The sequence below is a fragment of the Peromyscus leucopus genome, chromosome 18, assembly GCF_004664715.2.
Source record: "Peromyscus leucopus breed LL Stock chromosome 18, UCI_PerLeu_2.1, whole genome shotgun sequence".
In the NCBI taxonomy this organism is placed as follows: domain Eukaryota; kingdom Metazoa; phylum Chordata; class Mammalia; order Rodentia; family Cricetidae; genus Peromyscus; species Peromyscus leucopus.
In genome coordinates this window covers 24,203,744-24,347,922 of record NC_051078.1, presented here as the reverse complement: position 1 = coordinate 24,347,922, position 144,179 = coordinate 24,203,744, and the positions used below count along the sequence as shown (strand labels likewise).

Here is a 144,179-nt window from a genome sequence, read left to right as displayed (position 1 = left end):
ACTACTAGATACTACTGATGTTTATCAGAAGTCGATGCCAGTCAAAACAAGGAATCCGAGAACTTCAATGAAGTCTATTTATTGTATGATTGAACTTTCAAAAACCTACCTCTGTCTTTTTTGTTTTTTAAGATTTTACCTTTTTTTAAAAAAGGTTTATTTATTTATTTTTTAGAAGAGAGCATCAGATCTCATTACAGATGGTTGTGAACCACCATATGGGTGCTGGGAATTGAACTCAGGACCTCCAAAAGAGCAGCCAGTGTTCTTAACCTCTGAGCCATCTCTCCAGCCCACACCTCTGTCTTAAGGGAACCATCTGATGACAGTTGTAAGGCGAGGGTTGGGTGGTTGGGATTCTGCATATGTAAATTAAAGCGTGGCTAATGTCTCAAGATGCTCAAGACAAAACAACAGTCCAAAGGTAGATAAATTCGTAGCCTTTTCAAGTCCTTGAAGGTAAGGTGAAAATATTAATTTATTCTAAAGAATGTATTGGCTTAGTACAGAATAAAACAATACTCTTTGGAGGACACACACACACACACACACACACACACACACACATATTCACACAGTGGGGGGGTGGTGGGAATTCCCTTCCAGACACTGGACAAGCGACATCCAAACACCTGTTTTCACGGAAGGATCCGTTATTAAGCAGGGCAGAAAAGAAAGTGAGTGGCTGCTTTCTGACTCAGGCAGAAAAACAGCAGCAAATGACCTTGCAGGTGTGTTTGTTAAGAGCAGAAAAAGGGGAGGCCTGTGTTAGAATGGGCTCGGATGCAGGGGGATATTTGGATTGGCCATGTTAATTAGGTGAACCGAAGGGCTTTTGATTTGGGGATTTTAGTACTTTAATAGCCAGACCTTGATAGTCGGCCTCAGAAGGAAGAAGTGGCCAAGAAGGGAACAGACTTTGGCAGCTAGCTTTAGGGATGTCATCGAAAGGTTTTTAGCAAGGCCGAGGGAGTGGGGGAGTCTCGTGCCAGCCAGAATCCCTTCACTCTGCGGCCAGTATTCACTAAAAAATTATTTTGCCTCAGTTTATAAGGTTGCCTTTCAGTTAGAGAGTGAAAGTTTTTAAATTAATCTCAAAAGTTGTTCAGGGTGAAGAAAACCGTAACAGGACAAGTCAAGCCAGTGATTTCTATAGACAAACACTGGTTTGTCATCATATTTTTTACTATTCCATGGTGCAATTAGAATATTATGATAAATGAAGACAATGCTTCACGAAGCTAAGTTTATTGCATTTTTAGTACCGGCTATTTATACTGTTTGTACTGTCAATAACAGGGGCTGGGGAGATGACTCAGTTCGTAAAAGCAATTGCTCTAAAAGCCTGAGAGCCTGAATAGGATCCACAGCACCCATGTAAATGCTGGACATGGCAGTGCACTTTTCTAACTCCACACTGGGCATGCAGTGAACTCTTAAATTTCACACTGGGCATGGCAGTGCAAGCTTATAACTCCACACTGGGCATGCACTGTACTCTTATAACTCCATAATTCCACACTGGGCATGCAGTGTACCCTTATAACTCCACACTGGGCATGCACTGCACGCTTATAACTCCACACTGGGCATGTACTGCACCCTTATAACTCCACACTGGGCATGCAGTGAACCCTTAAATTCCACACTGGGCATAGCAGTGCACCCTTTAATTCCACACTGGGCATGCAGTGTACCCTTATAACTCCACACTGGGCATGCACTGCACCCTTATAACTCCACACTGGGCATGTACTGCACCCTTATAACTCCACACTGGGCATGGCAGTGAACCTTTATATCTCTAAAGGTTGGAAGGTGGAGATTAAGTGAGCTGACCCCTGAAGTTCACTGGTCAGCAAGTCTAGTCAACGATAAGCTCTAGGTTCAGTGAGTGACCCTGTGGCAAAAGCTAAGTTGGCAAGAGATAAAAGATAATTGATTTCAACCTGAGGCCTCTTCGGACTCACACATGCACATGTAGTCACATGCATGGATCCACATACACACACATACGCAAACATGTGTACCATACAAACATGGAAATGTCATCAAATAAATCTTTTAAAATGAAAATAGAATAAAATTAAAGGGAATTTTAAAATTAGAACTTAACCACTCACACTTAACAAAAGAAAAACCTGGTGGTACTCCGGTTCCATTCTCCTCTACTTTTGAAAGCTTGCCTATGTCTAAAATTTCAGAGCTGGTGGGCAGGCTCTGCCTGATCTCCACTTTCTTCTTTCTTTCAAAGAGTTACCAGAATGTCTCAGGGCTGAGACTTCAGGTCTGAGCTTCCCCAAGCCTGAGCTGGTACAGCTCTTCAAAAATTTCCCATCTAATAGTAAGAGCATTGCCAAAATAATATGACTTTGCATAACTTCACAATGTCACAGAACTGTGCGTTTTGCTGAAGTTTTTTTTCTTCATTGTTTTTGAGAAAAGCCTGTGGGATCCAAATATTTATCAGTGGGATTTATCTTTCAGAATTGGGAAGATATGTTTTGCCAGTCATAAATGGACTGTAATCCCCAAAGATTTCAAGTTTAATTCAGAAACACTCTCTCCCAAGCTGCTAAATTTGGCAACCCACATTTTCTCTTCCATATGCCATCCTTAGGGGATTCTATATACATTGTCCATAATGGTTTCTACTTAGGATGTCTGGAAAAGTAGATCTTATGGTCACAGAAGGGCCATTAAAGGGAATTTGAAAACAGATCCATTAAGTTGAAGTATTCAATTGTAACAGTCTTCATGCTGGATGGACTATGCTAATTGATATTCAAGGAATAACTCTATGAGCCCCATGCTTATATCATACTGTTCATGCTTGTATTCCTTACCAACTAGTTTGATATTCTCCCCGGAGAAGGAAATATTAGCAGAGCATGGTACTCACAGAAAGTACAACAGATAAATGAATCATCTCTAAACACAGACTTCATTTCCATTCTGTTGTTCAGAACTTTCACTGTTTCAAATGGCCATCTTTTTTTCATTAATTACATCAGCTCTGCTTTTGTTATGTCTCGTTAGGGAAAGGAAAGTTTCCGTCTTTCTCTCCTGGACTGTGGAATGAAGTAGTTATGTTTTTGCAAACACGTAGAATCTTAAGCATCTCTGGTCAGTTTGGGAGAGATTTGAAAATGTTTTTCTGTTATGGTAGCTTTCCCTGAATTGTGTTTGTGCCTCTTCACCCTGTATTTCCCCCTTTGTGGACATAGACTTTTTTCTCCACCTGGCTCTCATTTTTAAGCCTAATACTTTCCCCAAGGTCTCCAAGCTTTGTCCAGTCTCAGCAATGCAAAACTATGTTTTAGTTTCTTTCTTTACACACACACACACACACACACACACACACACACACACACACACACACACGCCTCCTTTTCTTCTTTCAAATGGTTTTCAGTGTCTCCCTCTGCAGAGCATGTTAGCAGCTCTCCGCTGGACAGTATGATGTTTGGAGTCCTTGTCCTGTCTCACAGCTAAGCATAAACTCACAGCTGTATAAATTACAGACTTCTTTACTGGGACGGTCATTTTCGAAACAGCATAGACACCATGATTATTTGAGTCTCGAGAGTACTTTGCAAACTTTGAAGGTCTTAGCCACCTGCTGTCCTTCTCTGATTCTCACAACGATCTCGCAAAGCAGATCACATTGCTACTCTTACCGTTTTATAGATGACACAAAACATGGCTCTGAGGAATCATGTGACTGGCTTACCTCCCTGGGTAGCCACAAATGGCAAACCAAGCCTGACCATTTGTTTTCTGTGTTTTCTCCCAATGTGTTTGCCTCGGCTTCTTTTTCTTTATCAGGAAAGGAGGAAAATGGTCATCATGACGGTATTGGAATAAAGCATTCAGAGTAGTGTACAGAACCTAGTACATGCTCAGCACATGCTAATTGCAACCTTCTATTTTGTGACAGATAATGGGCAAGACTAACCTATAAACGCCACAATTTATTTCTGCACACATGAGATATGACAACGTACAAAGGTGCCACTGACTAAAATGCCACGTCGGGAACTTAATATCCAGTTTCTGCTGCACAGCAGCAATACTGCCCACTCATCCACCACTGGCTTCCAAGGGAAATTACACACATCATTTGATTCTGCTATATGTTGAAGTCGGCTAAACCAAACACAGCACAAAGAGCAGATTCTTGAGTCCTATCCCAGCTCACAAGGTACAAGCTGTAAGAACACCATTCTAGTTTGCTTTCCTGTTGCTGTGATGAACACTATGACCAAAGGCAACTTGAGAAGGAAAGGGGTTATTTGACTTACACATCTCGATCTCAGTCCTCTATTGAGAGAAGCCAGGGAAGGAACTCAAGCTGGAGCTGAGGCAGAAACCATGTCGGAACCATGTCTGCCTATTGGTTTTCTTCCAGACTCACATTCAGCTACTTTCTCAAAGAACCCAGACCCACTTGACCCAGGGATGGTGCCACCCACAGTAGGCTGGGCCCTCCTACAACAATTGGAAATGGAGAAAAAGACCACACAGACATGCCCACAGGCCAATACAAGGGAGGCAGTTCCTCAATTGTGTTTTCTTCTTTCAGATATATCAAATTGACAACCAAGATTTCCCATCAGAAGAGATTGGGCAACATATTTAACTATCTGTGGCTGTTTCCACATCTATAAAATGTGGTTATTAAGGGCTACCATGCTGGGGGGGTTTTGGGGGGAGGGGGCGCTGCTAAATGAGTAAATAGAGATATTTAAGTTGGAATTTTTGATGAATGCATCAAGATAAAATAAATATAAGATATAGTATACTACAAAGCATACTTTTGTTTGATGGTTTAAAGATGAATAATTTTAATTATGTGTTTGTGTGAGAGTATATGCAAAGAGTGTAGGTACTCATGGCCAGAAGAGGAAGTCCATTTTCCTAGAGCTGGAGTTACAGGCAGTTTTGAACTGCCCCCTACTTGGGTGCTGGGAACCAAATTGGTTTCCTCTATAAGAGCTCTTAACTGCTGAGAAATCTTTCTAGCCCTTGCCTCTTTGTTTATGGAGATTGGGTCTGCAGCTCAAGCTGGCTTGAGAAATCCTTCTGCTTTAGCCTTCCAAATTTGGGGACTGTAAATGTTTTTCTGTTCCACCTGGTTTGGCCCCAGATGCAAATCAAAAAGACGGTTATAGTGAGCTTAGAGAATGCTTACAAAAACCTAGTGGGGTCAGAATTTGGGGAAGGTGTATAGGCACACCCAGGTGACAGCTGTATTCTTGCTGTGCTTTGATGCGGAATATGGAGGTGCTGCCTCCCATGCTAGATGAGGTGACTGAGGGAACTAGACTGAGACCATTCAGAGTTGGCTGGAGTTCCCAGGTTTGGGTGACTAGTCTAAACATGTCTAAGAAAGACCAGCTGCTGACAGAAGAGCCTATCCATCCCTGGAGTTCCCGAGCCACCCCCCCCCCCCCCCGGCTGTTTTGTCCACTGGTACTTGCTAAATGTGCCTAGACCCCAGGGCTGCACATGAAATCTTGCTGTCATGTCAACCATCAAAACTGCTTTTATTGTCGTTATTGTCCTGGTCATCTCTCCCACCCTACCCCTGGCAGGATCTTATGTGGCCCTGGCTGACTTTGAATTTTCTATGTAGCCAAGGTTGAGTTTGATCTTCTGACCCTCCAGCCTCACCCTCTCAAGCTGAGAAATCGGGGTTGTTTGCTAAAGAGATCCTTTGCAAGTACCTGGCCCTACCGAGAAAAACAGAAAACACAAGCTTCCTGGGGAATGAATGGGGGGTGGTGTGGGGGTTGGGGGTGGTGGGTGGGTCTGTGGTAGAGTGATTGCCTAGCATGTGTGAGGTCCTGGGTTCAATCTCCAATGCTATCTAAGTGGGAGAAAAGATGTATTATCAACTCAGACAGCAGCCCAAGCTGGGGCCTTGCCAATGACCACGATTTTCCAATAATAAGAAGGTTCCCATGGGAGAGCGATCAATCTCACCCACTCCACTCCTGCATTCTTCTACACAGAACCTCCTGCTACCTTAGAGGAGCGCTCACAGGAGAAAACCTTGTCTCACACCTATTGCTCTTTCCTTGGGATTTTCTATTCCTGTTTCCCTTGCAAGTCCAAAGGCAGGATTCTGACAATAGGAAAAAGGAAGTGTTTGCACTTTCACTGAGCCTCAATGTTTTGACTAAGATAATAACGGATGCTTCTGTGATGAATTGATAGTCGTTGCAATTTAAAGCAACTATAAACTACCATGCAAATGGACAGAGTGAAGTCACAGGCTGGGCCAAGTTTCATCCAAAGAGGGAAAAGGATAACCCCACTGAGCAGTACTGGAAGAAGAGGCAAAAATAAGGTAATTTCTGTAATAATTTTGTATAATGTGTGCTATTCTAGAAGAGGCAGATTGGGTTTGTCATTAACTGAAACCCTCAAGTTATTTTCATAGGAAATATCCGCCCGTGTCAGATCTACCTCATCCTGTACTTACACAGGAAGGGATATAATTTTAAAATAACCTGTCTTTGTCTCTCTCTTTCCCCCTTCGTACTGCTCAGTGGGGCTATTCCGTTCCCCATTTCCCATGGCTTCCGACTAAGGTCAGTTAAAGGACCTTGAATATATTACACACTCAATGCTATTAATACACTTTCTGCAGTCTGCAGGTCTATTTTCCTATTAGAGAAATAAGAACTTAAAATGCAAAAGAACATCAAGAAAATTTAAGCCGTTTAAAAATCTCCCTCTCAATGGCAAATCACAAGAAAGCTGTCAATTTCTTCTTGATTACTTCCAGCAGGAACTCACTACCTCATTAAACTATGGGAAACCTACAGATGTCAGAAAGCTCTGTCTCAAACTTAAACAAAATCCATATTCATGGGGTTTCTAGCCATGTGCTCATGTTTTATCTCCTAGAGGAATACAGCTCATGCTTAGCGGGAATTCCATGCTTTTAAGGTTTTCCCCTCCTCACTTAATGGTAGAAGACAGTTATGTCTTCCTTTCGCCGAACACCAGGCCCAGATGTAACCTAAGAGGAGAGTTCATTCTGCTGTCATGGAACATGCATATTAGGTTTGTGGTCAACTCAAACCCTCCAGTGATTTCCGTAGGAAATACACGCAGAAGCCAGCTCTGTTCCATCCTGTGCTTGTATGTGGGTGCCCAAAAAACTGGAGAAAATTTAACGCGTTAGACCATTCTGCTCAGTTTGCCCCAGTGTTCAAGGTTTTTACACATACTCGGAGTCTCTCTTATTATTCGGGAAGACTGATGTTTGAAAGTTGCTTTTTCTCGTATTACAGCTTTTGGCCTTTGGTGGTTTATTTATTCATTTATTTATTTATATGTATGGTCTTTTTAAAAAAGATTTATTTATTTATCTATCTATCTATTTATTTATTTATTTATTTATTTATTTATTTATTTATTTATTATGTATACAGTGTTCTGCCTGCATGCATGCCTGCACTGCAGGCCAGAAGAGGGCACCAGATCTCATTACAGATGGTTGTGAGCTTCCATGTGGTTGCCGGGAATTGAACTCAGGACCTCTGGGAGAGCAGCCAGTGCTCTTAACCTCTGAGCCATCTCTCCAGCCCAATATAAATATAGTCTTTGCTTCATCCACAAATAAAAGAATTTAATAGGAAGGTTCTTCAGTGGCCATCCCTGGATATGTAGATTCTTGAGCATCCTGAGGCATCTCCAGGACAATGCATCCCAATGTGAAATTACTGAGAGATGTCAGGAACAGATCCACTAGTATTAGACATTGATAAGTTGAATATTTTTAAGATAGGTTAAAGGGAAGTGCTCTGATGACAATTAAGACCAGAGTATTGCTATTTTGGAAGTTGTTGTTTACACGGAGTATATATAAGAGGATCATGCAGAACAGGGCACAGTATCTAGGGTTGAGGGACAAACCTCAGGTCCAGATTCCCAAGGTAGTAGCAATAATGGCCTTAGTTTGGCTTCTGGTGTGATTTGGATATTGGCCTGAACTTCTTTCTACCCACATTCTAAGCTCACTTGTCCTGTTCCGTGGCACTTCTCATGTTTACTTGTATTCTTTGAACAAATTCTATTTATGTTCAAACTCAAAGGCCCCAGTCTCCCCCCCCCCCCCGCCACCCCACCCCACCCCGGTCCCATTGCTTACAGGGTCTATCACAACTATTTTCCTAGTGCTATTTAATTTGCAATTTCTATTTTCTGTCCTAACACTTTTAGAGCAAGACTTCACAACCCTGTTAACACCTATATTCATAGACATTTCTGCATCCCTGCAAGCTGATGACCGTTGTCCCATAGGAGAGTCATTCAGTTCTCTTTTCTTTGAATGTCTAGCAGTGACCAGGACTTGGAGGAAATCTTCAAATTCATGTAAAACGCACAGTCAATCTTTTCCTAGTGGCAGTGCTCATCATTTGCACCAAAGACTGTTTATGTATATGTAATCACACACAAAAATAAACCAATAGGTACATTTTGTAGGCTTGTGGTCCCATGGGCCTTGAACAGCAGTCTAGTTCCTTTCCTTTATTTTGCATGCTCCTACTCTAATGCATTGTCTGCAGGGTTTCTCATTTACTCCTTGGGGAAGAACATCCTTTCTTTTACCTCTTTTAATGAGTTGCTCTTTGTTTTGCTTCGTTTTGTTTTTAGAAAGGAACTGTGTAAATTTTTTTTTTGGTATGCACATGTATCTTACTAGGAGTAGTTTATCATTATAAAAAAAGTAGCTGACCTGAAGATGGATGAAATGACAGTGGGTAAAGGTACCTCCTGCCAAGCCTGAGGAGCTGATTTGGATTCCTGGGACCCACGCGGTAGAAGGGGAGAACCAACTCCTCCAAGTTGTCCTCTGATCTATCCTACGTCACTGTGCCACGCCTCCCATAAGTGAAGAAAGAAATGTAGTTTTAACAAAGAGGTTGAGCTGGGAATCTCTTACTATTTCCAGTAACCTATTCCCATAAAGATCGAATCCCAGTATTAGGTTAACTAATATTTTAAAAAGGACCTAAAGCAAGAGTTCCCTGTCCCTACATCCTAGAGTCCTAAGAAAACCCCGCCAATCCGCACATCGGAAAGAGCACATCTGACATTTGTAGTATTTACAAATTCCTCTAGTATAACTCGGAACTGGGGCTGAGGGTGTACTCACATGACACTTGCATACGAAGCACAGCAGAGTCTCTCCCACTTGACCTAATGGACAGACCCATTTCTTCTGGTGCTGCGCTGCCTTTCTTTGGGTGGACAACCTCTGCTCTGACTTGTAGCCTACAATTCAACAGGGACTGATCCCAGGCTGTGACCTGGGGAAGGAGAGAAGGCTTACTTGTTATTCATTGCATTGGCTATGGTGATTAGGTTAGGGATCAGTGCCTGACCTCGATGAGGTCAATCAACTAAATTACAAGTGGGCATTAGATTTCCTTCTGAGGCCTCCGGGCTTGCAGATAGCTGCTCTCTCCCTCATCATGTACTCACATGGTCTCACAGTATTTGAAGAGGGGTGAAGGAGAACAAAGAAGGCATCTCTTTTCTGGCGATTTTATAAACACAATATTCTTTATTACTTCTGTGTGTTTCATACATGCATACAATGTATTTTCATCATGCTCTTCCCTCACTCCTCCCCCTAACTCCTCCCAGGTCTACCCCCCACCTCTCTCCTTGCAATTATGTGTCTGCAAAGTCCTGTATTAGGGCCTCATGTGGGAGACCAGCTGAGAGACTGGCTTCCACATTTTACCCCAAGGTACTCTTGAGGAGTGAGGGATAAGAGATTTCGATAGAAGGATAGAGGGGAGAGAAAGAGAAACAGAATAGCCTCGGGAGAGCCTGGATCCTAAACCACTGGCCCCTTCTGTCTCTTCTAAAGGGCTACTTATAGAAATGCCAATGAGTGGAGCAAAAGACCTCCCCCCAGCACTGCCAAGTGCACCCCCTGCCAAACATCTGGTACCCAGGCCCGTGGTCCAATCATCCTCATACATAATCCTGCCTGGTAAAGCAAGCTCATATCTCACTAGGAAAACTTTGTGGGCCCCCACCCACATGACCTCCTTTTGTCTTAATTATTTTCTTTTTCTTTTTCTTTTTTTTTTTTTGGTTTTTTCGAGACAGGGTTTCTCTGTGTAGCTTTGCGCCTTTCCTGGGACTCACTTGGTAGCCCAGGCTGGCCTCGAACTCACAGAGATCCGCCTGGCTCTGCCTCCCGAGTGCTGGGATTAAAGGCGTGCGCCACCACTACCCGGCTTCTTAATTATTTTCTTATAAATTTTATCTCCAAATGAAGCTATGTTTGAGAATAGGGATTTAACACATGAATTTAGGAGGAATATAACTCAGTTTTTTAACCATGATAGCCTTCATTAGTTCCCCTGAAAGCATTTCTTCTCTCTCTCTCTCTCTCTCTCTCTCTCTCTCTCTCTCTCTCTCTCTCTCTCTCTCTCTCTCTGTGTGTGTGTGTGTGTGTGTGTGTTTCTCAAGACAAGGTTTCTCCATGCAACTTTGGAGCCTGTCTTGGAACTTGCTCTGTAGACCAGGCTGGCCTTGAACTCAAAGAGATCCACCTGCCTCTGCCTCCCGAGTGCTGGGATTAAAGGCATGCACCACCACCATCTGGTTAGTGTTAGGCTACATTTCAAATCCCATTACATGATAGGTAGGGTTCCAAATGCAATAGCTGCCACTGCTGACTCTTAAATTCCTCTCACTCTGTCTGTCTTTATGTGTCTGTCCTACCTTTTCCAGTAGACCAGTGCCTCAGAACATCCAGGCAATTAAGATGGAAAAGACCTAGGGCTAAGGAGATGGCTCTTGGTAAAGTGCTTCCCTTGCAAGGCTGAGAATCTGAGTTCAACCCTAAGAATGCATCCAGAAAAGCCTGGTACTGTAGCACTTGCTTACACTCACAGCATTTGGAAGGCAGAGATAGGTGGGACCCTAAAGCCATTGGGTTAAGCCTAAACAGTGAGATCTTGGCCAATGAGACGTCCTGTATCAAAACACAAGATGGATAGCTCCTGAGTACCAGCATCCTAGGCTTGACCTTCCACATGCCCCTGTACAGGCATGAACATAAACACAAAGAGATGGTCAAGATTATCTAGTGGTGTGGTTCAAATGGAACATTCTATATTCTGGCTACTAGGCTTACCATTTACTTACCCTTCTCTATGAATGCACTCACTGGTAAAATGTTACATACGAGAGCCCAGCCTGCCCTCATGCAGATTTAATGCGTTAGTATTTGTCAAGTGTCTAGATCGGCTCCTGGCACTGTATTATTGCATTTGTTGAATGAACTTGAGTTTATTGCTCATATGATTATCAAGATGTAACTACATACATGTTAGCTGGCTTTTTCCAACTTGTTTATTCCTATTGAGTTAAAAAAAAAGGGGGGGCTGGTGATTGCAACAGAAGATGACACATGTAAATTAACTAGTATGGGTCCTGACACAGTAAACGATAAATGGTATGTGAACAAAGAGATAAATTGCATTTAGAGAATGCAGTTCCCCCCCCCTTTTTTTCTTTTGAAATGTTCACTTTGTATTAGAGTATATCTAATTGTAGATTATTTCATGCATTTATTAGACTTATCTATTTTTCTTTCTTAAGGAAGCATTAGTTCTCTAGTGTTCAAATGTAATTACATGGGAAGGACAGTTGTGCCCAAATGAGATAGAATAATTTAGACAAGATTTGATAATAGCATTCTCCATAATTCTTTTTAAAAATCTGTTGCCGAAAAAAAATAGCAGGCCAAAGTGTAAGTCTAACAGAAACTGTGTAATTAGCAATTATTTAAATGGATTACGTTTCCAAGAAACTTTCTGTAATGGAACAAACAGTAGCCTGCCTGTTAAAATTATACACTTCATGTTGAAAATTAGGGCCAGGCAGTGTAAAGGAGTTCTCACTGGCTTGTATTGTCAAATCTGGGCCCGATGATTAAGAGTCAAGGTTCTCCCTAGCTTTAGATGAAATTTATATAAATGTAATTCCCCTTCAAACTCTTGCACTGCTGGCTAGAGTTGGGAAAGAAACTTAGTGTTCATTATGTTATTTTGCAGCCAGGTTAAAATTATAAATTAAATTTTAAAAAATAATCTTTAAAATATTAGATCTCCTTTGCTTGGGTCTGTAAGCCTTGGAAGCTAAGACAGAGGAACACACACACATACACACACACACACACACACACACACACACACACAGAGTTGTATGCACACATTCACATGCAGAGAGAGGGGGAGGGGATACATTAAAGAGAAAAAGTTAAAAGGGGTTGGGGATTTAGCTCAGTGGTAGAGCACCTGCCTAGCAAGCACAAGGTCCTGGGTTCGGTCCTCAGCTCCGGAAAGTAAAGAGAAAGTTAAATAATAATCTTTTCTCCCATCTTTAGTCTTATTTTTCTGAAATAATGAATATTACTGTTGGAGCCCATAGTTTTCTGGTAGCTTTATCTCACAGGTCTGCATAAAGAGAATGATTGGACCACAGGCCTGAGTATCAAGTGTTTGGAAGGGTCTACACTTGGCTATATTGAGCAAGGGGGAGATCTTTTGCTCCTCCTCTTGGCATTGTGATTTTAAAAAAGCCCTTTGGAATAAAGTTCCAGGGCTAGTAGGCTGAGATCCAGGCCCTCCTGAGGCTATCCTATGTTTCTGTCTTTCCTCTCCTCATCTAGTTATATCTTTCTAGCTAATATTTCTCATTTCTCCATACTCAAGAGTAGCCTGGATCATAAAAGTGGCGGCTGGTCCACCACACATTACCCAATGTGTTTTCTTTTAAATTTGTTATTTATTGATTTGTTCATTTTGTGTGGAGGGGCAGTTTTCCCTCAATATATATCTGTGTACAACCATGTGTCTGCCTACCGCTGGAGAGGGTCAGAAGAGGAGGTCAGCTCCCTGGGACTGGCATTAACAGACAATCAAAAGCTACCATGTGGTTGCTGGGATTTGAACTTTGGTCCTCTGGAAGAGCAGTCAGTGCTCTTAAGTGCTAAGCCATTTGTCCAGCTCATGTTTTCTGTTTGAAATATTGTACCTATCATCTGCATTGTGCTTTTGTTGTTATTGTTATCTGTATCTCTTAGTTCCCCCTTCGGTTTAGAACTCTAGCTCACATGCACTGCTCACACAGGACACTGTATTTCCAGAGAAGCATCATTTTTTTTAAGTAAAGATGCATCAGGATTGTTCGCCGAGGCACTGAGGCTGTTTCTGGTTTTCATTACATTTTTTTTTTTTTGTTATCACAAAGAATGTACCAATAAACAAGCACATGTTACAACATTTACAAAATCTTAAAATGAGATTTCTTCAATGTTTAGCTATTTTAGGGTAATTTCAGACTGCTACCACATCTCTCAAAGAGATTAGAAGAAATGAATGAGCTGTATGGACAGGAAAGTTTGGTGATAACAATAAAAGAATGTATAAATCAAAGGTAAGTCATTTATGTCAAAAGTGTTCCAATTTACTTCTGCAATGTAGGGCCTACTCTGCATAACCTCCATAAATCATTTCTGGATCTGTCAAAAGAGACACAAAGTGCCCATAGTCATTTGAAATCCTTGGAGTATGTACTGGCTGGTTTTGTGTGTCAACTTGACACAAGCTGGAGTCATCAGAGAGGAAGGAGCCTCAGTTGAGGAAATGCCTCCGTGAGATCCAGCTCTAAGGCATTTTCTCAATTAGTGATCAATGGGGGAGGGCCCGGCCCATGGTGGGTGGTGCCATCCCTGGACTGGTAGTCTTGGGTTCTACAGGCAGGCTGAAAAAGCCATGAGGAGCAAACCAGTAAGCAGCACCCCTCCATGGCCTTGGCACCAGCTCCTGCCTTCAGGTTCTGCCCTGTTTGAGTTCCCGTCCTGATTTCCTTCAGTGTTGAACAGCAATGCTGAAATGTAAGTCAAATAAACCCTCCCCCCCCCCCCAATCTACCTTTTGGTCATGGTGTTTTGTAGCAGTAATAGAAACCCTAACTAAGATAGGGTGTTTCTTAAAGTGTGGTCCCTAGAAACACACCAGTAGGGTGTCTGTGTGTTTTTATTGTATGGATGCTATTGCCATACCCCCCCCCTCCAAGAAACTTTCATTCAATATACTCAGTAGGGCCCAGGTCAATTCACTTCTCAGCAAGAATTCCCAGATGATGAAAATCCCTGAGTAGGCTTTGCTGGCTCCCCATGGGAGGCCTTAACCTTGTCAGAGGAGGGAATGAGGGGTGGGTTGGGAGGAGAAAGCTGGGGGTGCTGGAGGAAGGAAAAGAGGGGGATCTGTGGTTAGTATGTAAAATGAACAAAAATTTTTAAAAATTAAAAATTAAAAAAAGAAAATCCCTGAGTAAACCTACTCACCTCCTATTTAGGACACAGAGATGGGTAGTTGTGCAGACGATTTTAAAAAATCATTTAAGAATAGTTTTCCAATGAGTACATGAAAAGGAGAAAATGTCTCTGTGATATTTTATGAGATTCAAGTTTTAGGTTACTGTGGCATAGCTGTGCCCATTCATACCACCTAGTTTCAGGGTTTCAACAGCATTTCAGGAACAGAGAGAAAGGAAGAATATCATTCTTTATCTTTCTCTCTTTTAAAGCATGTGTGTGTGGATGTGTGTGGATGTGTGTGTGTGCATATGTGTGTGGATGTCAGAGGACAACCTGTAGGAGTCAGTTTTCTTTGTCCACCATATGAGTCCAGGCATCAAACTGAGGTGGCCAAGCTTTTCAGCAAACATTGTACTCACTGAGCCATCTTTCCAGCCTCCCCTTTTCCTACTCTTGACAGTACCATGGACACAGAACTTCCTTATCTCACAAAGCAGCAGTATAAATGAATGCTGACCATGTGTAGTTGGGTTTCCAGGGTCCACTGGGTGTGGCAGGGACTCATTTCTACTTTGACTAACATTGTATAAATGAGGATACTTTTGATTTTTGTAGTATGATCTCCAAATATTTATGAACTCAGAAGTTAATTCAAATATTAAAAACAAAGAATGCTCGCTATCTGGGCAGAACAACTAAAGACTACAGGCCACTAGGTATAATCTGTACTGTAGTATTTTTATTTCTACATTAAGTCATCTTAATTCCAAACCTTTATTGTGACTCACTAGATGGAAACCAATAACCAGAATCAGGGCTATCCTGTGAACTGATGCCAAGCTTTGCAATCATCTTTGGTTGATGAGGATGAGAGCTCTAATGTTACTTTCAGAAGTTGTCTCACCTGGAAGACACTTAGGGCATCACCAAGGCTAATAGCCTCCTTGTGCTTGTTATAAAACATGCCTGCTTCCTATTATTGTCGACAGTCTTGCTGGGACCCATAACACTGATAAGTGCTTTCTGTTAACTTAAAAGCATATTTTTGTAGCTTTTCCAGGAATATCTTGATGTTTTTAATGGAACTATAATCCATTCCCTTATTTAATCTTCAATCATATAATGCTTGTTTATTGACTATAATGGTTCATGCACATTTACTAATGGTCCCAGAATAAAACATCTTTTTAAAATTTGAAAACATTTTGGAGAAGAATGCACACACGAAAAATTTTTTAAATGCCACTTGTTTATTTGGAGTGTAAAATACAATGTTTAGAGTACTGCAATCCTGGGTGATATATCACTGTAATAAAATACTTTTAAAAATTAATCATTCTGACAATCTGAAAAGGTATTTAAGTTATTCAGGGATCTTACTGAAAATTAAACTAAAGAACCTTCAGATTCCATAAGAAATATTTTTTTTAATAAACAATGTTCTATATTTTCCATGAACATCTATTTAGAAAAACAATACTTTGGGTGGAAATTTTAAATCAATCATAATTTATTACTCAAATTTGACATTTATGTGTTCTCGTTAGAGTTCACGGACTCTGCACAGAATAGGCATTATATTGAATATTTTCACTTCTTTAATATATAGTGTCATAAATAAGGAACAAGTTGTCTTTAGAGATCTGCCTGGGAGTGGGGAGTGTGAGAAACACGGCACACTGGCACTCAGAAGCAATTCTCCAAAGGACACAGCTGCATTAAATGCTTAGATGGAAGCAAAAACGGGATTGTGAATTAAGAACTGTAGAACTTCACAAAAGATCAATTTAAAAAACATTGCGAAAACTGTGTACAATGTAGGATTCTCAATTAGACTGTTACACGCAAAAGACATTACTGGGAGACCAGTGAAACTGAAGTCTTGAGCTAACTTTAATATTCCAACACAGCTTCCTTAGCGTTTACAAAAGCATCCAAGGAATGTGAGATGTGAGGAAGAAACTGAAATAAGACATGTTTGGGACTTCTCCTTTTGCTACCTTTCTGTAACTCTAAAATCATCCCCAGTTTGAAGGTATATTTGTAATATACTTTGTGCCTTTGAAGCATTGAACACCATAGGGTGAGCTAATTAAATTAACATGCCATTAAGTATTTTTTGCTCACGTACGGATATTTGAACATAATTTACCTATTTAGATCTTTCCTTCAGTTGATAACCCTGCATTCAGAATTTAGAAGGACAAAACTACATGTGGAATTTAAGTTTGCAAACATTCTGTTGATGTTTAAAGCCAGACCTACTGGTGTATGTTGCAGGATATTGATCATGCTGTGAACCCCAAGGTTGTGTTATTTTCTAGTTGTGGTGAGGCTCAGCCCTAGCACACACCTCTAATCCAAGCGCTTTCTGCTTGAATATTGTCAACAGGATTAAATAAAGTCAACCACAGGTCAAGAGGTAGAGCAAGCAACCAGTTGATAGGAAGTGAACATAGAATGATTAAGAAAAAACAAGAGAGTAAGAGGGAGTCAGGAGGATGGAGGGAGAGAGATGCACAGGAAGTAGAAGGGAAGGACATTGAGTTTGAGGAGTCTTGTTTGAGATAGCATAGGAGAAAGAGGAGTTTTCTGAGACTCATCAGCTGAATGGAGGAAGGTCAGCTGGGTGCTTTCTCTGCCTTTCTGAACTAGCAGGATTTCACCCCAGCATCTGGCTACTGAGTCTTTATTGATAAAATCAAATCAAACGATTGAGAGATTTTTTTAAAAAAACTATAGGTATATGCCTGTGACCCCAGCACTCAAGCTGAGCAAGAGGCTAGTGAGTTTGAGGCCAGCCCACACTGTATCATGGCAGGACTGTCTTTAAATTTTTTAAGTATTTAAACATTTTAAAATATTTAGAAATTCAGCCACTGTAGTAGCACTCACCTATGATCCTAGTACTGGAAGCCTGAAGCAGTATGATCAGGAGATCAAGGCTAGCCTTAGCTACATAGTAAGTCCAAGATATCCTGGGCTCCATTAGAAGCTGTGACAAAACACAAACTAGAAACACACACACACACACACACACACACACACACACAATATATATATATTATTATATGTGTCTGTGTGTATATATATATATATATATAGATGCATATTCTTTTTAACACACTTTATTTAAAAAGACACAAGTCTTTCCTTAGTTATAAGTGAAAAATTTAGAACTTTTATTCTTATGTGCTTTTGTTATTTTTAAATGTCCATTTATGCCCCTGAGGTATGTCTTTTACGATCACCTATGTCTCATCTCCAGAAGCAGACATGTGCCCCTTCAGCCTCAACCCAATTCAGTGTGAATGCTTAGGGCCAGGTTCTCACAAATGGAAACCTTTGGAAAGGTGGTGATGGCTTTGTGTGAACATGCCAGAACCAAGCTCCTTCCTGAGAATGGAAGAGATCCTCATGTGCAGGAAGCCCGGGACGAACTCATCCACAGATCTCCACTGGGTGTTCACATGGTTTTGGTCCACTTGGAAAATGTATGCCAACTATCAGTATCCTTCAGGACTCCACTTCAGAGACATTGAGAACTTAACTATGGAGTAAGTCTGAGAACTAGGCAAGTGTAACTCTTCTCCTTTCGTAATTAAAATGAACATAGGGACATTTGATTTGAAGGTTCCAGAAATTTTGATGTATACACAAAGAGTTACAATAACGAATAGCACCAGCTGTGGGCTGCAAATTCTGCAGATGGTAGAAAGAAAAATAGTGTTGTGGCCAGGGATTCAGAGGTGGGATACTCTTTCCTTGATGGGTTCAGTCATTAATTTTTTTCTTCGGGTTTTAACCTTCAATGTTCTTGGCACTGTACCAGCATTCATTGTTCTGAGAAGCTATGACAGGCACATCAGATTCTAATTTCTTGGTACACTTAATTTGTCACCATAAAGAGCAAAGCAAACCCGAGTCAGCAGGAGCAATTTTAGTGAAACAAAAAAATCAAAACCCAATGTCAAGACCTTGGGAAATTTATCTTCTCTATGCTAGCTAGCTTCATGCCAATGTATAATCAGTAATATTAAGTGCTGTGGGATGTTCTGTATGGCAAATGTGTTGCTCTGATTGGTTAGTAAATAAAACACTGATTGGCTAGTAGTCAGGCAGGAGGAAGTATAGGTGGGACAAGGAAGAGAAGAATTCTGGGAAGTGGAAGGCTGAGTCAGAGACACTGCCAGCCGCCACCATGACAGGCCGCATGTGAAGATGCCGGTAAGCCAAGAGCCATGTGGCAAGGTATAGATTTATAGAAATGGGTTAATTTAAGATATAAGAACAGTTAGCAAGAAGCCTGCCATGGCCATACAGTTTGTAAGCAATATAAGTCTCTGTGTTTACTTGGTTGGGTCTGAGCAGCTGTGGGACTGGCGGGTGAGAGAGATTTGTCCTGATTGTGGGCCAGGCAGGAAAACTCTAGCTACAATTAAGTAATTTGGGTTTCTTAAAATAGGCACATGTATGACACATGAGATAGTCGTTAAACACCACCATCTGATTTGTCTCTTGGTGTGGGAGATAACAAGATCAGTGTTCAAGCATTTAGATTTATGTTAACTGTTTTGGAACCAACAATAATTAAAAAAAAACAATAAAATGAAATGGAAAATGTAAAATAGGCTTCAGAATAAATTAGAGGAGGCTAGAGAGGTAGCTCAGTGGTTAAGAGCATTGGTTGCTCTCCCAGAAGACCGAGGTTCAATTCCCAGCACCCACCTTGTAGCTCACAATTGTTAGTAACTCCAGTTCCAGCGTATCCAGTTTCCTCACACAGACATGCAGGCCAAACGTCAATACTCATTAAAAATAAAAATACAGATAAAATAAATTATAATCTTAGGCATGCCAGGCGGTGGTGGCACACACTTTAATCCCAGCACTTGAGAGGCAGAGCCAGGCGGATCTCTGTGAGTTCAAGGCCAGCCTGGTCTACAAAGCAAGATCCAGGTCAGGCACCAAAATACCATAGAGAAACCCTGTCTCAAATAAATAGATAGATAGATAGATAGATAGATAGATAGATAGATAGATAGATAGATAGATAAATGAAACATTAAAAATAAATCTTGAGGCACATTGCCAATATATGGAAAAATCGGGACATATTTTTATTTTGTTTTGCCTTGTTTATGCCTACTGAGAATTAATAATTAAAAGGAAGTCATGGCTTCAGAAAAGAACATGTCAAAGTTAGGTAGCTGTATTTGTATTCACATTATTTTGCTTAATGAGGATCTAAATTTGGAGTTTGACATAAGCAATTGATAAGAAACTAGGATTTTTTAGCAGCAATTTTTTTGTATTTATTTTTGTATTTATAAAATATAAGAAATTTTGTATTTATAAAAATAATTTATGTATTTACATTTTTTATAAAAATTGTAGGCAAAGGAAAACAGAAAAAAATCAAATATTTCCAATCAATCATATTGTTATATATGCATATATGATATATGATACCAAGATGGCATATAAGAATGGCATATATTTGAACATGAAGCTAGAAACAATAAGAAATTGAAATAGCCACATAGTCAAGCAATAGTAGTTGAAAATTATTTTTAGCATCAAACTACCTTTTAGATCAGTTTTGGGTCCCTTACTTCTTTTATACAGCATCCAGTATATTTCCTCATTGTATCCATGAAATTACAATTGCTTCATTCTCTAACTTTTGGCATGTCTTTTCTGTTCAGTTTCCAGCTCCAGGAGGATTGGAATATGATGTCTTCTTGGTAACTCTATAGTTAATAATTACAGCAGCATTTTGAAGATGGCCCTTCTCACCAAAGACACATTGAACAGATAACAGTGAGATGATTTGCCTAAGGGCTGCTTGTACTAGAACTCCAATTCAGTCAGCTGCCTGCTTATGCTCTTTGAGTTTGCGGTGGCTTTTCCGCCTTTGGATGGGTCTGTTTTTGAGATGGAGATAAATGTATCCTGCAATAGCCTCTGTTTCGCTTGTTGGACTATAAACTCTAATTCTTGTCATCAAGCTCTCTGAGAAAAGTTTTCTGACTTTGACCTAGACCACTGTGACTTTAGCACTGTTCTCAAGATGGACTTACTGAAATCTGTCCTGCACAACACAGGAGCCATGTGGACATTGATCCCAGAAGGTTTGTCTCGTGTGTCTGGGATACTGCATTTTCTATATTATTCAATGCAATTGATCTAAATACTGTCATATGGGCAGCAAAGAGTGTGTTGTACACCAGGAGTTCAAAACAAACAGTTGAACAGCCCTCATGTAGAAATAGTAAGTAATTATACATATCCAAGAAAAATGTGTGCTAAACCATACATTCAGTTTATTGATTTTTGGGGTGATATATATACTTACTACTCATTTAAATATATACATAAACATGCATATATAGGTGAATGAAATTCCTCAGTACACAGAAACTATCAAAATGTCAATAGTTTGAAAATATATAAAGGCAAGAGATAATTCATTCAATTTGATAGTTTCACAGAAACTCATTGAAAATAAGCATTGGTTTCATTGACAGATGAAAAAAACATTATCTGAAGATTTAAGCCCTTCTTTGTATTTTTGAAAAAAAAAAATACCACTTATTTGCAAAGAACTTCTTGAAATAATCTAGTGGCCCCTCAGAGTAAAATGTGCTACAGTGCAGTAGGAAAATGTGGGATACATGAACAAGTAACTAGGGCAGCACTATTTAACAACATCCTCAAACAGCACCGAAGAGGGATTAGAGTGAACTGGGAAGTGGAGATTCCAAATGCAGGGTGAGATTTAAAACAGCCACACCCATAGGAGACTGCAAGTCTTTAAAACAACAGGCATTTCAAGGGAATTCTGAAATATGTACTATTTAGGATTAAAATTGTTTGGTTCTGTTACTCATAAGACTTAAATAACAAAATTGAAAACTGGAGTGCATGTACTTTCTTTTCATGCTTTTGGTGTTTCTGACATGAATGAAATAATATCTCTCCAAGTAAAACTACTTTGGCTGCCTTCTTATTTCAAAATGAGTTTATCATTAGGGAAAAGTTTAAAATCACGATAGACAAATAATCCCTTAATGCTTTTCCTGGCTAACAAGTAATTCGTCAAAGCAATCCAATTTCTAAATAGCACACAAATCCTGCAAGACAGTGAGCCAATGCATCTGTTCCTTCTGTATTTAGACTGTATATGAACATCTTTTATTTGGGGTTGGGGAAGCCAATCCTGAGGCTGAACTCCTGAGTAGGGTAATTTAGCATTAGAGACAAAATATTACTTATAATTTCTCTCGTGTGTGCTTTGCAATATTTAAATTGCTTTAGATTTATTTATCTTGTGTAGGAATGTTTTGCCTACATATATGTATGTGCACCATGTGCCAGCCTGGTGCTGACAGAGGCCAGAAGAGGATGTTCAATCCCCTGGAACTGGAGTAATGGATGGCTATGAACCAATTTGTGGGTGCTGGGAACTAAACCAGGTTTTCTGTAAGAGCAAGTGCTCTTAACCATTGAGCCACTTTACCAGCCCCACTTTGCAATATTTTTTAATACTAATCTGTGGCCTATGTTTTTCTTTGTCTAGGGCCTGTTAAAGAGCAGACATCTTCAGTTATTTTTAAGAGGTTCTCACTCTATTGCCCTGGTTGGCCTAGAACTCACTTGTAGACCAACTTGGCCTGAACTCACAGAGATATATTTGCCTCTACCTCTCCTGTGCTGAGATTAAAGGTATGTACCACCCTGTCTAGCCACTTTCAGTTTTTTTATCATGATTTTTGTAGTCTAACAAATATTTGTAAAATCAGAAGACACAAAAGATTTTTCTCTTTCATTTTCTTCTAGAGACAGTTTCATTTCCATTAGATATAACTTAATCATGTGAAAGCATTGCCTGAGAAGAGTACTGATAGATAGTTAAAAGTCAACAGCACAGAAGCAGCTTGCCTGTGCATCAGCATGCCCATCTTCCAGGTCAACTGCTTTGCTTGTCTTCTGCTCTGGGAAGTACATTAAGGTGATTTCAAAAAGAAAAGGGGAAGTGCTGTGGATGATGGATTGATAAATAAAGTGCTGATTGGCCAGCAGCCAGGCAGGAAGTATAGGCAGGACAAGGAGAGAGGAGAATTCTGGAAGTGGAGGCTGAGGCAGAGAGACACTGCCAGCCGCCATGATGAGAAGCAGATGTTAAGATTCGTGGCAACTTATAGATTAATAGAAATGGTTAATTTAAGATATAAGAACAGTTAGCAAGAAGCCTGCCATGGCCATACAATTTATAAATAAGTCTCTGTGTATTTGATTGGGTTCGAGTGGCTGTGGGACTGGCGGGTGAGAGAGATTTGTCCTGACCGTGGGCTAGGCAGGACCAGGAAAACTCTAGCTATAAAAGTGGTTTTGCTTTATTTTAATCTGTTTAGTTCAGTAAATGTTAAACAAATGTGTGAGACTGGACAAGGGTCCCTGTCAGAATGTGGAGATGTAAACTTGATATGAAAGTGAGCCTTGACAGGACACTGTTTATGTAAGCCAATGAGTTCTCAGAAAGGTCTATTAACTTTCATTGTTATAATGAACTACCCAAAGTAAGTTACATATACAGATAAAAGGTTTATTTTGGCTCACAGTTTTGGAGTTCCTGGGCATGATTTAAATGGCCCCACTGCTTTGAACTTTTGGTAAACAAAACCATTTAGCTCATGACCACAAAGCAAAAAGCATGAACAGTGTCAGGGGTCCATGATTTTCCAAGGACACATTCCCAGATATACAAAGATTTTATGCTTAGCTATAGGTCTTATGGATTCAACCACCTGCTGACAGAATTATAGTGGGTACCTGCTAACAACACAGGCCTTGGAGGAACAGTCAACCCCCAAACTACCATGGGATGTGATAGATGATGTTCTTATTCCTCTAGCGTGATGGACAATGTGAAAGTGGAACATCAGGAAATCCTCTGCACAGGACTCAAAGTCCATTAGCCTGGAGACTGTGAAGGCATTAAGTAGAATTGGGAGAGACTGTTTCACCCAGAGGAAATGTGCAAGCGTCTATTAACTCTCTGCCTAAAGCACTGGGGCAAAGAAAGACCGAAGGAAGGAGTTTTCACTGCTTTCCCTACCTCTTCTAGAGTGCACCGGAGAAAAACAAAACAAAAGAAAGCCTCAAGAGGCAGATGATGCCAAAGCATAATCCTGCTTGATTGGAATACCCATCTTCCAATGTACCACTCTACTCTGGCATGCAGGAATTTTCTCTCAGCTCTTTCCCCCCCAAGAAACTAAAGAGTTGTAGAGCCCTTAGCCAGAGAAGCCCTCCTGGCAAGGTCCTTTCCTTGCCCTATATAGAGAAATGTCCTTCCTTCTTTCCTCCACTTGTGACTTGAGCCCATCACCTTCACTGCCATACTATGAGTGATGTGTGATTGGACACGTACAGCCAAAGGTACAAGTGGTTGGAAAACTTGGATGGTTATGTACAGTCCCAATTTCCCCATTGCCCACTTGAGAACAGTCCAGCTAGAGCAGAGTTGTCCTTTCCCACCCTTGATTAAATAAGCCATTAGTTATATCCAAACAGAGATGATTAGTGAGGCACATTTCTGCTAACGGTGTCATTAAGCGTCATTATAGTCCTTCCGCAAGCCAAGCAGCATCAGTGTCTCCTCAGCTAATTTGTGACTAATTGACTCCTAGGCTCTGTGAAAAGCCATGACAGCCTTCTCTGCCTCCTGTCTGTTGGAGTACCTGGGAGTAGACCTCTGTGACAGTCACTTTCCTTTATCTCAATGGAACAGAGCCTAGCTGCCCACTTCTCATTGTCTTGGGAGCTATGCGAGGGTGCCAGGATGTCTTCACAGCTGAGGATGTCTCTATTTAGTTCAGGAGTTGTAGCTGTTGCTTAGGTATGATGAGGAAATCTAGTGGCTTGCATTTGTGTTTCTGCTTCTCATTGCAGACAGAACATTACAGTTTCTGAGGAAGAGTGTTACCTTTCCTATAGCCAGTGAGAAGCCTTGAGGGGCATTAAAATGTAAATAAATGGAAACCTACATAGTATGTCATGATGTAATCTACCTGACATTCTTCTCTTTCAGAGGATGGGCTAATTTTTCATTTCCATAAAGGGCCAAGTGTGTTCATGTCCTCCCTTTCCCACAAGCATATTCTGAATGCCGTCACTACCAGGCAGAGGACAGATAATATCCCATATGTTCTGCCTTCCCGGGTCGAACACAAAGGTTTTTAAATTAAGTGCACTAAAGTGCACTGCACAGAGTATTGTGGAAACATAATAAAAATAAAGTGGTCCAAATGCGTAGGAAGGGTAAGAAATATTGAGGACAGCGTAGGAAAGTGTTGACAGCAAGAGAAAGGGACGTTAGCCTTTTTTGGAACAGGAATCAGAACAAAATCCAGATGGCGTAACAATGATTAAAATTTTCTGGGTAATTTGAAAAATCTCCTTAGATAGAGCGCAGCAAAAGATTACACTGATGAAGTAGCCAGCACTGTAGGGGATTTGAATATCACACTTCAGACTTTCACACATTTTTTTTTTTTCTCATATGAGGAATCTAGATTTAAAACATCTGTCATGTGTCTATCCTCTATCGATCCATCCATCTATTCATCAGTATGAAATGAAAGTAGAAGAGGAACTTTATTGGGGGATGAAAGGATCTAAAGACTCTTAAAGGGATGGAAGAAGGAGGAACAAGTTAATAGGAGAGGTTAGAAAAATGCTGCAAACCCAGGCTTCTGGAATCCGGTGCCTGTGGTGTGACGTGCCTAGGCTCTGCTGTGGTGTGCTGGGCTCTGCTGACTCCCCATGGGAGGCCTTGATTTGGGGGATGTGGGAATGTGGGGTGGCTTGGGAAAGAGGGCTGGGGGTGGGAGAAGGGAGGAGGGGGATCTGTGGATAGTATGTGGAGTGAGTAGAAAATTTCTTAATAAAGAAAAATGAAAAACATGCCGCACCATGTTTCCTCTTGTGTGATCTAGGCAGACACACACATGCATGAGTACACACATAATGTGTGATACAAAAAAAACAACGGGGGAGTTTTTCTAATATAGGGGAGGAATTGAATCAGTGGGAGGAGGCACAATGATTCTATAAGAATGAAAATGTCATAATTAAACCAACGATTTTGTACAGTAAAATATTAAAAGCACTATCGGGCTTTCTATTAAGGAAATGGGATGTCAGTAGATAGGCAGGATTAAGAGCCAGATGCCAAAGAACACAAAATTATCATTCCGATGTCCTGGATTTAGAAATTTAAGATGGAATTAGACATGAGTGGCAGGCAAGAGACATGGAGCAAGTAGAGTGAACCAGATTTAATGATTCATGGGAGACTTGTAGAATGATTTCTGGGTTTAGACGGAAATTTCCTTTCACAGAAAGAAAGAGAGGGAAGGTAGGATTGACCGGAACATTCCATTTTAAACATGCCAATTTTAGGACAATAATCCAAGATTTCCTGAATGAATCCTCATGGCTTGAAAAGAAGTCTACCTCTTTTGCAAGGACATTAAAGATCCTTACTATCAAAACTCACCAACCTCTCTGGTTGTCTCCACACTCAGTATTTGGATTAGTAAACTTCAAAATGCACGTTGTTGCCATGCTGTTTCATGTTTATGCGATGATTGTTGCTTATTTAATATTTTGAGATTTCTACATGCAAGAATTCTTTTTTTGTTGTTTTGTTTTTTGAGACAGGGTTTCCCTGTGTAGTTTTGGTGCCTGTCCTGGATCTCGCTCTGTAGACCAGGCTGGCCTCACAGAGATCCGCCTGGCTCTGCCTCCCTAGTGCTGGGATTAAAGGCATGTGCCACCACTGCCCGGCTTCTGTATGCAAGAATTCTTAATAACAGATCTCTCCTTTTCATAGCCTTATGTTTCCCCTACTTAGTAGGTATGCAATAGTTACAAACAAGTTAAGAAGTCTGACTAATAAGGGACAAAATTAGAATTCAAGATACATCAGTTTCATTCTTGAAACTGTCGCTTTTATTCATTAGAAACATCATACTTAACACCTCATCTGCTTAATCTGGCATCTACTTCTAAAAACACGAGAAAAAGGACCAGTGATGAATTTTGAATTTGTCAGTTGGTTTTGGTCTCTCAGATGCTTCAGTCAGGTGGTCACTCCCCAGGCCTTGAGACCGTCTTCCTGGTGATGCTACACCCTGGTCTGTGCGCTTTGCTTCTATGTGTTTCTCCACAGGTTCCTTCTGCTGGGGTACTTCAGCAGCCAAGACTTGTTTTCTCATTCTCCTTTCACATCCTTTTTACGATGAGTGAGCTTCATAGACTCCGTTCAATTCTATTTCCATGGGAATAACTTTTAAATGTGTAAGCAATTATTACGTGTGCTGTGATGCTTAACTGACTAGTGCATTTGAACACCTAAACGGTTTTCTAAATTGGGTATATCCAAATTAGTATATGGAGATCCCCTCCCCCTGCAAACACTATGCTTTGGTGAGCTCTGGTGCTATTTTATATCACACTAGACACATATATAGCTCATCAAAGAGCCAGAGAAGCACAGCCATAGTTTATATTCGACTTATTTCCCTTCTGGAGACTGAAAAAAAAACAAAACAAAAAAACAAAAAAACACCAAAACACTCCAGAGAAACTAGAAGCCGATCCTATAAAGGAGAATCCATGGGAACTTCTCACAAGACTTGGGCTTGTGAGTGGTGGTGGGAAGATTCAAAGTCATGGAATCCTCTTTTGGAGAGGATGTTATTAAGAATCTGAAAAGGTTCAAAGCCTAATCTTTTTTTCCCCCTTCTTTTTATTATTAAGACATTTTCTATTTTATATACCAATCACAGATCCCCCTCTCTTCCCTCCCCCTGCCTCCCAGCCTTCCCCCCCAACCCAACCCCCTATTCCCACTTCTTCCAAGGCAAGTTCTCCCATGGGGGGCAGCAGAGCCTGATACATTCAGTTGGGCAAGTCCAAGCCCCTCCCCTTGCGGCACCAAGGCTGCACAAGGTGTCCCATCATAGGCACTGGGCTCCAAAAAGCTGGCTTACGCACCAGGGACAGATCCTGATCCCGCTGCCAGCCCCCCACCCTGAAACAGTTCAAGCTAAACAACTGTCTCACCTATGCAGAGGGCCTCATCCAGTCCTGTGGAGGGCCCACAGGTGTTGGTCCACAGTTCATGAGTTCTCACTAGTTTGGTTTGGTTGTCTCTGTACGTTTCCCCATCATGATGTTGCTCATAGAGTCCCTCCTCTCACACATGGGTTGGACTCCTGGAGCTTGGCCTGGCACCTGGTGGTGGATCTCTGTATCTGCTTCCATCAGTTACTAGATGAAAGCTCTATGATGACAGTTAGGGTATTCACCAATCTGATTACCGGAGTAGGCCAGTTCAGGCTCCCTCTCCACTATTGCTAGTAGTCTGAGCCAGGGTCATTCTTGTGGGTACTTGGGAACTTCCCTAGCACCCTGTTTCTCCCTATTCCCATGATGTCTCCATCTATCATGGTATCTCTTTCCTTGCTCTCCCACTCTGTCCCTGTTCCAGCTCAAATATCCCATTCCCTTATGTTCTCATCCTCCATCCCCTACTCTCCATTGCCCCCCTTAACCCCCAGTTTGCTCATGGAGATCTCATCTATTTCTCCTTCACAGGGTGATCCATGTGTCCCTCTCTGGGTCCTCCTTGTTAGCTAGCTTCTCTAGAGCGGTGGGTTATAGTTTGGTTATCCTCAAAGCCTAATCTTATTGTTTAAATCTGATCACCAAGAAGATTGACAGTGAAGTCAGAGTACTTATAGATCAGAAGTACCAGTCACTCCTACTGATAAAAAGAGGGAATGAGAATGGGTTTTCCATTGTGTCAATTAGATCGCTGAGTGAACTTTCCGAACATTGTAATCGTATTTATTTATTTATTTATTTAGAGTTTTATAATCTTCAAAGTTTTTTTGTTTGTTTGTTGTTTTGGTTTTTCAAGACGAAGTTTCTCTGTGTAGCCCTGGCTGTCCTGGAACTTGCTCTGTAGACCAGGCTGCCCTGGAACTCAAAGATCTGCTTGCCTCTGCCTTAGGAGTGCTAGGATTAAAGGTGTGTGCCACCTCCCAGCTTTTGAATCTTAAAGATTTAATCTAAGTAGTTTTGGAAGAAATGATTTTAACTTTCAGTTTTCTAATACAAAAATTAAAGCAAATATCTATAATGTTAGGCAGAAATTCAAAATTTATAAGTGATTTTAGTTTATACCTTTTCTTTCATTTTAATGAGATATTTTAATGGTTTGCATAAAAAATTGCAAATATCCTATTCATCTACAAAACAGTTCTATCTTCTTGGAAAATCATGAGTTGTATTTATTTAGAGAAAGGACATAAGAGCATTTTTGATTGCTTATGTTCTCTAGTATTATGTGTCCAGTGAAACCTTGTGTTTCTCAAAGAAAAACTGAAAAGGTCAGAAGAACATTACAGAAAGCATTCAAATAACTAAGGGTAGAACAGCATCTTTAATAGCTAAATGGTTAGATTTTTCAGGCCAGAGGGCTTGACTTTGACACTAGTTTTTTTTTTTTTTTAATTTTATAGCTTTCTCTATACCTATATTTATTTGGAGCAAGTTGCTTGACATGTGTATACCTCAACCTCCTCTTCAGTAAAGCAATAGAAATAATATCGTCCCTTCCTCTTAGGGTTGTTTTAAGGGTCATAAAAGTTTAAAAATGTAGAGTGCTTAGAGTAGTGCCTATCATAGAGGAGGCACCCAATAAATATCTAGTTGGCATTATCCTTATAATTCACCATGCCATTTGAACATTTAAAAGCTTTTAAATATTGAGCTGTTGCCAAGGACACTGTGTATGAATGATATGCATGTATGTAATAGAAATCTACAATTGGAGTCACCTCTAAAATTGTTTAAACAGCCTGGGACATTTGAGACGATTCTTCAGAGAGTTGCTTATGAATTTGTTAACATATAATAAGCTTCTATGGTGATTGGGATGGCCAGTTAGAATAAGACCTTCAACACTGTCAATAAAAGTGACATGTTCCTGCTTGCCAGGAAGGGCTTCTATAACACCCTAGGGCTGCATATGAGGCCAACAGAAAGGAAATTCTGAGGGGCTCTGTGAAATCTGTAAAGAAAGTGGCCACATTTTTCTATTGCTGTCAAGGTGGCCATTTTGACATCTATTACTTTATACAAGTGAGCAAGGCAATTTTTTTTTATTATGCTATCTGTTTAAATTAGGTTTTCGAATCATTCATAATTTCAGTGGAACTCTATGCCTTTTGCATATTCTCGTTTAGAAGTAGTTTCTTTGGGATGGAGAAAAGAGTTCCCAATATTTCATGGGCTTTCTTTTAGTTATATGGGGCAGCTAGGAAGCAGTATATGCATCCTGGTGAGTGGTCATTTGTGCATCTTATGGAAGATATTTGAAATAATGTATGTAGAAGACTTATTCTTCTGATTGCTTCTTAAGCCATTACCAGATCAGTTCTTTATATTTCCTGATGTTTTATGCACAAATATCTAGATAGGAGACTATGAAGGGATTGAAATTCATCATCACAGAATGTTTTTGGATCTTGTTTTCAACTACCAATATCTTCACAAGACGAGCAGAGCCAATAAATAAGTTTCAGTTTCAAAGGTTGTTTTTTGGAGAGTGGAGGAACTTTTACTTAATATAGAAAATGTAACTCATAGGAATATATGCTGCTGGGAACCTAAACTGCAGGAAAAAAATAATGCTTTAGGCCAAAAGGCACTCACAACCATCTTAGATATTGATAGGAAGAAGTTTAAAGTGACTTACTTCAAGTCTGGAAATGAAACGCTGGCTAAGGAGAATATATTTCATTAAGATGGACCTCCTTATGAATGCATTAAAATTGTAATCATAATGGCAGTACAAGGCCAAATAAGATGTTTGTTACATAATGTTAAAGGAAAGACTGAGAATATGGGGTAGTGGAATGGCTCAGGGGGTAAGGGTGCTTGCCACCCACCCAGAAGATGCAAGTCTATCGACTTGAGTTTGATTCCTGGAGCACACAAAAAAGATGAAAGGAGAGAATCAACTCAGAAAGGCTGTCCTCTCAGTGAGAACATGTACCTCGTGTGAACAGTGGTATACTCCACAACACCCCAGATAATAATAGAGAAATTTAAAGACTAAGAAGACAAAAGGACATGTTCACTGCTCAGGCAAATAAAAACAATGTATGCCTAAGAACAAATACAGGCATTTGCTTCATAGTAAGAATAGTAATTTAATTTTTGCCTTTTTTTAAATGAAGAGAGAAGTATGCAGTTTTTAATGCCATAACCATATTAGTCAAGAGCTAATTTCCTTATTCATTTTTCATAGACTTGCAAAAATGCTACTTCATATGTTTAAGGTAATTTGAACTTTGTCTCACAATTTTCTTAATAAATTCTGTGAAAATTTCAGTGCCAACTTTTTTTTGCTACCATTATGATTATGAAAAGACAAACAGGAAAAGCCCAGCATGTGGTATGTAGAGTTCAGCAAACAATATAAACACCCAATAATAAATTTTTTTCAAGTTGCAATACTTACTTTTTAGAAATTAGACAGCAACTACAGGCCATTATTATGTTTTATTCTTAAATTAGTTCTTTTATAGTAAAAAGACATAACCACATTCAATCAGGGGCAATGGTTATAACATGTAGTTTGAGACCCCAAATTCATTAATTGTCTTGAGAAATGTTTGCTACATGTACCAGCTGAAGGTGGATAGTATCTACCTAATTCTAGCCATTTTTCTATCTGTTCTTTGGTAGTGCCTAACGAGAGTCTAGTCTTGTCTTTTTAGACACAGATGTCCTAAGCATGAAGCAAAGCATGAGTCCATTTAGGGCAAGGATGAGTGTTGAGTCCATGAAGTTTACAAGCTCTCTAGATTTGGAATGCACAGATACTATGGAGCCAGATAGGACTCTTTGTGTTGAGCATAAAGCTTTCTCAGAGAGCTACTTTAAGTCTGTGTTTCTCAAATACTGAACACATGGGGGTCTCCTTAAAATGATGATTCTAATAGAGTAGATTCTGAGGTAAGGCCTCTGATTCCACATTCTTATTAAGGCCTCTAGTGGTCCCAGCTACTACTGTTCCCTGGAATACAGATTAGTATTGATATCAAGGTAACACAGCATGTAACAATGAAGTTGAAGTCATAGAATGTAACATTGAAGTTGAGGTCATAGTATGTAACATTGAAGTTGAGGTCATAATGTGTAACACTGAAGTTGAAGTCACAGCATGTAACACGAAGTTGAGGTCACTGCATGTAACATTAAGTGGAGGTCATGATATGTAACACCAAATTGAGGCTATAGTACGTAAAACTAAGCTGAGGTCATAACATAAAGTTGAGGTTATAGCAAGTTCCTTATTTTTTTTATTAAGAGATTTTCTATTCACTTTACATACCAACCACAGATTCCCCCCTCTTTCTACCCATCAGCTTCCCCCTGCCTACCAACCCCCATTCTCACCTCCCTCAAGTCAAGGTCTCCCATGGGGAGTCAGCAGAACCTGACACACTCAGCTGAGGCAGGTTCAAGCCACCCCCCCCCCAAAAGGCTGTGCAAGGTGTCACACCCTAGGCACTGGGCTCCAAAAAGCCCCGCCCATGCACCAGGGATGGATCCCAATCCCCCTGTCTGGGAGCTCCCAAACAGTCAAGCTAAACAACTGTCTCACGTATCCAGAGGGCCCAGTCCAGTCCTAACGGAGCTCTTCAGCTATTGGTCCACAGTTCATGGGTTTCCACCAGTGTGGGTGGTCATCTCTGCACATTTTCCCATCATGATCTCCACATCCCCTGCCCACAGAATCTCTCCTCTCTCTCATGGATTGGATTCCCAGCCATGGATCTCTGTGTCTGCTTCCATCAGTTACTAGATGAAGGCTCTATGATGACAGTTAGGGTATTCACTAATCTGGTCACCAGAGTAGATCAGTTCATTAGTCCAAGGTGGGGTCATCCTTGTGGATTCGTGGGGCCTTCCCCAGCACCCTTCCTGTTCCTATTCCCAAGATGCCTTCATTTATCATGGTATCTCTGTCCCTGTTCCAGCTCGAACCTTCTTATGTTCTCATCCCCTATCCCTTGCCCTCTATTACCACCCCAACTACCAGTTTGCTCATGTATATCTCATGTATTTCTCCTTCTTTGGGCTATCTATGTGTCCCTCTTAGGGTCCTCCTTGTTAGCTAGCTTCTTTGGAGCTGTGGGTTGTAGTCAAGGACACATGCTCAACTCAAACATGGTATATACTCACTCATAAGTGGATGCTAGATGTAAGGCAAAGGATAACCAGCCTTAGGGTTTCTATTGCAGTGAAGAGACACTATGACCATGGCAGCTCCTATTAAGGAAAACATTTAATTTCGGGGCTTACAGTTTCAGTCCATTATCATCATGGTGGGACATGGTGGCATGCAGTCATACATGGTGCCAGAAAAGGAGCTGAGAATGGAAAAGGAGCTACATTTTGATCCCTCAGGCAACAGGAAGTGAACTGAGACACCGGGCATTGCTTGACCATATAAGACCTGAAAGCCTGCCTCCACAGTGACACACTTCCTCCAATAAGACCATACCTACTCCAACAAAGCTATATCTTCTAATAGTGCTACTCCCTATGAGCTTATGGGAGCCAATTACATTGAAACTACCACAACATGTAACACTAACTTGAGGTCATGGCATGTAACAGTGAAGTCAAGGTCACAGCATGGAACACTGAAGTTGAGGTCATAGTGACTTCTGTTTAAAAAACTCCCATGGACTTTTCAAATTTCATTTACAAATGGATCTCTTCAGAAAACCTCTCACATTCTTTTGATGGCCCTTGAGCATATCTGCAAAGCATCAAAGCATTTAGTTTTAATAATTCCCAATACTCCTAGGTTTATTTTTAGTAATTATTTTAAGAATTCATTTAAAATCAAATGATACTAATTTGGATGGGAAATTTCTTCCTTTCCATAATCTTTCAAAGTAAGTTACAATTAACAGTGTTGTTAGTATTCAATTCATTCAAAAGTAGCCTCAGGCTAAAACTTTTATCTTTGAATTGTAAAGTTCTAATAATAACCTACATAATTTGAGTTAATAAAAGCTAAACATGGAATATGTTACTCAATGTAGTAAAATCAAATGCTGTATTTGGAATCAATGGGATTTATATCCCTGAATCATATTTTTAAGTTCATGAACACTGAACTGAAAGACTTAAAGTCTATTCCTTATATTAACAAGTTTCTATGGAAAACACATTTCTATGACTTTGTCTCCCTGTTTTGGAAAACTATATTTTTTAGGTACTTGGCCCAGCAAGGTTTAGACATTAGGGGAATTAAAAAAAAAGTGAAAGAACAAAAAGCAGTCCACATGCAGATAGATGTTGGATATTCAAGTCATACTTTCAGGATAATGAAATCCTCAGAGTGACTAGGGAATCGATGGAACGTTCTAAACTATTCTTGCATCTTTCCTGGATGGAAACTAGTGCTCTGATATTAATAATCTATCTCCTGAGTACACACTATAAAAATCAGACAGATGGAGATAAGTGCAGCAGCACCCATCACAGTGTCCAGCTCACAGATGGGAAACGTTCTGCTGGAGGTCACTGTCTGTCATGTGATCTTTGAAAGGCTGTAGAGAGCTGACTCCCTGTCTCCTAGTTTTGGTTCCAATGGCCTTTTCATCTGCCTTTCACAAGAGCACTTTGCAGGGAAGTTAGGATCTTGACATAAGGGCACACACTAAGTAGGCATGTTGTCATACCATGAGGTTTCTGTGACTCCTCAACTTCGTGTCGCTACTTTGCTTACTTAACTGAACACAGCTCCATAAGAATGAGTTTTCATTTTTGTAATAAAAGAAAGCCAAGGAGATTTGATTGATTCATCCTGTTTCATCACCTTTAAAGTCAGAGCTAATCTAGTTAAGCTGACCAATTTTCTTTGCCAAACACTTACAACCAATGTATTATAACCAAAACAAAGAACAAGTAATCCTGTTAATAAAAGTCAGTGCTGCAGTAGACATCTACAAAATGAAGCATATTTAAGAAAAGGAATCTCAAGTTTGTTTATCTGCAAGATATACAGCACTTGCTATTAGTGAGAGCCAAAATTATCCAAAAATGTCTTGCAAGAGTTTTGAGTTCCCTATTCAAAATTCTGGCCCTGAAAATATGTGTGTGTGTGTGTGTATTGTATTATATATAATACATATAACTTGAACTTTAAAATATTAAAATTTATTCTTCAGGCTAGTCGTGGTGGTGAGCCAGTCATCCCAGCACTCAGGAGGCTGAGGCAAGAGGATCAGGAGTTCAAAGTCATCCTCAACAACATAGCAAGTTTGAGGCCAGTTCTATCTTTCAAAAATAAACTGACAATAAAATCCTCTGGTGTAGTCTAATCTGCTCTCAGCAAACAGCTTCTTGAACTTTTTAATTGTAGTAGCAGTCAATCATGTGAATGCAGACAAGACTTCGTTGGAGGCCTGCCTTGTGTTTTTAAGAATGCGTTCAACATTATTCTATATAGGGGAAAGGTCCTAATTCACCTCTAATTTTGAGTTCTGTCTTCCTGAGGTAAACGGATAGAATGGGAGCATGGATCTTTCTATGCTTTTAAATCTCTTCCTCTACCTCCTGCCAGGGAACCAGGTAGGGTGACTACAGATCTTTACTCCATCCCCCAACTCCGGCAGGCACTCCTTACTAAGACACAACCCACTCCATCAGGGAAGCGATTAGGGTGACTGCAGATCTTCACCGCTCCCCCATGTTCTTCTAGACCAGCAGTTCCCAACCTGTGGTCAAGACCCCCTTGGGTGCTGCATATCAGATACCCTGCATATCAGATACTTACATTAAGATTATAATAGTAGTAGCAACATTACAACTATGAAGTAGCAGTGAAATAATTTCACGGGCCAGGGGTCACCACAGGATGAAGAACTGTTGTAAAAGGTCACAGCATTAGGAAGGCTGAGAACCACTGCTTTAGACCCAATGCCCCAGTCTCACCCTCTACGACAAAACGTTTGCTGCAGCCTTCCCTTCTCAGCCTCCCTGCCCCCATCTCCCATGGGTCCCAGAGATCTTCCACTCATAACCTCCAACCTCCCGCTCATGGCTTTTCTCCCAGGCCCCAACCCCAGCAGGCAGTCTCTGCTAACCCTATTCTTAAGATTATCTCTCTGAGCCAGGCGGCCATGGTGCACACCTTTAATCCCATCACTTGGAAGACAGAGCCAGGCGAATCTCTGTAGTTCAAACCAGCCTGGTCTACAGAGCGAGATCCAGGACAGTCACCAAAACTACAGGGAAAAACCTTGTCTTGAAAAACAAAACAAAACAAACAAACAGACAAACAAAAAAGTCTAAAGCTTTTTCTGGAAAGGGCAGCTAACTGAATACATGAGCACTTTCAGTTCAGTAAAATGGACTGGGTATACAGAATCCATGCTAGCCAAATGAAAAGCAATGTGGTAAAATTAAGGCTGGGATTTGCAACATTCTCTGCTTTTCTAAAAGTTAGCATGTTCAACCCTAATTGCCTCAGTACAAGTTAAAGGCGTTTCCTCCCACGAGATTTAAATTCATTGTACTTTGTTCTGTGTTGAAATCTGTTAATACTCTTATGCTGGATTGTACCCCTGGAAAATTCTAGTAAAAATACTAAAAACTTTGACAAAGTTCTTCCACTGACAGAACATCTGCACATTTAATGAGGGGACCCACTGAGATAAATGCATCAATTAATAAATTCTTGTACATGCAGACAGTAGCTTCACGGGCCAAGTGCAACCCAACTGTGGAGGCTTGAGGATTTTGTCATTGGCTAGCTGGGTAGTCATAGTTCATATAGCAGATTATTTATTAAAAGTCCTTATAAAAACAAGCGACGCTATGGAGCACATTTGAAAACAACCCAGAGAGAGTACTTGATAGTCAAAATAAGGTAAACTGAAATACTTTAGAGTATTGTTCATGGTAAAGTATTACCTGCTTATAAAGCATGTTTTCCACTTGACAATACAAGGTTTTTATCTAATGATTGGGCCATTGTCTTTGCTCTCTTGTGTACTTATTGCATGTTTCAATGATTAGATTACTAACTCTCGAAGATTAGGAAATATCACAGATTTCAGATCTTTTTCACAATCTTTAGTGTCAAGCTTAGTCTTTCCCATTAAATAAGTTTTGTTCTTGGGCAATTTCATAGACGTTTATAATGAATTCCGGTCTTCCCCAACCTCTTTTATGTCCTCTCAGTCTCGACAGCCCCCCTTTCCTTCCTAATTTCTTTCTCTAATAGTGATTTCTCTAAACGTATTTTCTTTTACTAATACTCCTCACTTTAGTTTTGTTTCAGATCCCATAAAGGTTAGGGCCATGTGTGTGACCCTGGGTTTAGAACTAACCGTCAGAGCTTGGTGGATGCATGAGAAGGTCCAAAACTGGATTCTATTTCTCTATCCCTCACAGAGTCTGCTAGTCGACGACAGATGGGCATTAAGTGGCAGGGTCTTGTGAGTCCCTTCTCCATCCACAGCTGAGTATTAGGAGAGCCCAACCTGTATGGGTCCAGCTTCAGGAGGAACAGCTGGGATGGCGGGCGTGGTGATTGGCATGGCCATGTTGTACTAAGAACTTAGCATTTTTCAGTCCTTCCCCTTATCTTTTGGATCTTATATTCTTTCTTCTCCCCTTTCAGTCACATTCATTGATCCTTCAGGAGTGGTATAAATGTCTGGTTTGGGCTGGGCACTTAATCATCTTTTATTCTTGGCATCCTTTGTGGCTATGGGTCTCTGCATTCACCTCCGTTCATTGCAAGAAGCTTCTCTGATTAAGGCTAAGAATTGCGTTTGTCTGTGTGATTAAACAGAAATTTAGAAAGTAATTTGATGCTATGCCAATTCAGCTAAGCAGAAATATCAGATTCCTCCCTAGCTGATAGACAAACTGTGGTTAAAAATTATGCAACATTTACACAGTACTTTTATTGACAAGTGGAGATTCAGTAAAGGATTGCAGCTTCAATTAAATGGCTATGTGCTAATTAATGGTTTGCTTTTCTTGAAGTAGTCTGTTCTTAAGAAATACTTCCAAATATTATATAATGTTTAAATTTCATATGTAAAAATTATTCCTAATATTTTTTTCTGATTCATGTAGGATCTATAACACTTTATTTTTCATTCCTGATACTCTGAGTTTCATATTAACACAGTTTTGTCAAAGTTGTATCAATTTTCTTAGGTGCTTAACTAATATTTGGATGTGTTAACAATTTTTGGGGATATTGTTTATTAATTACTAGTGTTCTCATTTGCAGAGTATTTCTTTTTTTCATTTTTCTTTATTAAGAAATTTTTTACTCACTCCACATACCACCCACAAATCCTCCCTCCTCCCTCTTCCCACTCCCCAGTGCTCCCTCCCAAGCCACCCCACATCCCCACATCCCCCAAATCAAGGTCTCCCAAGGGGAGTCAGCAGAGCCAGGCATACTGAGCCTAGGCAGGTCCAAGCCCCTCCCCACTGTACCAAGGCTGCCCAAAGCATCCCACCACAGGCACGGGATTCCCAAAAGCCTGCTCATGCACCAGGGACAGATTACAATCCCCATGCTTAGGTGCCCTTCAAACACTCCAAACAGTTTGAACCAAACAACCATCTTTGATATCCAAAGGGCCTAGTCCAGTCCCATGGGGGCTCCACAGCCCCTAGTCTACAGTTCATGGGCTTCCACTAGTGTGGCTGGTCATCTCTTGCAGAGTATTTCTTTTTTTATACTACAAAACAGAATACTAGGTCTCAAAGACAAAGTAGAGGAATTAGATAATATAAGCAGAGAACATGAAAAAAAAATCCATAATTTCTTATGATATGCAGGAACACCATAAGCAGAGCAAATCTGTGAATATAGGCATAGTTAAGGGAGAAGAATCCCAGATCAATGGTATAGAGCAGATCTTCACCCAAGATCATATAGGAAAATTTCCTTCAGCTAAGAAAAGATATAAACATACAGAGCATCACAAATAGACAAGACCAGAAAAGAAACTCCCCACGGCATACCATAATTAAAACACTAAATATAAAGAACATCAACAACAAAGAGCATTAGACTGTGTTTCAGAATTGATGTTGTTTATTGATTACTAATGATTATTAATGGAAGCTGCATGAGTCTGTTTGTCTTCCACACTTCAAACGTTTAGCCTGTCTATATGTTGTTACTTTTGCTGGCGGGCAGACGGTCATTTGCAAGATTGTTTATAAGATGAATGTAAGCCCGGAATGGTGTATTTGAGATTTATCTCCACCAGTTCTCATCTATATACAGGCATAATGACAGGCCTACTGTATGAACCTTCAAGAGGATCAGAGTTAATATATATATAATGTTCTGGCAATGTCTAAACAAAGGTCATTTGCTGGTATGGTGACAGCATCAAGCACTACTTTCTATAACACATTTAGGAAGTGATCAAAGCAGATGATACATTTTTTTTTTTTTTTTTTGGTGAACTGTCACCGTGAGCAGGCTGTGCTTTAGGCCTTGGACTTGTTTCTGGTGAAAGTTTCCTAGTACCTTTTGGGTGATATAACCCAATATGACAGCATGGCAGACTGCTGGCGGAGTTCCTGTCTAGTGTCATACTCGGACATATCCGAGGCATCTCAGCCGTGTTCTTACCTACTCCAATCTCCCACAGCACCAAAGACAGGATCAGCAGGAGGGAACTTAGACTAGACACTAACAGCACATCTCTTGGCCATATACATTTGTAAAATAATTTGGAGCAACAATATTCTCGCGATTTTACAGCAATGAGCTAAAGGTGGGAAGAATTTATAAAATACATTTTCTTATATTCCGAAGAGAAGCTCAAAGGAATAGAGAATAACAAAAATTTGAGAAAAAGAAAATCCTAAGAATAGTCAACTTAAACTCACAGCCATTTAGGAAGATATGAAACTTTATGCCTCCTGAAAGAGATGCTGGGTTAACATGCAAGCTTAAAAGGGTATTAGTACACCACCACCACCACCACCACCACCACCACCACCACCACCACCACCACCACCACCACCACACCACCAGCACCACCAGCACCACCACCACCACCACCCTACCACACCACCAGCACCACCACCACCAGCATCAGCAGCACCACCACCACCACCACCAGCACCTCCACCACCAGCACCAGCACCAGCACCAGCACCATCACCACCACCTGTGCTTGGGCTAGAACTACATATCAAAGAACAATCTATCCACACATACAATATGAAAATAACTTTTTTGTCCTAAGTCTCTATGCCTATAGATAAATACTACGACAGAAAATACAGAACATAAAGGACAGAAATTAACATAAAATCAATATTAACCTGGGGGACAGAGCTCAATGGTACAGCACCCGGTAAAGTATACTTAAGGCCCTGAGTTTAATCCCCTAGACCTCTCCCCGCCAAATGATTATTAATTAAAAGACAATGAATTATCTCAGCAAGCAAAAAGGCTATAAAAAAAATTTTGCTTTTCATCTGATCATATTTCACCTTTAAAGGTAGATAATTTTATTTGCAAGTTGTTTGACTAGAATTTAGAACCCACTTTCCCCCCATTAAATCAGTGCTATAAACATGAGTAAGTTCCCGTGTCTGTCCCTCTAGGACACTTAACTAATACGAGGATTAAATACCATGCAGTCAGGGCCAGGAAATAAGTGCTTTCCACTTGGAATTGCACCACCTGCGTCGGGGGATGGAGCTCTTGGGTCTAAGAAACGTGACCACCTGTGTCCCCATGATTTATTTGTTTGTTACAGGAAAACTGTGCCTGGGAAAGATAAGGCTGCAAAGTAATATATAACCTCATTGCTTGTTTCAGGAAATTCCTATACCTTGACTTATCTCAGAAAAGCAATCTTCTTACCTCGGTTAAGAGCTCACTTATCAAGCAAGCTTACTTATCAAGACTCTCTTCAAGACCCTTACAGGGCTCTATCTATTTATCTTGGACAATGATGTCCGGACCTTTGCAAAGCCTGGTCTCTTCTTCACAGCGGAGCTCAGACATTCAGACAGGAGAAATATCCTCCTGATTTTACCCCTCAACAACACTAACAAGACTGTCAGGCTGGCCATTTCTGTTGCTGCAATGAGTTCTAATAAGCTTAATCTCATTTTTGGATGGCTGTTTTGGAGTTCAGTGACACGTATTAGTACAATTCTCATAACATCCTGTTTTATGTTGCTATAAATATACCTGAGACTGGGTTACTCATATCCAATACAAAGTCATTCTCCTATAGTTGTGGAAGCTGTGGTCTTGGATGCTGGTATGGGTCTTTTCAGTGTGTTTGCTGTGGTGAGGATCAGAAGTACAAATAGTGAACAGGCCCCATAAGCTCATTTATCACAGTGGCACTTTCAGGACCCAAATACTTTCCAAAGACTCCATTTGCTTACATGGGGTTGAAATTTCTCACATGATTTTTTTTTTTTTTGATGGGACAAATCATACCAACATTATGAGGGAAAAAAATTAATGGATGAGAAACTTGAGGTACACTGAAGAGTAGGGCTACTTACCCAATTTAAATAATTTTGACTTCCATGGTTGAAATCATGTGACTCTAAACTATGGTGCTTCTGGTTAAGCATTCCTAACCTGAAAAGCCTAAAACTGAAATGATCCAAAATTCAAAGTATTATCTGTCATGCAAAGAAATGTCATACATAGAAAATTCCATACCAAATAGGGGTGCTATGCACAAAATTATTAAAAATTGAGAAAAATTAATCCCAGGCTGTATAAAAATGCACATGAATCACAAATGAATTTTAGGTTTATACTTGGGTCTTATCCATAAGATATTGCAGATGTATATACCAATAATCCAAAAATCTGAGAAAACAGAACATGGAACATGTCAGGTCTCAAGTATCCAGAATTTAAGGCACTCAATTGGTAAAATTTTTGAGTCTCTTTCAAAGTCTTGTCTATTCACTGAAAAATAACCTAGAGAAGTCTATCACTGATATATGGTAATCATTTACTAAATATTTGCAAGGTGAGTATGAAATAAGGCTACATTTTACAGATGAGCTTGGAGATGTTAAGGCTTTTGTTTTAGATCCCCAGAAGGTGATTATGGGAAGGGTGCTCATAGCAATGCACTATGCTCTTCAATGAACTGTAAACTAACTCTGAAAGGACAGTTTTTATGAGGTGGGCATCTACTACCACTCTAGTGTGGATTTGTGTATGTAAAGCTGCAATATCATGAATGTTCTCTCCATATGATAGGATCATGTATATTCTCTCATGTTACTGGATGTCCAAACTGACAGATACAAGTTCTGCTAATATCTTAAAATGTAGGTAAGTTACTGTAAACTTTAAATGGTAAGGAAATAGTTGCACTTTATGTTTTTATGCAAACAGTGTTTTTTACATGAGGTCTTTGTGTCATTAGGAGAAATCAATGTTAAATGAATATTCAGTTGCCAAAGAAGGCTGTCAAATTTTTATAGAAGTAAAATTACAAAAGGAAAGAAAAAGGCTAACTAGATTTTCTGTTCCTTCTGAGACAGCTACATATTACAAACACTATGAGGAAGTAAAAGGACAGTGTGTTGAAACAAAAAGGCACTTAGCAAAACTAATGAAATAAGCTCTTTAATTAAAACCAGGAGTATTCTCAGCCAATCAATTTGAATAAATTCACTATATGCATATTTCCATCTTTCTTTATTAGTTATTTTTATTTTTATTTTTGAGAATATAATTAAAGCATTTCTCTATTCCCTTTCTTTTCTCCAAACTCTCTGATATACCCCCTCCACTCTCCATCAAAATCATGGCTTCTTTTTTTGTTGTTGTTAATTGTTATTGCATGCATATATGTATAAACATATATTCCCAAAAATAACCTATTTGGCCTCCATGTCACTTGTACGTATGTTTTCAGGGATGACCATATGGTACAACCAGCCCACTAAGAGGAAGGCTGAAGGAGGAAGTTTGTACTACCTTATTAGGCTCACAGCTATAAGGAGCTCATCAATCCTATCAGCGCCAATGGAGACAGCCACAGAAGGTGTGGTGTACTAGTCATCACACGGCACTAACCACTATTAAGAAAGCAAAAGCAAGCAAACCAATAAACAAAAGCCAGTGAGATGATGCCGAGGGTAGGGGAACGCACTGTCCACTAATGGCCTCAGTCTGATTCTTGGAATTCACATGGTGGAGGGGCAGAGCTGACTCCCAACACGCTGTCCTCTGACCTCCACACCCTGCAGTGGCACACCTGCACTGACCAACTCCCATCCCTTGAAGTAAATAAACCAGAAGTAACAGAAACAAAAATCTCAAACCTGTCAACCATAATCTAAACTCCATCAAGTTTCAACTGAACTGATATAAAGGCGTTCTAACAAATCAAAGACATGTGAATGAGAACACCTACAAATATTGTAGAAAGATTCCTAGGTTTTAGAAATACATAACAAGTTAAATAAGACAAGTCCCAAGCTGTCTGGAGTTTCCTTCATAATTCTTTAGCAGGGGAAGTTCTGGTGGAGGTATGTGTATGTGTACATTCATAAAGGTAAAGTAAGACTGATAAAATGGTGATAATCATTGACTAGTACAGGGATTCCTCAAAAGTGACTCACCACTTCCAGACATTTAAATTCTTTTTTTTCATTTTTCTTTATTAAGAAATTTTCTACACACTCCATATATCACCCACAAATCCCCCCTCCTCCCTCTTCCCACCCCCCAGCCCTCTTTCCCAAGCCACCCCACATCCTCACATCTCCCAAATCAAGGTCTCCCATGGGGAGTCAGCAGAGCCCGGCACACCGAGCCTAAGCAGGTCCAAGCCCCTCCCCACTGCACCAAGGCTGCACAAGGCGTCACACCTCAGGCACCGGATTCCCAGGTGCCTGCTCATGCACCAGGGACAGATCCCAATCCCCCTGCCTGGGTGTCACCAAAACAGTTCGAGCCAAACAACCGTCTTTGTTTCCAGAGGGCCTAGTACAGTCCCATGGGGGCTCTATAGCCACCAGTCCACAGTTCATGGGCTTCCACTAGTGTGGCTGGTCATCTCTGCACGTCTTCCCATCATGATCTCGACATTCCCTGCCTGCAGAATTCCTCCTCTCTCTCATCAATTGGATTCCCAGAGTCCAGCTTGGCACCTGGCCATGGATCTCTGCATCTACCTCCATCAGTCACTGGACCAAGGCTCTATGATGACAGCTAGGTTATTCGCTAGACCAGTCACCAGAATAGACCAGTCCAGGCACCCTCTGGACCACTGCCAGCAGACCAAGGTGGGTCAACCTTATGGATTCCTGAGAGCCTCCCCAGCACCCTGCCTCTTCCTATTCCCATGATGTCCTCACATATCATGGTATCTTCTTCCCTGCCCTCCCACTCTGTCTCTGTTCCAGTTTGTCCCTCCCATTTCCCTATGTTCTCATCCCCCACTCCTCGATCTCTGCAACCCCCCAACACCCAGTTCACTCATGTAGATCTCATCCACTTCTCCTTCACAGGGTCAACCAAGTGTCCCTCCTAGGGTCTTTCTCTGTTATCTAGCCTCTCTAGAGCTGTGGGTTGCAGTCTGGCCATCCCTTCCCTCACATCTAGTATCCACTTATGAGTGAGTACATATCATGTTTGTCCTTCTGAGTCTAGGTTACCTCACTCAAGATGATATTTTCTAGTTCCATCCATTTGCCTGCAAATTTCATGATATCATTGTTTTTTACTGCTGAGTAGTACTCCACTGTGTATATGTGCCACATTTTCTTTATCCATTCTTCAGTTGAGGGGCATCTAGGTTTTTCTAGGTTCTTGTTATTACAAATAATGCTGCTATGAACATACTTGAGCATGTGTACTTGTGGTAAGAATGAGCATTCCTTGGGTATATGCCCAAGAGTGGTATAGCTGGGTCTTGAGGAAGACTTATTCCCAATTTTCTGAGAAACCACCATACTGATTTCCAGAGTGGCTGTACAAGTTTTCATTTCCACCAACAGTGGAGGAGTGTTCCCTTTGCTCCACATCCTCTCCACCATAAGCTGTCATCAGTGTTTTTGATCTTAGCCCTTCTGACAGGTGTAAAATGTATCTCAGAGTTGTTTTGATTTGCATTTCCCTGATGACTAAGGATGTTGAGCAATTACTTAAATGTCTTTCAGCCATTTGAGATTCTTCTGTTGAGAATTCTCTGTTAAGCTCTGTAGCCCATTTTTAAATTGGATTGTTCATTATTTTGAAGTCTAGCTTTTTGAATTCTTTATATATTTTGGAGATCAGCCCTCTGTCAGATGTGGGGTTGGTGAAGATCTTTTCCAATTTTGTAGCCTGTCGCTTTGTCTTGTTGACCGTGTCCTTTGCCCTACAAAAACTTCTCAGTTTCAGGAGGTCCCATTTATTGTCATTCTCAGTGTCTGTGCTACTGGTGTAATATTTAGGAAGTGATCTCCTGGGCCAATGCATTCAAGACTACTTCCTACTTTCTCTTCTTCAAGTTCAGTGTAACTGGATTTATGTTGAGGTCTTTGATCTACTTGGACTTGAGTTTTGTGTATGGTGACAGATATGGATCTATTTGCAATCTTCTGCATGTTAACATCCAGTTATGCCAGCACCATTTGTTGAAGATGCTTTCTTTTTTCCACGGCACAGTTTTGGCTTCTTTGTCAAAAATCTTATGTTCATAGGTGTGTGGAGTAATGTCAGGGTCTTCAATTCGATTCCATTGGTCCACGTGTTGGTTTTTATGCCAGTACCAAGCTGTTTTTATTACTATAGCTCCATAGTAGAGCTTGAGGTCAGGGATCATGATGCTCCAGAGGAGGTTGCTTTATTATATAGGATTCTTTCAGCTATCTTAGGTTTTTTTGTTTTTCCATATAAAGTTGAGTATTGTTCTTTCCAAGTCTGTGAGGAATTGTTTCAGGATTTTGATGGGAATTGCATTGAATCTGTAGATTGCTTTTGGTAAGATTGCCTTTTTTTTGGTTTTTCGAGACAGGGTTTCTCTGTGTAGCTTTGCGCCTTTCCTGGAACTCACTCTGTAGCCCAGGAAGATTGCCATTTTTACTATGTTAATTCTACCTATCCATGAGCATGGGAATCTTTCCATTTTCTGATATCTTTCTTCAGAGACTTAAAGTTCTTATCATACAGGTCTTTCACTTGCTTAGAGTTACCCCAAGGTATTTTATATTATTTGTGGCTATTGTAAAGGGTCAGACATTTGAATTCTTATCAAAAGGTAGTTTAAAGTAGCTCACTAGGAAAGTACTAGCTGTGTACAGTTCTTGATCATTTGTATCAGCTGGAAACTCCACACGAAACCCTGAAGAAATAAAATCCTTCTCATCTGGAGAAAAGCTCAAACATTTACAGAAGCAGTTCCTTATCTTCTCCAGAGACTCTAAGAGGGCTCTCCAGCTGAGCATCGAGAAAGCCTTATCCCAGCTGTCCAGCTCTTTAGCGTGCACGAAAAACTTTGTGTGTTACTAAAGAAAGGGACTTTTTCTACACTTGGCAGGGAGGCGTCTCCCATGTCTGGCTTCACTCAGGGCGGCTTTTTATAGAGCACAATTTAGTTCTCCTAAGCACCACCCCATTACTTCTTTTTAGTAGGATAAAGAGCCTCAAGAATCCATGAAGTGAATACTTACTCATAAGATGCACATTTCCTTAAGGAAATAGAATATCATCAAGTGTACTTTATGTTAAAACAGCATAAAATATGCTCTATATTAGGCATATTTTATAACTGACCTGCTTGTGAGGTGTTTTTTAAATGTATATCTCTCCATTATGGCAATGTGGAAACTATTGCAAAATGTTCTGAAAAGTACATAGAATAACCAGCATTTAGCAACATCGATGTTTGGACTTATCATTTCCTTTTAAGCAAATAAAGGCCAAAATGTGATATGTGGTAAATACTAAGGGTCCCAAATATTGAACAAGAATTAAAGTCAGATTACAATCTGCCATTGACACACTCAGGAAGGCTGGCCATAATATTTTCATAAGTTCTTATTTTATTAATGTATGCTTTGAGAATGGAAAAACTGATTATGATCTTACACTGTGAGCCATTATTTTATTACTTAAAATACAGCAATTATTTAAAATATAAATGTTTAGAAAAGTAATCTTCGAGGTAAGTCCCCAAACAATCTGACTAGCCACCTGCCTCCGCTGCGGTCACCGCTGTTTCTTCAGGGCAACGAGAGCATAGCACCTGGGAGACTGGACAGGGTCAAACAACTTCACAAGAGCGGACCACGCTACATCTTCCTGAAAATGGAAAAGAATTGACATGTACTCCCACTTTTGAACAAATGAAAGATGAGCCAGACTCCACAGACCAACTGGACTACAAATCGTAATAGAAAATGTTAGTAGAAACCAAAGGCTATAACTTTCTATTGAATGAAAATTACAATTTTGTTTTCAAGAACTTAAGTGGAAACACAACATACACCTGTAGAGATTGACTGCCAAAGTATTCTTTGTTTCAATATAGAAAAGCTGAACAAAGCCAATTAACAAATACTGTATTTTAAACAAGCAATTTTATGATGAAACATTATTCACCTTGTACAGAGAGGGAGAAAATGATATATAAATAAAAATTACATACTAAATACTTTAAACTTTATTATAGTTTTAAAGTAAAAATAATATGCACACACATGTACATGCACAATCTATAATCATGTGTGACATCATTATAAAATGTACTTAGTATTTAATAGTGACGTCTGAAAGGTGGGATTATATTCCTCTTCCTTTTGTTTTTTATATTATAGATTTTAGATTTTTAACAAACATGACCACTTTCATAAGACATTTCAATATTCAAAATGAATAATCATATGCCTGTACAATTTCATTTGCATCTATTCATTTTGTTGCATGCTATTTTATTTAATTGTTTATCTAGGTCAATTGAATTTTTTTTGTGAAGGGAAATGAGTATTTATTCAAATAGTTAGTTGGTGTATCACCTCCCAACTTGAGGATCAAGGCTTTGTAGGGATTTGGAATTAAATCATGGCTAAGGAAAGTATATTAGTTAAATCCTTAATAATTGTCCTAATCTTTAAAACTACTAATTAAAATAAAGGAATTTATTAAAATCCATTTGTTTAAAGAAGCCTTTTGAAAAGAAAAAGCACTAGATGACCAAATAAAGGATTGTAGTTGTTAAAAATAAAGGATTTATAGTCGACAACAAGTTGATTCTGTGAAGGGGACTAAAAGTTCAAAACAATTTATTGACCAGAGCTCAGGGGACCACACATCACAGACGAAATAATAAGGTTGTGGGAGAGAAGAACTACCCCTCACTGATTAGAAAGACATTTCTACATCACAGGACATGTGCATCCAAAAAGCACATTAAAAGATCAGGTCTAACAAAGTGAAATGTGTGCATAGGATCTTCGATGAGTGGCCATAATTAATTTTGGCTCTAAAATCATACATGGTTATGTCTATTCACTGTCTATGAATATTACTTATCACACAAGTTGATAAAACATCAAGTTTATTGCAGAAATTTTTTGAAGACATCTGCTGTACATATGTTTATATATTGAGCAAGAAATAGATGGAATATTAAAAATAAGAGTATGAGAATTATTATCTTACTAATTTGTGTGAAATAACTTGATTCCAGCTCTGTAATTTTACTCATTTTATTTCACCTAATAATGATATTTGTTATGCACTGAAAAATAACATAATTTACCTGTTCCTTCAGGTAACACAGTCGATCAAGAAGAATCAGTGTTTCTATGCAAGGAGCCAGAACGACTTTCAACTGCAAGGAAACAAAGGTGGTGTACTTTAATAGTTTATTTGCTTCAACATTTATGTTTGAGAAAGTGTGTCTACAAAACGACGCGTATGTCAGATACCCGATACCTACTGTACATCTTCCGAAAATGAATCCTCCACATCAAAAGCTTTTCTTTACTCGTAATAGGAAAAGAATGCCCTCTAAGAGACATGAGGTGGAATCCAGGAAGCAATCATCTGATGGAAAGCTTTTAAAGGAGTCCTGAGAATGCGATTCATTAAAAGGAAAGCTTGTGAAATAACTGCTCTGGATATCAACATGTGTTCAAAGGACTCTGAAGCATTGCTCTGTGCATTTATGATGCACTTTAAGAGAAATCTACCATGTGCTCTTTTTATTACACTCCTAACACCTAATATAGTTCTGAAATAGGAAATCATCCCGAATAGTTTGCCTTCTGTGTGTGTGTGTGTGTGTGTGTGTGTGTGTGTGTGTGTGCGCGTGTGTCTTTCTCACATACACAAACAACAGCAACAACACAGACTGACTGGCCCATAATATTTAATAAGGTACTATTCTAGTCTAGCAACATATCCAGTATAATACATATGTGTGTGTGTGTATGTATGTACATGACTTACCATATTAAATGCCTCCAACTCGTTCATTCTAGGTTTATATTTCTCATAGTAATCCATTATAATTTCTTCAGAGACCTTTGAAATAAAAACAGTAACAATAAACTTATCAATGTAACAGTTAAATAATTAAAAAAGTCCCTATAATATAACCTAAAGTCAAATAAGTACCATATCAATTTAAGGTAACTTTAATGTCTGAAGAACTGTCTTTAAGCAAGTGAATATAACAAAATTCTGTCATTCAAATCTTGTGAACTGATGTTATTTACCATTTCATAAACAACACCATCTTAAGTTTTTCCAAATTCAGTACATAGTAGTAAAGTATTTCACTTATTGCTGTTTGCAAAACAATAACTTCACCATCTGAAGGTGTAACTTGTCTTCTTTATATTGGCTTTGTGTATCAGACGTACTTGTAATGCATAATCTTTAGTGCCTAGCCTTGGCTGAAACAAAGCAACAGTCCTATTTTTTTAATAAGAGAATAAACACGGTTTTCTCTCCAGAATATCTCAAGTAAGCAAACAAAGAAAGAAACAAAGAAACACTTCTTTGGCCAATGTTAAAGGCATTTTAAATCTTAAATCTGGTGTATCGTAAAGGACAATGACTAGGACGGAGTGACACAGGAAGGGGAAAAGACATGCCCCGGGTCACAGGTCCCCACAAAGCAACAGAAGACAGTTCTCCAACATTATGTCTCCTGAGCATCATCATCAACAACAACAGCCACTGGTTCTTCTCAACGGGCACCAAGAGAAAGCAACGTGGAGAACAAAGAGTCACACAGAAAACCCATACTTTTAGAAATCAACATGATAGAGACTATGAATTCACGCTGTCCTTCAACTGCTGATCTCAGCACATCAGCTATGGCTCTCATTCTGACACACGTTTGTGAGATGGGGCCTTCTGATGCCTCTGACCGCCATTACACACTTTTGTACTTTTAAAATTTAGAAATTCGTCTTTTACATACTTTACTGTTCAATGTCTTAATGTGGGCCTTTTATCTTGTAAATATCATAGAAATGATTGTGGGGCTTGGAAAAAAATTATCTTTGAAGTTTTAAAAGACAGTCCACTTTTTAGCATGTGTGTGTGCGGCCGGCCTATGTTGTCTTAACTAATAAATGTGGTTCCCCCCCCAAAAAAAAATTTAGAAATTCGGTGCAATAGAAGAATTAGAAAAAATTCATTTAGACATGTATGAGAAAATCGGACATCTTTTCCACGTTTTTTTTATTCTTTATTCTCTTTCCCTTGCTTTGACATGTTGTCTTAGTGACTTTTCTATTGCTGTCATGAGATACCATAATCAAGACATCTTATAGTAGAAAGGTTTTATTGGAGGCTCACAGTTTCAGTGGGCGAGTCCATGGCTACCACAATGGGGAACATGGCAACAGGCAGGCAGGCATTGCTCTAGAGCAGAAGCTGAGAGCTCACATTATGAAACAGCCACGTGGAAAAGCCAGAAAGCTAACTGGAAATAGCATGGGTTTTTGAAACCTCAAAGCCCAACCTTCAGTGACATGCCTCCTCTAGTAGGGCCACACTTCCTAGTCCTTCCCAAACAGTTTCACCAACTAGGGATCAAGCATTCATATTTGAACCTATGGGAGCTGTTCTCATTGAAACCATCACACATGTATTATATTTATTTGGTTGGCTGATTTTTGTTTCACGAGATAATGTCTTGATCAGTCTGGTCTTAGGTTTGTAGCCCTTCTTTCTGGGCCTCCCAAGTGCTGGGATTCTAGGGTACACCACTGTGCCTGGTTCTGATATGTATTTTGACAGCAATTTCATCTGGTGACCACCCTCCCCCTAAATAACACTTCACAAAGATGTTCATTTTGTAAAAACAATTTCCTTTGCATTCATTTTATTGATTATGCACCTTCATCAATTATGTATGACTTATATTGTTATTCTGATAATATAACTGACATTAAAAGTTGAGAAATGCAAACAATTGATACACTAATCACTCAGCTGCTGAATGTAGACTTGCACATGGCCTACAACGTGCCTCCTGAGTGTGAGGATTCAGTACGGTATGAGTACATTATTTAGAGAAAAAATGGGAAGTAATGGTTGTTGATGTATTAGAAAATGACTTTAAATGACCTGTGCTGTTCCTGTCCTTGTTGCCACTGAACACTGAATGTACACTGAATGACAGACCGGAGTACTGAAAATGATTCTATTGTTTTCTGCTGTCCAATCCCCACATTCTGGAAACAGCTCCTACCTCGAGTTGAGCTGTCTGTGAGAATTATGGGTTATGGTCAAAGAACTGGTCAGCTCTAAAGAGAAAGTGGAGTGGAGACAATGAATAGATGATCATCTCAGGCACTTTATTCAATCTCCTACCCTCCTTGTAACTTATTGAACTAGTCTGGTTCTTAACATATATACATCAGGTAGTATATATGTTACTGCCCAGTGGATTTTGTGCACCTGACCATAGTCATCCTGTCTGGAAGAAATTTCAAGAGTGAAGCTTTGGAGGGAAGCATCTGTTAACTGTTCACTAACATAATTCAAGAGAATTTCTTCTGCCTTTATTTCAAATTTTAATATCTAGTCTGCTTTAGAAATGAATTTATCTGTTGGCAAGCATGAATTTCCTCTTGATTCCTTTGCAGCCTGTTTGCTTGATAACTGCCAGCTTTGGAAACATGCCCAACAAACATTCTTCATGTGAACAAAGCTTGTTAAAATGTTACGTAAGTATGACAAAATATAGGCTATGGAGTTAGCTGTTTTAAATTAGAATACTTCTTCCTCAATGACCTAGATCTTGCCTTTAGAAATCCACTTAACTGCAATTAAGATACAATTGTTTTTGCTTTATCTTATTATATATTACTTGTCATATTTGGTTGTTATCTCTTAGAGACCTGTTCTTTAATGAGAGACAGAAAGGAAGTGGATTTGGAGGGGAGGAAAAGTAGGGAGGAACTGGAAGACGTAGAGGGAGAGGAAACTATAATCAGGATATATTGTATGAGGAAGAAATCTACTTTCATTTCAATAAAAGAAAACAAATTTAAAAATATACCTAATGGAAGTGGAAAATGAAGGCCTAGAGAGAGGTAGCTGAGTGAGAATTTTGGAAAAATAAAATTAGAAGGGCTTTAGAGTCTTGCATAGAAATTGGTGATCAAGTCTGTGGCCCTGCAAGTTTTGGGTTGTTCTATCCACTTTTGCCTGAACCTAGAGTGATATATATGTATCATTGTACATATGTACCCAGGCCTCCTCTGCCTTTATTAGGTATTTAAAATAAAATACATCAAAGCCTCCAAAATAAATAGATTAAGATCGCTTAACCTACATCTCAACCTTCACCTAAAAAATCACATTCATTATTTTATCATCATTAATATTTAACATGATAAAATAATTCAGCACAATATTTGCATGAGCAGAAATTCATAAATATTTTCTTATGCTTTTTTTAAAAAATATTTTGATTGACTGATTTTCATTCTATATGCATGCATGTTGGCCTGAGTATATGTATGTGCACTGTGTGTGTAGATGTTCGGAGGCCACAAGAGGGTGACAGATCCCATGGAACCGAAGCCACCCTATGTACATACTTCGAACCAAGGCCTGGTCCTCCACAAGATCAGCCAGTGCTCCTAAACACTGAGTCAGCTCTCCAGCTCTCATTTTTTTTTTTTAAATAATCATGGTTCAGTAGGGTTTTGATAACAGTATAGATAATTCCCACAAAGCATTTTATCTTTGAAAAAATGCAGACAATTTACTCTGATCATGCTTTCCCTCTACCCCCAACTCCTCCCAGACTCTTCCCACCTTCTATCTCTCCATCTTATACAGTGGTATATTTGTTTTAGTTAATAAACTAATGTTAATGCATTATTAATTAAAGCCCATACTATACTCAGATTTTCTTGGCTTTTACATAATGTACGCTTTCCGTTTCAAAATCAAATACAGGATGTCACATAACATTTACCTGTATCAGCTTTGATACTTTCTCAGACTTGTTTTTGATCACCTCAACAGTTTTGAGAAATAATGGTCATATATTTTACAGAAGTTCTGGTACGTTTTAGAATTTTTCTTCAAAAATCAAAAAGGGTTATGTCTTGTAAGAGGAAGAATATAGGAATACAGTACAGTTTACATGCACTCATATCAAGGGGCCAACTCTTCACATAACTTGTCAACTATTGATGTTGACCTTGGCTGTCTGGCAGAGACTGTCTGCCAGGTTTCCTGACCGGAGAGTTCCTCTTTTGGCCCCTGTTTCCAAATCCTATTCTTTAAAGGAAAGTTACCATGTACTGTCCACACCTAATTGGTTGACAGTTACACTGCCTGTCTCTGAGTATAGAATATGGTGGTGGCTTTAGTGAGAGTGTCCCCCATGGACTCAGAGGTTTAAACACTTTGTCCTTAATTGATGGAACTATCTGGTAGGCTTAGTAGCTGCAGCCTTGCTGGAGGAAGCTTATCACAGGGGCGGGCTTTGAGATCTCAAAGTCACACGCCATTCCCAGTTTGCTGCCTGGACTTCCTGCTTGAGGTTCAAGAAATGAGCTCTCAACTGTTCCCGCCACCATGGCTTTTGCAGCCACAATTTCCTGCCATGAAGAATCTAGAACCATAAGACAAAGGAACATTTCTTCCTATATTTGGCCATGGTGTTGCATTACCGCAACAGCAACAAATGCCTACACAAATTATTTTTTAAGGGAGATTTATATTTCTTTTAATCTATTTATTCTGGTTTGTTTGTTTGTTTGTAAAAAGGTTTATAAAAAGGACTACAGAGTAGCAAGGGTGGGCCATAATGCAACTCAAAGGGAAGAGCTGATGAGTTCATGACAGTTACGGGGTTGCTTACGCCTTATCAGATGACTTGGTAACTGACTTCCTTCTCATCACTAAATAGTGAGACCACAGCTGCTGAGATACACTGACCAATATAGAATTAGCTGAGCAACTGAGGGAAATAGAAAACCTGTTCACTTAATGCAATTATAACAGGAGAATTTCCAAATGTAGGGAAAGATAGGGATGGATAAGTACAAGAGCAATTAAGAAGCCCAAGTAGACATGGCCAGAAAAGAACCTCTCTGAGACATACCATTTTTAAAATGTTAAGGCTAGGAAAAAAGAAACAAAACAGAGAGAGAAAAATCTCGCTACTTACTACGTCAAACATACCAGAATAACATTCTACCTCTTAACAGAAACTAAATGAAGCAGCTCATTGGGTAAAGGTGCTGACTGGTGACCTGAGGTTAATCCCTGGAACCCTCATAAATGTGGAAGGAGAGACCTGACTCTACAAAGCTGTTCTCTGCTCCCCACATGTGCATCAAGGAATGTACCCTCCCCATCATGTACACCCACACACTAATAATAAATAAGACTTAAACAAGCTTAAAAACCAGAAACACATGGAATGATATATTTCCGGTCATGAAAGCAAATAACTGTCGAAGTGGATTACATTTTATCTAGCAGATATTCCTTGAAATTGACGGAAAATATTTTCCAAGATAAGCATAAAGGAAAGCAATTCACCAGCACTAAACAAGCATCACAGAAGATACTTAAATAAATTCCACACACACAGGAGGAAGACAGTCACAACACAAGAGCACATGGAAGAATATATCTCACGAGGAACATATTAAGACATGAGAATTACAGGGCTAGAGTGACTCAGTGGCTAAGAACACTCACTCTTCTTGCAAAGAGCTGGATTTTAGCTCCCAGCACCTATGCTGGGCAACTCAACTGCCTGTACCTTAGATCCAGGGTATCTAACATCTTTTTATGGCCTCCACAGGCACCTAAGTGCAATGCGCGCACGCGCGCACACACACACACACACACACACACACACACACACACACACACACACCTTTTTATCTAATGAGAGCTAGAATAGAATCAAACATTTCCAATTCAGTAACCAACAGACCTCTAAGATGAAGGGAGGAAGAAAAACAAAACAGTATCACAACCAACCAGAAATGCAGTATCAGGAGTCAGCAAATATCTTACTAATAACCTTGAGAGATGTTAATAGTCTCAATACTCCAATTAAAACATGTAGACTAGTTTACTGGATCAAACCAGAAGATCCAGTTATTTGTTTTAAAAGGCACAGCTTAATGGTAAAGACTCACACAGAAAACCAAAGGACACAGTAGTGTGTATCAAGAGAATGATAATAGGAAAGAGGCATGATACCTCACAAAGAAAACAAAAGCCAAACGCAATCTAAAGAGATACATATGTAAGCTTAGCTTTCCTGAAGAATGGTAACTATGTTCTTAAAATAGTCTAAACTTTATGAAGGGGGTCAATGAACATTACTCCAAGGTGATTACAACTATTCAAAATGAAAGATCAAAATAGGGATCATTTTGAATAAGAAGTCTTCAAGCATAAAAACAGTATACTATAACTACTGCATAGTACCCTTTCCTTCCCCATACTCATTGATGGAAACGGTAATTTAAAACACAGACACATAATGAGACTGTTAGGTGGCGGCAGATGAAATCATAAAGGAGAAAAAATGCTCAAAATCAATGGTTCTTAACAGGGGTCAATTTTGGCAATGGCCAAAATTTTAATCATCGTGCCACTGCTGACATCTAGTGGACAGAGTCCAGAGATACTGCTGAATACATAGAGCAGTATCGATACTTATTATGATCCAAATCCCAATGGTGCTGAGTTTGAGAAAAGCTCTCAGAGCAAAATCCACTGTTGACATTCACAACTGAATAGACTTCTGGAGAAATTCCTCACACGGTGTGAGAGCCAAGGGGGATCCAGTGTATGTAGCCTTGCTTTCCTTTGGAAAGAGGTGTCTGGGAGTCTTTAGTTTCTTTTCATGTTTAATATAATTTCCTGTGACTTGAACTTAAGCAGAGCTTAAGATATTATCTAGGTAGTTCACTTGCCTAAACTGTTAAGTGCACATCAATACATTCACCACCCATTCAATTCCACAGGAATATCATTAATAAACAATTAAGAATTTAATCAAACTTTTCAGGCTTTTGGTATATTTAAAAATTAAAGTCTTATACAGCATTTAGAATTTTATGTGAATTTTTTTGAAATAAAGTTATACACAAATATCTATTGTGTTGTGGTGAAAATTTTAATTTTAATACATCTCTTTCATGGTGTGCAGGTAAAGTGAGACATTGGTAAAATACCAGAAATGTATCTGGTTTCATCACTTTCCCTGCTTCCAAATACCCTGGCCTAAAAGACACTATTGTTTAAATCCCTTGTTTAAAATCCAGACAACACCCCACCATCAAATCCCTCTTATCAACCTGCTGCTTTCCCCCAGTACACCATTATTTTATTCCTTGAGATATTTGTTGGTCCTCTTTTTTTCTAATGTATCTAGTGTATACTTTTGTTTTCCCTCAAATCACTTTATAGGAGCCGGGTGGTACACCTTTAACCCCAGCACTTGGGAGGTAGAAGCAGGAGGGCCTCAGTGAGTTCGAAGCCAGCCTGGTGTACAAAGTGAGCAAAGTGAGTTCCAGGACAGCCAGGACTATTACACAGAGAAACCCTGTCTAGAAAATAAAAACAAAACAAAACAAAAAAAACCCCACAAAAAACCAAACCAAAACAACAACAACAACAACAACAACAACAAACAAAACAAAAGCCCCACAAAAAAACAACAAAAATGCTTTACAGTTAAAAAAACAAAACAAAATCAATCAAGTGATTGTAATAGAAAATCAATGGGCCATCATTAGCAACCTTATTAGCTAATAGAAAGTAAGAAATCACTTAAGACAGTCTTTTTATTCAGTGATACTTTTCTTTTCCTGAGACTCTTATTAGTTGTGGATAATGAAAGCACATCTACCATGAATATTTTCTTAAACTTGTTCCTTTAGGGAAGTTGAGAACACCTGTAATGTACCATGCTGTCCACAAGCAGACTCTCATTACCAGGGTCACCACAAGGACGATGTCTTTGCTATAAGTGATGAACCCACGTCTATACGGCATTGTTGCCCAGGGCTGTACTTTACATTAGGACCCATTCTAAGTAGTACACCTTTTATGAATTTAGGTAACTTTCATGAATTTTGACTTTTGATGAAAAATCACCATTACATCAAAATAGACTCTCTTGCTATCTTCCAGAAATGTCATAGACTTATATTTCACATTTACATATGTGATTCACTTTGAGTTTGGGAAAGATGTAATTTGTTCCTAGATTCACTTTTCTACTTGTGTGTGTCCTATTGTTTGAACACTCCTGGTGAGAAAAGAGGCTCTTCACTCTACTGTACTGCCTGAATCAGTTTGCCACACAACACCTGGCTACATCTGGGTGGGCCCATTTCTGGGCTCTCAAATCTGTTCCTTGATCCAGTCTATTAGTCTGCAAATATCAACTTTTCTCTATCGTAAATCTTAAAGCCACCCAGTAACAACCCTTTAGCTTTGATTTCATCTAATATTGTTAGCTTTTCTGATTCTTTTGCCTTTCTATATATATGACTTAAGAACAGTTTGTCAACATCCATGAAATAACTTCCTGAAATACTGACTCAGATTATACTGGAACAGATCCAAGTTGGGAAGTGCTGACATCTTGAGAATAGTAAATCCTCCTTCATAGACTCTCTCTCCTCTTTATTTCTCAGTTTTGGTTCTTATCTTAAAACATTTTGATTGTATTCTATTAGGGAATCTACCTATTTCACTTTGGGGTAGTGTGCTCATATAAATGCTGCTGTATCTTAATTTCAAATTTCACTTGTCCATTGTTGGTTTTGAGGAAAATGATCTTCTGTGCATTGGCTTTATATTCTACCTTGCTTAATTTTATTATCTTAATTGCTCATTATTTCGTTGGATTTTTTTTTTTAAAGAAGATGATCATGGCATCTTGAACAAGGACAGTTTTCTTTCTTTCCAATGAGAATACCATTCACTTCCCTTTCTTCTCTTAATGCACTAGACAGTATTATAATATGGTGTTGAAAAGCACGGAGGAAAAAAAATCTTGTCTTGTTTTTCATCTTACCAAGAAAACTTTGTGTTTTTCACATTAAATGTAGTGTTATAAATAGGCTTTTTGGAGCTATTTTCCATCAATGTACAAATGATTCTACAAAAAAATATCTACACATATGATCATGTGATTGTTCTTTTATATTCTGTTACTGAGCTGGACCACATGCAATGGTACTGGAATGCTGAACCCAGCTCATGTACTTGAGTAGATTCCACTTGGAGTCTGTAATTTCCTTCAAGTTTTATTAGTTTGAAAAATGTTTCATTTTCTCAATAATAATTTCATAGCCTAAAGTGTGTCAACATTCCCTTCTCCCAACATTTAAAGTATTTCCTTTACTCTCTTACTGTTTGTGCCATTTCTGAGATGAATTTAGAAGTAATTCTCATCTTTGCTCATCCACAGATAAACGATAAGAGCATCATTATCTTCTTCCCATTTCTTTTTCTTTAGCTGTGACTTTTCTGTTGATTAAAGATATCTGTCTTAATGCAATTTTTGTTACTCGTCTTGCTTGGTGGTCTATTTTCTGGATCTGTGGTCTGTTTGTGGTCTCTGTTTTCTGGATCTGTGGTCTGTTTGTGGCCTCTGTTTTCTGGATCTGTGGTCTGTTGGTGGTCTCTGTTTTCTGGATCTGTGGTTTGGTATCTAGCCAACAGGAGACACTTTCATCATTAGAAATTCAATTATTTCCCCTGTTCTTTTATGTCTTCAATCTGATAAGACTACAATATGTATTTGCACTTCATCTACCATTTCCAGTCCTTGGCTTCCTTCCTTCCTTCCTTCCTTCCTCCAGTCCTTTATTTATTTTGGGCCTTGGTTTTCTGTTTTGCAGTTCTATGAGTTTGCTACCCCCCATCCTCAATCTCAGAGGTTCTTTCCTCTGCTGTGTCCAGTCTACTAGAAAGTCACAAAAATTTACTCCTTTTCCTTACAGTAGTTTTGCTTCATCCACTCACGCATTTATTCAGGAATACTTCTTTTTTGTCCATATGACATATTTTGATCCTGTCTTCTGCTTCCTCCAATTCCTTCCAGATCCTCCCCACTTTGCTACCACCGAACACTTTGTGTTCTTTCTGTTTTTCTCTCCAGAAATAGAAACAAAATAAAAAATGAAAATCAAAACAAGTAAAAAATTAGTAAGACCAAAAAATATCAAAATGAAACAAAACATCCACCAACACAGACACACACACACAACACGGAGTCTGCTGTGTGTTGGCCAGCTACTCCGAAGCCTGCTGCCTGCGGCCCGCTGCAGACTGTGGCTGACACCCCACTGTTGTCTTTCCCAGCAGGTATTGATTGCAAATAGCTTCTTGGTTGGAGGTGGGACCCTGCCACTTCTCCTTCCCGGTGCTGGGACTTTTCTAGATTGAACCTGTGCAGGTCTTGCAGGTGCTGTCACAGTCGGCGTGAGTTCATTCGTGCATCAGTCCTGTCGTGTCTGCAAGACTGTTTCCTTGGAGGCATCCACCACCTCTGCCTTTTATAATCTTTCTGCCTGAGTATAATATTTTGAACTACTTCTAAAATCTTCTTAAAATGTTATCTTAGGCTGTCCGAGATCTCTCCGCTTCCACCGTCCATCTGCTCCTGTCTGCTGTCCAGATTATTAATTCAAACCTTTGGCATATTACCCTATTTGCAATTGCAGGTTAACATTTCCACTGTCCTTTCCATCACTCAGTGTGGTTGTGGTGAGTTCCATCTCTTCAAACCGTGTTTACTGTCTTTAGTATGCCTTATAAATTTTTGGTATTTCAAAGTGATGTACCGTATAAAAAGTACTGTTATGAATTGTTATGAACTATGCCGTTAGTAGTGTGGTGGTAAGAAATGTTTTGTCCTCTTACACTTGGATCTCAGTCTGTCAATGAACCTGTTTCTTGACTATGAACTTCACCAGCACTTCTTGGTATTTTCACGCCCTCTTGGGTGGGGCAGGGTAGACAGAATTGGCTAATGTTGGATCCTCAATTTCCCCTCTTCAGTTAGGTGTGGACAAAACTCCAGCAGTTGGGCTCTGATTAAACAAGGTCTCTCTAAAAGCCGGTCTCGGTAAGAACAGAATGGCCTGACTTACTTTAAAATGGTTATTCTTTCATTTCCCTTGCCGCAAGAATGAGGGGGTCTTTCTCTAATGTTCATCAGAACTAGGTTACAGTCAGAGGCAAAGCTCACAAAAGTGTGGTACCCCTTAAACCTGTCTGGACACCTCTAGTGCTTCCTCCTCACATCTGTCCACACTGAGCCTCTGCTGAGCTGCCAGGACTTCTCACCGTGGTGGTTCTTGTTTCCTACCGAACTTGTATGTGGAGTTTGCTCCTATGTGTAGTCTCCTGTCTCCCTCCAGTCTGAGGGAGTTGGTGGTTCACCTTATGATGTCAGCTGTCTAGGGCAAATGTCTTGTGAAGAGTAAACGAGGCACTGTGATATCCTCAGCAGAGCATCGATCACAAGCCAGTGTTTAGTAAATGTTAACCATAGTTAATATTCTAATAATGAAACATTAACAGATGTAGGAAAGAACGTTTACTGTGGTTACTATTAATAATAATAAACTTGAGAAGACAAAGTCCGAAAGGAGGATAAACATGAATTCTGGATGTTTTGTTTCGTTTTTGAAAAAGGACAGTATGTTTTCAGTTTAAGTAAGTCAGAGTGGACGTGTTCAATCATTCACACAAAAGTAGCTTCATTTCATTAAGTAAAAATATTTATGAGAATTCTATCAATTATGTTATTTACTAATAATACACCAACAGAGACAAGCCGTAAGTAGTAGTGTCATGCAGTAAGCAATTACATATAAATGTGGGGTGAGTTTTACATGTATCTTCTCATTTATTTATTCCTAAGTCATACAGATTTCATAACCATTTGATAGGGGATACAGTAACAAAATGACTACTAGTCTAGTTGCTTTAAGAAATAAATAAACAAGACCAAAATGACAATGGTATGGTAGACAATCATACATTTTACCTTAGGTACAATATGTCTGTGTAAGTTTCCTCTTTCAAAAGAATAATTTCATATTGAGACGGTTAGTTTTAATTATCAATGACATAATCTAGAATCACATAGGAAGAGTCTCGATGTAGGACTATCTATACCACATTGGTCCTTGGGCATGTCTTTGGGTTTATATTGACTATATTAAAAAACTGGGGTGGAAAGATGCATTCACTGTGGGTAGCACCATTCCATAGGCAGGGGATGCTGAACTACATAACAGTGGAGAAACTGAGCTGATGTAGTCGTTGCTCTCTGTCCTTGATCATGGATATGATATGACCAACTTCTTCAAGCTCCTACCTCTGATTTCAAGCAAAATTATGACTTTGCTATTATGGAAGGATGTAACCTGGAGTTGTGAGCTGAAAATTAACCTTTTTACCTAAAGCTTCTGTTAGGGCATTTTATCACAGCAACCAGAAAAGAGACTAATTTTCTAATTTACAATCAATTTAATATGCCAGAGTAACAGTAGTGCAATTTAATTTTTTTAGATGATGTATAATTTGAATTATATTGAGTTTTTTTCTGAGTCAACTAGCTTACTATTTACTTTCAATAACATTATCTACAATGTTAGCTCATAGCTACTGTGATGTTCCAACTTAACAGAATGCTCACACTTAGAGTCATTCTAAATTTAATATTGTTATAATTAGCCATAAAATTACAAGTAAATGATTTTAAAATTAATCATTTCTTCTTTGTTCAATTCTAAATTCCATTTACAGTGTTCAATGTTCTGCATTTTAACTCCATTTTATTTAGTGAAATTAAACATTCTTTTAACTTAAAAAAAAAAAAACCTAAAGAAAGAGTTGCTTTGGTGATACACAATAATAAACTTTCTATACATGTGTCAGGAAAGGTGAAGTGCAAAAAAGGTAATAGAGGTTTAATTTTGATATAATTTAGAGTTTTTATAGGAGGGAGAAAAGTAGAAAGCAAATGATGTTGTATTGCCTCAATCCACTAGCCTACCAAGAATTCTTGTATTTTGTGAAAATAAATGGTAATCATACACTGACCTTGGACTCATCTAATCCAAGCTTCTTTAGAGACATTCTGACATAATCCAGAAAGGAAGAACATTTGGAATAAATTTTACCAACGTGCCGATCACTGCAAAACAAAAGTGAATCTCTTTTTAGTTTTTTCCAACTGAAAGTATAGATGGTTTTGAATTTCAACATGGAATATTTTAAAATATCTTTCATATATATGGCATAAAATCCAGATGTGATAAAAATGAAGTAATACTTTTGTGACATTTGTTAAGTGACATTATGTTCAAGATCTGCTTTAGAGAATTCTTGGAAAACACAGCAGTGGAAGACAATATTCTGAACACAATACTATGTAAGAGACACTTCAAATTTATACTATTAAAAATCTCAAGTTTAACAAGGAATAGGTTCTCGAAATTTCCACTGTGCTCAAAACACATTCTACTTTTATTGGCATGACATTACACTGCACATTTTATTGCAACATGTTCTAACAGGGGCAATACTTCAGCTGCTATCCAAAGAGAACTCACAAGCACTAACAGCCAACTGGGGCCTGACTACCATTTATGCCTTGCAGATCTACATTGTATTTTAAACAAAGTATCACGAAATAGTTTTCAATTTAAATAATTCTACACTAGACTGTCACATCTCTCGATCTGGGCCGCAACTAAGCATAAAATAGAAATCAGAGGCATAAAAAAATAATCAGTACCTACATGTTATCAAAGTGATAAATGAAGCCTCATTTACCCTTGACAGAACATTAGACCCATGATTAGATTATTATATTCTATCCTTCTACCTTTGCAATGGATCTTAGATCCCTTAAGCTACACTTCAAGACAGCAGCCTCAGTTCTATTTACTATGTCATATAATTGTGATTCCAACCGTTTTCTCAAGTCTTTTTCTTATTACTGTTTGAGAATTTTATAGCTGCCTCCATGCGTATGATACTTGGGTCAAATCCACCCCCATTTCTTCCTAATTCCTCCCCTTACCCCTTTAACTACCCTCCCCATTGCCTTTTCCTCCCTGCTCCATGTGCTGTTTTTAGTAAACCCATAAAGTCCACTTAAGTGCTGTGTGTATGTGCATGGGTACAGGACCATCTACTGAAACACGGGTAGCCTCTCAGGGGTCTTATAAAAACTGGCTCTGCCTCCCCAGTTTCCATCAATTGCTAATAACTCTTGAGCTAGGAGTGAGATTCCATGACCCCCACCTTGCTCATTCATGTAAAGTAATTTGGCTAGCTTGATGTATTAGGCATGCAAGTCACAGATTTATGTGTTCAATGACCCTCTGGTGTCCGGCAAATCTGGCTTTACTACAGAAGTCCACTACCCATGGCTTTTTACAGTGTTTTCCCTTTCTCTTCTGAAATGATTCCTGAGCCTTTGGGAGGAGAGGTATGATGCAGATGTCTCATTTAGAGCTAAGCACCCTAGTGTGTGAGCCTCTTAGTCTCTTATTCTCTGCAGGCTGGTCAGTTGTGGACCTCCATATTAATTACCACTGCCAAAAGCATCTTCTCTGATGCAGGCTGAGAGATGTCCTACTCTATGAGTATAAAGATAAGAATATAGGGGGCACCATATTGCTACTAGTTAGCAGAATAATATTAGGTTGTTGGGGAATATTATTCTAAGGTGTGTTACTTTTGTTCATGTTGCCTTTGTTTAACTCTGTGAAGCTGTGTTACTGTGCCTGTCTAAAACACCTGATGGTCTAATAAAGAGCTGAACAGCCAATGGTGAGGCAGGAGAAAGGATAGGTGGGGCTGGCAGGCAGACAGAATATATAGAAGGAGAAATCTGGGAGAAGAGGAAGAAGTAGCCTGTGAAGGAGGGGGACATCAGGGCCCCCCAGCTACACAACAAGCCATGGAGTAAGAAACAAAGAAAAGTATACAGGAACAGATAGACAGGATAATTTAAAGTTAAGGAAAGCTGGCTAGAAACAAGCCAAGCTAAGGTCGGGAATGTATAAGTGATAATAAGCCTCCCTGTGTGATTTGTTTAAGAGCTGGGTGGCGGGCCCCCAAAAAAAGCAAAAACAAACAACACTAGGGTGCTCCCTAGGGCCCATGACCTAGCCAGCTATGGAATTTTGGCCCAGTTAACAATCCTAGGCATGAATTCTATCTTGTGATGTTGACTTTAAATCCAGCCAGGTTTTTAGTTAGTCCCATAACATCTGTGCCACTATTATATCAGTGGACATTTTTTTTTAACCAGGACAGCTGTTATCATAGCTTCCAGTGTTCACAGATGAATAAGACTTCTGATGACTTTTCTTTGCCATTAGCATTGCATAGAACCTTCCAGAACCATGAAAATTAGCAAGGATAGACCCTCCAGGTATCAGCTTGATAGTTTTCATATCCTATGGTTCAAGTATATGGTGTCTTCAAAAAAAAAAAAAAAAAAAGGATTTTACTATCAAAGTCTGGAAGGTAACCAAAATCAGTGGCAATAGCATGTAAGTTCTTTTTGTTTGTCAGGGGTGTGTCTATGGTGCCTCATTGCCTAATAACTTAGAGAGGCAACCCACATCTGACACTGGTCTTTTAATTTAATGGACTATGGTATCTGGGAGGGACTGTCCTGGTAGAGGGTAACACCACCATTAACCTCCTTGTAAGTATGTATAAGTATGTACTTTCGGAAGCTTCTCCAGTAGGTTTTTTTTTTTTTTTTTTTTTTTTTTTTGGTTTTTCGAGACAGGGTTTCTCTGTGTAGCTTTGCGCCTTTCCTGGAACTCACTTGGTAGCCCAGGCTGGCCTCGAACTCACAGAGATCCACTTGCCTCTGCCTCCCGAGTGCTGGGATTAAAGGCGTGCGCCACCACCGCCCGGCCAGTAGGTTTCTATAAGTCATTTTCAAAGGTCTTTAGTGTCAGTAATCCCTCCCCATATTCCTTTCTCTCCCACGCTCTCTCCTCTCCCACCCCATTTGACCCTTCCTGTCCCATTATTCCTCTTTCCCCCATCATACTGCCAATATTCTACCCCCTGCCTTGAAATCTTTCTTCATTTCTGTTAATATATACTTTTAGAAGTACATGTTTAGAACCATTTTGTCACTTCTCTGCCCTCAAAGTTGTGAATAACTATTCTATTAAAAAGAATAGAGAATCCTTACTTATACAGCCAGGACCCACATTTATGACAGCATTTTCCCACTTTCCCATACACCATTCATTATATTCTAGACTTTAGTTTTCTCTCCTTAAGTGTTTGCTTCCTGGTTTAGATTGTCCACCACGCGTTTGACTTGTTTTATCTACTCACATAATCATTTCTAAACAGGTGAGGAGTTCCTCACTCTTCTCACTTGTACTAGTCAATCATGTGGCAAAGCTCAGGTGTACATATTCTTTTTGGTAAAGTAGTTAACCATCTGCTTATTCTGAATTTCTACAGCCCTTTTTATCTTTGCATCCAATTTGTTATTTTTCCACTGTCTTGAATGAAAAGGCATTAGTAATCATAGGTGCACTTTGAGGAAGCAGTCATTCTTATGCATAACAGACATTGATATGATAGACAGGTACTTAGATATTACAGAACAACAAACCAATGAGCTAGTCAGAAAAGATTCCACTTAATGTCATTTCATGACTTTCACCTTAAGAACACTTGCAGGGTAGTCTCCCCACCCTCAAAGGGAAAAGCCATTAAGGTTTTCCCTTGATGCAAGGATTCTGGTGATTCTCTCCTACTCACTGTTACCTTAGTGGAGTCCCTCAACAGAGAAAGTAAACACTATAGTCTAAAAAAATAAGAGAAACATTTTCAATTTTGATCTGATCATGCCTTACTTTCCCTTTTTAGAGTATACTTTTATTGTTCCAAAATCTCATCGCATAGTTATTGTTAATACTACTTTTAGTGTATTATATAATAGTTTGCTGCATAAGACATTTGAAATCTTTTATTTATCTGTAGCAATAACAGGAGGAAACTATAAGCCAAATAGAACAAGAAAGGTGACTGGCCAGGTCATTCTTGCTTTTTAAATTCTTTAAGAGTGTCTCATGAATCTTGAACCTTGAGAGTAAGATGCGAACCCTTCTTTGAGTGAAGAAGCCTGTTCTGAGGTTCTCACTGAGCTCTCCAACATTGTATTATGACACTGTCTCCTCAGCAACACTGGCATTTTAACAGCTTTCTTGCGCACACTTTCTTTTAACTGTAAACACTAGTCTTGGAACAACATTCATTCCATTTTCCAGCCTTGTCTTTGGAAGCCCGAACTCCCTTCAGATCCTCCTCAAACATTGCTTCCTTTAGGATCCCTTCTCTAGCACTCCAGGTGAAATTGGATTCCTGACACAAAACATTTCTTTCATATATTCTTAATTTTCTGACTATCATGTCTTTCCTTTTTTAAGCTAGTGGGCTTTTCCAAAGGGGAAGAGTATTAGAATTTTATCCCTCCTTCCCTCCCTCCCTCCTTCCTTTTCTCCCTCCCCACTCCTTCCCTCTCTCCCATCCTTTCCCCCTTCCTTTCTTTTCTGCTTTTTTGAGCTCGTTATAAAAGTTATACACTACCATATCACAGATAAACATTCACTTTATGTGCATATTCACAACTATTGACAAAGACATGACATTTAAATTTATGTCTGCAATCACTACTCTAAGTGCTAAAGAAAAGGTTCTGCTTTGTTCATGACCATATTGCTAGTACCAAGCACAGAAGGAATATATGGCAGGATCCCAATAGTGGATTCAATCATTAATCAAAAATGTTGTACCAGAACAAATCTTGTTACACAATAATAGGGAAATACATCACTAAGCAGATCTACTTTTTGTACTCAGATAAAGACAAAGGCAAGCCTAACTATACAAACAAATATAAATTAGTACATGGTGAGAACTAATAAATAAATACAGAATGAAAAGTGCCAAGTAAAGAACACACTCTTTCTTAATGCATTTAACCTTCAAACAACTCCATGTGGCTAGGTCTAATTATTGACCCCAAGAAGAAAAACAGTACGGAGAGATTTAGTAGGCTGCCTGATATTTGGCTTTACCACTTCAGACAGGAACTTCTGCACAATACTCCCTCCAGCAGAGCAGGGATGAACTCGTGTTTTATATTACTAAGCTGCAAATGGTCACCTCTGAGTTGTAGATATACTGAATGTAGGTGTATTCTATAATACCTTTCCACAGTGATGGCCTTATCGAATAGCTATTCCTCTCTTGTCACATATAAGGAAAAGGAGCTATGAGAACTTCTGATGCAGAATATGGCCCATTCATTTATAGTTGCAAGAAAAGGATTTTTATCCGCCAGCATTTGGAAACATCTACAGTTTTAATATAAATACTAAACTGTGGGTTAACCTGAGAAAATGAGGTAGGCCCAAGACCTTCAAGACTTAAATTACAGGAAATAAAGGATGGAAGAAGGACATACACACATAGAATATAGGTGTATACTGATTTTCAGTAACGTCAGTCATTTTGTGAGAGCTTGTTGTAATTAATCTGCACTCTTCACTTTTATAGTCATCATTTATAACACTGTCATCTTCCTGGGTAACTCTCATGACATGATTTAATCCCAGGACCCATGTGGTGGAAGAAAAGAACTGGTTCCCACAGCTGTCTTCTGACCTTCCCACAGGTACCACGGCACACTCATGGTGTCCCTCAAACACCGAATCAAACAAACAAAAACGTAAGTGTTGTAAGTTTTGAAAAACATTCATGCTGTAATAACCAAGTGTTCAAGGGACTGTGTAGACGGCTCAGTTGGCAAAGTACCTGGTGTTCAAGAATAAGGATCTGGGTTCGGATCCCTAGACCTGAGGTAACAACTTAAGCATAGCGGCTTGTGCTTTTAACCCCAGCCCTGGAAAGCTGAAGAGCTGGAGTCAGGCAGTCCCTGAAGATCAATGGCCAGCCAGCCTAGGCAAGTCGTGAACTTGAGGTTTAGTAAAAGGTTAGGAGTTAGCCCACCCTAACATCCACCCCATGCATGATCTGCTGGAGGACATGAAGGGTTGGTTGGTCCTGCTAAAGCTGCAAGATCTCCAGAACACAGAGCAACAACAGTATGTCCAAGAGGAGTCCCAGTGAGGGCCCAGCATCGATAGTGTAGCAGAAACCAGAGGTGTCGAACCAGACCAATGGCTCTTTGCAATGAACTTGCAAGTAAAGATACATGGACAACAGGGTTTCCTCACTGAGTAACACTACAGCTTCTATGACAAGATTTATCCTTTTTTCCTTTTTTTTCTCTTAAATTGTATTTTTTTTGGTAGGGGAGGATTGCAAGGGCACAGTGTGGATATGAAGTGGACATGAATGAGATCAAGATGTATGATGTGAAAGACACAAAGAATAAATAAAAAGAAAGTTATATAAAATGACTGTTGAGGCAGGTTATCAGGTCCCACCAGTTGTACTGAAGAAAACCAAGAGAAAGGATGGCAGGGATTATGAGATGATCAACAATGGCAGTACAACAGGGAATACCACTGAGAAACTGGGGAGAGGAAGCCAAACAGGTAGAGAGGAGCGAGTGAGGGTGCCTGGTAGATATTCTGCAAAGGATGCCCCTGAGGGAAGGACTGCAGGGAGGGTGAGTGATCCAGGAGAGCGCCTGTGGGGAGAATTCCAGCCAGGCGATTTCAGATGCCAAGTCGTAAGTGTTCTGGCAAAAAATTTTCAAGGAACATTGAAGTGTTTCACTAGAATAGGAAAAAGTAGGCTTCAACACAGAACAGTCAACTATGGACAACACAGATGGCAGGCGAAGAAAGATAAGGCTGCAGAAGCAACTGTGGTATTTAGTAACATGGGGACATTAGGGTTCCTGAAAAGGGTGGTTTGCTCAAGTGGGGTAAGTAAAACACAGAAGAATATAAAAAATAATTGCAGTACTGAACATTTTATTTTTTGGGGGGTTTAGGAAAGGAAACATATAAGACCATAATCGAGTTGGGAGATAATCAACAAGGGAAAAGAGTGGTGTGAAGAGGACATTTCATTTCATTCCTTCATGTGACCATTAAGGAATTCATAAAATGGCTGAAACACCATTTTACTGTGAACAACGGAGGAAAGAAGAAGTGAAGAGAAAAGCAAACTCGTGTGGAGTGTAAAGGGCACTAAGGATTTCATCTGCTCCAGGCTCTGGCAGGAAGGAAGTGGCAGTCATGGGCAAGAGCATAGACCAGCTAGAGAAAAGATCCAGAGATCATAGGAGGCACAAAAACAGTTACACGGGAAAGCAAGAATCTGCTGCAGTCAGGGTGTGTGGGCAGCTGCTCGGAGAGCCGAGAATGATCTTAGTGGAAAGGATATTTCTAAGAGATTAGACGTGGTCTTGAATGTGACAATATCTTTTAGTGTAGGTATATAAAGGTGAAAAATTATCAAACATTTTCAACAAGTTAGAAAAATGCAATGATTGTCTGAAAGAAAAATTATAGAAAATTAAGGGCAGATTAAAAGATGGCCCTCTGTGAGAATAAAGCATGGTCAGCATGCTAAGGAGAAATTGTACTCCATCTTTTAATAAGAGAATACACTAGGTCTAATTAAAATTCTACTCAACGCAATCTATCACCACCCACATGCTTTTCCAAAACTATAATGTAAGAGCACGGTGGCACACAGCCCTCTCCAGCTGTATAGATTTTCGGGACACAATGAAGCAGATGTACACTAAATAAATAAAAACAATCATGAGAAGACATATACAGAAGCTCAGTTTCTCCAACATCATAAATGAGCCGTGATCTTGTACCTTTCACATGCTAATACACACTGACGACTTCCAACATGGAGTCCTACTTTGTAAAATCTTTAAATTTCCTTTCAGATTAATATAAATCATGCTTTTAATTTTAACTTGACCACACATTACAGATGAAAACATCTGCTGTGATTTTGTGAGAATGTTTAAGGGATCTGAGTTTTCAGTTTACTATTTGGTCAGATTTAAAAAAAAAAAAAAAAAAGATTAAACTTGGCCACAGAAAAAAAGTATCTGTTTCTTGTATAGTTGGATATGTGGTTCTCATCACAGAATAGAATCAAATGGATAAGGCAGTAACGATGCAATTCAGTTGTAAAATGTTTGCCCAGCCTGCTTGGGTTCACCCCCAAATACAGCAAAAAATAAGGCAAACCACAAACAAACTATGTGCACTGGGCTTCCCTTCTTTGCAAGTGTTTCAAGAGATTCTTACCCTGTGAAATTCCTTCTTTGGTGCTCAATTCCCTTCGGAAATTTCCATATAAGGACTATTTATGAAATAAAACAGTTCTTCAAATTACTGACTTTTAAGTGTATTGAATACCAAATCAAAACTGTAACAGAATATGATGTTATGGTTAAGTCCACGAAAAACTGTGACTTCTAATTAGACGGTATAAGCAATCAGAGAGACTTATGGAATAATGTTGCAGGTATTGTAGGGCAGGCTTCTCACCTGAGGACAACTTAACTGAGCCAACAAAGAAAACTAAACAAAATATCAAAGAATTAAGGGACAGCATTTTTCTGTCTTTTGCACTCTAAAACCTTATATATAGACCTCAATCAAGTCATCATTTTGAGAGATTACATTTTAGCTTAATACATACATTTTTTAAGAGTTCTTCAGCATTTTTATAGGAGTGTCTTAAATTACCTTTGTTAGGTTCATTATTTGACATACCACTTTTTGTTCTCTCTTTTGGTCTTTTGGACAGAATCTCCCTATATGGTCTAGGATGGCCTTAAACTTTTGGTCCTCCTGCCTCAACCTCCTGATTAGCTGGGTGGTGTGTTCAACCATACACAGGTATAGATATGGCTGATTTTTACTTAAAATTCTGGATGTAGCAAATATGCTTTTTAATGATGTCTGGATAAAAAAAATCATATTTCTGAAAATCTGACTACCATCCTAAGATCTTATGTTTAATAATTTATAGATTTTAGATTTTTTTCTGCTCCATTTATTTAATTATTTAAAAAGAGAAGGAAGAAAAATATCAGATACCATGCTATTTTGGCTATAATAAAATTTGCTTGGAAGTTTCTGAGGACCTTCTGGCCATTACAATAATTTACCCTACATTATTTTTTTGAGATTATAATTTAATTATATCATTTCTCCTTTCCCTTCCCTTTCTACAAACCCTCCCATATATACTCCTTCCCTCTCTCCTTCAAAGTCATGGCTTTTTCTTTTCATTGTTACTGTGTGCATGTGTGTATATGTATATACATATACGTATATACATATATATTCCTAAATGTAACTTCTTCAGTCTGGGTAATGTTACTTGTACGTATGTTCTCAAGGCTGACCATTTGGCACTGGATGACCAATCGGTGTGCTCTTCCCTGGGGAATAACCCTTTCCTGCTCCCCGCTTTCCTCGGTTGCCCATAGTTCTTTGTTTACAATTGCTTCTCTTGCAACAGATGGAGACCACTGCAGAAAATCACAGCCATTTTAATCATTTAGCATTTCTTTTAGCAGGATACATATTTGCTATTTTTATATGAAAATATCTTTATTTCATCCAGGCTTTTAAATATCTTATGCTGTAGCCATATTTCTTCCAGCCCTTTGAACATGATTTGACTTCTGATTTTTTCCTACTGAATAGCAGTTCTTTACATTTCCGTTACATTTATTTATACACATATGCATGTGTGTATGGATTGAGTGACCCTGTGGTCCAAGGGATGAAGCCCAGGTCCTCAGGCTTCAGCAGCCACACCTTCCCGCCCTCAGCAGTCCAGCCTGACCACGGTCCCTCTGAAGGCCTCTTCTTTCCTTTTCTCAGTCCCGTGTTCATTCCCACAGTTCTTCTCATTATGTGTCTTTAAGTTGTTCCTTTAAAGTGTGTCTTGAGATTTGTGCACTTTCTGAATCTAGTAACTCCTGTCTTCTTGTATTCAAGACCAACAACCCTGCCCAATATTTCTATCACGTTGTTCTCTGTCTTTTCTTATCAATAGCAACGAAGCCTCTTCACTACTTTCCACACACCTCTAGTCTTTCCCTGTCACTCCTCATCTTTTTGTTTCCTGGTGTTTCCTTTCAGACGCCACCTTCGTACCCAGCAGACTGCTGCTGCCTGGGGTGCTGCGCCTTCTTCTCCCTCCTTGCCTCCTACCCCTGTCTGTCTGTCTGTCTGTCTGTCTTTTTGTCCTAGAGATCAAAACCATGGCCCAGCTCATGCTAGGCAAGGGCTGCTCTGCTGACCTATATACTTCTAGCTTCTTTAATTCTAAGATACTTAAAACCATCCATTTTTTTTCTTAATTTTGGTCACTTACTGTTACTTTATAATGTAATTCTAAAATTTTTATGTGTGCCATATATGTTCTGTTTTCCACAGCTTTTATTTTTACAGTAAGGTGTAAGATCACACAAAGTTCGAAGGAAGAACAGGGGTTAGTATAGCCTTCATGTAGCTTCCCACCAAGTCTCCAGACGGTAGAGTGGAAACTGATTCTATCAGGAAGATGGCACTTCCCTTAAAGATCACTTGTTTTGCTGTCTTACAAGCACACCCTCTCCTTCTCTTCCTACTTTCCCTTCCTCCAGAAACCAGTAGTATCTTGAAGCGTCTATAACGCTGTCATCACAAGAACATACTGGCGTGTCTCCACCCTGTTGTTCACCGCATTCTGTCCTGTTGCGGTGCTGAGAATGAACCCACGGCCTTGTGTCTACTAGAAAAATGCTCTTCCACTGAGCCGTACTTCCATCCCCAAGGACATGTAAGAAGAGAATCCTTTTATAATTTATAATTACATTCATCCAATCTAAGTCTCCGGAGATTCAGCCAGGTTGTTGTGTCTATCAATATTCCATTCTGTCTTATTGCCAAGTAGTAGTCTCTGATAGGAATGCTCACAGATTGCTTTAATTACGTAACTACTGATGGACTGCTGTCTGTTTTCTTCAGTTTGTGTATCTAGGAATAAAGTGCTGCAAACATCTTTGGACACTTTAGATGCCTGCTCGAGTTCTTCCTTGCTACTGCCACAGTCCCAAGTGATCTGCACTGACGTTGGAGTATCTAGTAACTGTTGAGAAATAGTGTAAATTCTGATTATTATACTGCCTTTGGTGGGAGAATAGGGGTGCAACTGATCAGTGCTGGATAGCTTGGTAGGGAGGAAGGCAAGCTTCCCATTTGGTTTCCATTAGTGCTAGGGTACTTCTTAACAAGGAACACTAGAGTGCCTGTAGTGGGAAGCTGTTCCAGCTTTGACCTTGAAGCACCACCCCACTGAGGCAGCCAGTAACTACCACGCCTACCTAGGACTTGCCCCTGGGGCATGGCTAAGACCTGAGATCTGTACATGCTGGCCCTCTCTTGGCTCCTCGGATCCTGGATGCTGGATTGTAGACCAAGTCAGAGTTCTCCAGAGAACCAAGCTGGACTGCACCTCACCTCTCCCAGATCCTGTAACCAACCCCTCTACTGGGGTTACCCCAAAATAGACCTCCTTTTAACTACCAGATAAACTATGCGGAGTTGCCTTGTTAAATCCCCACATTAAGTGCCAGTTTTCTATCCAGCTTTAACTGACAGGACCCTACCATGCTGAACAGGGGTAGAAAGAGTTTAAGAGCCAGAGGAGGTAGACGATGCCAAGACAACAGTGTCTTCTGGACACAGCAGGGCAGTGGCACATATGAACTCAGGGAAGTTGTGATAGCATGCATAAGACCAGGCATGCCCAAACCAGACCAAGTTCCAGTATGCAAAGGGGCGATGAGCATGAAGTCCCACTAACCGAGAAGCTCTCAGCACCGGTGAAGGGCTGGGAAAGGAAGGATTAGTTGGTGTAGTCCCTGTCTGAGAAGTCAAATACACTCCACTGGAAGGGCAAACATCCAAGAATATTTGGGCAGCACAAATTAAAACCTTACTGGGGGGAATAAAAAGACAAAACATTGGCTGTGGAGGGAAGGAAGATAGATCTGGGACGAGTTGGGGGAAGGAGGGTTGCATATGTTCACAATTTATTGTATACTCTTCCTAACACTGAGAAAATATACCCTCCAACCTGCAGCCCCCAATTTTCCTCACTGGATATTTCTGCTCTGCCATGTCACAAGATGCCTTGAAAATCTACACAGTAGAGGCTTGTAAACCTGAGTATTTGGATTCAATGTGTGTCAGAATCAAGGGGGATGGGAATCTCTGCTTTAGTTACAAAGCTTCACTGGAAGGATTAGCCAATCCCTTTAATACTAATAGAACAAGTTTAATACTAATAGAACACGTATCAGGAAGGTGATCTTACTAATGGAGGGACCACCATCTACTCACTTCCAACTGACTGCCAGACAATGTACCACTTTACTTTCACGGTCACACTATCTGCACTCTTATTCCACTGGCACAGATGATAAAATGTGCCCAAGTTAGGGCCGTCCCTGTTCCTCTTCGCTTGGGCCAATTCTGGGCCACACTAATTATCCTTGAGTAATTATTAATAAACTCCACATTCTCTCAAAAGAAAAGTTATTTTCAAGAATTACATGAACAAAAACTTACTATAATTTAGTCTTCATAAATTTACCCAAATATTAAAAATTCAGTTATCTAACAATATAACATAGTTATTTGTAGACTTATTGTTTGGTTACTTGGTATTGAACTGAAAATATTTCATGTCCTAGGAAAACTATCGACTTCTGGGCCCCAGCATAATTACAAAGTAAAATTCTCATACCATTTGGTGATGCCGTAATAATCTTTAATAATATTCTGCAGAACAGCACGATAGAAGAGTGATTCAGTAGGCAGCTGAAAAAAATGCAGATATTTGTATAAGAATAATAAAAATTAAAACCCAGAGACAAAATTAATACTAGACTTGGGAACTTATAAATGTTACAAATCTGACTTTGATGTTAAACAAATAGTAGGATTTTTATAGTTTTTCTACTGTAAATTAAAGGATTACCCTGAGACTAACTCACTGAGAAAGTAATTCTGAAACAAAACAAGAAACTATAAAAGGAATTGGAGTAAATGGGGAAAGGTCATAATCAATAAAAATTAAGTTATTGCCCCAAATGGATTACTTATCAGCTAAAAGGGCAGAAATAAACTTTCAAGTCCATCCACATCATCTCTGAAGTCCAGCAGAGTCAGGAAGGACATGTGTGAAAAGAACATGATGAGGCCCTTTCCTAAGTGATGTGGACTAGAGGTAAGACCTAGGAATCACACTGTGACAGACAGTGCCTATGTGAAATGTTTTAAAAACCATGTCCAAAGCATGAAAGATCACAGCACCACAGCGTTGACAAGTAGAGAGAAAAAGGACAAAGGAAACAGGAAACACTGCTTGTAGGAGAAAAAACAGAGAGGTGCCGCATGAATGTTCTAACATTTTTTTCAAGTTTTATTTTATTTTTTAAATTATATGCGTATGTGTGTGTGTCTGCATTCAGGCATGCGTACAGGTGCCCACAGAAGCCCAGAGGTGTTGAAAACCCTGGAGCTGGAGTTACAGGAGTTTGTGAGCTGTCTAATATGGGTACTGGGAACTGAACATAAAAAACTATAAAAAGCCACCAAAATTTACCTCCAGAGACTTCTTGATACTGACAGTACTGGAGTAAAGAAAAAATAATGCTAGCAACAAGCCAGCATTCATACAAAATTACTATTTTCAAAAGAGAAAAATATGAGCCAAGATTAAGGAAGGCCAACGATAATGGATGCTTTGGAGAAGTCAAAGAAGATGAAATTAACTGCCCAATGCCTGGTCAAGTTCTAAGGTCAGATTTCAGTGGGGTGAGTATTTTACTGACTTAGTCTTTTCAAACTCTGTTCTCCTCTGAAGTGATAAATTGTAACTTTGATTCCTTTTCTTTGGATGCATGTTTGTTCTTGTGTGGATGTGTGTGCACATGTGCCGAGGACAAGCTCAGGTGTTTTTCCACAGGGATGGCCCATGTCTACCTTTCTTGTCGCAACAGGGTCCCTTGCTTGTTTAGACCTCACCAAGTAGACAGAGTGGGCTAGTTGGCAAGTGCCAGGGGCTGTTTCTGCCTTGCCAGGGCTGGGATTACAAATGCAGGCTGCCATACCTGCTTTTTAACATGGGGTCTGAATTCAGGTTATCTGGCGTGCAAGGCAAGCACTTTATAAATTGAGTTATCTTCCCAACTTTATTTTTTATCTATTTTTAACCAGAATAAGTATATTTGAATTCAGCAATAGTCAAACACTAAATAAAACCTTGTCTTTGTTTTAAGGCAGAAAACCTGTCACCTACAAAACATGGGACAAAATCAATTATCATTCCCAAGTTACTGTGAGCAAATGAAAGTTTTACAATTGCTTCCTAAGAGAAAGAGAAATGTTTATTCTTGGATGACTAGGCTGATCCATCCTGGTGAATACAGGGGGAGGGAGAGAGGGAAGGAGAAGACACTCATCCTTTCCCAGTCAGTCAGTCCTGTGCCTGACTATTCTAGGAGTAAACTGGGTGTGGCTCAGAACTGACTTTCTGTCCTTCACAAGTGATAAAGCCACCTAACTTTTAGTGCATTTTAAAACCAGGAAAAAACAGAGCGTATACCCTGATGCATGCATTCCTCATTCGATGCACAGGACTACGGCAGAGGACACAAGCTACAAATCATGGTTCTGTAACTAATTTAGGGAGCCAGACTGTATCATTAAATTTCTGCTGCATATCATGTTCTTATGTAAGGCTAAAATAATATCCAACTCCTCAGACTGAATGAATGCATGAGCAAAATCTTGGAAAACAAAAAATAATCACACCAGTCCACCAACATCATACAGGTTCCTCACTTTCCCAGGGCCTCAGGGAAACACTAAGGTAGCGTGTACTGTAGAAGTCAAGGATGTCTAGTGGGAGGAGAGATTGCAGTCCTAGAGTTTGTTATCTTCCAGTTGCCTCCTGCCTATCAGGGCACAATCATGACCCATAACTCACAGTCCTACGTATTTATTACCACAACTGACAAGAAGTTTGGAAAGCTCTATATTAGACTGAACTATTATTTTCAAGATAACCATTATTACTGGTGATGACAGCTGACACTGACTGAGCACTTAGTATTCATTTGAAACATTTTACCTGTGTCCCTCACTTTATTCACCATGATACATCTTAGGCAGGCAAAATTAATAGGAGAAAAAGCAGCTGCCACCACCACCAAAGGACCCATCAAAGTTACTGGTCTAGAGCAAGTCATACTTGTTATTGCAACTATTATTTCTAAAATACAATTAACTCTAATGTTCCTTGAAACAGAAACAATAGATTTTTCAAAATTTAGGTTCAACAGAATAATTTTATGATAATGTTCAAAAATGTTTTTTTTTAAATTCTTAAGTTTCATGAATACATAGACAATAATACAGTTAATGGATATTTAGGACATATCAAACTTCTATTTATACTTGTAAGCCTGTTTAGCTATTTTAACTTATTAAATTGAAAATGTTATCAAATAACCAAATGAAACATGTTTTAGATTACACTTCAATAATACATTACATGTTACATCATTTTCTTTGCTTTAGCTAACCCCATAAAAGCCTGATGGTCAGCCACAGCATTTGTTAGAAATATTTACAGATTGTTAATACAATATGAAGAAATGAGAGGTTAGTATAAGAGCATAATGTGGAAACTTTCTCAAAGCTCAATATATCGTTCCATAAGTTGACTTTACTTTAAACACACAGAGCATGTATACACTTGAATGTGCAGCGGTGACAAGCTGAGGTGATATTTATTAAAATCCATCAGGTTTCAAGTTCAACAGCAGGTCAAGTCTGAAGAGAAAAACTATCTTAGCTACATTAAACTCTCACTTACCCCTTGGCCAACTGCAACCCGTTCCAATGCCTTAAAGGAGAAAGAAACAAGACAAAGATTGCTGACACATTTAATCTTATGAGATTTATAAATCTACTCTAGAAGAATTTGCAATAGTGACAATCAAAAAGATTAATTAAGTGATAACATGTAAGCTTACATAGTTAAAAGTATCAATATTATTAAAGCACGTTAGCTAATATGCTTATATAAATTAGGAGTAATTTATAATGGAAAAGTGTCATACACACAAACACAATCACAGTCTGATTATACACTCTGAATTGTAGAAGGAATTAGAAAGCCACAGAATTAAAAATGGCAGAGTCTGACTCATGTTCAGTGTGGCTAGACAATCAAATCCAAAACTGCTCTTACGTATGATACAGACATAGATGTGTTTGTAAACTTATTAACATTTTATGATTTATGGGACATGTAATTTCATCTTTTTAGTTTTACTTCACTGTTGGGAATTAAACGCAGGTTTTTGTACGTAACTATGTGGGTGATCTATCAGTAAGCTGCCTCCCGACCTCTTCATTTTATCTTTTAGCAAGCAAACATGAACAGGCTGTAGGTGGAAGAGAATTTCAGGGGGAAAATATAATCTGTATGTTACATGAATTCAAAGCACATTCTCATGGGATCTAGCATCAGAAGAAACGGGACTTGTTAAAGCGTACAGTGTCCCCACGTGTTTTGAATGCTTGTTTGGTACTGGCACTACTTTGCGAGGCCATAGAACATTTAAGAGACAGTCTAGCTGGTGGGAACTGGTTACTAGTGGTGTCATGGTCACTCTTGCTTCCTGGTGTGCAGTGGTGTGAACACTATGCCCTCATTGCCGTGAACGGGGCTGCCTCACTCTGCCTGCCTCCCATGATGAATTTAGATCCTCAAGACTGTGAGCCAGCATAAAGCTTTCCTACAGTGTTACACTGTTAGGTACTATAGTCACAGGGACACAAATGTAACTAATAGAACACTCTGACACACTTTACAATTTATGGTATTGATTTTATACTTTAAAAATGCAGACAGTTTATATAGTATTTCCTAACATTTCTAATAATCATATTGAACATATGATATTTGCTATATAATTTATGTATGGAATAGGCCTTTACAAAACTCTTCATTTCTTAGACATACATTTCCACATTTATTGGAATATTAAGTATTTAACTAAATTTCTGTTTTTAAATTTTAATTAGAAAACATTCCAAACATAAGGTAGAGAAAGTATAATTGATCTGCATAAGCTTGCTATTCAAATTTTAAATCTCTGTGTTTTGCTTCAGGTTTCTAGGTTACCATAAATAGGTTTTTTTTAGCTATAGTTGAAATAAACACTTTTTGAGTTAAAATGTAATGTACAGACTATCTTATTTAAATGCAATTTTTAAATATGTATAAGATCATTGGCATGATCAGTAGCTTACCTGAAATTGAGTAGCTACTTAGTAACTGATCGTGACATGTTCTTTGACCCTTTATTAATATCTTTTTTCCTCATGCCCCACAGATGGGGTGAGGTTTGGGGGTGCTCATTGTATGAAAATGTGCTTCAGTGAGTATTACAGAACAAATGTACATCAAGTTAACTTCCCTAAAAAGTCTATTTCAATTTCTTGTCTTTAGGGGATAAGCCTGGCTTGTATGATTCCACGATCATGACATTCTGAGAATGACTCTCACTCTAATAATATTCTGAGCATGTTCCATTTACACATAAAATGAAGGATGAGGGGAAATTTCCAGAAGTACATTAAGTGTGCTACATAAGAAAATGATTATTTGAGAATAGATTTCTAAGCTATTCCTAGGATACAAAACCTCTGAAATTACTTACAAACACATAATAGTAGACCAGTAACTTAGAAACAATGGGCTTTGAATTAATCCATTTATCTAATGACTGGACTACTAAACAAATTGTCCGATGCTCTATATTTTATTTTTTAAAAGTTACTGTTTAAGTAAACCAACATGTTGTGATGACCGCATATACATAGTGAAATGATTTATACAGGTAAGCAATTCACATCTCCATTATCGTTTTCTTTTTAAGTGTACGTGGTAAGAGCACAGTGCTCAGAATATTTAAGTACATAATACAATATTAATTATGGTCTTGGTTCTATAATTTAGTTTTCTAGATTCATTCTTCCAAACTAACTACAACAATTAAGCTGTCTGATGATAATTATTCACCTGTAATATTTAGCTTGTTCTTTTGTAAGCTAACATAGTATCATGAACAAAGAATGCCAAGGGCTAAAGTATTCTACATTTGGGAACTCCAGTAAAATCAAACAAAAATAGTTTTTGACGAGCTACTTCATATTACACATAGTTTAATAGTTTCCTATTTTATAAGAAAATTAGAAGGTGAAAAGACTTTTGCAAATATACAAAGATACTACCAAACTATGTATAAAGTACTGAACTGACTCTGTGTTTAAGACCTGGTAGTTGAAACATTTCGTATTATAAATAAAACAACTACATGTAAACTTTTCTGTGATGCTGCATATAAAATGGATGGCTGAATACCTTTATCATTTTTTTTTTCACAAATCACGTTGTTCAAAAACATTAATGGTTATGCTTTGCTAAAATTTGGCATTTAACACAACCTAGCTAAAAAATAATGAGTTGCATAACGTCTGGATAAAGTTCTCATGTTTTCTAGAAAACACAGCCGTACCAAGCATGCTGACATTCTTGCATTACGGCCGCAACACCATCTCTCCTCTTTCAGATAGCGGCACATTGGAAAGCCCCAGTTTTCTTGAGCATATTCTGCAGATGGGAAAAATAAGGGTTAGTTAAATAAAATTCTTCCTCTTCCAGTTACAATAAATAATCTATTGAGAGAGCAAATCGGTCATTGAGGAAGTCAAACAGTCAGGAAAATGAGGTGGTGACAAGATGCTGAAGAGTGTGTTCCAGTTTGCTAACTGACAGCTTGTTAATGTTATCAACTATATTTGCGCAGCAACAGCTATCTTGTGTTTAAGCTCCAGACCTGATATTAGCCAATTTGCCAAAAACTATTTATATAAGATTTAGCAAAAGCAACTTAAAATTCAACAGTCTTCCTGTTTAGTGTAACCATAGGAGACAACTAATAACATACTGGACATTTATTGCTGACCTAACTTTCTAAAATGAAATAAAAATACAACAGCTGGCAATTTATTAAAGCAAGAACAAATTCATTCCCAGCAATAGTGAGGCATCATCTTTCTTGCTGCTGTGGTTACTTTTATGGAAGTACAGCTGTACAGACTCTTTTTTTTTTCCATTGTTTTCAGAAGCTGTGATGTTTTTCTGCTATACTCCCATTTGGCTCAACTGCATTTATGATTCAAATAATGACAATAAAAATCAACATTTCTACTGTCAACTAATTCAGACTTATACAACTTGCTAGGTCTCAAATACCTTATATGGAAATACTAAATCCAATATGCTCTTGGGAAGGCAAAGAAACCACTTATATTTTAAATTGTGGTCTCAGAAACAGACATCAATGTTATTAAAACTGTGACAAATAACTGAAAATTGAGATAAGCACACATTGTTGTTGGATTAAGAAAAACATACAAACTTTGAAAAAAATCCTTAAAAGAAAATGCAACTGAGGTTTAGTCTACTAAGAAATGTCTGTACTATGAAGGATTGGGTGACTTTTGATTAAAAGAGATAGTTTAAATTTTATGAAAAGCATAGATCACTGAAGTATTATATTAAAATTTATAATATACCCACCAAAAGCCAGACCCAAAGTCTAACTCGTTCCCTACCTTCAGAATTGAGTACTCATAATTCTAGTATTGATATGCTATTCAGTGCTTTACCTGTACTAATTTGGTTTAGTCTTTGTAGCAGTTCTAGGAACTAAGTATACTATTATTCCTAGGTTTCAGATAGGGAAACTGGGCATAGCCAGGTTAAGAAACATACTGATTTACACAATCTCACATGGGCAGTCAGACTCCAGAGTCCATGCTTTCAGTTATCAATCAAGCTGACATCCAATCCTCATTCACAATCTATCTCACTTACAATTACACAGGATTCATGTGGCATTGAAGCCTACCCAGACTGCAGGGTCGCTGGGCCACTTCTATTTTCAAGATTACCTAAAAGAGTGGTTTGCGTCTTACTGAAGGTTTTATGACTTAAGTGAGACATCATTCTTGGTTAACGGAAAAATTCCCATAGACAGCCAGATATTACCGCAAAGAGTGAAGTACTGAAGAGCAGGTATGCTATTTTATTTAACGTGGTTACAACAAAGCAGTCACCAATAAAAGCTAATTCCATCCTCTCCTTGTTCTTTGTACTCAGAGGGTTTAAGTGTTGAGACTGAACTGAAATTCCCAGTCTCCCACGGAGTCGCTGGAATAGCTAGCTACAGACTAGCTATTCTACATACAGTTGGCCAAATGCAGAAGCAATAGATGTGAACTCTTAGGCTATTGTGGTGGATGTATCTTCCCCCCAGCACCCCCCAGTCTTTCTCGAGCTGAATGGGATAACTGTGGTAGACCAACTACAGCAATGGAAAAAAAGAGGGGCAGAGCACAGAAAATAGAATGGAAGACTTAGGAGTCTCTGAAGCTGTTTGTAGTGGTCATCTCCATACCAACTCCATTTACCATCTGTGGACTGAAACAGAAATAGCCCTACATCTTGTTTAAGCCACTGTCACTTTGATGCTGAATCTATTATTTTTCCTCCACTTCTTCTCAGCTTCTTAGAACAAGTTAAATTTGTATTTAATCAACCTGATCTTATTAAGAAGCAAACCCCATGGGATAAAGGAAGCAATACCTTAAGAGCACCCATAAAGCACCAAAAGGGCAGTAATTAAATAGTTCTCTCCTAATTATTAGAGAAGTCTTTTTAAGGATATTACATTTGAACAGAGAATTAAATCAAATGAGAAAGTAAGCCATGAGAATATGGTCAGGTCTGTTTCCTACATTCCATGTCTATAGGTACATCAACTGAAGAGCAGCATAGTTTTAAAAATTCAGTCTGTACTGAATGAACATGGGCAGATACACTTTTCCATGTCATTATTCCCTAAAGAAAAAGGCACATCTCCTTCTATAACATCTACATTTAGGAGGTATCTATTCAATCTGTGAATGATGGTTAAGAATAAAGGGGATCTTCCAAGGAGGTTGCATGAAGATGTTATACTACTTTGTATGAGGAACTAGGACTTCTGCAGCTTTGGGTAGCTCTGGGGGAGCCTGTTTCCAATATCCTGCATAAAGTGAGAAACAACAGTATCAAGGATGATTCAATGAAAAACCACAAATAAAACCCCCCATGCTTCCAAAGAGATATGGGTCCCAAACAGCTGAATACCTTCTTAACAACTCAAAAATCGTAACTGAATAGCAATTTTCCAATCTCTTTAATATGCCAACCAAATACCTGTAGGCAAACAAGCTTGTCCCACTGAAAAACAGTATGAAAGTCAATTTATTTACTCAAGAACACAACACAAATTCCACTTACATGAAATAACAGAAGACACGCTCAAGACAAAAATAAACCACCCTAAAATCCTCAAGGGAAGCAGGTAGGCTAACTGCAGCTCTCCACCCCTCTGTTTTCTCCTCTAAATCCACTCCCCCAGTCTTACCCCCAGTTCTGTAGCAGAGCATCTGCTGCAGCTCCCACCCCCATCTCTAGTGGATCACACCTCCACTTCCTTCCTCTCCAGCCGCCAACTTCAGCAGGCATTCCCTGGTTACCTGGCAGCCAGGCCTGCTGGGAAAGAAGTAGACCAGTGAAGCAGGCAGGGGGGCTTCAGATCTTCACTCTTCCTTCCTCCACTCCTCCACAGCCAATCCCCCAGTCTCATCCCTGGCAGACTACCTGTTGGGGACTCTCCTCACTCTCTGTCCCCATCCCCAGGGGAAGCTACTCTGTATGTTACCGAAAGAGAAATACAAACACCAACCCAGTCACAATCCCTCTGATTTATGGTGCTGTCCTGCCTGCCTACAAGATATGCTAGGGCAATGGTGGCACAAAGCCTGTGGGAGTCACAACCAACATCTGATTTGACTTAAGGTCCACTCCATGAGATGGGACCCATACCTGACACTGCTTGGGTGACCAAGAACAGCTCAGGGACTTAGGGTAAAACCAAACACTACTGTTCTGAAATAATAAAAATAAATAAAATAAAAGGAGCAGTTCCCTGTTCAGACATCACTAGAGAAGCTTCCTCCTGCATCAGATGGGAACAAATATAGAGACCCACAGACAAACATTCTGCTGAGACTGATAGATAAGAGACCTTGAACACTCAGCCCCAAATGGGATGTCTCCATCAAATCCCTCCCCTTAGGGGTCAGGGAACCCCAAGGAAGTGGAAGCAGAAAGCATGTAAGAGCTAAAGGGGCTGGAGGACACCAAGAAAACAAGGCCTTCTAAATCAACTAGATGCACAGAAGAACTCAGACTGAGGCAACATGCACAGGGTTTATATGGGTCCGCACCAGATGGGGATCTAGAGCTGAAAAGAGAAGCAGACACATGTCTCCACCCCGATCTCCAATTGGTAAGTACTTGCAAATAAAAACTGAGTTTTCTCCAAGGGAGTCTCACTGGGGAAACAACTCTTAAGGGTAGGCTGCATGTTCATCAGTAGGTGGCCAACAGAAAACAACAGAAAAACTCGAAGGCATAGTTGGAAAGTTCCTTGTCTCATAATGGTATGTAAGGGCTTTTCCTTTTTAAAAATTTTATATATATATATATATATATATATATATATATATATATATATATCCTTTACGTATATAGTATGGCTTACAATTTACTGTGTTTTTTTTTTTTTTTAATGGGATTCCTGAGGGTATTAACGAGTGGTTCTCTGCATCTATATCTGTTTCTTGTGCCTTTTGTTGGGCTCTCTTTGCTTTTTTTTTCCTACACCAGTGTGTTAGTTTATGTTTTATCTTACTATATTTTATTATTTTCCCTTAGGAGCCAGTTTGTTTTCTAATGAGAGATAGAAAGGGGGTGGACCTGGATGGAAGGGGATGGGGGAGGAACTGGGAGGAGTAGAGGGAGGGACACTGTAATCAGGATATATTATGTGCAAAGGTATTTTCAATAAAATGGAAAAAAAATACATCAAGACTAAAAAACATATTCCAACCCCCAAACAATGGACTTATAATGAAATGTATAACTGCACTGCAATGCATCTCCCACTGCAAGAAGAAAAAACAGTATGTTTAACTCCTGCAAATAGGTTTTCTCATCTTTATGGTGAGAAAGAAAATTTAGACTGAAAAACATTACTTAATACTAGATTGAAAGAAATACAGAATTTCTGGAAAAATTCATTATTATATTGGCAGGGTCTACCATTACCAGGAAAAAAAATTAATAGTAAGAAACTCATGGCCAAGTTATTTCCGAATCTCAGAACTACAGGAACTATGAGAAGTAACAAATTATTGTGGCTGAAAATATGAAGTCTCAGGATTAGTTTCCTTCACAGCTTTAGGGCACAGATACAATCTTGGAATTAGCAATGAATTGTAACGAGGTAATTATCCCACACCAGAGATCGGAAACAGAGAAATCCACTGCTGGAGGAAGTGTGTTTCCTTAGGGGAAAGGAGAGCTTTTCATTCTATAAGAAATAAAAGCCAGTAGAGCAGATGTTACATATATTGACAGGTCTGCTACTGTCTGAATTTGAGACAATGTAAGACTGTAGTAGTAGGACTTTGCAATTGGGGAGAAGGAGAATATATGATTAAAACAAATCTCATATATTTACTCAGTAGAGTCCTGAAAACAAACAGTGAATTGGTGGTCTTCTTAGCTATACATCAGTCTGCTAGGTGTCAATAAGTTCTCCCAAGCAACATAGCATAAAATACTGTCCTGTCAAGTTTCTATTGACTGCTGGAAACCTTTGTTATGCCTTAGTTTGTGGCTACAACATTCTGGCTTTGGCTTGTATGACGGACTTCCTCCTATGCATTTTTCCATTGTGTTGTTGATATCGCCTGATGGACATCAGTCACTGGATCTGGGGCACTCATTAAACTGAGGACATTTGCAAAGACCCAATTTCTGACAGGTTCACATGCTAAGATTTTGATGAACGTAACTTTGGGGCATATTACTAAATGTACATTTCCTAAATAATTTATGTGACTTTATTCTTTTCTGTAACCATATACACACAAACAACAAAAATGGATTCAACAAGTTCTATTTTTATATGTTTATGCATATACAAACATATATCAAAACAAATATAATCAAAGAAATGTATTGAGTGCTCTCTACATCCCAGAACCTGAACTAGTATTTTTTCATTTCACTGAATTATGTATATCTGATACATATTTTTCCAATATATTTTTTTTCTTGATAATATTTTTATCGAGGTATGAATGACATATAAAACTGGTATATATTTTAATGTATACAACCTGGCATGTGGTTATTGGTACATATACTCATGATACCATCAAGTCATTATTGTTAGCAATGTCATAACCATACTAAAAACTCTTCCACTCAGAGTTTTGAGGTTGGTCTATTTACTCATTTTTAATTTAAATGATTTTGTTTTTTGAATTTTGTTTTAATTAAAAATATATATTTATTTATTGTTTGTGAATTTTATACATGTAAGCAATGTATTTGATCATGAAATGCATATGGACTAACACATTCACAAATAAACATGGCATCTCTGGACTGCACATTTATAAATCTCCCTTGGGACTTTTAGTTTTTAAATTAACGTCAGAATCCATACAAGTATATGATAATTTGTAACACGAATCTTAAATGGTCTTATTAGTAAAAACAAACATGGTGCCAGGCATTGGGGTGAACGCTGAAATATCAGAGAAACAGAACCAGCCACAAATAACCTCACCTTGCCAATTCCTCAGTTGATCTTGTTTCCTTAAATTGGAAGCCTCTGAGTCCTCATCCAAATGGATCTCAGCTGTACTGCTGCTAAAACCTAAAGGTTTAAAAAGGCTCTAGTTCCTGGTCTTCATACCTTATATACCTTTCTGCTTCCTGTCCTCACCTTCTGGGATTAAAGGTGTGTGTCACCATGCCTGGCTGTTTCCAGTGTGGCTTTGAACTCACAGAGATCCAGATGGATCTCTGCCTCTGGAATGCTAGGATTAAAGTGTGTGCTACCACTGCCTAAACCTATGTTTAATATAGTGGCTGTTCTGTTCGCTGACCCCCTGATAAGTTTATTGGGGTGCACAATATATTGGGGGACACAATATCACCACAATAATTTTTAAGGTTCTTTAATTTTTCCACCTGCATTAAATCATTTCAGCTTATAAATAAGTCTGTGTCAAATGACACTGAGAACATTACCTAAAAATAAATTTAATATGAGACTACTGAGGTTTCTAAAATAATAAGTTACTGCCTTCTCAAATGTGTTAAAACTAAAAGGAAAGTCATAATTAAACCACAGGATGAATCATACCTATACTCTATAGCATAATAAAGAATATAATAAAATGTAATAATAAACTTTCTATAACCTTACAGTAAGATGAAAAAATACACAATTAAAAAGTAAGTTTTTAAAAAAACTCCTACTATCTTGTGAAAACGAGAATAAAAATGTGGTATCTTAAAAAGTCACTTCAACGCAAATGCTAACAATGATTCAAGTTGGAAAGGGCTTACTAGACAAGGAAATTAAGCACAATGGTCACACACTCAATGTTATGGGTTCATTCCGTAAATGTGAATTCAGCATCTCTGGTCCTTCCTGACTTTGATTCCCTGAGACACAGATTCCAAAAATATGCTTTTGCTTCAAAGAATATTTTAAAGGAGAAAACTGCAATGGCAAAATAGTCACTTTACCATCAGGATAACAGAAAAAGAGTATCTTATTGTTTCTGACTTCTCTCTCTAGAAAGTGTCTTGGTTGTGCTACATGATGTGCATATTTCTGGATGTCTATGATGGAGCTTTGGTGAGGAACTGAAATTTAAACTGGTAGAATGAGTGAATCAAACTTCCCTCCCTGTGTGAAGAGGAACCAGTGAGAAAGTATGTATACTTAGAGTTCTGTCTAGATTAAAAGTATCTGTGATGGATTCCAGTCCAGAAGCTACTGCTTCATATTTTCACTCATACAAATTGGCACTGCTCAGGTACTACGGGGAAACAGTGTTATTTCAGTATACACTGTAACAACAGCTCCCCAATGGGGTAGGTCACTGTGTATGACAGGGGTTCTCTCTGCTGCAAGAACCCGGTTTTGATTAAAAAACAAACTATATTAAGATATAAGTAGAGCCGGGCGGTGGTGGCGCACACCTTTAATCCCAGCACTCGGGAGGCAGAGGCAGGCGGATCTCTGTGAGTTCGAGGCCAGCCTGGGCTACCAAGTGAGTTCCAGGAAAAGGCGCAAAGCTACACAGAGAAACCCTGTCTCGAAAAAACCAAAAAAAAAAAAAAAGATATAAGTAGAACTTTCAAATAACCTTTATACTAATATTAAAGATCAGGCTATATTCTTAATTTCTGTTTTAGACAAAAAAAAAAAGGAGGAAATTTAGACAACTAGTGTATGATTACCTCAGGGTGGGGGTAGGGAGCAAATGAAAGGTATTTGTAGCAAATATATTTCAAGAGCATTTTCTCTAAGGTAACCAGATCTGCACATAAATGCAACTTACTATAAACTAGTTTTTGTTAAGGGCTACTAGCCAACTCTATTAACTTTAATGTTTGTTTATGTTCACAGCTGAAATCATTTCTCTTCACTTCCACTTCTGTGTGCTGTTGGTGCCTGTGTGTATAGCTGCATATGTAGTCCAGGCATACACATTTGGAGGTCAGAGATCAAGTTCGGAGTTCCTCGGGAGGCTGTTACTTCACATTCTTTTTGAGACAGGATCCCTCCCGGAGAGCTAGGGCTCACTGACCAGGCTAGGAGCTGGCCAGTGAGCCAGAGGAATCCTGGTGCCTTTGCCTCCCACGTTAGATTACAGGTGCCTACCACCACCCCAGGCATGTGCGCACTGGGATCAAACTCATGTCCTCATGCTCGTGAAACGAGCACTTTCCCAACTAAACCTCCTATCTCTCCCAGGGCTTTCTTTACTAATTCTGAGTTGATATATTAATTTTTGCTTTAGATTTACTCATTAATATTCTTGGCTTCTCTTATGTCCCACGAACAAACGTAAGATGGACTTTTTTTGTGCTCAATAAACCCAAGCTACATAAGCTTCAAAACCACTTTCTAGTAATTAGAGAAAATGATGAGGTGCAGACTGAAGAAGGAAGGACACTATATTAAAGATCCATATTTAAAAAGCGCCAGACAGCTAAAAGATGCCCCAGGGCAGAAAATAAACCAGTGCCCACGTTCTAGGAAACACACAGCTGACTGAGATCAGGTACAGCTAGCTGTCAGTGTGAAGGAACGGCGGCGGTGGAGAGAACGCCGAATCTACAAATATCTGCACTCACCCCATGCAAACTGCCAGAAGGTTTTCTGTGACATAGGTCCAGCTTTGAAAAGAAAAGGAATGTGCTATGTAAGAAAAGCGATCTAGGCAAGTGGCCCTCGAGTTGGCAATATAATTTATCTGCCCGCTTTAGCTTTCAAAGAACAATACCAAGAATGATCAGCCCTGATAATTTTTTTTCAACCTAAGACAGGTCTTGACAGTTTTGAATTGGTCAACTAACTATTAAAGTTAATATTGCTGATTAAGGGAATGAAAGCTTAAGTATGCATTTGCTGTGAACTATAGTTGGATTGACTTTTAGAAATCAGACATAGAGACTTTGAGAAACAGAAAACGTATGGGCACTCTACCACTGGTATTTTTAAATTTCACAGAATCAGCCAAATGAAGAATCACAGTAGGAAATCAGAATATCTGGTTATGTAAAGCCAATATAATTATGAAAATGAGACAAAACTAAACCAAAATGTTAGATAAAAATAAGCTAAGTTAAGTTTAAATAACAAAGCTGCTTTGGAAAGCTGTATTCAAATCAAATACGAATATCATTTCCGTCACAAGAGATCATCCAAGTTAATATCCTCGTCTTTCACTAATTTACAGAAAAGTACAAAGGTGAACTAATTTATTCAAGGGCACAACACAGTAGAACAGGAAGTCACCCTATCTCTGCTGACCAGTGTTTCTGCACTCCTACAGACATTTAGAAGCTGCCACCTCGATGCTTCTAATACAAATCGTTACCTAGCTCCAATACCACACTGTGCAGAGGGTTGGGATGGGTAATGGTCCATGTAGGCTCACGTGTTTGAACACTTGTTCCCAAGCTCGTACCATTGTTTCAGAACACCGTGAAACCTTTTGGAAGTGGAGCCTTGAGGGAGGAAGTGGGCCACTTGAGTGGAACTTGAGGCTTTCAAGCCTGGCCTCACTTGCTGTTCACTCCCTATTTCCCAAGTGTCCCAAGTGTGAATGCAGTGTGACCAGCCAGTCAGCTTCCTGCTCCTGTTGCCAAGCCTCCCCTGACTGCTGTACGATGGACTGTATTCCTCCACAACCATAAGTCAAATAAGCCCTTTCTCCCTTAAATTGCCTTTACCAGGCAGGGTTTTATCACAGCAATAGGAGAAAAAAGAAACAATGAAGATGGGTGTAAGGCACATAATGTTTAATACCCTTACACAACAGATCCACTGAGATACTGGAGCACCTGGCACCATGTTACCACTGTCTTTTCTTACCTACAACAAATTCTAACATGTAAGTTTATTTAGCTAACTTTATGTGGACACAACTCATACCTAGCAGAGAGGGCTATGGGAGAGCACTCAGTTTGCTGACTGATCCCTAGCTCTAAGCACCATAGGTGGAGTTTTTCATCAGGATCCCCGGCTGGCTCTGGCGCCAGCTCCCAAATAAGCACACAGAGACTTAATGTGAATATAAATGCTCAGCTGATAGCCTAGGCTTGTTTTTTAGCTAGCTCTTTCTTATAACTTAAATTAACCCATTTCTATTAATCTATGAGCTACCCGAGGTTTACATGTACTTCCTATCCTGCTCACTCTGTATCTCATGGCGTCTCCTCCTGACTCCACCCTTCTTCCTCCCAGCATTCTCTCTGCCCCCCCCCTCTAAAATCCTGTCTACCTAATGGCCATTTAGCTTTTTTATTAAACTAATCAGAGTGACATAGATTCACAGTGTAAAGGATTATTCCACAAAGCACGATTCTAGATTGAACTAGTGGTGAGTGATTTTTCTCACTGCTATGCACGGGGTTTAGTAAATACCTCCGATCTCATAATTTCATAGTCCTCATTTTAATCTCAAGGTGGTTTTAAAGTACGAGCTATTAAACATTTTAGTTTCATATTAAACACTGATGTTTAGAAAGACCAAAAATAATTCAATGAAAATAAAATAGTTGAAATGTAATTAATCACTTATAATTTGAAATTTCAATTTCTTACATATTGCACTAGAATTCTCTTAAAAATTCTAGTAATGTAATAGGCATAATGGTAGTTCAGCTAATTAAAATACTTTCTCTTCACCATAGAAGTTTACAATCTGGAAAAATCTAAGGTTCAGAAGGGAAACTGCACTGCAGTCATAGACATCAAAGGTTAGACTGCTCAGCACAGATGAGGTGACTTAGTTGCTTCAACAAGAAAACTGTGACTTACACAAACTTCATGTAATAACAATGCTTTGCACAACATTGGGCACAACTATATTGTGAAGAGCTGGTTCTTAATGGCTGCAGAGATTGCTAACTTTGTGTATCTCAAGTCAACATTAGAGACATCAAGCTGATAGCCTAAAATAGACCAATTTGGGTAGATTTATACCACAGAAAAATCAGAAAAAGCAATGTGTGTACACACACACACACACACACACACACACACACACGTATATGTATATATATATTATATAACATAGCTTTTAGTAAGGGCAACCATTTACCAACACACAACTAGCCACAACCCATTGATATGTTATAAAATCAATTTGGTGAATTGTCATCAGCATTTTACAAATTTGAGAATGCACAGTAGAATAAAAATGTCAACCTACATGATGCTATATTAAGGATCTAATTAAAAAAATGTTAACCAAAAGAAAAAAAATTTCTTTTGTGAAATTGAAGCATTCTTTTTACATTTTACATTTCTATTATTTTAAAACAAAGTAGATAGTAATATTTCTTTTGTGTGTGTGGTGGTGGCTACACACACACACACACACACACACACACACACACAAATAAAATCAGCATGAGTAGAGCCTTGGATTCATATATATGTATGCTCTATCAGATATTACATGTATCATGACTCTAAAATACATTTGTTTAGGTGATCTTTGCTACCATTCTTATTAAAGAAAAAACATAATTTACATTCACAAATGTTTTACATCGCATGCTTTGCTGGTTAAAGACCACAGCTTGGGAGAGGAATAAAAGCTTTGGAGTTACCAGACTATCTGGACCCTTCTCTTCCTTCTCAAAGAATGGTGAAAAGAGAAACTAGTTTATGAGCAGAAAAGAATCAGAACCAGTGATTTAACGTCAAGTATGAGGTAAGTCTGGTCAACATGGTTATTTCTCCTCAGGATCTCTCTTATCAAATATCTTTAGTTTCATATTGAGTCAGTTGTTTGAAATTTATCGTTTCCCGTGTTGGTTTGTCTCAGTCACTGTTCTATTGCTATGAAGAAGACACCATGACCACAGCAACTCTTAGAAACAAAAGCAATGACTTGGGAGTTTGCTTACAGTTTCAGGGGATTAATCAATCCATCTTCATCATGGCAGGACGCACGGTCCTACACTGAATGCTCGCTATGTATCACATGTCATGGTGTGTGTTAAATACTGAAGGTAAGGCTTTGTTCCAAAGATGTGCCTCTTCGAGAGCCAAGTGTCTGTTTAACAGTCACGGGTCATCCTGAGCCTTCTCAACCTCTTCTCTTAGAGCTCAGGTGACCCACACAAATGGTAACAGAACAGAACAACAAAACCAATTCAGACACAAAAGAAAAAAAAAGGAGGAGAAATTAAAAGTGGATATACCAGCTGGGAGCATGGAAGCATGTGCTCTAATCCCAGCACTTGGGAGACAGAGGCAGGTAGATTTCTGTGTTTGAGGTCAGCCAGTGAGTTCCACCCCAGGCAGGACTATACAGTGAGACCCTATTTCAAAACAACAATACAACAACCTCCCTGGATATATCAATTAAAATCATGTTAATCTCATCTCAGTAGATGAGCCATCTGCTATATAAATACAGAAATTGGAAGACAATACATCTCAACATCTTTTGAATTTCCAGCTAAAAAGTTAACTGCAATCAAATATGTTCACTTACTAAAGTACATTTTACACAAGACAAGATGTACTGTCAGGCCTATATTGATAAGATAGCAATTAAAATTGCTGCAATGATGGGACTAATTTACTGCTATTACTTTTTTTTTTTTTCCGAGACAGGGTTTCTCTGTGTAGCTTTGCGCCTTTCCTGGAGCTCACTTGGTAGCCCAGGCTGGCCTCGAACTCACAGAGATCCACCTGGCTCTGCCTCCCGAGTGCTGGGATTAAAGGCGTGCGCCACCAATGCCCGGCTTTACTGCTATTACTTTTACTAAGAAAATAGTCCTATTAATACCACACATTAAATATCAAGAAGAACAGAACACAAGCAAAGTTTGTTTGTTTCAAACAGCTCAGCACACTGTTATTTAACCTTCAGATCTCTTTAGATTGGTGGTTCTCAACCTGTGGGTCCTGATATCCTTGGGGTCACATATCAGATATTTAAATTACAATTCATAGCTGTAGCAAAATTATAGTTATGAAGCAGAAACGAAATAATTTTATGGTTGGGGTCACCACAACACAAGGAACTGTATGAAAGAGCCACAGCATTAGGAAGGTTGATGGCTTAGATGAAGTAGCTCTAACTTGAAAGCAATGAAACCAATTCTTAAAACCCCAAACAGTGAATCAGACTAAATATATAGCTTTTATTCACCTTTGGGAATTCTTGTTTGGTACGAAATGTAAGTGTCAGCATGAAAGATGCTCCCAAAATTGTCTCCAACACTTCACTGCCTAGTAAATACACAACCAAATAACCAGACAGGTTAACAACCAAAGTGAGGATATGGTAGTGAGGACCCTTATAACACATTAAGGACAAAGGGCAAGCATCCACATGAGGCTGTTTGACTGACGGTGACTGCAGCAGACTTTCTAGGGGCAGGCCAGGAGTAGGTGGGGAAGGATTGAACCAGGCAGAGATCAGTTAGTTCTGTGATCTCTGGCCAGGGTTGTTCCTGGTAAAGCCAGGGAAGGGCTCTGAAACTATTAGAATCTCTAGCATCCCAACCCTTTCTCTACTCCGACAGTACTCTCCTATCACTGAAATTGCCACATAAGCCGAGAATAAAGAAGTTACCTTTCATCCCTCAGACTGATCTAAGATGCTCATTCAGAGCACTGATAATGTCTAACGAGACATTTTAACGGGACAATAGGCAGATGTAAACCTTTAGGTTACGCTGAACAAACAAATATACAAGACAAAAGCCAACCACGGCATATCCTGTGCTTTGGACGGCTTTAAGAGCAACAAGAGGGCCAGTGAGATGGCTTAGCAGGTAAACATGATTGCTGCTGAAGCCTGACAGCCGGAGTACAATCCTCAGAACCCATGTGAAGGCAGAAAATCAGAATGGAATCCACCAACTCATTTTCTGACATCCGCATACAAGCAACAGCATCCTCTCGCCACCCCCGTACACTCATAATAAATTTAAAAAAAGTAAGTACAACAAAAACAAAACAAAAAGCAGCTAGAAACTCTGCCTAGGAGCTGTGCTCTCATGCTTCATCACTATCAATTATGTCTCATCCCTACTCCTAACTCAACTAGATCGCCATAATTTAGATTAAATGAGATTCACTTGGTCCTAAGGTTACACATGGACTCAATGTCCCTCCCTGTTCAATGATACCTAGACACGATTAAGGTTCTCTTATCAAGAAGAGATGCACAGATCTGGATCAGTCCAGGTGTATGTCAACACATTCCATTTCCACTTGTAAAGACAAAAAAAAACAACAACAAAAAACCAAGTTGCACTGAAATATGTAAAACAAAACAAAGCAAAACTACTTACTCCTTCTAGGAAAAGAAATAACATGACTACTTCAATTTAATTATGGTAATACTCAAAATCAAGACAAAATTGTAAAACATTAGTTAACAGCTAAGCTTTGGAAAATAAGTATTTTATAATGCACTGCAATAAAACTGTTTCTGGTACTTAATGTTCACTTGGAGGCTACTGGTTTATAATGTAAAATATATAAAAGCACTTTTTAAAACATATAGTATAAATATAAATTTGATATTATAATAATTTACAGAACATTGTTTTTTTTTTTTCTTTTGAAAACTCACATTCATGACAGACCACCTCTATGGTCTACCACAGTGTTACTGGGTAAATATATTCACTCAAGACACATATTGTTTACATAGTAAATATAATTATAAAAAGTTGCAGTGTACATACCAAAATTGTCTACTAACTGTGTAAGAGCATTAGCAACTCAAATTTATACCACAACTCAAAAGCAGCTGTTGAAATAAAGTGAGGACAAAGGGTCAGATGTCTAAGATATGAGGCAAGGGACACATAACATTGGTCCCTTCCAGGACAGAATTCTATGGAACCTAGAGCTTGAGATAGGACAGGAATTATGCTAACCTTGTCCACACAAACCTCTGCCCTGCAAAGTCAACAGTTTTAACATAATGACTAAACTATACAGTGATGTATTTCTAATTTTGTAAAGAACTCTAGTGCCGGGGCTGGAGAGCTAGTTCAGTTGTTAAGAACCTTGTTGCTCTTGCAGAGAGGACGCAGGTTTGGTTCCCAGCACCCACATGGTAGCTCAGAACTATCTGTATCTCCAGTCTCAGGGGAGCTGATGACCTCTTCTAACCACTGAGGGCAAATGGTGCACATACATTCATGGAAGTAAAACACTCATATACGTTAAACAACAACAAGAAAACTAATTTAAAAATTTAAAAAGATTACCAGGACCACACTGTATATATTACATAGGGAAAGTAAGGCTACATTTATATTCCATTGGTTGCTTACTACATACACATATGCTCTCTCTCTGTCTGTCTCTCTGTCTCTGTCTCTGTCTCTCTCTCTCTCACACACAAACACACACCCCTATGTGCTTACCAATAAAGAAATGTAAGCTATCAACAACATTCTAGTGATACTATAATTACCTTGGCTACTCTCTCAGTTGCTTGTCTCCTCAGGACAAAGCTGCTTATTTTGGCTCATGTTTCAAGGGTACCATCCACCACAGCACAGGAATCCTGACAGCAGGGTCTTAAGGCACTTGACCCATTGCATCCATAGCCAGGAAGCAGAAAGAAATGAATGCTTGTGCTTGCTTGCTTTTTCCTTTTTATCCAGTCAAGAGTCCCAGTGCATGAAATGGTACCATCCACAATTAGGGTGAATCTTCCCATTTAATTCATCTCATCATTTAATCTAGACAATCTCATACAACTGCACCCAGGGATTTGTCTCCAAGGTGAGTCTAAATCTCACTGGCTTGACAATCAAGATTAACTATCACTGATACTCCTTGCTGGTTGGTTTCAGGCTTTCTTCCATCAATCTGTCTAGTTTCTAACCCATGACTCCAGATTTACAACCCAATTTCCTCTGTTCTTGAACCTGCGTCTGCTAGAAAACTAGAGGCCTGTTCTGAGGGCTTTGTTAGGAACAATGAGTCCAGCTTTCTGTATGATGACTTTGATAAGTCTTGCTGCGGGCTTGTAGCTCAACTTTTGGTTCTGATCTGCAAAGGGCATCTGGATATATAATCCACCTCAGTCTATGCACAGGAGAAGTTAAAATAAATATTATGTGTATTTTCTTAAACATATTTCTACAAACCATTTTCTCAAATTCTATGTCTTAAAAATAATCATAATAAATTCCTTGTTTTCAAAGTGGTATTCATCAGAAGTACTTATGGAGCTTCTTAAACTTACATATAATCAAGTTCTCTTCCTAGAGACTATAATTCTGATGGTCACAGGCAGTTCTCCAGCATCCTGCAGTGACAAATTTGATTCAGCCATGCAATCAGAGTTAAGAAGCAAAACTGCAGGGATGGCTTTATCATTTCTCTTTTACTACAGTGAGGATATGATAAGAAAATGAAAGTGCAATATGGCAAAAGGTGAAGGTATCTACCTGGCTTCCAAATCTACCTGGTCTTGTACAGAAGACAGAACAGTCCAGGCAAAACTAATTATTCTGCTTACTACTTGCTTTTGTACACTTTCTCCTTTTTCCTTGGCTGTGCGACTGTTTTCCTGATGTCCATCCAGGCCCTTGTAGTTACCCATGCTGTATATAACTCGACCCATTTCAAACATCAGTCAGACTGCTGTCCTCCAGTTTACACTCTGCTTTCCTGACAAGCAGCACTCCCAACTCTTTGTTCATCTCAGGCACACATGAGAAGAACAGGTAACACTAAGATGTAAGTGTTTGATATATCTGACCAAAGCTTATTACAATCTGTTTGATAATACCAAAGATTCTCTGTAGATAAGATATTCTTCACAGGAAGGTCTTCCCATGAATTAATAAAGCCCACAGCGAGAGAAAATGAGGGCCTGTGGCTGTTGGTCTTTGAAGACAAATTTTTACAATTCTTCTTTTTGTCTATCTTAGGATCCCAAATGTCCAGTGAGCTCATTGAACAATGGTAACTTCCCCTGTAGGTGGAGAGCACAAAGCAGCCTTCTTCTAGGCAGGGTCTAAGACTAGTGCTTGAGAATCTGTTAACAAAGGTTCCCCTTTCTAGGATGTAAACAAGCAGTGATTTTTCTTCAGTGAATATACTCAAAATATTCAAAGATTAGTTTATGAATAACAACATATTAACTAAACAAACAAATCAGGTGAACCAAGAAATTCTTTAGAAAAAAAGCCTATAAAGTAAATGGCAATATAAAAGAGGACTCATTTACTATGAAAATTGTGTCTCACAAACGCAATTGTGACATTTGGACATTAAGACAGTTATTGCTTACAAAGAAAGTATGGGTAAGAGCAGGGCAGGACAGATAACAACTATGAAGGGAAACACTCACCATGAAGGTGAAACCGTAGTAGGTCTGACTTTACACACTCACCGCCTTGGCCAGTGTTCTACTGCAGCCTCCTCCCTATCTCCTTACCTGACTGAACTCCACTAATCTGTCAAAATGCACTGCACACAGCATGTACAGGAACATGCCGTCAACCCCTTAGATTGAGATGGATATGCTGTGCTACAGTTATAATACTGTTTTGTAACTATGATATATGACATATACTATATTCATAACACTACAGAGCATTTACAGTACTACACTGAAGCTCATGATAGAGAAAACCAGAGTTGAACACTGATGTCATATTTTATGTTTTCCACACAGTAAAATGGACCTCTGTCTTAGTTAGGGTTTCTATTGCTGTGGAGACACACCATGACCACAGCAACTCTTATAAAGGAAAACTTCTCATGGGGTGCCTTACATTTTCAGAGGTTTAGTCCATTATCATCATGGTGGGACACTACAGCATGGAAGCAGATATGGTGCTGGAGAAGGAGCTGAGATTCCTACATCATGATCCTGCAGGCAACAGGAAGTGAACTGTCTCATTGGGCATGGCTTAAGCATTTATGAGACCTCAATGCCCGCCTCCACATTGACACACTTCCTCCAACAAGACCACACCCATTCCACCTAGGCTACACCTCCTTGTAGTGCCACTCCCTTTGGGGACCATTTTCTTTCAGACCACCACAACTACCATCTATACATTCTTGTCCATTAGAACAATCATGATTTTAAACAAACATTCTAGGACCATATAAACATGGTACATAAATATTTTGGAATCATCAAAAGAAGACTAAGAGAATATTCTCTATACAGATATAGAAAGGCCATCAAAATATATAAAGAAATGTAAGGTAACAGAACAGTTGCAGCCAGAAGGTATTCACAGCATACAGAAAGACATCCCATAGCAAACAGTTTATATGGTTCTTTGTTAAAATATAATAACACAGAAGGTGTATATAACTATGTGTATTTTTATTCCAGAAAGACTTCGAGGAAAAAAAATAATGTGCATGGGAACTCTGTATTTAAATTTTTTCTGTTCTCCCACTTCCTAGTCTAAATTAGTTTTACAACTTTTAAAGTTATTAGGAAGGTTCCTAGAATTGTTTATTTATTTATTTATTTTTTTCTAAGAAGTTCTTCAAAGGCAAAGATGGCATCTCACATATTTTGTATTATCACCACTGAAAACAGACTGGAAACAGGTGACATTCAATGAATATTTGCTGAACTGAACTGTTTGTCACCTCTTTGGGTGTCTTAGCCCTCTCCTTGAGTATTAATGTTTATGAGCTACTCCCCGAGTTCTTCCTTTATTATACTTGAAGTGTCAAGTCCAGCACCTTGAAAACAGTTGGTGGTTTGAATAATGGCCCACAGAGGCTCATGTATTTGAATACTTAGTCACCAGGGAGTGGCCCTATTTGAAAGGATTAGGAGGTGTGGCATTGTTGCAGTAGGTGTGGCCTTGTTAGAGGAAGGGTGGGCTTTGATGTTTAAAAAGCCCCAGCCAATGGACAGGCTTCTGGGAATCCAGTGCCTGTGGTGTGACACCTTGCACAGCCTTGGTGCAGTGGGAAGGGGCTTGGACCTGCCTAGGCTCAGTGTGCTGGGTTCTGCTGACTCCCCATGGGAGACCTCGATTTGGGGATGTGGGGATGCAGGGTGGCTTGGGAAAGAGGGTTGGGAGGTGGAAGAAGGGAGGAGCGGGGATCTGTGGATAGTATATGGAGTGAGTAGAAAATTTCTTAATAAAGAAAAATGAAAAAAAAAAAAAAAAGCCCCAGCCAAGCCAGGCCCAGGGGATCTCTCTTACTGCTTCCTTCTGATCCTGATGTAGAACTCTTGGTTACCATGTAAGCTTGTGTGGTACCACATTCCTCACCATGCCGATAATGGACCAAACCTCTGACATGGTAAGCCAGCCCCAATTAAATGCTTTCTTTTATAGTAGTTGCCATGGCCATGGTGTCTTTTCACAGTAATCAAACAGTAACTAAGACACCTTCCTTCTCACTTGTATAAAATGCAGCTGCTCTGACAGAAAAGAGTGCTTTGCCCCGGTACTTGATGACTTCTTTGAAATACTCTCTTAAACTCAACACATTATTCATTCTTATCAACATGTTTAAGTTGATATGGTTAATTCTGCAAACAAGAAGTCATGTACATTCTCTAATGGCTCATTACCAATTTTTTCTCTGGGAAGTCTGGTGGTTTGAGTGAGAATGGCCCCTATAGACTCATATATTTGAATGCTAGGTCCCCACTTGGTGGAACTCTTTGTGTTGTTGTGGTATTATGGGAAGAAGTGAGTTACTGGGGGTGGGCTTTGAAGTTTCAAAAGCCCATGCAATTTCCAGTTAGCTCTCACTTCCTCGTGGTTGTTGTCTCAAGATGTGAGCTCTCAGCTAAATCTTCAATATCAGGCCTGTCTATTTGCTGCCATATCCCTTGCCATGATAGTCATAGACTCCCCCTCTCAAGCTATAAGCCCCCAATAATAAACTCTTCTGTAAGTTGCCTTGGTCATGGTATCTTAGCAAACCAAAAAAAAGTAGCTGGGACAGAAGTTGGAACCAGGAAGTGGGATACTGCTGTGATAGGCCTGATGCTATTTTTTTTTTTTTTTTTTTTTTTTTTTTTTTTTTTTTTTTGGAGGACTTTGAGACTCAGGATTAAGAAAGTGGTTGACTGCTACATCCTGGGCTTACTGGGCCATCCTGGTAAGAGCCTGGAAGACAGAGGTGTTGAGAGCAATCTGGCCTAAGCATCAGCCACATGGTCTGGATTTGGAGTCATGGAGGACACAGGAGGTTGTGGAATTTTCCTTCATGGTTATAGAAAGCCACTGAAACCAAGCATGAGGTTGGGGAGTTTCTGCATGGAGGCCTGAAGAAACTTGCATGAAGCTGTAAAAGTGAAACCTGGACTGCACTGGAGACCCCAAAATGTTGCAACTGCCAGAGCCATAGATGTCTGTCAGGAAAAGTTATACACAGGGAGTGGAACCAGCCAGAGAAAGAAACATGTTACAGTCAGCAAAGCTGGAAGGGTGGAGCCATCTAAACCCTTCGACATTAGAGAGGACTTGGGAGTTTGCCCTGCTGAGTTTCAGTCTTGCTTTGGTCCTATCTTCTAACTTTTGAAATGGTAAACTACATCCTGTGCCACTTGTATGTTGGGAGTATGCAATCTGGTTGTTGATTTTCCAGGGAGTTACAATTAAGAGATTTCCTTAATTAGAAGTTTTAGAAGAGACTTTGACTTTTAAACTGTAGAGATTATGAAAGACTACAGGGACCTCTGAAGACGGACTAGATGCATTTTGCATTATGACATAGCCACAAGCCTATAGAAGTCAGGAAGTGGAATGTGGTGGTTTGAATCAGAATGGCCCCCTATAGGCTCATATAGTTGAATACTTGGTTCCCTGTTGGTAGAACTATTTGGAAATGGTTAGGATGTATGACCTTGTTGGAGAAAGTTTGTCCCTGGAGGTACGCCTTGAGACTTGAAAAGCCCACACCATTCCCAGGTAGCCCTCTCTCTTTGTCTGGTGCTTGTTGTCCATATGTCCAACATGAGGCTGTTGCTCTAGCCTCATATTGTCTGCCTACCACCATGCTCCCTGGCGTGGTCATGGAGACTAACCCTATGGAACTGTGAGCTAGCCTCAAATTGAACTCTTTTAAGTTGCCCTGGTCATAGTGTTTTGTCACGTCAATATAAAAGTAACTAAGACATGAGGGGAAAAAAGGAGAGTCAATAAGTGCATGGGTATACCAGTTGTTCAATTCCTTCAGGCTCTTCCAGTGTCTCTCTAACATGTCTGTCCAGTGTTCTATGGCTGTGAAGAGACACCATGACTGTGGCAACTCCTAAAGAGGAAAACACTGAACTGGGGCTGGCTTACAGTTTCAGAGGTTTAGTCCATTATCAGCATGGCAGAATGCAGTGCAGAATGCAGGCAGAGGTGGTACAGGAGAGGCAGCTGAGAGCTCTACATCTGACTCTACAGGCATCAGAGCCACTGGGCCTGGCTTGAGCACTTGAAACCTCAAAGTCTACCCCCGGTGACACACTTCGTCCAACAAGGCCACACCTACTCTAACAAGACCCCACCTCCTAATTCCTACCAAGTAGTGCCACTCCCAATGACCAAGCATTCGTGTTTATGAGCCTATGGGGATCATTCTTTTTCAAACCACCACAATCTCCTATTCAAACTTAGATTACAATACTACCTAATATATGAGAGGACCACTACTATTAATAGTGCAAAAAATATGGAAACAAATTTGAAACAGCAGTTTTGAATCTATATCTTATAGAGAGATTTATCATATAAAATGCACCAAGCAAATGCTATATTAGAAACTGCCAACACATTTTTCATTTTTCTCTTCAGGCAGCTTCCAGAGAGCACAGACTAAATGTTACTATTTTAATAAAAACAACAGTACTAAAGCTTTCTAAATTCATAGAAATCTAAGTATGCTGATTTTTCTTTTTTAAGAAAGAAATATTAATTATTCAGAAATGGAGAAAGCTTTGGAAATGAGAATAAATTTTTGTACTTATGATGAAAACAACAGTTTTACTCTCACAATCAAAGCAAAACTCAGAAGTAATTATAAATGAGTCCTACAAAATATACATCATTTATTAGTGAAATTACAAGTATTCGCAAAATTTTTAGTGTTCAGTAAGTCTATTCTATGGCCAAAGAAATGATAATAAAATATAAAAGTGATATTGTATCTAATTCCCTTAATATTATTAATGTTAAATTTGCAAGAAAATTTGATGTTATCTTAAATGCTAATTCTAGTCACAATAATGGCTGGGCATGGTGGTACAAGCCTCTAATCCAAGCACTCAGAGGGCAGAGGCAGACGGATCTCTGAGTTTGTGCCAGCCTGATCTTTATAGTGAGCTCCAGGACATCTGAGACTACACAGTGAGCTGCTTTCTCAAAAACAAAACAAGAGAAATCAATCAAGATACAATAATGACCAAAAGAGAAATAGAAAAGAGCTACAATAATTAAAATGAGTAAGAATTATGACACACAGAATGCTTACTACCTTTATGCTGGTCTTCAAATTCTTCAGATAAAAGATGGTAGCAACAACCCACACTGCAAACTCCCTTGACTTCAGACTTGGATGCAAATATCCGTAGAGTGTTTGGTGCAAGGTCACCACAAGTATGAAGACCCACCACTAAACAGTCCTTTAGAGACAAAGCAAAAAAAAAAAAAAAAAAAGGCAATTAAAAGAAGAGTTTAAAACTATACATGTGAAGATTTTAAGTGTCTTTTCAAACATGTGAACTTTTAAGTGATCAATTCTACATAAGAAGTATTATAAATCATTTTATATGCAAAATAAATAATTATTCCTTTTAGGCAACATGGCGATACTTTCACTACAGCTACTATTTATTTTTGTTTTGTTTTTTAATTTCTTCATTTGTATTTTTTTCTCATTTCTTTTACAGCTAATATTTGCTTAACAGCTGGACACTACACATTAAAGGTTAAGGTTGGATGAACAATGCAACTACTCGATAAACCTGAGAGTTGAGATGTTTATATGATACTATGACTATCCTAGGCCAATTCTTTTATTGATTGAACTTATTCAGGCTGCCCACCTTGTAAAGCCTGGTTATAAGAAACACAAAGGGTACAAACTGTCATTTCTAGCATAATGCCAATATGTTTAGTTTATTTGTTGACCAGATTTAATAAAAGTAAAGACATGTATTTTTGCTCTCAATTTTCAAACATGAATTTTACATAAAAATTGTCTTATGAAATGCTTTTTCCAATTACTCAAATCCTAATTTAAATGTACTTACATGAAATTGGTACAAATGCATACATGCATAGAATTTTGTCAATCTACAAATCATCCCATAGTTGAATTTATTATTGCTTTGTTTAACATGAATCATAAAATTGCATTAAAGAGGAGCAAATGGGACCTTTCATGAAGTCAATTTGTGTACATATACTTTTGTAATTTGGAGCTAAAGACTTTTAGGAAAGTTGCATTATCTTTTGAGGTTTTAAGAAGATACACTTAAACACAGACATTCCATGGGTCACATTATTATTATATTTATGATATAAATATACTCATAGCAATTTCTCAGGTTTTCTTCACAACAACACACACAAAAAAGTCATCATATTCCCTAAATGCTATGTAAAGAATTATTCAGCCAACAGTTCAATTTTTATAGTACCAATTAGAATTAGTTTTAAAGGCATGGTGGTAACAAGGCTATAGTCCCAGTACTCAGGAGGCTGAGGCAAGAGAATTGCCATGAATTTGAGGCTATCCTGGGCTACATAATGAATTATAGGCTAGCCAGGCTTACATAGCAAGACTCTTGTCTCAAAAGAAAAGAAAAGAAATATAAATATAAAAAAGAAATATAAAGAAAAGAAAAGGAAAGAAAACAAACAAAAATACTGATGATACTGTTTAAGAGATATCAAAGAACTAGGTAATTATCAATAAATCCAACTATACAAATGAAATATATCAGTGTCACTAAGAACATAAACTTGAGAAACAGAGTCTAGTTCATGATTTTGCAAATGTATTTAACTTTTTGGTTTGTTACAGACTCCTTATAATGTCTTCCTACCTAGTCCAAGCTGTCCTTGAATTCAGGATCCTCCTACACCAGTCTTTATGCTCTCTACAGAGGGGTACCACTATGCTCAGGTTGTACAGTTCTAGTAATATAATTCCAAGACTATTTTGGAAAATTGAAGTGATAAAATATACTTAAAGTTTGAATTTTTAATGGGATAACCTAATTATTCGTGAGCACTAATGTTTCCTTTAACTGGTACCTGTTATATGTATCTGGCAAGAAGGGGGTTTTGGAGAGATGCTCACTGGTTAAGAGCATGTGCTACACTTGCAGAGAACCCAAGGTTGGTTCTCGGCATGCAGGCTGGGTGCCTTACCCACTTGCCTATACCTCTAGATCCATGATGGCATCCACCTCTCTTCCGGCGTATGTGGTTGCTGCAATAACATCCACACAGAGACTCATGCATATGCACATAATTTAGAAATAACAATAACATCTTAATAAAAAATATCTGTGGTGGGGGAAACGTCTCTTTGTAAACACAATATAAAACAAAGATTTGAATGTATAAAGCTTTCTGGCACTTTGTTTAGCTATAACTTTTAGGAAGATTTTTAAAAATTAAAAAAGAATAATATTAACTTCAAAAGATACTTTGTCTTATAAAAAAGTTAGGCTACATAATCTGTAGAAGCTTCTAGAAAATACTGCTTTAACATATAATAGCGTACTTAAGATGTACTGTCTTTCAATTACATAACATGACAACTTAGAAAACATTACAGCCTTAAAGAATTCTCATAGGCTATTCTTGCTCTAGGAGACTGCACGTCTGTCAATAAATTCATGCTAATTACCTCTTTATCTGTTCTCACTGCCCTCACCTGATCAAGTGTGCATGCATGAAAACCTGTTGTACTTCATGAACATCTAATATTACCATAAGTGTCAATTCAAAACAATAAAAATTGTGAAAACACTAAGATTTTTCTTGGACTAGAATGTTAACAATCTCTAAACTGTGGATATGATAACTTGGCTTACTCTCTAGCATTTGTGCTAGCTCTTCTACGTAGAAGCGAAATGAGTAGAGGATTTTGTATTATATAGTATGTGCTTATTAAATTTTGACAGTTGTGGGCACAAAGAAAGCCAGCTTAGGATTTTATGCTGGATCTTCAGAATTGATGTGTCAGCCAATATCACCTAACTACAACAACAAGTTCTTCAAATTGTATTCTATGTTGACGGCATTCTTTCAAACTAGAGGATTCAAAAGTAGACTCACCTCCAGATCTTTAACAATGTCATGCAATTCTGAATCAGCGGTGATAAAAGAAGTCAGTGGTGAATAGATACTTGAGTCACTAGGCTTTGACGTCACCTTTCTTCTCCGTGTCCTCACTTCCGACATCTCGGTGTTGTGCACCTGGGATGAGGTAGGTTCGATGGCTTCAGTAGGCAAAATGTCCACGAGAGAAAAGGCAGTTTCGAGTGGCTGGGCATGGAGATTCCCTTGCCGTTTCCTGATGACCGAACCTGCTGACTTTGAAAACTCTGGCAAAACATCGGCAGACAAGTCTTGAGTCACAAGAGTGTTCTTCAGTGCACTCTCAAAATCTCCCTTACACTTTACTTCCTTTTGCACTTTCTTTTCTTCCGGCATTTTTAATGCCGGTCCATGGGCATCTCCTCTTGTCTGAGCACGATACAGGTTCCAATGTTTCTTCAACTTCCTGTTTCTCTCCTTAGCTCCATGAGTATTAGTATTTGAGGAGTCGATGCCATAAACGTTTAAACCATACTTTAAGGACAAAAAGGAGCTTAGGTAGCCTTTACCAGAACCCACGTCAATTATCTGAGGAAAACAACAACAACAAAAATATGAATTCAGGATTTTTTAGTTAGTTAAATGGTAGTAGAAACATTCCAGATATTTTATTAAGATGAATAAGCAAATGTAATATATCATTTATATAATCTATCCTATCTCAATGAGTCTAAAGTTTTAAACCTAAACCATTTTCTATCGTAACTTGTATTATCCTAAAAATACCTTTGTAGACCAAAAAACATTTTCTTAAATAACTTAAGCTTTTATGTCTCTCAACGTTATACATTTTACATTTCTTTTATGAGTTTCTTTCTGAATTTGGTAACAAGGAAAACTGTAACTATAACTACCCTATCTTCAGCTCCGTCAAAGACCCGAGAAGGATATAATATTACCTGAGTAAACAGGAAGTGCAGAGCAAACAACTTCCAAAACTATAGAAATGACAGACAGGCTGGCTGCCTGGACAGTCACTCGAGGTTCCTCTGCAATACTGGGACATTCAACTTTGACCTACAGGCCTAGAATATCTGACAGACTTTTCTATGAAGCAGGAAATTCTGAAGGACTGTCCTATTTTGTCTTGGCAAAGTTCGGCAGTGTCCTGTTTGTCCAATTCGGACAGCATACTGTCAGCAGTCGAGGCAACGGCAGTCTCTTGTCCAGTGGCTAACCTTGCCACAATGAAAGCAAACTCCATATGGAGGTTCTTCAATGCCCATCATCCTTTTTTAAAGTAGATTGGTTCTATCAATTGGATTGGAGCAGATGTTTCTCATTATCATGAAAAGCCTTATGTTATTAAAACATTAAAATGCCATATTCTGTAAGTCTCTGGTGTTTGAAGACCATCTATCTATCTAAAATATATGTTTGACTTTAAAAATATACCTAACATGGCCACAAATGTGATCGGTAGATGATTAACTACTAACCTGTATTTCTTAATTATCCTAAATAGTTTGTAATAATAGCTTTCAAGGACTAGAAATTTACATTACATTGTTAAATGTGCTACATCGGTACAATATTTTAAAGAGTAGAAACATATATACAGTATAAAAAAGAACCTTAAATTTGTATCAATATACAAAAATACCTTAAAACAAGAGTAGAAACATATATACAGTATAACAAGAAAACCCTTAAATTTGTATCAATATACAAAAATTGATACCAATGTAAAAATGTCAAGTAGTTGCTTTTTTAGTTTAAAAGTAATTCAATAATCTACCCTTTTATCCTATCAATCCTATATTCCCCCTTTTTCTTTGCTGAACAAGACCCCTGAATCCAACCTTCCTTGCTTAGTTTCCTCTCTTACGATGATCAACAACTTGTAACTAACCCCCCTAAACAATAACAAACATCCATAACTCATTGAAGGGCCAAAAACTAGATACCCTACCTTTTGGGAATGTGGGTATTGTGTTCTCTAGACTGCTTCCTATTGTTGGGGGGGGGTGATGGCATCTTTGGGGGACCCTGAGAAAATTGGGATAATTGGGAGAACTAGCTGTTGTCTAGTCTCAGTGTGGATGGGAAAATGGAGGGCTTATCTGAAGTTTGGGCTGGAGTAGTCCGTGAGGCAGGGCCATCTCAGCCAGCAGCACTGAATTTGTTCTGGTTGTAGAATTTTGAGGAAACCAAAACAGAGGCATTCTGACAGGCTGGATCACTCAGGCTACTTGTCTTCATTGGTGTCTGGTTCATTGTTTTTCCTGCCCTAGCTCTGGGAAGTTGCTGAGCCTGCCTTCCAGAGTCCCCGCCAGTGGCAGCAGACTGATGTGAGTGCTCACAGAGAGGCTCGGGGGAAACTGTGGAGGCACCCGCTGGCGGGACTTCTGGTCCATGTGGTCGTGCCACAAGACAACATAAAAGTATCTAGTAATGACTTTAACAAAGGCCAGAAACCCATATACTGAGGACTATAAAATGTCACCTAAAAACCTGAAAGGTTAAAGCAGAGAGATAACTTGTGTCATGAACTAACAATCTCAATACTAAGATAGCAATTCTTCTCTTTAAATTCACAGAAGTCAACACAATCCTAGTTGAAACAAGAAGGCTTTCTAAAAACACTGAAAATTATATATTACAATTTATATGGGAATGCAAACCACCTAAGAATAACAAAAACAATTTTCAGAGAGAATAAAGTTATCACTAGTTCAACAATTAACATAAAATGGGCTGGGACAAGGGCTCCATATTAACATAATGGGCTGGGACAAAGGCTCCGTGGATAAAGAGCTAGTCCTATAAGCACAAGGACCCAAATCTGGATGCCCAGAACACACACAGAAGTGAAGCAGGCATGAAAGCCGCCAGTAATCAATGCAGCAGGAAGCAGACACAGGACTCCTCCAGCAATCTGACTTGCCAATCTTGTTGGCAAGGCCTGAGTGCAACAAGACACAATGCTTCAATAAATAAAGTGGAGTGTGATCAAAAATATCGACCTGATGTCAGCATTGGACCGCCACAAGCACACACCCATAGGTAAACACACTGGAGGCACATCACACACAAATACACACGCAAAAAAGGAATTAACATAAAACAGTGATCTAAACACTTTATTAGTAATGTAAGAACAGACATAAAGCATGGGGAAAGAGTCATGAAATAGACCTATACTTAAATCCTCAACAGATTTTAGACAGACTGCCCAAGTATAAAATAATCTTTTCAATAAATAATACTGTGGTAACTAGATGGCTAAATGGGGGGGGGGGTGAACTGCGCCTCTCACATAGGAAACAAATATTAATTAAAAGATTAAAAGTGGATCACAGGTCTAAATGTAATAGTAAAAATAATACACTTTGGAAGAAAACATTAAAAAAAACTTTGTGATCTAGGGATAGGCCAAGATTTCATATATAGAACACACAAAAGTATGAACAACAAAACACAGTTAAATATGTATTTCATTAAAAATAAAACTTTTGCTATTCAAAAAATACAATTTAAATTTAGACGATATTTTTTAAAATTTTTGTTGTTTTTATTTAATTATTTATGTGTAAGTGTGTGTGTATGTGTAAGTCTATATGTATGTGTGTGTATGTGTGTCTATATGTGTATATGTGTGTGTGCTCATGCGTGTGCATGCCACAGAACAATGCAGGACACAGGATGTCTCCCACCCTCCTCCACCCAGGGAACTGAACTCAGATGGTCAGGCTTGGAGGTAAGCAGCTTTATCTGCTCAATCATCTTGGCAGCCTCTACGTATTTCAAATACACAGCTGAATGGAGGGGAGAGAAGCTAACAAGCCTCCACCCCTAGCTGAGGACCTATTCAGTTTCTCAAAGGGCTATGCCTAGCTCCACCCCTCCAACTTTGCTGCCTGCAAAGTACATCTCTCTCTTAGACTGACTCCGAGACCTGAGTGCAGCCCTTCCTCGGCAGATTCGCCCCAGATCTGACATTCCAGCATCTCAGGTTGGCCACAGTAACCCAGACTTCACCTTTCCAATAGCCTTTTTAGATTTCCTCATGTTGCCAGATCTCAGTGGCTTTCTGAATCATAGAAGTGTCTCCACAAAATGGACAACACTGTCAGTTTAAGTGTTCAAGGCTCAAGATGGAGGCTGCCCCATCTGGACCACAGTTTCAATAGCTTCTGTGTGCCAAAGATGGTGGCTTTCCTAGGTGTTTGCTTTCCAGGAACAGGAAACCCCTTAGACTCTTTTTTTTTCATAAGTTTGATCCTAGATGGAGTCTTGCCCTCTAAGTACCTGTGATGACTACTCCTTTGTCAAAGACCACATCCGTAATTAACTAAAACCCCCAAATGGAGGGGCACACCTGTAAGGGGTTTTTGTTTAATTTGAAGTGGGAAAATCCACTTCTAATTGGATCTTTGAGGTGGGAAGACACACTCCAGAGATCATTTGAGGTAGAGGACCCACCTCTAATCTGAGCCACGCCTTCTGCTGGAAGCCTAAATGAGGACATGGACGAGGAAGCTTTTGTTCTTTGCCTACCTGCTGTCCCTCACGAGCAAGTCCATTCCTTCACTGGCACTAGAGTCTACTTCTTTGGGATTCCAGCTTATGCTGATGACCAGCTAAGACATCCAGCCTCATGGACTAAACAACTACTGGATTCATGGATATTGCATTCATAGGCAGCCATTGTTAGATTAGTTGGACAAGAGTCTGTAAGTCATTCTAATAAATCCCCTTTCTATATATATATATACATATAGAGAGATTCATTCTATACGTTCTATTACTCTAGAGAACACTAATATACTACCTTTTCTATCGGTCAACTATAGGAGCAGGAAGCCTCTTTTTAATGGCTCCATTTTCTTTAACAATTACAGCCTCTCTTTCACTGTAGGCTGGCATAAAAGTAATTCCGTAATTAACAGTGGCACAAACTCAATGTTATGATGTCTTGAAATTTTTTTTTGTGCCCCAAACAAATTAGTTTGTAACTTTTCAATTCAGCCTTAAGCAAATTCTCCTAACTAGGCAGAATGTACCACATTTTCTGCAAAGTATCACATGGATGGCCCCTAGCCTAATGCATGATAGAATCTAAGATTCTGTATAAAACCTCACGAGCTAGTATGGAGGGGCCCCAAAACAGCTGCCATGACAGGCTTAGTTAGGGGCCCAGACACAGCTTCTGTGACAGGCTTACTGGCAGGCAACACCCAGATCCAGGAAAAGCCTTAAGCTGACACCACCCAGGGATCCACCCAGGGATGAGGAAGTACCTAACATCCCAAACATTCCAATCATTAGATAAGGTGGCCAGATGTCCCTGAGTCTAGCACACACCTATTTTTGTTTTATAGATAGCCCTAGACAATTGTCAGCCAATCAGGGTCCTGAACCCTGGAAATTCCCTCACTCCAATCTCTGCTATGATAAAAACCCCACCCTGCCTGGGCTCAAGGCTCTCTGTTCTCACCTCTGTGTCAGACAGAAAGAGAGACCAAGCCCAGAGCTTGAAGAAAATAAAGGCTCTTTGCTTTTACATGCCGGATTTGGTCTCTGTGGTGGTCTTTTGGGGGTGCCCTCGATCTGGACATAACACTAGAAGTCTACTTTCTGCTCTTTTCTCAGCATTACTGCTTTCCAAGCTCCCATTACAATAGTTTATTATTATTAATTATTATTATTATTATTATTATTATTATTGTCATGATTATTTTGGTTTTTTGAGACAGGGTTCTCTGTGCAGCTTTTGAACCTCTCCTAGAACTCACTCTGTAGATAAGGCGGGCCTTGAACTCACAGAGATCTGCCTGCCTTTGCTTCCTTGGTGCTGGGCTTAAAGGCATGCACCACCACCGCCTGGCTCCATTACAATAGTTTACTAAGCTCTGTTACAGGACTCAATGGCTTTTCCATCCCAAAGTCTCCCACAAAACAGTCCAAAGGCATAAAAGCTATAGAGTCAGTGTTAGCACAGCAAAGACCCCACCCCTGATACAATTCCTGTATTAGTTACCTTTCCATTGCTGTGATAAACTAGTCTGACAAAAAGCAACTTTGGGGACAATGACTTTATTTTGGCTTATCCTTCCAGAGGGTATAAACTCCATCACAGCAGGAAGGTATGGCAGCAGGAGCATGAGGGCAGGCTTCCCAGTACCCAGGAAGCAGAGTGTTCACATTTCACTCATACACAGGAAGCAGGGTGCTCACATTTCACTCATACACAGGAAGCAGGGTGCTCACATTTCATTCATACACAGGAAACAGAGTGCTCACATTTCATTCATACACAGGAAGCAGAGTGCTCACATTTCATTCATACACAGGAAACAGAGTGCTCACATTTCATTCATACACAGGAAGCAGAGTGCTCACATTTCATTCATACATAGGAAACACAGTAAGAGGGACTAAGGGAAAGGGGCCAGGCTACAAACCCCCAACTCATCCCCAGTGACCAGTTCCTCCAGGAGGCTCCACCTCCTCAAGACTCCATAACCTCCACAGACAGCATCACCAACTCAGGACGGACCAGGTGTTCAGATACATGAGCCTAATAGTGGTGTCTCACATTCTAACCACAGCACTGGTTTACAAAGTATTCCATATAAATGCAAATGCATAAAGTTATGAAGGACAATACTGCAGTAAATAGCCTTTACCTTATTCTAGCTTGGTATAGCTTAGTGGCAGATCTCTAAAGAAGAATTGAGTGCTGCATGTGATCTCTTTGGCAAGTGAAATAAACACTGAAAGGAAAGTCAAAAAGAGGAGATGGGGTGGAGAACAACAGTCCAATAAAAGGTAAAAGTAGAAAATGAAATCTGAGTGATACAAAAAATAGGAAATACTTACAAGGAAATACTCTTACCTGCTTTAAACCATAGTAATCAGCAATACTGCAGATTAGCTCTGACATTGCCTGAACCTCATGAGATTTTTTTGTATTCATAAACTTAATTGCCTTCACATTTTCACCTGAATGAAAATAAAGAAAATTAAAATACTGCTACAAAAGAGAATTTTAATGAGTTGTTACCTGATACTCACAGCCTTTTAAATTAATGTAAAAATGGCAGAAATTCTACTGTGATATCTCCGTGGTTTCTACTAGTTTAATGGGTATGATTCAGACTGGATAAAATAAGAATATCCACAGATAATTAAAATCACTCTTGTTATAACAAGTAGTTAACTATAAATGAAAAAGCTGTACTACAAAAAAACTGTTTCAAAGAACAGCTTTATCAGAGTAAAAAGATAAGCAAGAAAGTGGAAATAGACATTTCTAATACACACAGATGAAAATAAAACCAACTCCTATACACCAGTAAGAAAAACACTGCCCAATACAAGAACAGACAAATGAGCTATTTTTCTACCTGCATTACCCAAAACAGTGGTCACCAACCACACAACTATCTACACTTACACTTAAAATTACCAAAGCCAAAATGTAAATTAAACTTTCAAACTATAGCAGCACATCTGAAGAGCTTAACAGTCACGTGTAGCTATTTTCACTATATAGTGTACAGCAACAGAGAACATTCCACAACACAGCATGTTAACGTACACACTCTATTTTATGGAATATAAAGCACATACAACAAGGTATTCAACATAATCAGACATGTAGGAATTGGGTGGTGGCAAGTTGAAATTTAGGGCTGGGCTAGAAATAAATAAACTTATTATGTCATGGCAGTGATCACATGTGACATGCCTGCTTGTAGGCTGAACCTCTTTCCTCTTCTATGGAAAAATGTAAGAACCTTGCTAATAAGGTATTTCCAGGAGTACATGGTTGTTATACAATGGTATTCTGGTGACAGATCCCGGCCCAGAAAACAAATAAACTGGCACACTCCAGGATGGGAGTCTATTCCCTCCATGCACAGCAGGCACTAGCTAGTAGCTCTTCAATTCCAAGGCAACTTTCTTTTACTGGCATAAGACCATACCCACCTAGATCTTGGGGATGGTTTCACGTTTGCATATGCTACTCTTGCTCACTCTGATACCCAACATACAGTCCTCAAGTTTCAGAGGGCAGAGGGAAGGTTCACTCAGTTGTGGCCAGTGAGAAACAGCTGGGATGAAGTACTTAGTGTTGTGGCTACGTTGCCGATAGCAATGTTGCCGATGAACTCAATTACAGACAGAGCGCCCTTACCCAGAGCCACGAAGGCCCCAAATCCTTTGTTTTGCTCCAGAAGAAACATAATAAAGTAATTTTCATTACAATACTTAGAGATAAAGGAAACAACAACAACAATAATAATAAAAATTGGACTAGAAGGGGGACTAGAAGCCCCCTTTACAATGAAGGGTTTCTAAGGATCCACTTTTGCCAACAAACACTAAGCACTAGTAATAGGGCAAAATGAAATGTACCTCTTAACGAGGAGCAGGAAAAAGAAGTCCTTGAATTAGCATCCCAGTTAAAAGTGTAGAGCTGGACTTATTGATGGGGAAATAATCAATCAAACCTTCCTGCATGCATCAACTCATCAGTGTCGGGAGAAATAAGATGAAAGAAGAGAAAAAGAAAAAAATTCTGCGACTGTCTGACACCCACCTGGCAGCTCTCAACTGTTCAAAACTAGTTCCAGAGGCCCTCTTCTGACCTGTGTGTGCACCAGGCACACACTTGTGCACAAACATGCAGGTGAGCAAGACACTCATACACATAAAATAAATCTTAAAAAAAAATTTAAGAAAAAAGAAGCTATAAGTAATGTCTACAACACTAAAACTAATTTGGATCCAGCCTGCTTATGAGATAATGTTACTAAAGGCAAGTTAAAGTCCTGAATGAGCTGGGCGGTGGTGGCGGTGGTGGCGGTGGTGGCGCACGCCTTTAATCCCAGCACTCGGGAGGCAGAGGCAGGCCAGATCTTTGTGAGTTCAAGGCCAAGCTGGTCTACAGAGCGAGATCCAGGAAAGGCACAAAGCTACACAGAGAAACCCTGTCTCAAAAACCAAAAAAGTCCTGAATGAACTGACATAATACAGGATGAGTGGGAATACATCCTGGTTCTTATGGATACGTGCTAAAATACTTGCAGGTAATATGGTATCTGTGACTGATGGTTAAAGGATCCAGATTTGTAAAAAGTATGCTTATAGCAAATAGGTAGGATTTTTAACATGGCAATTCTAGATCAAAAGCATCCAAGATTAAGCCAGGCAGTGGTGGCGCATGCCTTATTCCCAGCACTGGGAGGCAGAGGCAGAGCACTGTGAGTTCAAGGCCAGTCTGGTCTACAGAGCAAGATCCAGGAAAGGCGCAAAGCTACACAGAGAAACCCTGTCTTGAAAAAAAAAAAAAGTATCCAAGATTCACTGTAGTATTCAAGCAATGATTCTGTAAGTTTAGAGCTTTCAAAACAAAGAAGAAGAAAAAATAAAGTTGATGAAATAATGAAGGTCAAATGAGATAAGACAGCAAAAACCTTGGTAAACGCTAAATCAAGTCATGTATTCCCTATTCTAGCATTAATGTAACCATTATTGAACCCACTGGCGACTACCAAAGCTGGTTCCTCAGCACAGAACAGTCAGCTTTTAAGACCACAGCCTCCTCATAGCTATGGTCTAACTGCGGTGCCTACTGACATTTAACGTAACCGTGGAGATGCGTTTCCATCTATCTTGCCAATTGAGTTGTAATTCTGGCTTTCCCCACTTTCTGATACTTACATCTCCCCCATTTTCCCAGCAACCACCATCCACGTTCCCCCTAAAGAACTAGTCGCAGAGATCATCATCTAACTACAATAAAAACTAATGCAAGAGTTCTGACATCTGTAGTAGCACAATCCATTGGCGTTTGAAACTGTTTGTAACTAAAGACACCCAGGAACTAATGTAGGGAAAAGCAGAGAGACCTGCATATGCTCTTTATACGGGATAAGAGAACCTGTTCTTCTCATAGGAGATAGCTTCTCAGTGCTTGGAATATCCAGCAACAAACTCAGACATTATTAATGGATAGACATATACATGAGCCACATACTGCTTTTAAGATCCTAAAACGCAGAAGCATATGTCAGTCCCAATCACACATACCAGTTCTCTGCTCTTTGTTTACTCGAAGGGCGGTAAGCAACTGCTCAAAAGGAGTACACAGCCCCAAGCTTTGCACAGAGTAGTGCTTGGCGGCCAGAGCAAAGGCTTCTGTGCTCATCAACTTCTGAGACGTTTCACAAAAGACTTGGGGGAGATCAATAAAACCTGAAACAGTGGACAGAGACGGAAGATGAGCAGTAGTTAATATCTAAACTCTTTTTAAGATTTTAAAACAGCAAATGAACCATGATGATTTTATGGCAACTGACAAGATTTTAACTTCAGATCTGGCAATATCACTAATAGCTCCTTTGAACTTGTTATTTAAATTATTGGCCTCTGCAAAACCTGGTTTGAGCACTTTCTCCAATGATGATTTTAAAGATCAAATGAAAATTTGGTCTTTGTTTTCCAAGAGCAACAAGAGCAGTGGTTTTCAGTCTGAAGAGTAATGGAGTGATTTAACTCATGGGCTGTCTTTTCTGACCGACCTGTGCAGTTCAAGGTGCTAGTCTTTGTACCCTCTTACTCCTACTCATGTCGGATAGTATTGCAGTCTTACTCTTCTATGCCATTGTTAAGGGACATTGATCTATTTCTAAGCTTTTTCTTTCCAAGTTGTCCACAATGGTTCATAAAACCTCAATGGATAAAGCAGTCCGAGTGAGCCCACTCATCAAAGGGTGTTTTTAAAAACTAAATCAACGTGTAAGAAAACAAAAGCAAGCTCACAAAACCAACAAATCCAGTTGTTGAAGTATGCAGAGCATTCACTTAGGGGAAGCATACAATCTAGGGAACAACTTGGAGTCTACCAAAACCGAACAAACACCATAATATGTATTCCGTGACGTCCTGTCTAGCATAGCTGGCCCTCACAATTCCATTTTAAAATATCCACTAAACACAAAGAAAACTGCTGCTCTCTGACAAAACTTGAAAACAACGTAACCGATGAATCTCTTCAAATTCTAAATAAAACTATATGCTTCCACTCATATCTTTTTAAAATAAGTACCTCTTAAGTTGGTGGTATAATGTGTGCTAATTTTTTTATTAAACGTAAAAATAGCAGAGATGTGTGACTTCAACTTTTGAATCAAACAGAAAATAAAACCACAAGGTTACCATGGGTGAATTTATTTAATAAAGATTTTCGGAAATTGCACAAGCTGAATTTCCTGATGCAGCCAAAAGTAATAAAATCGACATCAAAATATTTAGACATGATGGGGGGGGCGCGGGGACACTCAGTCAACTATTAAGTGAGACTTTCAGGTTTAAGAGCAGTCTCAACATCCGAAGGTTCCAGGGGAGCAGTTTCTTAGAGTGTGATAGAATAAAAGCATGAAGTTGCAGTGAGCAGAGGGGCCCATTATATTCGTCAGTTATTGGGCAATGTTGCCAACAGAAAGAAATGTGATGTTGCTGTTGGAAAAGGAAGTGTCTGAATCAACTTAGCTGTCCTACTGAAAAGTCTTGAAAATATTCCATTTTGACCTGAACTAAATGCTATTCATTTGCTTAATTACAAGCACCCCAGAAATTTTGGGTATTGGAAGCCTAAGTTAAAATGGCACCACATTTTCAACCATAGTCAGTTTTTAAAGGATTACATATTTTGATTCAATCTCATAGTTTATTTCTTTAAAGTTAAAACCAGATTATTCAGTCCAGAGTTCCACAACTAACTGGTTTTTGATCACAGAAATCCAGCTGAGGTGGGTTTTTTTTTTTTTGTTTTTTGTTTTGTTTTTTTGTTTTTTTTCGGAGAGATTCAGTCTGTAACAACCACAGTTTGCTGCTTTTGGAGATTCACAGAAAGTGAGAAGGGCCAATGATCTTGTCTTGACTTCCTTCTGTGATCCAGCAAGTGAGAAGGCCGTGGGGCAATGCCCATGTCCAGGTCCCCACAGGGCCCTGTGTCTGCATAAGTCTGTGATTGGCAGCCAGCAGCACAGAGGCCACAGTGCTGGTGAGTTTCAGTTACTTTCTAGTTGGGGGCAAATATCCTCCCCACAGGGAAAGCTGCATTTTTAAAAAAATCTGTTGCCTGTTTCCATCTGCACATCCTGTGGCTTGATTGTTTTGCCTACACCTCCCTCTACTGGACGTTCCTGATCTTTCTCCAGTGCCCGCTTCACTTGTCTTGTCTGGGTGACTTCCATCACTGTCGTTGGGCAGTGTCTTGCAAGAGAGGTACTAGACCCATGTGAAAAAGATTAACTGGAGAGCGGATGAGCTGGCTCACAAAAAGCGCTTGTTGCACATTCCGACCACCGGAGTCTATCCGCACAGTGGAAGGCTAGAAACCGACTCCTGGTAGTCGTTCACTGACCTCCAGAGACCCACCAAAGTATACTACACATGCATCCACACTAACAAATCATACATCACACAATAAATATAAATATAAGCAACAAATATAAGATTTAAAAATCATAACCAAATAGGAAATAAGATGGGAAAGAAGCAGGACAGGTTATTCTCAATAAACATGATACCAAGATACCTCTAAATTTTTCTACCAGATAGCAGCGTACACAGGAAAACAAAAGAGCCAAATACACGCAGACTAAGGATCTTCAAGAAAGAATGCACAAAATTTTAAAACTAGAAATAAAGCTAATGAATCTTATTCATAATTGACAAGTAAAATTTCCAAGCTACTTACCTGTTATCGTACCTGAATGTCCTATAAAACCCTAAGGAAGATGAGCTCCATCAGGCTTCACAATAACTCACTGCCCCACTGCTAACAGGTACTGCACGTTTAATACCACAGGCCAGGCATGATGCTAGACACTTCGCCTGTTACGTGAGCACATTAATTGTTGCTCTCATCTCATTTGCAGAGGAGGTACCTAAGACTTGACCACACTGTAACTGATTCAAGTGTGCACACGCTAAGTTCAGGGCAAATAAACTGTGGCCGTCTGACTTCACACTCTGCTCTTAATCCTCACATTCCGTGAGCACGCCACAGCCAGCAAAATAACAGTGGGCTTTGATGGACCTGGATATCAAAATCAGGAAACTTCTGGCAATTTCTCTGGCAGAGGTCAATCTATAGTGGTAAGTTAAGATATTATACACTTGCTTCTCTTTGTAACCACTTCATTATTCCTCTTAACATCTGCCTTTCCCCTAGAAATGATCTTGGTTCCAGAAATTGAAATTGAAATAATATCTCTGAAAAGAAAGTAAAATATTTGTGTAAGATTTTCTGTGGTATCTACGTCTAGAAGCAAAGTAATTCTACTGTCCCTTGTTCAGCTGTAAAACAAAAGTACTTTGCACACAGCATGAATGGATGGATGATGATGGATGCATGCATGCATGAACCACAGCATACTTCAATGCACTTACTATTGTAGCATCATCAACTACGGAATTCTCCTAAGACTCCGTAGTGGTTGTAATCACTGAGGCCACTACGAGGACTTCAATAGCACCACTGAGCCTGTTAGGGAAGCATAAAACCTCATTTCAGCCCGAATACTTAAACTCTTAGGGTAAGAGACAAGAGTGATTTAGATCATACAGTATACAATATAAGATACAAATACGTACTAACGTTATGGACATAACTGTGTTACAGGGGTTGGGGAAATAGTTAATCACACAGCCAATGGACCAGAATTTCAGGAAAATATTGACAGCAGTACCTTCCTGATAATTATCTTCACAAGGATATAAAAATATTTTGTGTTTATTTCTACAAACATCCTTATTCCTGATACATCTTTCCCTTTTTCTACTTCCTGTGTTAATAAACAGCATTCCCATTCACTGCTAAAGTTAAAAATCTTTGTGGTAGCTTTCACATACTGTGTGCCTTCAGTTCTTATGTCCAAGTAGTCATCCATCCTGATGTAAAATGTCTTTCATTTGGAAGGCCTCCCCATCACTATAAAGGCTCAAACCCCATCAATTCCAACACTACCACAAAGCCTCATGGCATGTTCCTTCTGGATAAAAAGCACAATGTTCTCCCAGTACTGGATGAGTTGAGTGTGCTTTTCTAAAAGGAAAATTAATTTTTATTTAATTCAAATTTAATAAGCTTTTTAAGGTTTTGGTTTTTGCAATAGTTGACTGTTGGGTTATATTATTGTTAATTGTTTAATAGCCAAAAGTTAAGTCTGTCTTACTAAACTTTGAAAACTAAAGACGGGTTGTGTTAAATCTGTGAACTTTGCATCTGTCTATCATACTGTAATGTACCAAGAGAACAAATACAATACATATTGTTGATTTTAAAATGAATCAATTATATGATCCAATTATGTGGCAGGAATTTTTTTTTTTTTTTGCCTAAGCAACTCTAGCTTAATTTACAGTTGCATATAAAATGAAAAAATATGTTACTGAATAGGCAAACAATATTTTTGAATGAAATAATGCATATTAACAAAGACTGACATGCAGTCCTTACCATACCAATATTAACATCACAATGAATGCATAATTATAGTCAATCATTCCAAAAGTGTTTTCATGTTGAACTACATTATTTATGAAAATTAAATTAAATGTAATTTAGAAAACTAGAAAAATTAACCATAATATTTTAAGATTTTTTACATAGTTTAATTTGTTGGTAAATAAAAACTATACAATGAGACAAATATAGAAACACATTTGCTAAATTAAAAAAAACCAACAGATAAAAAGCAAAGTAATTCTGGGGTGTTTAATACTATGTGAAATAGTAGTCATGGAAGACCACATTAGTTCCCATAAAAACCCTCAAGAAACACAGCATAGTATAAAAACCAGGGCAGGGGTGGGGGTGGAAGTGGGAGTGGGGGGAGTTCAGTGGGTAAAATGCTTGCCACATAATTTACATAATCATCATAAAGACCAAAGTTAGGATCCCCCAAACCAGTGGTTCCTGACCTTCCTAATGCTGCAACCCTTTAATACAGTTTCTCACGTTGCGGTGACCCCTAACCATAAGATTATTTTCGCTGCTACTTTATAACTGTAATTTTGCTACTGTTATGAACTGTAATGTAAACATCTGTATTTTCCAATGGTTATAGGTGACCCCTGTGAAACGGCCATTTGACTCTCAAAAGGGTTGGAACCCACAGGTTGAGAACCACTGCCCAAAACTGATGTGAAGGCCAAAGTCCAGCAGCCTCCTGTCCTGGAACTTTCTACTGCTGTGATAAAGATCACAATCAAGAGCAACCTGGGGAAGAAGGGTTTATCGGGCTTACATGTCCCAGTTACAGTCCAACACTGAGGGAAACCAAGGCAGGGACTCTAGCAGGGCATGTCCTTGGGGGCAAAACCTAAAGCCAAGACTGGGGAGAAGAAATACAGCTCACTGGCTTGCTCTCCATCGCTCTCTCAGCCTCCTTTTTATACAACCCAAGACCACCTACCTGCCCCAGGGCAGCATGCCCACAGTGGACCTGGCCCTCCCACATCAATTATTAAATAAAGAAAACACCCCCACACTCTTGCCTACAGGCCAGTCTGATGGGAGCACCTTCTCAGTTAAGGTTTCCTTCTTCTCAAGTAATTCTAGTTTGTATCTAGTTGACCAAACTTAACCAGCACACTCCCTATAATTCCACTTGTAGGAGGGAGAGACAGGGAATCGTTGGAGAAGCTGGCTAGCCAGAATAGCCAAAATGGAAAGTTCTGGGGTCAACATGAAATCCTGTCTCACTGTATAATGTGGAGACCAATCAGGAAAGACACCGGACTTCAATCTCAGGTCTAAACACACATGTACACATACATGCATGTGCATTCCTCACAAAAACATACATATACACATACCACACAAGCATGCAAACATGTGCAAAAAATTTTTTTTTCAGTGAGGAACAGCTTGAGTGTTGGGGCAAAGAATAATAATTTTATTTTATAGAATTTGAGAGATTAACTGGAGAGTGATCCAACAACTGAGATACATACATGTTTTTATGTTGTAAGAATAAAAGTCTCCCAGGGAGCTATTGCCAGTTGATGGGTGCCAGGAGAGGAGGACACATTCTCCTCAGTGATACAGCCAGTGGCCAATTGTTCATGCTCTAGTAAATAAGTCTACACTCATACCATACAAGCAACTCTAAACTCAGTGGAACACACACCATACACACCACACACACACCACACACACCACACACCACACACACCCATACACACACCATATACATCACACACACCCATACACACCACACACACACACACCACACACCACGTACACACACGTACACACACACACTCCCAGGGACGTCATGCAACTGCGCACACGCACACGCACACACACACCCTGGCTAATTCCGATCCCTCCATTCATCTCCCAGGGACGCTATGCAAGTGCACACACGCACGCACACGCGCGCGCGCGCACACACACACACACACACACACACACACCCTGGCTAATTCCGATCCCTCCATTCATCATCTCCCAGGGACGCCATGCAAGTCCCCGCCACTTCCGCGGCCTTCCACCAGGGGGCGCAGCGGCAGCCGCGGCGTCCGTCCGTCCGCCCCGCCCTCCTCGCCCCGCCCCTCCGGCCCCGCCCCGCCCCTCCGGCCTCGCCCCGCCCCTCCGGTCACCTGGCCCCTCCTCCCGCGGCCCGGCCGCCGCCGCCGCCGCCGCCGCCGCCTCCCTCAGCGCCGCCAGCACGCCGTCGGGGGGCAAGCCGACCAGCTCCTGCCAGAGCGAGGCGGTGTAGAAGTCCACCGTGTGCGCGCCCGAGATGGGCAGGGCGCCCCGCAGGAAGCGCAGCAGGCCCTGCAGCGTGGCGTGCAGCGTGGGCAGGTCCGGGGTCCCGGGGAGGGAGCGCGGCGCCGCCATGACGCTCGCCCTCCAGGGCTGCAGGTGGCGCCCACATGGCCGCGCGGCGCCGCTCCCTACTCCTCCTCCCGGGGCGGCCGCCAGGCGGAAGCAGTCGAGCTCCGAGCACGCGCTGAGCTCGTCGGGCCCCCGGTGGACTGCTTCCGCCTGGTGACGTATAATGTCGGCGACCCCCTAGTAGTCCTTCCAAGCCGGGCGGTGCAGGATGGCGCCGGCGAGGCCGGCTGCGAGGTGGCGGAGCGGAGGAGGAATTGAGTCGCGTGGGGACGGGACGCCCCGGGGCGGATTCAAGAACCCGAGCTTTGGGAAACGCAGGGCCTGGCGGCCTAGCCACCAGCAAGCCTTCCGGGGGAGCGTTCGCGAGGGTAGGTGGGAGGACAGCCGCGGGGGAGCCCCGGGGTGCGTGAAGTTCCTCAGCTTGGAAAAAGGCTTTAGGACGTAGACCCGGTTTTTCTTGAGATCTAGGAAGTCATTTCTCAGCCCTCCCGACCCATTAGCGTCTCGATCCTTTGCATGGGAGAACGACTCAGTGCTGTCAACTTCAGTCATCTCTCGCAGCCCGTTCCTCTAACCGGAAGCACGGAGCGTCTAGGGGTTCATCTGACTGTGTACTACTGTGTACAGATTAACATCTGCATTACAGCCAAGGACAGAGAGAAACATGGGGTTAAAAATGCACTGGCCCAAAGCCTTGATAGTTAGAAACACCACCGTAGCCCTCCAGTCCCATCCTGTTCTTTAGATTCCTTGTTTGGTCTCTGTAAGGCCTCTCATGGCACTTCAAGTGGTTAAGTATTTTGTTGGATCTGATAATAATTGACAGGTGTTGGGAAAGTTGTACATTATCCCCTTTTGTGGTTTTGCGTTTTGTTCTGGAAAGTAAGTGATTAGTAAGTTTCTTCAACTGAGAAAAAAGTAAGATTTCCCCACCCTATTTTTAAGTATTTATTGAAGACCCCCAAGTAATGTTTTAGATGAGTTAAAGAAATTTTAACTGGTGAATACGGTTACAAATTCAAGTTGAGCAGTAGAGTTTAGTTTACTCTTTAGTTTTACTTTGAAGGGTTTTTTGTTTGTTTGTTTTTTTTGTGGTGTTTGACAATCGTTAGCCTTATATTCAGGCAAAGTGCCAGCCAACTTGCTCCTCGGTACATCATTAAATGTGTTGACTAACCTAATCATCAAAGCAAAACCAAGTGATTATATCATTTGAATATAATGTTTTTTTTTAAAGCCCTTCGTTTCTAGTAGCTTTATTTTTCACTTTTTGTGAAAGTAATTGTGACCAAAATCCTTTAATGCTAGGACAAGGTTTTGCATTTCGGAGGAAACTGAAAATCCAGCAAAATTACAAGAAATTGCTATGGAAGGTAAAGAAGGCGCCAGTGTCACAGGAATCCCAGTTCACTGATCATTATCCAGATCATCTGAAGCACCTCTATTTAGCTGAAGAGGAAAGACTCAGGAAACAGCAGAGAAAGGTTGGCCCGCCCCCGTCAGAAGAACAAGTTGACCAGCCCCTGCCTGAAGAAGAGTGCAACCCTGAGCAGACGTTGTCTGAAGAACCATCTAGTGATCGACAGCCACGTCCAGAACAGCTGTGTACAGTAAAGTATGTACTTTCTTCTTTTGAATTCCGTACTTTAAATGTAAATAATGTTTTATAGAAGATATAGAGCAACTTGTGTAAGAATTGGAAGTTTTCTTAACACATTTTGAAGTCATGTTATCATATTTCACAGTTTCTATTTTTAGTGTGTAAAATGACTGAAGTAGGCTAGTTGAACATAGTTCACAAGAATATGAAATGAGAATCAAGAGATTTGAGTTTTGAATTACTGCCTCTCAAGAACAGCTTGGACAATAATTAAACCCAATTATTACCATATATATATTATATATATATATATAATATATATATATTTGTTTGTGTGTGTGTGTGTGTGTGTGTGTGTGTGTGTGTGTGTGCGCGCGCTTTAAATTTTTTAGGCCAGGCTTGGTCTTGTATATCTGTAAGGCCAGCGTTTGGGAAGCTGAGGCAGGATGATTATAAGTTCCAGGCCAGTGTGGGTAGCATAATGAGATACTAGAGAAATAATCCAAGTGTGTAGTTGTTGACACTTGAGATTATGGAGCCGGACTTCACATGTTGGTATACCAGTGTCCTCTATGATGGGAAGGACAGAGTAAAAGGAGCCACCTTGCACATCTCCTTGCACAGCCTCAACGTGAATGGTCGTCTCGTGTGAATGATGTGTTTAAAGTATTATATTTCATGACATTTTGATGGCCAGATTAATTTATATCAGGCTTTTAAAATGTATGATATTTGGTGTTTATGAATGCTAACTGCTATTATCATAATTTAATTTGCATTTTCTGCAAAGGGTACAGGAAATAGGTGTAGTTAACAAAAATCAAGCAAGACCTTGTTCTACATGCCTGTAATCATCTCAAAAGGCTGAAGTGGGAAGAGTGCTGTTAATTCAAAGGTAGCTTGAGCTGCATAGTGAGATTCCATATCATAAAACAACAAAAACGTTTTAATGTGCTGAACACATGGGTGTTTTCCTGATGTGTGATGTCTCATCCCTGGTAATAGCTGTACTGAGGAGGCATAGCCACAGTTTGTCACAGTTTGAGGCTAAGCTGGACTAGATGGTGAGTTTCCGGCCAGCTGACACTGCTTTAGAAGATCCTGTCCCGGAACAAGTCCTCTCCATCACTTTGCTTTTATAAAAGCTAGCTTATAAAACTTTGTCTGCACATAATTCAATCAAAAATATATTAGCATGTAAACTAGCAAGGAAGCCAGCCAGGCATCACTTTGGATCATAACTTTTTTTTTTTAACAAAAATTTTGCCTTTCAAAGCTGGTATAATGATTACATGGACAAAACATATGCAAGATCAAGCCAGACAAAATCGCAGCATGGACTGGGGACAGGGGGTAGGGGTGGGAGGGGGGGGGATGGTTGTGTGTGTGTGTGTGTGTGTGTGTGTGTGTGTGTGTGTGTGTGTGTAACAAAGTCCCCTATCCAGCTTAGGCGATTTTGGCAACTGATGACTGGGGGTGGTGATGGGGGGAGTCAGTCTTGGTGGATGCAGGTCTGAGAGGCTGCCTATGCTCTGGTAGATGGCCCCACCCCATACTGGCAGCAGTAAGTGGACTCAGTGAGTTTAATAAAAATGCAAAAGAAGCCCATGAAGTGAGGAAGGAAAGATAGTGTACAGGATAGGGAAGGAATTAGAGAAGAAAAAATGGTGGGTGGATATGATCAAAAATACATTATAATGAATGTATATAAGTCTCCAAAAATTAAAAAATAAAATAGAGCATAGTGTTGCAAATAATAGCAACGTATATAGTTGGCGATAAGGGCCATGAAAGTCTTGGAGGCCTTGTGTTTTGTTTCCAGTATGCTTTTAGTAGGTGAAGCTGATTGGCCAGCCCCCTGCTTCACTGAGATAACTTGTCTCAAACAAGGTAGTGAGCAGTCCCCTAGTCTCCACATGTCTATACATGCATGCCCAAAGCTACATGAACACTCACATGCACACAGAGAATTAGAAGTGAAGACTGACACTCAAACCCTGACTGAAATTTTCAGAAGAAAAGAAGAAAGCAAAACTGTATATTTTGGGCTAGGAGATCAGTACTTTCTTTGTAACAACGGTTTGAACTGGTGGAGCAGAACTCATATGTCAGAGAGTTAAGGAGTGAATGGGAATTGATGGCTGTAGTTTATTCTTTGTGTAGGAATTTGATAGGAAAAGTTAAGAAACAAGATTAGCGGAAGAGCACATAAACTTTAGGAATGGAAAACATATGTATTTAATTTTAACTAGGGAGCTGCTGAAATATAGTGTGGTTATGACATGAGAAATTGAGGCACAGAGGACAGGAAAGTTATTAAGTCAGATAATAAGTAACATCATAACTACTTACCTTTCAAAGATCTCAGAGTGCTTCAAGATGGAAGATTTATAAAGGAAGACCATTTCTGAGGATTGATGGTTAGTGGTAAGAGGTTAGAGACAGGGTGGTCAAAGAACTCCGATTTCAGTTCATTTATACCACAGCTTGTTACATCCTTCAATTCATTCCCATCTGTTCACAACATTTTAATATCCAACCAAACCTACTGTACTTCCCTAGTTCAATCTTTCTCCAAAAACATCCATTTACCATGCTTTAATTTGTAACCGTAACTGTGGCTTTAATGTCTTATTTGAGCATTTTCATATTTTTTGTTGTTGTTATTCTTTATCTCCATGCTTCCTTCAATTTTTATTGTGACGTTTTTGTATATAAATACTGTATTTGACATAATTGCATAATTTTGTCTAAATCATTTATGAGTGATTTAACTTGCACGTCTTAATTTCTCTTGCAAGTTCTGATACTATTCCAAAGAAAAAGAAGAAGAAAACTTCAAACCAAAAGGCACAAGAAGAGTATGAACGGGTACAAGCAAAGCGTGCTGCGAAGAAATTCGTAAGTTCTACTTTTTAATTATTTAGGTTTATTTTTCTTTATCTTTAGCATGTACAAGCTATGCTGCTTAGTATTGGGCATATAATATTGTCTGTTTCAATACTTATTTTGTGGATTACTCAGGAGCAGACTTATAGAACTGTACAATATTCTAAGTCCTTTATTGGCTCAGACAATACTAGTAGGTCAGTGATAAAATTCAATTTAAAAAAAAAAAGTTGCTTGTCAATGATATGAATATCTGGCATCTGTGATAATGTTTCTCAGACTACAACCTAGGAACTTAGACCTTTAACAAGTTCCTTGAAATAATTTTATGTGCTGTAAATTTGAAGTCCTGAGACCTATTGATTCTTTTCTTAATTTTCCATTACAGTAAAAGCCGGAGGGGAAGTGTTGGAATAAAATACTCAAAAATGAAGCTGTCTTCCATGCTTAAACATTTCCTTAAGTGTCTCCTTTGGCCCTTGATCTATGACCTTAAAAACCGCATCTGCGCAGAGTAGTAATGGTTATTCTTAAGGTTTTGGCTTTCAGATTTTTTTGGTTTGTTTTGTACTAAAGCTTAAATAATGTACCAGTGTTTCATCAAAATCTCCCCAAAGACAATACTGATAAAATTGCATTAATACACATTAAAATATGAGTAGTTAAATTCAGAGTTTAGTATCTAAAATGCTTATGATTATTCTTCAGCTGATGAAAGGCAGAGATGATCTCTAATATTAATACAAAAGCCAGTGACACTTTACCCATGAGATCAAAATTGTTAAGAATTAGTTAAATAGACACAAAATTGAGGGTCAGAGTGTTAAATAAGTGTAATGCCCTAAGGATAAACCAGGCCAGGCAGCAGAACTCACAAATAAATTTCAGATCTTTTTTGAGGCAAGTCTCACGGTATAGCACTGGCTGGCTTGGAACTTAGAGATCTACCTGCTTCTGCCTCCCCAGGGCTAGGATTAGAGGCATGTGCCAACGACACCAGCTTCAGATCTCTTTGTACTTATTAAAATAAATATTACACCAAATAGTTAAATGATTTTAAGTAATAGGATATCACCTGATGAACACTTGAATCTGAGTCTCTGCCACATAGTGGTCCCTGGCAAGTCACTTCTTTATCACTGAGCTTGCTCCTAGTATGTAAGACCAACAAAGTAAACTAGGAAATTTTTTTTTCAAGAATGGAGTGTGCCGTAGTTTCACAAATTGCATTCTTTGCTCTAACTATAATTGCTTGTCATTACAAATGAGTGTGAGTCTAATGTTTGTCTAGTATATAATTTTGAGGCTTCCTGGATTGGACATGAAGAAAAATAATACAATACAGCTTCTTTTTAGCTGTTACGTTTAAGTTAGTGAGAATATTGTAGTGTTTGTTTGATAACGGATCTTCAGAGCTATTGATTATTGATCATTTTGAGTTATCGTCCTCTGTACTTAAATTTGCGTTCCTATCATAGTGATTCAAATGAGCATGATAGTCCTTAAATGGTGAAACTCAAGAGGTCTAACAGAGTGTTTTGCACTAGTATAGTAAGTAGGTGGCCACCATTTTCTAAATCAAATCTGTAAATTAGTTAAAACACACACACACACACACACACACACACACACACACACACGGTACAGTTTTGTGGAAATGAACTTTTTAGTGTTATATAGAATATTAGTCTAGTTAACCTCTATGAAGGTCCCTCTAATTCTTTAGTGGACTTAAACAGTGAAATTGTTAAATATTTGACTTTTCTTTTACTTACATACAAATGCATAAAGTGCTGCCATGACTGTTATTCTTTGATACTCCTTCTATCGTTATGGTATGAAAGCAAGGAGGACATACTACTTCATTTTAGAAAACTATTCACATTTTACACAATATAAAAGACAAATATCGGTAGGTTTGCATTGTGATAGCGATTTCAAAACAATTCTGACCTGTGTTTTCTGTTTGTGACTAATGAACATTATGTATATGTATAATTGCAGGAATTTGAAATGAGAAAGCAAGAAAGAGAAGAAGCCCAAAGGCTCTACAAGAAGAAAAAAATGGAAGCTTTCAAAATACTGAGCAAAAAGACTAAAAAGGGCCAGCCAAACCTGAATTTACAAATGGAGTATCTTCTTCAGAAAATACAAGAGAACAGTTAAAATAGACATTTTGTCTTTAAAGATTAAATTTTGACTGACTGTTGCATCCTTTTGTATGTGTTGTGAGCTCCCAAGAGTGAACTAAATTTGTTGACATCAATGGATTGATAAATTACTTTTTGCTTTTGTAATAGAAAAAAATTCTATATATATATATATATATATTCTCCACAAAGAATTACTTTATCCTGAACTTTAAAAACCTTCAGTGGAATTTTTATGAAATAAACTGTTTTGAAATAGGAGACCTGAGCTCACATGAAGCATTTCAGTGACGTGTGAACCAAAAGGATTAACTGCCTCAGCTAGGCTATGTAGGGAGACAAGAAGAATTTTGTGGGTAAAATACTTAAGAAGTCTTCAAGGTTGCAAAAGCTAGAGGCAAATGGAGCAGGAGCAATTACAAGGAAAAGGTTTGCAATGTAGTCAAGTGTAGATGTAACCAACAGTCTTATTAAATAAGAAACAGAAACAATGTAAAAGAGAAAGCTGAGAGGTCAGAGCTCAGAGCTAAAATCTCACCCTTCCTCCTGCCCTGTCCCAGCTTCCCGAAAGAGAGCTATATCCTGTCTGTTCGTCTTTTTAAGTATTTTGTTCTGCCTTCTCATTGGTTGTAAACCCAAACACATGACTGCCTCGTCACTGTCTGTATGTACAGCTCCCCAGGTCTTAAAGGCATATGTCTCCAATGCTGGCTGTATCCCTGAACGCACAGAGATCTATGGGATTAAAGGCGTGTGCCACCACCGCCACACTCTTGCTATGGCTCTAATAGCTCTGACCCCCGGGCAACTTTATTTATTAACATACAATCAAAATCACATTTCAGTACAATTAGAATACCACCACATTTCCCCTCTTCTATTTTAATAAAAAGAAAAAAAAGCAAAAGGTTATAACTAATAAAAGAAAAACTATATACAAAATTACAATAACTATATACAATATATACAAGTAATAAATACCTAAACAGGTATTTGACAAATCAGAGAAGATAATTCCACTATCTATCCTATTTTGGTAAATCCAAGATGTATCTAATGCACTTTCTATCCTAATTAATTTTCAATTATAACTAACTAATCTTCAACCATAACTAACTAATCTTCAACTCCTTCAGAGACCCAAGAAGGGAATAATATTAGCTAACAAAAATAAAAACAGGAAGTGCATGCAAGCAACTTCCAAAAAATTTGTGAGTTGACAGAAACAGCTGCCTGGGCAGTCACCTGAGGTTTCTCCGCAGTGTTGGGGCATCTTCAGCCTATAGGCTTAGCGTATCTGACAGACTCCTTTGTGAAGTAGGATGTACACAAGGTCAACAGTTCAACCTCACATTGGGTGAGAGCAGTCCACGTACCAGAATCACCTGAATTCCACTAGTGTCCTGTCATGATTCAGGATTTTAAATTCTGGAAATTGTTGACAGTTTTTGAACTCAGCTGTCCATTCTTCTTGGCTGTGTATATATGGCTTCATCTCAGCATCCCCTTCTCCACATCCCTCTATTAAATGCCAGTCTACTATCGAGAGGTGTGAGCTTTCAGCTGCTGTTCCATTGCACAACAGAAGCCATCGGCCCTCTGCCTATTAAGCTGCCTTTGAAGAAAAGGGCACCGTACCTTTTCCGGATGCGAAGGCCACTTCAGGGATGGAGCCATATTGTCCTGGCCTCAGAAGATGCCTTTTGATAAAGCCATAACCACACTGGTTTTGGCAAGAATCAGTAGTCCCTTGTTTCGTGTTCTGTCTGTCCATTTTGTCCTGTTGATTCGAGGATACTTTGTTGTCCAGTGGCTAACTTTTGCCACAATGAAAGTTGACTCCATATGCAGTTTCTTCAATGCCCATATTTTCTCTGAAGTAGATTGGTACTGCCAGGAGCCGACATGTCTCAAAAAAGAAAAATTTTCTAAGTTATTAAAACATTTTAAATGCCATATTCTGTAGATCTCTGAAGGGTTTGAAGATGACCTGTCTAAAACATCTCTGCTCAATTTTTAAAACATATCTAATATGACTACAAGTTCTATTGTAATGTCTAACTACTAACTTTCATTTCTTTATATCCTAATAGTTGGTAATAATAACATTCAAGGATCAGAAATTTGCATTACATTGTTAAATGAATGGTATGAATACAATTAGAAATATACATATAGCATTTTCTAACAATATCAGTTTCAAATTTGTATACAATATAAAACAATCCAATCCAATGTAAAGTATTTAAAACTAGTAATTGTCTTTTTCTTTTTTTCTTTTCTTTTTTTTTTTTTTAAAGAACCTTAAATCTAATCTCCTTTGCTTAGCCTTTTTCCTAACCCTTGACAACAACTTGTAACCAACCCCCCTAAATACTGAAAATTATCCCAAACCCAAAACCCATTAAAAAGACCAAAAAACCACCTGCCCCACACTACCTCTTTGGGAATGTGGGCGTCGTATTCTTAAAATTGCTTCCTGCTGGGTATGGGTGAAGTTTTCTTTATCCTGAAAGAAAATTTTTAGGTTAATTGTAAAATTCTAGGAAAGGTAACTATATCCTTCATTATCCAGTCTGTGTATAATGCCAAAGCTCAGGGTTTATCTCAAGTCCTTATTCAAGTAGTCTTTGAGACTGGATCATCTCAGCTAGTCATCTCAAAATTGCTCTGAGCACCTTGTAGTTCAAAGCTGATCTGTGGATGATGTTTGTCAGCTTAATGATATTAGTATTGTCCACGTGGAATTGTTGTTGTTGTGGGGCCCCATCTTCTTCCTGGAGACTTCAGTTGATGTTAGGCCTGGCCATGATTTCCTGCAGAAAACTGATAAGAGACTCGAACACAAAGACATATATATGCAGCTAGCCTTTTTTCTAGAATTAGTTAGTACTCTATATGACCATATCTTAACAAAGTTTAAAATGTATATATATATATATATATTAATATTGTAAATGTTGATATAAAATTTATACTTTAAGAAAAGTTTAAAGAATCAGAATAGAATCAAAGAGTTGAGATTAGTAATAGAATAGTCCCTTAATTAATTTTGCTTTTGTCCTGTACCATAGCAGAATTCTCGACTGCCATAAAAAAAGAAAAGGGGAAGTGCTGTGGGATGGTCTGTATGGCAAATTGCTCTGATTGGTCAATAAATAAAACATTGATTGGCCAGTGGCCAGGCAGGAAGTGGGACAAGGAGAGAGGAGAATTCTGGGAAGCAGAAGGCTGAGGCGGAGAGACACCGCCAGCCACCGCCATGACCAGCAGCATGTGAAGATGCCGGTAAGCCACCAGCCACGTGGCAAGGTATAGATTTATGGAAATGGATTAATTTAAGCTATAAGAACAGTTAGCAAGAAGCCTGCCACAGCCATACAGTTTGTATGCAATATAAGTCTCTGTGTTTACTTGGTTGGGTCTGAGCAGCTGTGGGACTGGCAGATGACAGAGATTTGTCCTAACTGTGGGCAAGGCAGGAAAACTCTAGCTACAGTCAAGTATATAAAAATAGTTACTGGTAGTGGGATAATGTTTTCCTTCTATTCTTAACGGTTCCTCCCATATAGAGAAAATGTCATTGTCTTCTTATTTGCCTTGGGACAGTGTTGTAACTTTTATGTTTGAAAACATACATGCTGGTTTAGAGTACATATAATCTCCCTATCCTCCCACCCTACTTGTATATGTGTGTTTATATGCACATGTACATGTGTGTGGAGGCCAGCAGTTGAGGTCTTCAATCACTCACAACCTCATTGTTTGAGATAAGAGTTTCTCACTAACCTGGAGTCTTCCTGTCCCGGCCTCCCCAGCACTGGGGTGACAGGAACAGCATTCTAGCCTTTGGGGAATCCCACCTCAGGTCCATATCCTTGGACAGCACAGCACTCATTTTACTGACTGAACTATCTTCTCTTGAGATGGGTTCTCATGCTATTTTGCCTAAGCCAGCCTCAGTTCCTGGATTCATGATCTTCAGCATCCCAAGGAGCTAGTACTACAGGCATATGCCGGCATACTAGACCAGAAAACATACATATTCTTGACTGCCATTCTCGTACATTATAAAAACAAGTTCTGTTGAGAAAGGCTAAGAGGGATAGACACAGAAAGGGATATTGAGAATTTGTTCTATAGGCTGAAGTTACAGCTTAGTGGTGGGTAGATTGCTTGCCTAGTATGTACAAGGTCCTGCGTTAAAGTCCCAATGCTGCAAAACAAAGTAATTAAAAAGTATGCCATATCTATCCAATTTGTCAAGACAAAGATGAAAAAGGATAACAATGTACACATGAAAGGATAACATATACATAATAACCATGTATACACAAAGCGATAACTATGTACACACGAAGTTTTAGGAGACCAGAGACTGGTTTCAAACTTTAAATTTTTAAAAGGAAGTTTGATCTTGGCAGTTGATACAAGTTTATATTGGGCCATGGTTTTAATTTGTAAAAGTGCAGAAGCCTTTTAATTGCTCCATTTTGTACCTTAGTCTTTTTGAGACGAGGTTTCTACATAGCTTTGGATGTCTTGGAACTCACTGTGTAGACCAGCCTGTCCTTGAACTCACAGAGATCTGCCTGCCTCTGCCTTCCAAGTGCTGGGATTAGAGGTGTGTATCACCACTCCCAGCTTTGTGCATTAATCCTTTTTTTTTTTTTTTTTTTTTTTTTTGGTTTTTTGAGACAGGGTTTCTCTTGTGTAGCTTTGCGCCTTTCCTGGAACTCGCTTTGGAGACCAGGCTGGCCTCGAACTCACAGAGATCCACCTGCCTCTGCCTCCCGAGTGCTGGGATTAAAGGCGTGTGCCACCACCGCCCGGCCAGCATTAATCCTTAAAGTACGATGATGAGGGTTTGACCCGAATTTAGGGTAGCCCAGTCTACCGGAAGTAATTCTTCAGAGATGGAGTGTAATGGGTCTTCCAAAGAGGGTTGAGGGGGGCCTCAGAAAAGAAGTAAGATGTGGCATGAAGGTGCTCGACACAGAGCTTTTAGCTAAAGCACAGCATCTCACTTCCCTTGTTATGCCAAACTTAAAAGGCAAATTATCCTGTATAGAATTATGCTTGAGAGTGTGGCTCATTCCAAGCTGGTGTCCTGGATGGCCGCGGCAGATGGTGGCCAAGGTAAGGCTTGGAAAGCTCTCCCGAGTATGCTAATATCAGCAAAGGTGCTGGCTGAGGTACTTGGCCTCAGATGTAGACTGCTGTGGCTTGCCCTTGACCTACATTAGATATGCCTGCATGAGCAGCAGGGGCTCGTCAGAGGCTTCCAAAACTAGACAACAATCTTGTTTACAACAAGGATTTAATGATAGAAAAAGATGATAATGGGATCTGCTGGATACTATTGATTAATCAGTGTTTGCTGCTTTTACAACTTCCAAGACAAATGCCTACATGCAGTGCAGAGCTCTAGAGAAGTTCCAGGTTTAACCTGTTCATACCAGTCATTGAATTGTGTGGACATTGCAAGAATTTGACCACTGTAAGTAGGAAAGATCAAAACCCGGCCGTTGGCGCTGCACCAAGGCGAATGCTTTGCTTTTCAAGGTTGTACCAGTATCTCAAATACACACAAGAGAAGAGAAGCGGTCTGCCATGCTGAATGCACGAAGATAAATTGAACTCCTTGTTGACAGATGCCTTCCAGTGAACAGCATGCTGGTGAAGAGCCTAGGCCCTTCATCGGCTATCTTGCCTGTCTCTAGATCCATGACTTTCTTCCTCAGAGGTTCTGCTACATATTATGTTTAGCAACAGCAACTATAGGGTTGTAGGAGTTAAATTATGTGCAGGATATCTCTGCCTTTTGAATGTGAATAGGAGACAAGTGTGATTGTCTTTGGTGTTTTATTAATTTGTTGGGCATTTTGAAAAAGGAAGAAGCATTCTAGACTTAATGTTGAATTAATTTAACTTTGGAAGAGCTCCGTGATTCATGTTCATTCTTAAAACAGACAACCAGGCTACACCTGCTGAGAGCTCTGCCCCAGGATTAGGCACACTGTTGGTTGTGTGTAATGTGAGTGAGAAACTGGGAAGAATGTCACATTCTTTTGATTTTTAAAAATTTTGACAGTAAGAAGGTGTGAATCTAGGGTTAGAATTTTCTTTTCTTGTCTTTGAACTTTAACCTACATGATGGTTTCATAGGAAGACCTCGCTTTATTCCGGGAGCCTGATTAGAGAAAACATGATGAAATGAAAAGCCTAAATATTTTCCTTTCCTTTTTAGGGGGGACTTTTGTTATATTTCCATAACTTCTGTTAAGAACAACATTGAATCACACATAGGGCTGCCAGTCTCACTGAGGTGCGTTATTAAATATGTAAATGTAAAACTTGGTGAGTCTGACATACATATGACATGAAGCCTCGCTGCAGTCCCCAGTAATAAGCATCCCCTTCAAAAATGTCTTCCTGGCCCTCTGTAATGGGTCCTCCTGGTAGCCCCTACACTGATTCAAAGCAGCACCTGATTAGCTTTTTGCTACAAAACAGTCTGCGTTAAAAATAATAATAATAATAGTAATTATAATGAGGGTCCTAAACTGTGCTCTATTTTTGTAGTTTTCATAGTCAGCATAATTACTCAGCAATTCATATGCGTTAGTGCAGTGCTGTGGATATTGCTCTATATAAATAAAACACTGATGGCCAGTAACCAGGCAGGAAGTAGGTTGCCAGGCAGGAAGTAGGGGGGGACAAGGAGAGAGGAGAATTCTGGGAAGCGGAAGGCTGAGGAGGGAGAGACTGCAGCCACCGCGAGGACAAGCAGCATGTAAAGATGTTGGTAAGCCACCAGCCATGTGGCAAGGTATAGATTTATAAAGATGGGTTAATTTAAGATAAAAGAACAGTTAGCAAGAAGCCTGCCACGACCATACAGTTTATAAGTGATATAAGCGTCTGAGTGATTATTTTACACGTGGATTATGGGACTGCAGGGCTTGGGGAACCTGGAGAGAAGCCCTCCAGCAACAAATGGCACCCAATGGCTCAAGTTTCCACCTTAAACCTGAGAATATTTAATAACCAATTCTAAACAGAGCCAAAACCAGGTTCCTGCTTCTTGTCTCATATGGGCAGCTAGACGCCACAAAACGCAGGTTTGAATGCTGGCGGTTTCCTGGCATGTGCATTTGACCGGCAGTATGGTGGAAATGAGGCGTCTGCCAGCGGCACATTACGCTGTGTGGTAGATTTAGTCTTTACTAGTATTTAAAAAAAAAAAAAAAAAAAAAAAAAAGGTTTCTGGGCTACACGCTGCTTTGATAAAAGCTTAGACCCACTATTTCTGAGACTTGATGACTCCCAGAGCTGGCGGAAAACGCACCACCGCCATGTTGAGAAGCTGAAGTGGGCGGAGGCTTAAAAAAGCAATAAGTTCGCAATAAGACTGATTCAGATGAAATAGTTTATAATGCATGTAAAAATGTACGTAGGCTTAAAAGAAAAAAATATATATCGTTATATAAACAAATAATATCTAAAAATAAAGTGTTTAAAAAAACAGTAAAGATAATAAGCCACGTAAAGATGGCTATCACACATAAAATCTGGATTTTGTTGTCTTTGATATTCGTAACTAAACAAAAACATTTGATTGTAAAAGCTGTTCACTTATGCCAAAATGTAAGTTTTAAAGGTACCTTGACTTCAAAATTTGGATATAAGGATATGTTACTTTGGAAAAGAGGTTCTGCTTTTGTTTCCACAGAAAGCCAGAGGCTATGGATTTGTTCCAGATTAAGATACATCAGGTTTGATCAGCCAAGACCTCCCCCCTCCCCAGCCCCCGAAAGATCTCCGATGACACCATGGCCCAGATGATCCAACATCCAGAATCATTTCAAGGCAACTGGCTCCCACGATACAGCCTCAAGGACTACCCCATAGGCCTAAAATTTTCTTTGAGTCCCCATAAGATACAGCGCCCCCCTCCAGCAGGAAGTAGTAAGAGATGCTACGCCCAAATTCTCAAACATACCAAGCTGGCTTTAGAGGTGGAATTGGCTCACTCCCCCTCTAAACCCAGACATAATGCTTTAAAAAAAAATGGTTAAGAGATTCTTATGTCCCAAATCAGAAGAGCCCTCTGGTGTGGGACAGAGAAAAACCAATATTTTTATTTTAAACAGGTTGATTATAAATGTGATCTCTTTCTAAAAAAGAAAAGGGGATATGATATAGCTTTATAGGAGAATATGGAGATGATAAGATAAAAGGGTAGATTAATGAACCTACTTTTAAAGAACAACTTGTTTAAAATGTTTTACATTGGTATAGATTTTAGTTTATGTTTAAAATGTTTTACATTGGTATAAATTTTAGTTTATTGATACAAACTTAAAGTTAATTTTGTTATACTGTATATATATATATATATATATATATATATATATATATATATATATATATTTCTATTCTTGTTTGAGGTATTATGTTTATATAACTCATTTAAAATTGTAATGGATAACTAAAAATAGATTAATAATTGGTCACCTATGATAATCATATCTGTAGCCATGTTAGTTAAGTCTTCTAGGTATACATAGATATATTTCAGATAGATAGGTAATCTTCAAACACTTCATAGACCTAGAGAATATGGCATTTAAATAATTTAAAATTCTGTTGACGTGAGACACAATTGCTCCTGGCTGCACCAATTGATCCCGAGAGAATGTTGGACTTCTAAGACATTTCCATTTGGAAGTTTGTCTTTTTGGCACAAAATGGCCTACTGGGCAAACAACTGCCCTGCCCTTGCCCTGACGGCTGACAGTACAAATATAATGCTGTCCTTTCTGGACAAGCGGGACACAAGGAAAGCGACCACTGTACTCTGCCAAGACAGGGTAAGATGGTCTCTCAGAATTCCTGCTTCTAAAAATGGTCTGTCAGATACTCTAGGCCTGTAGCCAATTTAAATGCACCAACAATGCTGAGAAACATTAGGTGACTGTCCAGGCTGCCAGCTGTCTTGGTCTACTTTTGCAAGATTCCCGAAAGTTGCTTGCATCCATCTACCATTTCTCAGGTACCATTATGTTCCTTCTCAGGTCTTTGATGTGGTTGAAAACTAGATAGTTGTAATTTCCTCAGTTATGATAAAAGATAAGTTAGATATAAAACCTTAAACTCACAAATGTATGATAGATAGGACATCTTCTTTAATATTGTAACTATAATTCTTGCTCGGTAATTGTTTTGTTATATGTAATTTTACCATGTTAAAGTTAAAACCTTCCTTTTTAAAAAAAGAAAAAAAGGGGAAGTGCTGTGGATATTGCTCTATATAAATAAAACACTGATGGCCAGTGACCAGGCAGGAAGTAGGGGGGACAAGGAGAGAGGAGAATTCTGGGAAGCGGAAGGCTGAGGAGGGAGAGACTGCAGCCACCGCGAGGACAAGCAGCATGTAAAGACGCTGGTAAGCCACCAGCCATGTGGCAAGGTATAGATTTATAAAAATGGGTTAATTTAAGATAAAAGAACAGTTAACAAGAAGCCTGCCACGGCCATACAGTTTATAAGTGATATAAGCATCTGAGTGATTATTTTATAAGTGGATTGTGGGACTGCGGGGCTTGGGGAACCTGGAGAGAAGCCCTCCAGCAACAGTGCAGCATTTGTAAATAGTTTGTTTCTACTGAAACAGGAATACTTCATTGGATGGATATCCTTTATCCATTTATCTGTCAACTGTCATGTGCGATACCCTCAGTCTTTGGCCACAACAATAAAGCTCCTTTTTAAACATTTGTATCAAAGTCGTGTATGAGTTGGTGCTTTAATTTTCCATTGGTGAATAGGAAGGCATAAAATGGTTGAATAGCATGTTAGAAGAATATTTAATGTTTTGGGAGCTTCGATATCTGTGAAATAATTAGACACCGTAAGAATGTCTTCCTGCTAAGATGGCAAAGGAGCCTATAAAGTCAAATTAGAAGAACAATAATGCCTTTCCAAGAAATTCGGTTGCGTCCTGGCTGTATCCTGAGTGTTATTCTGCTTTCAGAGCAGACCCTCTCGTTCTTAGTGGATGTATTTGGTATCTATTGTACCTCAACTATCTCTACTTTATTCCTACATGTCCCTTACAGGACCAATATAACAACTGTGGTGTGTTCCTTAAATAAACGTTGACAACTTATAAACCCAAAAAGTCCTGAAAAATTGCCCATTTCAATATGTCAACTCCAGCTAACTTACTGTAGCTTACTTTATAATAGCATTATCAAAGTAAGTGCTTATCAGATGTTAGCACCTATTTAGAACCTGAACTACAATGCTTCTCTTGCATAAACTGCCCTCTCTTGATGGACTGTTACATCAGGTTATTCCTATTATGGGGCTTCCAAATTCTACTGATATAACTAGAATACATGTATTGATTGCATAAGCCCTGTAAAATCACACTGACACCATTCCTATATCCACTTAAGCCAGAATAAAACCCAGTAGTAAATATTTATGAGAATAATGATGGCCATATCTCAGAGTTTGCAGTACTTTTAAATGTTCAGGTAAGTAGCCTATCAAAGAAGGATACGATTATTTAAAAACTCGGAGTAAGCAATGAAACTGTGATTCCTACAGTGTAGTAGCTCCCAATGGTGAGGTGTTCTGTCAGTTTCATGAAGAACTAGATAATGAATTTTTCTTCAGTAAATATGTACACAAAAATAGTTGGCATTTTTTTTTATTTTAAGTGAAAATTAGTAGCATGCATGGATGGTTATATCATGAGTGAGTTAAGGAATCCCCTCATGTTTCTTTGAATTACAAATGATTTAAACAAAAGGATTCAAATTGTTTTTTTTAAATATTTTTTTCATTTGAGCATTAGATGAGGAGCTGGCTCACATCATGTGTAGCTGATACATTGCTATGCTTACTTAATCTAACTAAGACACAAGAAGCTCTACATACCTCTTTTCAAAATTAGCTGAACAGGGATATAAAAAAAATCTATAAAAAAATCTTTATGTTGTCCAAAGCTGAAGAAATTATTTGAATCACTGTAAACATGTAGATGTTTTCTGCCCTGCAAAGAACACACTACACTTCTAAAAGATGATGAAAATATTAGAAATACTGACTGGTAATGAAAGCAAAAAATAAATAACACCCATTTAAAAAACAGTCACTGCCCTCAGGAACTTTCTAAGATGGCATTTCCTATGCCTCCGCATAGACCTGAATTTGGAAGAAGCCTTTTCCTTCTTTGTTTTCCTCTACAGAAACTTCCAACTCAAGTGTCTCTTTCTTTTGTTTAAGAAAAGGAACAAGGCACATAATGTGTAATAACCCAGCAGAAGCTTTCTATCGCCTCTTACAGCATATTCTTTCAGTAAAAATGTCTTATATATCACGGTTGCAAACGGTGGCTACAGCTAAGCTGTTTGAAGCTTCTGTTAATACGGTATTTGTAGCAGGACTTAGTGACCCAGGCCTTCAATCCCAGCTACGTAAGTAGCTGAGGCAGCAGGCTAGCAAACCAAAAGCCTGTCTATAATGTAGAGTGAGTTGTATTATTTGTTTAATACCATTCTTTAACACTGTTCCCATTTCACTCCCGAAACTGGATTTCCTCTTTATAATGAAAACACATGACTATAGCAATAACTCAAAAGTTTAGGACTCCCAAGTAAGATCTCACAGGTACGGATTAGATGAATTTTACTCTTAAAGGGAACGACATCATCTTCTTTTGTTGTCTTCATTGGAAACGCAGTTGTCCAGACAGCTCCGTTCTGCTGTGTCCAATCCTCCCAGGTGGCAGAATTAATAGCCGACTCATACCTGTATTGGAGCAAAAGATAGGAGATGAAAGAATAGATCTGCTATAAGAATTGCTCGTGATTTTGATATATTATAAAAACTGAAGGGATTTAAGACTCCTTCATACTTTTTGACTACCAGTAGAAAAGATCAATAGTTAGTAGACGCTATTAAAGACTCAAAGTTCATGAAGACAGAAATAATACTTGAGGTGACGGAGGAAATGGAAAGCAGGAACAGTGAGATGGAGAGGGTGGTGGGGCTGGAGATGAGGACTAGGAAATCACATGGAAACCTGTTACTCGTAAGGTAATTTAAAAGTGAAAATTTAAAAAGAATGTGTGGAGAGTCAAATCCAAGGTCCATGTCCTTGTGTTGTTATTTTTAAGGTGAGTAGCACTGCCATTTAAAAATTAACGAGTTGTTTCCAAATCAATATATAAAACTACCAAACTTTCGGAAGGGAAATACATCCAGTTTAAACAGGCTCTTTGACTAACACTGACAAGTTCAACCTCTGAATACAAAATTGGCCACTGCAGGGATCTGTCTTCCATACAGATAGGTTTTGGGTGCCAGGATTTTGAGTCAGATCAAATTATTTTGATTTTTCCAAGTATGGAACCGAGGAGCTGTTCTGTTTTGGTGGTGGTGAAAAACTACTGTAAGCCAGGTAAATGCGTAAGAGTGTGCCATGGTTCCACCTTCTGCAAGATCTCAGTTGGGCTTTGCACAAATATAGCACAGGAAATAACTTAGCAACCTGGAGCTCTACTGGCTTAAGGCTATGCACACACCCTATTCGACTAATATACTAGAAAGCCTGAGACTCTCATTTGCATGTACTATGCATTTATACTCCTTGGCAAACAATACAGCTATCAACTTTATGGAAACATAGAACTGAATCTGCTCCAACAAGGCCACACCTCTTCATCTTTCTTTAACAACTCATCACCTGGGGGATAAGCATGCAAATGTATAAGCCTATGGGATACATTCTCATTCAAACGACCACTAAACCTGTTAGGAGACACATTAAAAACCAAGGCGAATAGGCCAATTTGGCCTCATCTGCTGTGGGTACAAATGCTGTAAGGTGGACTTGTGTCCTCCATGTGAACTTCTAGAGATAATCCCTCTTACCATCTTAAGCCTGTGCACAGTTGAGCATATGTATGATTAAACTCAGGTGTGTTGTGGTGGTACATCACTTAAATCCATCAAATTTGAAAACCACTACTTGTAATGAATTTTTTTCCTTCTCTTGAGCCCTACACTGTCTGGTTTTATGTCAACTTGACACAAACTAGGGTCATCAAAGGAGCAGCCTCAGTTGAGAAAATGCCTCCATAAGATCAGGCTGCAGGTAACCTGTAGGGCATTTTCTTTGTTAGTGACTCACAGGGGAGGGTCCAGCCCATGTGGGCGGTGCCATCCCTGGGCTGATGGTCCTGGGTTCTACTAGGAAGGAGGCTGAGTAAGCCATGAGGAGAAAGCCAGTAGGCAGCACCCCTCCATGGCCTCTGCATCAGTTCCTTCCTCCAGGTTCCTGGCAGGTTTGAGTTCCTGTTCTGACTTCCTTCAGTGGTGAACAGTGATATGCAAGCATAAGCTGAATGAAACCTTTCCTCCCCAAGTTTTTTTGGTTATGGTGTTTCATCACAGCAAGAGTAACCCTAAGACAAGTCCCATAACTCATGAAATCATCATACAATATAACTCATGTCATCATACAATATTGTAGATGAAATTCTAAGTGGTCTTATTAAATAAGAAACAGAGCCAAATGCAGAGTTAAAAGCCCAAGAAATCACAGCACTAGTCAAGAGCCTTTAGCTTACCACTCACTGCTGTCCTTCCCATGAGAAAGAGACCTTCTCCTGTGTGACCTGTCTTTTTATTGCCTTTCTGTTCTACCTCCTCATTGGCTCTAAACCCAACCACGTGATTTCCTTGTCACTGCCTGTCTATACAGACCTCCAGGTCTCTATGGTTGGTACTTGGGATTAAAGATTCGGGTCACCATTTGGCTGTGTCCTTGACCACACAGAGACTCTGCCTGACATGTGATGGGATTAAGGGCATGTGCCACCATTGCCAGACTTCTGCTAAATGACTTGCTTTTAGCTCTGATCCCCAGGCAACTTTATTCATTAACATACAAATAAAATCATATTTCAGCACAAATAAAGTATCACCATACAATATAACTATGGACCTAGCCCAGCAGATTTCCACTCACATGAAGTCTTAAACTGAGGCTACATAAAATACCACCTGCACCTACCCTGCCTAAGAACAATGAACCAATTAATGATGTTGATGACATCCCCAGTTCTTGACATAGCTAATAAAATTCAGCAAAATGAATTCTTCGGGATGTTGTCTGAATATGAGAATATTATTTTCCCTCAGGATACTGGAATCTGACCATATTCACTTCTTGGAATATTCAAAGTGCATAGTTCCAGTTGGCCTGTGTCTTTGTAATGGAAAAAAATGTCGCCCCTTGACATTATATAAAAAGCCCTTTGGAATAAATCTTGGGGCAACTGGGTATTGACCCAGGGCCCTCCTGAAGCTATCCTGAGGCCATCCTATGTCTCTGTCTTTCTCTCTACCTATGTCTATATTTCTGTCTAATACATCCT

At 39.2% G+C, this 144,179-nt stretch overlaps 2 protein-coding genes across 3 annotated transcripts; one reads left to right on the top strand and one right to left on the bottom strand.

The window, feature by feature from the left end:
* Positions 1–46,544: 46,544 nt before the first annotated feature.
* On the bottom strand, positions 46,545–123,186 carry Mettl25 (methyltransferase like 25). Of its 2 annotated transcripts, none has more exons than XM_028883515.2 (12): positions 122,844–123,186; positions 116,256–116,420; positions 113,053–113,159; positions 106,170–106,739; positions 103,351–103,498; positions 80,680–80,774; positions 77,967–77,996; positions 74,829–74,902; positions 62,115–62,208; positions 48,978–49,052; positions 48,286–48,357; positions 46,545–46,826 (listed from the first exon to the last, which is right to left on the bottom strand). In XM_028883515.2, exons 1-12 carry the CDS (start codon positions 123,082–123,084, stop codon positions 46,734–46,736), a joined length of 1,764 nt encoding a protein of 587 aa, XP_028739348.1. In that variant the 5' UTR covers positions 123,085–123,186; the 3' UTR covers positions 46,545–46,733. The 2 variants fall into 2 exon arrangements, with proteins under 2 accessions (XP_028739348.1, XP_028739347.1); XM_028883514.2 differs by lacking the exon at positions 122,844–123,186 and adding an exon at positions 119,625–120,278.
* Positions 123,187–123,191: 5 nt separating this feature from the next.
* Ccdc59 (coiled-coil domain containing 59) lies at positions 123,192–129,981 on the top strand. The gene is made up of 4 exons (XM_028883516.2): positions 123,192–123,449; positions 124,390–124,696; positions 127,483–127,582; positions 129,575–129,981. Exons 1-4 carry the CDS (start codon positions 123,290–123,292, stop codon positions 129,734–129,736), a joined length of 729 nt encoding a protein of 242 aa, XP_028739349.1. The 5' UTR covers positions 123,192–123,289; the 3' UTR covers positions 129,737–129,981.
* Positions 129,982–144,179: the final 14,198 nt, after the last annotated feature.

Coding starts and splice junctions, on each gene's coding strand:
- Mettl25 (XM_028883515.2), bottom strand. CDS start 123,084: ATGGCGGCGCCGCGCTCCCTCCCCGGGACCCCGGACCTGCCCACGCTG. Junction 106,740..113,052: donor ATTACTATGGTTTAAAGCAG/GTAAGAGTATTT, acceptor TGTTTTCCTCAG/ATAATTGACGTGGGTTCTGG. Junction 80,775..103,350: donor ATTTGAAGACCAGCATAAAG/GTAGTAAGCATT, acceptor TCCCATCTGCAG/AATATGCTCAAGAAAACTGG.
- Ccdc59 (XM_028883516.2), top strand. CDS start 123,290: ATGGCGCCGGCGAGGCCGGCTGCGAGGTGGCGGAGCGGAGGAGGAATT. Junction 123,450..124,389: donor CCGGGGGAGCGTTCGCGAGG/GTAGGTGGGAGG, acceptor CTTTAATGCTAG/GACAAGGTTTTGCATTTCGG. Junction 127,583..129,574: donor AGCGTGCTGCGAAGAAATTC/GTAAGTTCTACT, acceptor GTATAATTGCAG/GAATTTGAAATGAGAAAGCA.